This window comes from Chiloscyllium plagiosum, unplaced genomic scaffold (genome assembly GCF_037043375.1).
Source record: "Chiloscyllium plagiosum isolate Xiang-an unplaced genomic scaffold, Cpla_swu_hap1 HiC_scaffold_4, whole genome shotgun sequence".
Classification (NCBI taxonomy): Eukaryota; Metazoa; Chordata; class Chondrichthyes; order Orectolobiformes; family Hemiscylliidae; genus Chiloscyllium; species Chiloscyllium plagiosum.
The window spans coordinates 34,156,903-34,301,081 of NW_028270142.1; the positions used below are offsets into that span (position 1 = coordinate 34,156,903).

Consider the following 144,179-nt stretch of genomic DNA (forward strand, 5'->3'; position numbering starts at 1 on the left):
TGTTACAGTTCTGTCTCTGGCTCATGATTTTATCCTGTAATGTTATGCACTGGCCAAAGGGATTTGCAATTCTTGCACTTAGGTCTTATCAATATGAGATGGACATTTTGCAGAGCTTTTCACCAAAAGGATCATTGTTCACACTCCATTCCTACTGTTTCAATTCCTTCACAGGTTGTGAGCATCACTGGACAGACCAGCCTTCAATGTCCTTCCTTAATCTCCATTGGAGAGTATTGGTGGCGAGCTACCTTCTTCAATACAACTGAGTGATTTGCTATTAAAATAGAAACTGTCAGAAATACTCAATTAGTCTGAGAGTATCTGTGTGGGAGAATGGCTAACTAGACCATTTCAGAGGACAGTTAAGAGTCAATCATATTGCTATGGGTGTGGAGGCACATGTAGACCTGACCAGGTTTTGGTGCCAGGTTTTCTTCCAACAGCGCATGCCAAATCTGAGCACCTATTGAATTCAGGTGCATTCTGTACAAATTAATGATAATTAGTCACATGCCTGCCAGTTTCTGATACATTGGACATTAGTACATTCAGAGAAATGTACATTTAGTCATCAAGAATAAAGGATCAATTTGAAGCAGAGGGATAGATTGGTTCATTGGAGGCAATGGGAGAGAATTGCATATGGGTAAGGGGACAGAATACAAATAAAGTGCCAAGGACAAGTCATTCAATCACAAACATTAAAATTCAACACAAGGAGGAAGGGAGATATAAAACTGAAAACTCTAAATTGCCTCAGCAAGTGAAACAGCATTTCAGGAGGAGGAGGAAACAGGTAACATTTCGAGTTGAAGACGTTTTATCAGAAGTTCATTAATAAAATAATGTTGTTAAATACATTCATCAAAATATTAATTTTAACTTCTATTTTGTCTGTCTCATCAATTAACTGTGAAGGATGCTCAAGTAATAAAACCTGTTGGGCCCTTTGAACCATAGGAAGGAAAATATCTTGTAACCAAGGCAATGGCTTTTAGCTTTTGCAGCTAATCCTGTACAATCCTCACTTACAATGAGTCACTCAGGCTGACTTTCACACGTGTCCCTTTTCTCTCATTAAAGTCAACTCAGCAAAGCAACTGCAAAGAATGACTGGGACTTATTAATGCTTCCAACTGGCTGCCTAATGGAGCCCTGTGGCTCAAAGTGTAATGAATCCCTGATACCTGACACTGGCACAGATATGGAATGAGAGTGCAGCTCCAGTAAAGTTCAACTCAGAGGGGTGACTCACTCTGCACAATGACAACCCAGTACATCCCCTCCAGCACTTAAAATGCAACTGAACTCAAATCCAGGCATTAGCTGTCCAACTTGGTTAGTTCGCCAGACAGATTTTTGATGTCAAGCAAGAACTGACAATCAGCTGGCTTATAAGAATGTCAGGATTGATTAAAGATAGAGCAGCGTTTTCTATCATTCAATTCAATCTGGTTTCTTAACTCTCAGTCTAGTTGATAAGTTACTAATAGGTAATCCTCTGATTATTGTATTGAACTAGCTAGTTTAGATGTTTGTGAGCTCAATTCGTCTCGGGGAAATTAAACTTAATAAATTTTAATAATTTCTGAGATGGCATCCGGAGGTAAAAGATGTTGGATTGTCATTAAAAAAAAACCCACCTGGTCCCCTAACATCTTCAGCAAGCGGAACCTTTACAAAACTCTTTACCTATCATTTCAGTGTGAAATTATGTAGTTGATTTTCAGTATACCATTTAAAAGTAGCCCGCATTAAAGGTGATGTAATTTTTTCTGAACTGGATGTGGCAGAAACAAGTGGGAGGGTGGGAAAAGAAGCTTATTTTACAACAGTGAACAACACGAAAGTGAGATGAAGCTGAGGAGAGAAACATGTACGATAAGAGCAATCTGGAATGAAGTGATAATAACTCGTGGAATCTCACTAACAGCAGGATGCTCGAGCAAAGCAGAAATTCATTTGGTGTCCTGATGAAGACTACCACAGTTTGTGATCTGGTCTGAATTCATACATCACCAGTGAGGTATGTAATACACTGTATGTCAAACATTCAAGCACGACCACGAGGGCATAATTGTGAGCAAGAAATAAAAAATGATTACATACCTCCAAAACATGTCAGCTGTGATAAATAGGTTGCCTCTCTGTCAAAAAGATGTGGCTATAGGACTTCAGCAGAAATATTTAGTACTGAATGAGTGCTGTCCTGTTGGAGATAACATTTTGCAAATGAAATGTTAAGCCAAGGCGCTGTCCGTTATCTCAGATAGACATGTATTATTCCATGTCACTATTTGAAAAAGAGTAGGGAGTTATTCTCAGAATCCTACCCAATATGACAATTACTGCGTAGTTATTTGTCAGACCTTACTGTTCACCAGTTGACTGCTGTGTTTCTGATATTGTTATAGTGATTACAATTCAGAAGTAGTTTATTGGCTGTAAAATGCTTTGGGACACTTGGTGACCATGGAATGTGCTATATAAGTGCAAGTCCTTCATACTGCCTTTTAAGATTACTCTTCTTTGGATGCAGGTTGCTTTTTCATACCACTGATATCGCTTAAATGCTATGCTACATTTGATATTAGTCATTTTAAAATGTGCATTAGAATATATTAATGGAAATGGAAGGTTGGACAAACTAACTACACTGATGCTGTACTCTTCTCATGAGGAAGATTGCCTGCAAACCTCAATGAACCAAAGTACTCCAGCAGACCTCTGTTTCTTAATATCCCATGAGGAAGCGGCTGTGGAAATCTTGTGCATCTGTCCATCTCTGGATATGGAAGATAATAAAATTAGAATGTATGTACACACAGTTCTAAGCTGATTCATGTGTTGTATGGAAGTCTGTATCACTTTTCTTGCTATCAGCAGGTGGCAACCCTAGAAGAGTGAATGAAATGGAAGCAAGTCCTTAATGTGATTCATTTTATGTCTGTAAAAGGAAGATTACCTCAAACCAGAGGAACAGAAGAGAAGCAACCAGACATTTAAAGAGTAGTAAACAACCCAAGATATACCATACATTTTTGATGCAATGCGATTCCTTCATTAACATTCTGCAGCCCAAAGTTCCTCAATTGTGATGCATGGTAGTTGAGATGTAAATAAAGATTGATGTGACTGCATTGCACTGTGCTGTGATACCTACCTCTATAAAATACAGAAGCAACAACGCTCTGGGTATAGCAACACCTCTCTACACCTGCCTGACTTGGACATGCATCACTGTTGCCTTATCATTGTTCTTTTGAGTAATTGATAATTGATGGTGATTGCTGATGTACAAGGTGCTGTTGCATCAAGACTGAAAATTTCCTGAATAAGCCATTTATAAAAATATCTCTACTCGGTGCTGAGCAATGATACTGCTGCATCTTGTTCATATATTGTTCAAGGTTTGATATCTCCACCTTTTCCTTTTTGGGCTGTCTGCTTGCAAATGTTGTTGCAGGGCAAGACTCTGAGTGCAGTACACAAAGCTATGACTATTTTTGACACTAATAATATGTCACAAAGAACCTTTTGTCCTGTTGTGGTATGCCAATGTGTTACTGTGTCCTGAATTTAGTTCAGAAGACAGCTTCATTCTAATACTCTTTTGCTTTACTTGTGCTCCAATACATTGGGCTTGTAAGCCAGTGCAGTATCAGATTACTGTCGTCACTGAGTTTTCAATCAGGCCATTGCCTTTGACCCTGAAAGAGGAGACTGCACTACTCCAAGTTAAATAAATTCTGACAGCTCCCTGCAAATAACAACTTACATTTGGATAGAACATTTAAAGTTGCAAAACGTTTTAAGGTGCTTCATAGGAACCTTATCAAAAATAATGTTGACATCCAGACCCCATTTGACAAGGTACAGCATCAACGAGCCCTAGTAGAAGTAAAGTCAACTGGAATCAGGGGTAAACTCTCTGCTCGTTGAAATCATACCCTGCACAAAGGAAAATAGTTGTGGTTGTTTGAGGTCAATCATCTCAACTCTGCAGGGGTTCCTCAGAATCTTCAGCTGTTTCATCAAAGACTTTCTCTCCATCATAAGGTCAGAAGTGGTAAGGTTCGCCAATGCAAGCACAATGTTTAGCACCATTCATGACTTGTCAGATGCAGGAACAGTCCATGTCCAAACTCAGCAAGATCTGGATGATATCCAGGCTTGGGTTGACAAGTGGCAAATAACATTTGCACCACACAAATGCCAGGCAATGGCAATTCCACTAAGAGGCAATCTAACCACATCACTTTGACATTCAATGGTGTTACCAAGCCACTCACTATCCTGACTTGGAAATATATCGCTGTTCCTTCAGTTTTGCTGGGTCAAAATCTTGGAAAGCTCACCCTAACTGCACTGAGAGTCTACTTACAGGATCTTGGAAAGCTCTCCCTAACTGCACTGAGAGTCTACCTACAGGATTCCTGAAGAAGGGCTTATGCCCGAAACGTCGATTCTCCTGTTCCTTGGATGCTGCCTGACCTGCTGCGCTTTTCCAGCAACACATTTTCAGCTCTGATCTCCAGCATCTGCAGTCCTCACTTTCTACCTACAGGACAGGACAGGACAGCAATGATTCAAGAAAGCAGCTCACCATCACTTCTTAAGGGCAACTGGGGAGAGACAATAAATGCTGACCCAGCCAATGATGTCCATGTCCCATGAATTAAAAAAAAAATGACATGTAGAACATTAGAAGATATCAGGTTAAAATTTTGGGAAAAGATGTTGGTTTTAAGGGGCATTTTACAGAAGAAAAGAAGTAACAGAGAAATTTTCAGAGCAGAGTAATATACAATTGTATGAGACACAAGCTGGCTATAATAAATTGAGGAGTGTTACTTAAAGGGATGATGGTAGTTATACAATGGCAAACCTTTTAAGACTGCACGGAACATCTGCAATGATTGTTCATTTCTGTCTGGTACAGAAGTAAAATAGGAAAGGTGACCCAATCGTGGTAAACAAGAGAAATTAAGGATAGTGTCAAAAGGGCATACAAAATGGACAAAAGATACAGCAGGCCTGAGGATTAGGAACAGTTTAGATTTCAGTAAAGTAGGACAAAGGAATTGATGAAGACAGGGAAAATGGAGTACAAGAGTAAGCTTGTGGGGAACATATAAATTGAATGTGAACTTCTGTATGTATGTGGGTAAGAAAGATTAGTGAAGACAAAATGTAGGTCCTTTCCAGTCAGAAATAGGGGAAGTTATAAAGAGATGACAGACAAATTAAATACATCTTTTGGTTCAGTTTTCATGATGGAGGACTCAAATAGCATCACAGAAATATTTTGGAACACAGGATCTATTGAGCGAGAGAAAGCAAAGGAAATCCAATATTAGTAGGAAAATGATGTTGAGAAATTGATGAGATTAAAGACTGACAAATCTCCAGTGCTTCATAATATGTAAGGCAATGGATGCAGTGATTGTCATTCAAGATTCTATAGACTCTGGAACAGTTCCTGTGGATTGAAGGGTGGCTAATGTAACCTTACTGTTTAACAGAAGAAGTGGAAAGAAAACAGGGAGAAAGTTCTAGAGTCCTTTATAAAAGATTTAAGGACACAGCATTTGGAAAACAGGGACGGAATTGGACAATGTCTTCATAGATTTATGAAAGATAAATAACCCTCAGCAAAATTTACTGTAATTTTGAGTGTGTGACTAGTAGGGTTGATAAGAGGGAGCCAGTTGATGTCATTTACTTACACTTGCAGAAAGCTTTTCGATAAGGTTCCATACAAGAGGCCAATGTGTAATTAAAGTGCATGGAACCGGGTGTGAGCTGTGACTAGGGTGCAGAGATGCTTCAGTGTGATTTGGACAAGTTGAGTGAGTGGACAAATGCATGGAAGATGAAGTATAAAGTGGGTAAGTGTGAGGTTATCCACTTTGATAGCAAAAATAGGAAGGCAGTTAATATTTGAATGGCATCACATTGGGAAAAAGAGAGGTGCAACAAAACCTCGTGTCCTTGTACATCAGTCACTTAAATTAAGCATGCAAGTGCTGCAGACGGTGGTAAGTCAAATGGCATGGCTTGTTGGTCTTCAAAGCAAGAGGATTTGAATATAGGAGCAGGAATGTCTTTATGCAATTGTACGGAGTCTTACTGGAACCACACCTGGAGTATTTTCCGAAGTTTTAGTTTCCTTATCTGAGGAAGGATGTTCTGGCTATGGAGGGAGTACAACAAAGGTTTAGTAGAAGGTTTAGTTTACTGGGTAGCAGTAGTGATGTATGAAGGAGGATTGGATCACTTAGGACTATATTTATTGGAGTTCAGAAGAGTGAGGAGGGAATCTCCCAGAAACCTATAAAATTCTAATAGGATTAGACAAGGTAAACATAGGAAGGATGTTCCCAGTAAACAGTGAGTCCAGAACCAGGGGTCACAGTCTAAGATGTTGGTTGAGCAGTCCCAGCAGAGGTGGCAGCACAGTGATATTCAGTCAGAGGGAGTTGCCCTGGTAGTCCTCAACATTGACTCTCATGGCTTCAGGTTAAACATGGGCAAGGAAAACTCCTGCTGATTATCACATACCCTCCTCCCTCTTCTCATGGTTTAGTACTTCATGTTGATCAACACTTGGAGAAGCTCAGATGATGGTAAGGGTGCAAAATATACTGATGGTTGGAGGATTTCAATGTCCATCACCAAGAGTGACTTGGTAGCAGTGTTACTGATCGAACTGGTTGGGTCCTAAAGGACATTGTTGCTAGACTGGGTCTGCAGCAGGTGGCAAGGAACCAAAAAGAGGGAAAAACATACTTGACTTAATCCATACCAATCTGCCAGTTGCAGATGAATCTGTCCATGACAGTATTGGTAAGAGTGACCACTGCACAGTTTATGTGGAGACAAAGTCTCACCTTCACATTGAGAATAACCTCCATCGTGTTGTGGGCAATATAACTATGCTAAATGTGACAGACTTTGAACAGATCTAGCAATTCAAGACTGGGCATCCATGAGGTGCTGTGGACCATGAACAGCAAAATTGTACTCCAGCACATCTGTAACCTTATGGCCTGGCATATCCCCCACTCAACTATTATCATCAAGCCAGAGGAACAACCCTGATTCAACAGAGAGCGCAGGAGGGCATGCCAGGAGCAGCACCAGGTATACCTGAAAATGAGGTGTCAACTTGGTAAAGTTACCGAACTTGCATGTCAAACAGTATAAGCAGCAAGTGATAGACAGAGCTAAGTGATCCCAGAACTAATGGATCAATCCATGCTCTGCAGTCCTGCCATATCCAGTCGTGAATTAAAAGACTCGCTGGAAGAGGGGGCTCCATAAATACCCCCATCCTCAATGATGGAAGAGCCCAGCAAATCTGTGTAAAAAATAAGGCTGAAGTATTCGCAACAATCTACAGCCAAAAGTGCCTAGTGGATGTCCATCTCAGCCTCCTCCAGTGGTCACCAGTGTTCAAGATACCGGTCTTCAGCCATTTTGATTCAGTCCATGTGATATCAGGAAATGGTTGAGACACTGGATATTGCAAAGGCCACGGGCCCTGACAACTTTCCAGCAAGAATACTGAAAGCTTGTTCTCCATATGTTGCTGCTTCCCTGGCCAAGCTGTTCAGTACAATTACAACACTGGCATCTATCCGATAATGTGGAAATCTGCTCAAATATGTCCTGTACATAGAAAAATCCAACCTGGCCCCATCAGTCCAATTCACTACTGCCCCATCAGTCTACTCTCAACCATCAGGAAAGTGATGGAAGGTGTCATCAACAATGCTATCAAGCAGCTCCTGATCAGCAATAACCTTCTCAGTGACACCTACTTTAGGTTCTGCTTGGGCCACTCAGCTCCTGACCTCATTACAGCCTTGGTTCAAACATGGACAAAAGAGCTTAATTCCAGAGGTGAGGTGAAAGTGAAAGTCTTGACATCAAAACTGAGTGTGACATCAAGGAGCCCAAGCAAAACCAGAATCAGTGGGAATGGGTGTCAAACTCTCAGCTGGTTGGAGTCATGCCTGGAACATAGGAAGATGGTTGTGTTTATTGGTGGTCAGTCATCTCTGCAGGAATTCCTCAGGATAGTGTCCTAGGCCCTACCACTTACAGCTGCTTCATCAATGACTTTCACTCCATCATAAGGTCAGGTGTGGGGATGTTCACTGGTGTTTGCACAATATTCAGCCCCATTCATGACTCCTCAGATACTGAAGCAGTCCATGTTCAAATGCAACAAGATCTGGACCATATCCAGTCTTGGGCTGACAAGTGCCTGGTAACATTCGAGCCACTGAAATGCCAGGAAATGTTCTTCTCCAATAAGAGACATTCCACAGCCCCTTAATATTCAATGATTCAGTCACTGAAATCCACCACCCCACCACCATTCCCTCCAACTGTTAATATCTGGAGGTAAAAACAATGACTGCAGATGCTGGAAACCAGATTCTGGATTAGTGGTGCTGGAAGAGCACAGCAGTTCAGGCAGCATCCAAGGAGCTTCGAAATCGACGTTTTGGGCAAAAGCCCTTCATCAGGAATATCTGGAGGCTTATCATTGGTTAGAAACTCACCTTACCAGAGAATACAGTGGCGACATGAGCATGTAGAAGGTTAGGAAAACTGCAGTGAGTAATCGACTTCCTGACTCCCCAAGTCAGGAGTGTCATAGCATACTCCCCACTTGCCTGGATGGGAGTGGCTCTACCAAACACTCAAGAAACTTCACACCATTCAGGACAAAGCAGCATGCTTCAATGGCACCACATCCATAGGCATCCACTCACTTTATGACCAACACTCAGCAACAGTAATGTGCACCATCTCCCAATACCACGCGCTTTAATTCTACGCACTAATCACTTGATGAATCTCCAAGATTTTGATGACAACACCTGCGTTTTCTTGCAAATGAGATAAACAATTTAAAGTGTGCTGTGATCCAGCTGCTGATTATAGATAGGCAAATTACTTTGGAAAGTACTTTGGAAAGTCTTCTTCGGGCAGCTGAAGAAATTTGGCATGACGGCAAATACCCTTGTCAACTCCTATAGGTGCGCCATTGAGAGCATTCTGTCTGGATGTATCACTACCTGTATGGCAACTGTACCATTTAAGATCGGAGACAGTTACAGGGAATGGTAAACTTGGACAACACACAGGCCAACTTCCCATCTACAAGATCCATCTACCAGGCCTGCTATCAAAGAAAGGCCGCCAGCATTCTCAAAGATCCATCCCACCCTGGCAATGCTTTTCTACAACCTCTACCATCGGGGAGAAGGTACAGAAGCTTGAACACATGCACCAGCCAGTTTCGCAACAGTTTCTACCCTACTGTTGTTAGAATACTGAATGGACTCAAAAACTCTTAATGTCCGCCTGTACCTGTGTTTTTATTTTTGCCGCTGTTTACCTATTATTTACTTATCTATGTTACTTAACTCTGTGATCTGCCAGTATTGCTCACAAGACAAAGCTTTTCACTGTGCCTCGATACATGTGACAATAAATTCAATTCAATTCAAGTAGCCAAGCAAATATTTGAGGGAGGTAACAAATGGGATTTATTGACACTAATTGCTGGAAAATCTAACTTGTTAAGTGTGAGAGGTAATTTCGGTTTAAACTTTAAGATGTGCCTGGACCACAGACTGATCTATAATAAAAGACAAAACTTTTGTTTCTTTTCTAACAACCATTTTATATACTCAAAAGTAGAATAGTTTAAATTGTGCAGAATGCTGACAATTTGTGAGCGATAGTAAAAACAAGCAGGCTCTTGATTGATGAAGCCATTCACACAGCAGGGAAGGATAAGTCCTTGACTGATAAGACTGCTAGCACAGACAGAGAAGAATAAGTCTTTGACTGATAAGACTACAGGGTGAGAAAAACAACAACTTTAGAGACTCTGAAGACATTTGTTGCAGACTTTGTGATAAAAATAATGATGTTTTTAAGAATGTGAACCTCATGGCTTGTTGGAGCCAAGGAGAGGAGGGACTTGTGCTGTATATAATGGGAGACTTTGTAAGCCTCAGCGCGCCTTTTCTTTAAGGGTGCCCGACTCTGCAGACTTGACTTGTTAATAAAACTTTGTTTTCCTGAATTTGTCTAGAGCGATTATTGAGAAGCGATTTTCGTTTCTAACAACTTGGGGGCTCGTCCGGGATCAACACTCCAGCCGCGAGGGGAGTTGAGGAAGGATATCGGAGAAGGTGCACCCTGCTGAGTTCAGCAGTCCCTGATTCCTTGCTTGTCGCCCCGCGCGGTTTGAGCGAGTGATATCCGGGAGGCTCAGGAAAACAAAGGAGGGGTGTACCCGAGGCAGTGGGGACGGTTAATGATCGAGTAATTTCGGTGCACCGAACCCAGGTAAGAAAAAACTTGCGGGGACCGTGTTTCCGGAGGACTGGGTACCTACGGGGTGCCTGTGGATTTTTTCTACAGAGACGTGGGACTCAGGAATCTAGAGACCGGGGCTCGCCTGTGAGGGATTTTGCAGAGACCGTGTTTGAGGAGGAACGTGTACCTACGGGGTGCCTGTGATTTGTGTCACAGAGACGTAGGACACAGGAATCCAAAGACCGGGGGTGCCTGCAAAGGAACCTGGGCGATCACGGGACTGAAGGTCCGGGAATTGGCTACATTGTGATAGATTATCACGGGAAAAATACGAAGTCCTCGGAAATGGGAAATAAGGGATCTAAGGTGATTAAGGGAAAGGTAGGCTTAAACAGGGACAATGACACATACCCCGGGGTACCTGACGATAGTCCGTTAGGGAGAATGCTAAATAATTGGGATCAGGCTGGAAGAAAGGGAAAATCTAAAAGGAAGATGGTAAAATACTGTCAAAAGTGGTCCCAGAAACCTATTCAGGGCGACTCAGTGTGGTGGCCTAGATTCGGTACTGACGAAGACTGGGTCCGGCAAGCCCTCATTTTATATGTCAATTCAAAACCTGATGTTAATCTGGAAGAAAGTGATTATGCCCTTTGTTGGCTGCCGGTTACGATATCTTGCCAAATGCAGGTAACTAATAAAGACTCGAAAGGGCAGAAAGAATGGGACCCTTTAGATCACTTACCGCCGCCCTACGTGACCCCGTCTGCCCCACAGAATGTTCCTTTGGGTGACGACGATTCAGGGGAAGGGGAAGAAAATGGGGAGGAAACACAAACTACCTCAGGGGTACAGACCAGATCTCAAGCTGGAAAGGGTCACAGACAAAACCCTGTCTCGATTGCAAGAATGAATCCACTCCGGGAAGTGCCCATGGGGGGCGAGGAGGGAAGGACGGGATATGTGAACGTTCCCTTGACGAGTACTGAAGTACGGAGTTTCAGGAGGGAGATGAAGAGTCTACTAGAGGACCCCATGGGACTTGCTGAACAATTGGATCAGTTCCTGGGTCCGAATACTTACACGTGGGAAGAGATGTGTTCCATCATGAAAAATTGTTCTCTAGCCAGGAGCGTCAGATGATACGACAAGCTGCGCTCTTGGTCTGGGAGAGAGAGGGGGGAGAAGGAGGGGAGCAGAAGTTTCCCCTCACCGACCCCGAGTGGGATAAGAACACGGAGGGAGGACGGCGCAACATGAGAGACATGCGGGAATATTGGATAAAAGGAATAAGACACGCAGCCCCGAAGGGGCACAATTTTACCAAGGCTTTTGGTAATCATCAAAACCCGGAGGAAACCCCTACGGACTTCCTAGACAGGATTAGGAAGAATTTGCAGCAGTTTGCTGGCGTGGACCCTGAGACGGACGTGGGGCAACAACTCATACAGGTAGAGTTTGTATCAAAGGCCTGGCCGGACATACGAAAGAAGTTAAGAAAATGGATGATTGGGATAGTAAATCTTTAAGTGAATTACTACGGGAGGCGCAAAAGGTGTTTGTGAGAAGGGACGATGAGAAGCAAAGGAAGGCGACAAAGATAATGATGCAAACGGTGCAACAAATGACAGCTGGAAGAAAGGAAAAGGGAGAGCCGTGGCAGAAACAGGAAAGGGGAGAGTCGTGGCAAGAGCAGAGGAAAAGAGAACCATGGCCGGAACAAAGGAAGAGTGGAGGAACGCGAGACCGCGACAGGGAAACGAAGAGGACACTCAGATGTTACTATTGTAATGAAGAGGGACATTTTAAACGGGAGTGCTCCCGCTACAAGCAGGAGGTGAGGTCGTACGCCCTGATGGAGGAAGATTAGGGAGGTCGGGGGTTCCTACCCTTGGGGCAAAAGGACTATCGACAGGAACCCCTGGTAAACTTGAAAGTAGGGCCCCAAGGATCGGAGATCACATTTATGGTGGACTCGGGAGCCGAAAGATCAAGTATAATCCAAATACCCCCCGGCACCCGAGCAGGAGGAAAAGTTATGGGGGTATCTGGAATTGGAGGACAGAAATTACAAGTCCCAGTGGTGGAGGACGTGGAAATTGGGTATGAAAACAGAACTACTAAACGAGACCTCCTTCTACTGCCATCGGCGGGGTTTAATTTGTTAGGAAGAGACTTGCAGGTCAAACTAGGGATCGGAACGGTACCAAATAACGGGGAAATGGTGGTAAGGTTGTTCGCCCTCACCGAAGAAGATGATCAACAAATAGACCCGGAAGTATGGTACCGAGAGGGGAACAGAGGGGGTCTAAACATCAAACCTCTCCAAATCACCATGTTACCAGGAAGAGGCCCGGTAAGAAGGAAACAATACCCGATTGCTATGGAAGGACGGGAGGGGTTACAACCTGTGATAGAAAGATTAATCACAGATGGACTACTGGAGGAATACATGTCCCCTTTCAATACTCCAATACTCCCTGTGAGGAAGCCGGACGGGACATATAGGCTGGTGCAAGACTTGCGGGGGTTGAATGAAGTTGCCCGGCTAGATACTAACGGGAAGTGGACGGTTCCTGATGGGAGACAAGTACTGAACAAACAGATCACCCGGGGTATTCTGCACCGATTACACCATCAGACCCACTGGGGGGTGCAAGCCATGTGTGACACAATCCTGAGAGACTATGTATGCAGGGGGATATACACATTAGCCCAACAAGAGGTAGTCGGATGCCCCACTTGCCGGCGTATTAATCAGAAAGCCATGCGTTCTATGCCAGCTGGTGGTCAGCCCCTAGCGATTAGGCCATTTCAGAGGATCCAAGTCGACTTTACAGAATTACCCCCAGTACAGAGATGGAAATATCTGCTAGTAATAGTAGACCATTTCACTCACTGGGTAGAGGCTTTCCCAACTGCCAGAGACGATGCACCAACCGTGGCCCGACTGTTGTTAGAGAACATAATCCCGAGATATGGCATAATGGGATCTATTGACTCCGACTGCGGGACTCATTTTATTTCTAAGCTACACCATTTGATCTGTAATGCCCTGGGTATCCAATGGAAATTCCACACACCCTGGCATCCTCAGAGTTCGGGTCGAGTTGAGAGAATGAATGGCACGCTCAAGACCCAATTGACTAAGCTGATGTTAGAAACTAAGTTACCCTGGCCAAAGTGCCTGCCCATTGCCCTATTGAGGATACGTACGGCACCTCGCCAAGATGTCGGGGTTTCCCCCTATGAAATGCTCTTCGGATTACCGTATTGGAGTAAGGTTGATGGATGTCCCACTCTACAAGGGGGGGATGTATTTATCCGAACCTATTTACTGGCCTTATCCCGTTCTTTTGCAGAACTCCGGAGGAAAGGTCTCCTGGCTCAGACTCCGCCGCTCGACTTCCTCCTGCATAAGGTGGAACCCGGAGATTGGATACTTGTTAAGACCTGGAAGGCCGAAAAGCTCCAGCCGCGGTGGGAAGGACCGTTCCTGGTTCTGTTAACAACTGAAGCAGCTGTTCGGATGAAAGAAAAAGGGTGGGTCCACGCATCAAGGATAAAGGGGCCTGTTCTGCCTGAAGAAGAAAGCACCTGGACATGCGAGCAAGGGGACAAGCCGTTGTCGGTAAAACTGAAAAGACAGCAATAATGAACTCTACTTGGACTGTATTGGTGGGGATATTGATCAGTTTACTCCTGTATGTGGGGGAGGGTGAGGGGAGATGTGACAAATGTCGAACTACAGTAAGACTTGGGATTCGAATCTATTCGGGATCATTTGTGTCCCATTCCTATGTGGACGATAGGTGTTACGATGTGAGTGCACGCCATGAATGTTGGGAGGATGGGAGACCCTATTATCAGGTAAAGAATAAAGGATACGGTGGCAAAATCCATGGATGCCCTATAAATGACCGCTGGGTGTGTATTAGCAAAACTGGGAGGTGGGACCTATCCTCCATGTTGCTCAGGGAGCAGGTTGACAGAGTCAAGGAGACCAAGATACAGATCCCTGATCGGGGGTTGGGGAAAGAGCAAGACCGTCAGGGAACGGTCGTGCTCCCTAAAGTGCCATCTGTATACGAAGAGGTAGAAGGACGGATTGAACTCCCTGATGTTACACAAAACCTGTTTATTGATCTCACCTCTAGAATAGCCACTGTTTTAAATGTTAGCAATTGCTGGGTCTGTGGGGGGCCGCATATGTCGGAACAATGGCCGTGGACTGGTCAAAGCTTAGACATAGGGGAATTGCTGCAAACCACTTGGACTCATGACAACGACAGAAAAAGCCAGGGGTGGAGACTGACAAACAGCCCTGAGGGCCAGTTCTGTATTGAAGGCAAGGGGACCGTGAAGGTAGGGATTAGCCCCTGTCAGAATATATTGGATGCAACCACGCGAGTATGGTGGCCTGAGAATATTGCTTGGTACATTGCACACCGAGATCATCAAAATTGCATTCGGTTACGTTCTGATTCCTCCTCTTACGAGCTAAGTGCTGACCCTTCCGATGGCATGAAAAGAGTGTGGAGCGGTGGTTGTCAGGGGAATCAATGCTGGAATAATCCTGTCCAGACTCTGCCACGGGGTCAACAATCCGAATACTGGAATTGCAGTGGTCCTGGTCCTTATGAGGGCATCCCTGGGGTAAAGGAGTTGTGGGATGACGTTGTGAGGCAGGGAGGGCCTGCTCCAGATGGCCTATTTTGGATATGCGGTAATCAGGCATATTCCAAACTGCCCATGGGATGGGCTGGAGTATGTTTCCTGCGTCTAATAAGACCTGAATTCTTCCTATTACCCCGGGAGGAAGGCGATGATTTGGGAGTTAAACTCTTTGACTCCCTGCGTAGGTCGCCAAGGGATATCCAAGTCGGTGATTGGGGGGATGAGTGGCCACCGGCCCGTATTATTGAATACTACGGGCCGGCTACTTGGGCACAGGACGGATCATGGGGATATCGTACTCCTATCTATATGCTAAATCGAATTATCAGGCTCCAAGCAGTCGTAGAGGTCATTACTAACCGGACTGCCCTGGCCCTAGAGCTGTTGGCTCAGCAGCAGGATCAGATGAGGGCTGCTATATATCAAAACCGACTTGCCTTGGATTATCTGTTGGCCTCGGAGGGGGGTGTGTGCGGGAAATTTAACCTGACAAACTGCTGTCTAGAAATTGACGATAATGGTAAAGCGGTTTTGAGAATTTCCGATGAAATTCGGAGATTGGCCCATGTGCCAGTACAATCTTGGCGTCCTCTTAGTGGCATCGGATGGTGGGATGGTCTCCTAGGTGGTAGCTGGTGGCGCACGGCGTTGCTGGTGGTTGGGGGAGGCATGATTCTTCTTCTCGTATTACCCTGCCTAACTCCCTGTATTCAGTTTTTAATTCAGAAAAATATTTCCCGACTCCAGGCAGTGGTGGTTCCACAACATGGGACACGGGAACTTAAAGTGATGTTGCTGCGAAAGACCAAGGATTTCCCGGGCCCTTGAGGGAAGGGGGGGCTTATCTTGGTCAGGCACATCTTAAAGAAAGAAAAGGGTGGAATTGTGAGAGGTAATTTCGGTTTAAACTTTAAGATGTGCCTGGACCACAGACTGATCTATAATAAAAGACAAAACTTTTGTTTCTTTTCTAACAACCATTTTATATACTCAAAAGTAGAATAGTTTAAATTGTGCAGAATGCTGACAATTTGTGAGCGATAGTAAAAACAAGCAGGCTCTTGATTGATGAAGCCATTCACACAGCAGGGAAGGATAAGTCCTTGACTGATAAGACTGCTAGCACAGACAGAGAAGAATAAGTCTTTGACTGATAAGACTACAGGGTGAGAAAAACAACAACTTTAGAGACTCTGAAGACATTTGTTGCAGACTTTGTGATAAAAATAATGATGTTTTTAAGAATGTGAACCTCATGGCTTGTTGGAGCCAAGGAGAGGAGGGACTTGTGCTGTATATAATGGGAGACTTTGTAAGCCTCAGCGCGCCTTTTCTTTAAGGGTGCCCGACTCTGCAGACTTGACTTGTTAATAAAACTTTGTTTTCCTGAATTTGTCTAGAGCGATTATTGAGAAGCGATTTTCATTTCTAACATTAAGAAACTTTGGAGTGCCTACACTGATGATAAATTGTGTCTGTTTTAACCAATCTAGAGAGTCAAAAGGAGAACCAGCAAAGCTGCAGTAGACTGCAACTCTCTCCCTCTATTTCCTGAGTGTTTGGGAACCTGCTAATGATTTTACATCTCAGTATTTTGATTGCCTTGTAAAACCCCGAGAGAATGAATTGTGAATATCTTTCAGACACTTGGATCTAGCTTTACTTTCCTATAAGTTGAAGCCTTGTTTGGAAGATGTTGCAATGGCCTGCGTCTGTCAGAAATTCAATTTTGTCCTCGAGTAACATGCAACCTGGCCTGCAAGCTACACATCACTCTGACCTAGAAGTAGCTTGCTGTTCCTTCACTGTGGCTGGGCCAAAAGCATGGAACGCCCTTCCCAGTACACTGTGGGACTACCTGCATCACATGGACAGAAGGTGCCTCACCAGAATCTTTTCATAGGGCAAATAGGGATGGGCAGCAAATACCAGCACAGCAGCAACCACTACATCTTGTCAATAAAACAACATGGTATTGAATGTTAAGAAATTTACTTATTCACATAATGATTTTTCTGAAATTGCAAAAATTTTAATCAGCTGCTTCTCACTGTGTTTCAGTGAGAGAGGATCACTGAGGCACATGACATGCTATTTCTAGTGCTAGTAGGCTTGGCAAAGCTTAAAGAAAAAAATGGGGTAGCAGTGAGCTTTTTACTCTGTCTTATCATATCCATAATGGCTTTTGTGAAGTATTTCTTACTGTTTTACAGTCGCGAGTAGCTTTTGCAGATATAGACTGGAACATGCAGTGATACAACTCCCTAGCCCCACATTTACGGGCTGTCAGTTAAGTGCACCTGCCTGTGGTTTCTCATGTGCCACAGCCTCAAGAAATTGACAGCTATCAACTGAATTTCTCAGGCTTTGTATCAAAGACCACAAGAGGCATTGATGATCAGTGCAGGGTGCTATGAAATGTGTGATGTGGCTTCAAACCAACAGCTGCTAGTTAGTCAAAACATTGGAAAATCCACGTATTGTAGAAAAGATTGTAAAAAGGTATTTAAAAGATATGCTAGAGCAAAGAGAAAAGCCTTTAAACAGCAATCTAGAAAAGTAATTGCCAAGTATACAATGATTTTATCAGCTGTTTATTGAGTTTTAGTGAGATTGCTTGATTTTACAACAATTTAACTTGAATTATCCAGCAAGGCTGATGCTTGTGCTTTTCAGCTGAAAAGTGTTTGCAGAATCCTAGGTTGCAAGGAGCTAGTTTCCTTAGGGAGGGGTGAAATGGTGAAAGCTCGTCCCTCAATTTGAAGCTTGTCTCTGATCGTTGGGTTACAATTACATGTGTGAAAGGTCAAAGGTTATCAGTCAAAGCTGGAAAGTTGAAGATTGACCTAATACTGAACACCAAGACCAAGCACTGAGCATGGGATGCTTTTGCAAATTTGAATCCAATGTATATGCAACTGAAAGGTACTTTTTTTTTGTGATGTAACTATGAAAGTAGAAGGTTCAATGATGTTGTCCTATGCTTTACTCTATTTGCTGATACCCTGTCCCCAGAAAGTCAAATGCAGATGCCACAAGTATGCATTTGTTCTTGTAGCATCAAGTTGTGTTGTTCAAACAGAGTTAGCTTCAATGATAATCAATAAGTCTGTTCTGCTCTGTCCATTTCACAGACAGTGACGATATCAAGTCAGTTGAGTGTGTCTTCCAAGTCTGACAAAACTGAAAAAGTTTTCTTGAATTCACTTGACACTGAACTTCACCCATAAAGGCATTCGAGTAGTATTGAAATAGATCTACATGAGTAAAAACAGCTGTATGACATGGGCTAAAGATCACTCCATTGCACTTTGGTTTTAATGAAGGCTGGAGTCATGAAATGATGTAGCTAGCTTTTGGATTTTAGAAAGTGGATGTTTGTTTGCAATAATACTGCAAATAATAATGTTAAGTTCGCCATTTTGGCTTTGTAAAATGATTAGATTTCATATCATATTTGGTTCATTCAATGATTACGGAGAACTTCCTTGCGGTGGCAGGGGAAGGTGCCAGGTGTGGAGGGCTTGGGCTCATGCTCAAAATGTCAATTCTTCTGCACCTCGGATACTGCCTAACCAGCTGTGCTTTTCCAGCACCACAATCTTTAACTTGTATGTCCACTTCCTATTGTTTCAGCTCCTGTGGCATTTTGGCATCGATTGTAAACAGAGACGTGTTTGCTCCGGTAGGGTTTTCAAGGTTGAATCCAAGCCCATTGAAAAGGCTTTCTCCAATAAGGCTTTGACCTTTGATTAAGCAGAACATAAACCTGTCTATGAGTTTGGAGCAGTGGCCAATGCATGGAAAGCTGTCATAGAGCAGTGGCCAATGCATGGAAGCAGTTCCGGAGCAGCGGCCAATGCAGGGAAGTAGTCTGGAGTAGCGGCCAGCACATGAAGCTGGCTTGGGTGGAGGCTCTCTCGGGGGAGGAGGTCCCAGTGTAGTGGCTGACACAGGGAAACAGACCTATAGCAGCGGCCGATACCAGGGAAGCAGGCCTGGTGGAGGCTGGTGGGGGTGGTACAGTCCTGTCACTTAGCAGCTGAGAGCCAGTACTGAGCGGACTGGAGACTTGGGGTGAGGGGGGCTGGTTATTGGACTGGGGTCTGGCGCGGGCAGTCGGACCATGTGGGGAAGCCCCTGCACTGAGTTGCTATTTATGTGGAATTTTAAAAATCTGACTGTAATGTCAATCCTTCGACTATGTCTCATCTCTAACTTATTCTTAAAGTAATGCAACTACTTTTCTTCGTATTCCTCTTTTGTACCTAAGATTCATACATAGGTACTTGGACATGTAGTTCTTCTATAACACAATGGTTGTGATTTCATGCCACCCTGCATTATAGATAAATTATGCTTTAGAAACAGCGCTTAAAGTGTTGGTGATGTAATCGCGTTACATCCAACACCGTTTTAAAAGTTCACGCGTTAGGAACAGTGTCCCCAATTTGTCAATCGCGTTAGAGCAAAATTGCATTAATAAAAGCCACGTTGCTGCAGAACGCCCACTTTTGTGCTGGAGTACACCTGACAATAAAAAGATATTCTATTCTATTCTTTTTTTTGTAGTGTGCTGCGACAGTAATAATCTCCAAAAACAGATTACCACAAGCTTTAACACTCTCGGTCAAAGGAGTGCGAGAAAGTTGCAACGAATACCATTGGAAGAATTTGTTATTCAATATAGATACTTACACAGCAAAGTCGACAAAATGCCTATTACTCAGTTGAGAATTCCTTAAAATGCTTTATAGTTCATAATGGTATATGCATGCTGTACGTCACTATCCGGTCCAAATGAAGTCCACTCTTTTGGCAATCTGCATCTCTTTGTAAAATGGGAACACTTTCAGCATGGGTTACAGCATCTCTTTTAAGCTGGAGATATGTTGTGAGTTGAAAATTTGCACAATTCAAGTTTGATTTAAAATATCTGACCATGGTAGAGTAGACAGAGATAAGGTCTTCTCCTTGATGATTGGGTTGAGCAGGCTATGTCTGCGATCCTGGGTCTGCAGTAAGATTGTCTCTGGGTTGTTGATAGAAAGTACTACATAGCCTTGCCAGCAAACATCAGCAACCTTTATTAAGCAGAATTATATCTACGAGATGACAGGATATCTGATTTCAGCCACATCTTAGCAAATGCTGTTCCCTAAACAATTCGCCATTCAGTAAATATCTGCTAAAAGCTCAGCATCCCATGGTATCATCTTAAAAAAAAAACACATTGAGCATCCAGCAAGCACAGTTGAGCTGCCACGCATAGTTCCTGGCATTTGACCCAGCAGATGGGAGAAATTGGCATTCCTGCTTTGTAGGCAAGATCTTAGGAGGTCCTGCTGGGCTGGGTGGGTGCACAGGTAGGACTTCTTCCCCAGGGGCAGCGATACAGAGCACAAAATGAGACCATAGCAGCCTGGCCCAAAGTTGCTGCCCCCTCGCTCCAGCCCAGTTTAAAGCAGTCTCAGCTGCCTAGAGGAATACACGGTACTTGTGGAAGAAAGTCATTGTGCTCCTCCATTCCACTGATGTAAGTGGATACCTTCTCTCTGATATCTCACACTCACTCTCCCTCTGCTTGTGTACCCACCTCACACTAAGACTCTTGCTCTACCACTCTCACTAATGCCACCAACACCTTATCTCACTCACGGTCACCTAAACCAACCTCCAATACCACTCTCATGCTCTCTGAGCTGCCTACTCACTAGCTCGGGCCACCTCCCCACCCGCAGCAAAAGTAACAGTTGAACCACCCACTTTCAACTTGTTCAGTATGAGCCTCTCCCTCATTCCAGAGGGAAACAGCCCCAATGGGGCTGCCTGCCATTTACCTCTTGACCCTTTATCGAGGGAGCATCCTGATTCTGACCACACCATGTGGCTGACTGACTGTATCCAAAGCATGAATTTGAATCATTGACTTACTCTACTGGGAGGCCCCCGGTGAAAGCTATCCCCTCACTTGACTGAGGGTTGCTGATCACCTCCTTGCTTTTCTGTCTGCTGTAAACAACAAGGCAAGATGGGGGTAATAAGAGCCTTGTATCTCTCGCTGAGAGAATAAAGTACAAAAAGGCAACGCAGGGATGCTGTGAGCATCCAGGTCAACTCAGAATGAATGAGTGAGAGCAATGAAAGCAAGCAAAGAGCTTGGGGTGCAGTCTGGTTCAGTCCATGAGCTAGGACCAAGTCCCTGAGCACACAAGATCTTTGCTGCAACATTGCAATAATAGCTGGATCAGAGATTGCCTTGAAGGTTCTTAAAGGCTGGCACATATTAGATGCCAATGGGATGGACATGAGGTGTTTGTGCCTGTGCCCATAGAGCATGCCCTAAGATATTGATGCCCAATGATCAGTGTAGAGTTCCTATGGAGCTAGTAGAGTACTGAATACATCAGGTACCTGGTTTGATCTCCATATCCTTCGGCCCAACAAGCCCACACTGACCCTCCGAAGAGTAACCCACCCAGACCCATTTCCCTCTGACTAATGCACCTAACACTATGGGCAATTTAGCATGGCCAATTCACCTGACTTGTACATCTTTGGACTGTGGGAGGAAACCGGAGCACCCGGAGGAAACCCAAGCAGACACGAGGAGAATGTGCAAACTCCACACAGACAGACAGTCACCCAAGGCTGGATTTTCTTAACATATAGGTTTTGGCATGAAAGGTGAAAATAAAACGGCAGAAAGAAAAGATTTTTTATGTTGAGAAAAAGTTTCTTGATTTTCCACATGTGCCTTAAATGACATAGGAGAGGGCAGACCAGATAAAATAGCACAAAACAGAAAGAACAGGCACCAAATAAAACAGTGTGAATGAGAATGCGCAGTCCAGATAAAACAGCACCAGATAGAGAGCACAGATACAAGTGAGAAACAGCTGGCTAGATAAAGCAGCAATAGAAAGGGACCAGACACTAAATAAAGCAGCACTTGTGCAAGGGAGAGAGAAAGAACAGACGCCAATAGAACATGAGAACCTGATAAATAGTCCGCACAACAGACAGATCACATTTCATAAAATAATGTGAGAGAACATGGACATCAGATCAAACAGCACAAGGAGAGAAATAGTGGACTAGATAAACAGTGAGAATGAGAGTGTAGATACAAGCTAAAAAAAAGTGAACGAGATTGGGAGCACATTGATTCCAGATGCAACAGCACAAGGGCAGAGAGAGGCCAGCTAAAACAGTGCGAGGGGAAATAGAGCAGATTAAATAAAACAGTGCAAGGATAGAGAATGGACACCAGATAAAAGAGTGAGAGAGAGTGAAACCAGCAAAATATGAAGGGAGAGAGAAGAGAACAGAAAAAACTGGGGAGAGAGAACAGACATGAAATAAAACACCACAAGGTAAGTGAGCAGACCGGATAAAATAACCAAAAAGGGGGAAGGAGAAAAATATTTCTCCATAAATTCACAGAAAAGTAATGAGCTGGTTTGGTATAGAATATCTGGTATAGCAACTGCGTTACAATTCAAGTAGTTTTGAAAAACAGATTTCTAAACTAGCACAGGAAAATAAAATTTATAGGTTTAAGAGAGGCAGTTGATTTATAGAGTCATAGAGCTGTACAGCTTAGAAACAGACCCTTCGGTCCAACTCGTCCATGCCGACCAGATATCCCAACCTAATCTAGTCCCACTTGTCAGCACCCAGCCCATATCTCTTCAAACCCTTCCTATTCATCCAAATGCCCTTTAAATGTTGCAATTGTACTAGCCTCCACCACTTCCTCTGGCAGCCCATTCCATACATGCATCACCCTCTGCATGAAAATGTTGCCCCTTTGAGCTCTTATCTTTCCCCTATCACGCTAAACCCATGCCCTCTAGTTCTGGACTTGCCCACCCCAGGGAAGAGACTTTGTTTATTTACCCTATCCACGCCCCTCATGATTTTATAAACCTCTATAAGGTCACCCTTCAGCCTCTGATGCACCAGGAAAGACAGCCCCAGCTTATTTAACCTCTCCCTGTAGCTCAAATTCTCGAACCCTGGCAACATCCTTGTAAATCTTTTCTAAATCCTTTCAAGTTTCACAACATCCTTCTGACAGAAAGGAGACCAGAATTGCCTGCAATATTCCAACAGTGGCCTAACCAATGTACCGTACAGCGCAATATGACCTCCCAACTCCTGTACTCAATACTCTGACCAATAAAGGAAACCATACAAAATACCTTCTTCACTATCTTATCTGTCTGTGACTCTACCTTCAAGGAGCTATGAAGCACTCCAAGGTCTCTTTGTTCAGTAACACTCCCTAGGACCTTACCATTAAATGTATGAGTCCTGCTAAGATTTGCTTTCCCAAAATGCAGCACCTCACATTTATCTAAATTAAACTCCAATTGCCACTCCTCAGCCCATTGGCCCATCTGATCAAGATCCTGTTGTAATCTGAGGTAACCTTCTTTTCTGTGCATTACACCTCCAATTTTGGTGTCATATGCAAACTTACTAAGTATACCTCTTATGCTCACATCCAAATCATTTATATAAATGATAAAAAGTAGTGGACCCAGCACCAATCCTTGTGGCACTCCACTGGTCATAGGCCTCCAGTCTGAAAAACAACCCTCCACCACCATCGTCTCTCTTCTACCTTTGAGCCAGTTCTATATCCAAATGGCTAGTTCTCCCTGTATTCCTTGAGATCTAACCTTGCTAATCAGTCTCCCATGGTGAACCTTGTTGAATGCCTTACTGACGTTCATATAGAACATGTCTACCGCTCTGCCCTCATCAATCCTCTTTCTTACTTCCTCAAAAACCTCAATCAAGTTTGTGAGATATAATTTCCCACGCACAAAGCCATGTTGACTATCCCTAATCAGCCCTTGCCTTTCCAAATACATTCACATCCTATCCCTCAGGATTCCCTCCAACAACTTGCCCACCACTGAGGTCAGGCTCACCAGTCTATAGTTCCCTGGCTTGTTCTTACCGCCCTTCTTAAAGAGTGGCACCACGTTAGCCAACCTCCAGTCTTCCGGCACCTTACCAGTGACTATCAATGATACAAATATCTCAGCAAGGGGCCCACCACCACTTCCCTTGCTTCTCGCAGAGTTCTGGGTTACATCTGATCAGGTCCTGGGGATTTATCCACCTTTATGTATTTCAAGACATCTAGCACTTCCTCCTCTGTAATATGGACATTTTTCAAGATGTCACCATCTATTTCCCTACATTCTATATCTTTCATGTCCTTTTCCACAGTAAACACTGGTGCAAAATACTCATTTAGTATCTCCCCCACCTCCTGCAGCTCCACATAAAGGCTGTCTTGCTGATCGATGAGGGACCCTATTCTCTCCCTAATTTCCCTTTGTGCTTAATGTATTTATAAAAACCCTTTTGATTCGCCTTAACCTTATTTGCTAAAGCTATCTCATGTCCCCTTTTTGCCCTCATGATTTCCCTCTTAAGTATACTCTTACTTCATTTATACTGTTATATGGATTCACTCGATCTATCCTGTCTGTACCTGACATATGCTTCTTTCTTTTTCTTAACCAAAACCTAATTTTCTCTAATCATCCAGCATTCCCTACACCTACCAGCCTTTTCTTTCACCCGAACAGGAATATACTGTCTCTGCACTCTCGTTATCTCATTTCTGAAGGCTTCCCATTTTCCAGTCAACCCTTTAACTGCGATCACCTGCCCCCAGTCAGCTTTTGAAAGTTCTTGCCTAATACCATCAAAATTGGCCTTTCTCCAATTTAGAACTTCAACTTTTAGATCTGGTCTATCCTTTTCCATCACTATTTTAAAATGAATAGAATTATGGATGCTGGCCCCAAAGTGCTCCCCCACTGACACCTCAGTCACCTGCCCTGCCTTATTTCCCAAGAGTAGGTCAAGTTTTGCATCTTCTCTAGTAGGTACATCCACAAACTGAATCAGAAAATTGTCTTGTACACACTTAACAAATTCCTCTCCATTGAAACCCTTATCATTATGGCAGTCCTAGTCTATGTTTGGAAAATTGATATTACCCTACCATAACCACCCTATTATTCTTACAGATAACTAGAGATCTCCCACTAACTATTAGGGGGTCTATAATACAATCCCATTAAGGTGATCGTCCCTTTCTTATTTCTCAGTTCCACTGAAATAAATTCACTGAATGTATTTCCAGGAATATTCTCCATCAGTACAGCTGTAAAGTATTTCTTATCAAAAACACTACTCCCCTTCCTCTCTTGCCTTTCTTTATATCTTTCCTATAGCATTTGTATCCTGGAAAATTTGTGAGACGGGGTAAGGAATTTCTATTTTCTACTAATCTCCAGTTCATAGTTAATGGCGTAAGAGAAGGTTAAATTAAGTTAATGTAAGGAAAACTAACTAAAGATAATACAAGTAAAGCAACTTAAAGATAAAAGATCAAAGTATGGCAGAGCACCACAGCCAAGAGGAATGCTATCCTGTGGCATGTTGTGCACATTTCTCATTACCTTGATGAACCCATGTGCACAAAGTGTCATTTGCTGCACAATCAGACAAGAGTTTCAGAGATTGACCAGTTGCTAGAGGCATTGACTTGAATCCATGAGGCAGAGAGCTTTGTAGATAACAATTTCAGAGAGTAGTCATACCACAAGTTGGGTGCATGCAGATGGGTAGGAAATGGATGACAACCAGTCAGTCCAAGAAAAAACAGACATTAGGGAGAAATGTAGAAAATTAGCCAACAGTGTCTGTCTGGAGTTTTCAGGGCCACATGCAAGAGAGTACAGAAATAGGAAAATAAACCAAATGAATGTGCCTGAAGGCAGCTGCAGAAAAGCTTTAGATTCTGGAGAATTGGGACTGACTTTGGAACAAATGGCACTTATACAAGCCGGACATGTTACATCTGACCAGATACAGAATATCAGAACTAGGAGCAGGAATAGACAATTCAGCCCCTTGAACTGAATCTGCTATATAAAACAATCATGGCTGAACTCATCTCGGTCTCAACTCCACTTGCCTGCTTGCTTCCCATGGACATTTAACCCATCACTAATTAAACATCTGTCTGTCTATCTCCTCCTTAAATGTATTCAATATTCCACCATCCACCACACTCTGGTGCAATGAATTCCACAGATTCATGACCTTATGAGACCCTCCTCTTTGTTTTAAATCTGCTGCTCCTTACCTTAAAACTATGACTTCTCATTCTAGGTTGCCTCACAAGTAAATATCTACAAAAAATTGAAGTCAGCCAAGATTAATATGCTGCTTTTTTAAAATGCTCTGATTATCTCTGGATTTATTCTTTGCCTTACTGCATAGGCCTTACTAATACATATTACAAGTTAAGAAGCAGATATCACAGCAAACCAATTGGTTTCTATTCAACTACTGACCAACTGCAGGCTAACTAGTGTGCAGGATTGCAACTTAAGCCTCAGGTATTCTGCAAAGTGGCAATCACAGTCACAGTGCTACTCAGTGCTTAGTTTTTTGCATTAAGACTGAGATTCACAGTTCCTAACAGAAATTCTGACTTTTTGTAAATGTGAGGATATCCACATTCAATTATTCCCTTGTAATGCAGGATAGTCCAGGGATGTCAAACCATGTCTCCTTTTTCACAGCAATGGATCCATATTCTGGTAAACTTAATTGTCTCAAGGCTGCATGTGTGACTATTCATTATCCCATTTCTGGCCTTTGTTTAGTGTGAATACCGCCTCACCATTATCACCTCTGATAGTGATCACCGTTCCCTTAACCCCAATTGCCCAACAGTATTCATCTCTCCCTTACTCTGAAAGTCACCACCCTCCTCATCTCCATGCTGCTGATAGTGATCACTCCTCCTCCTCTCCAATCCTGACAATGGTCATCCCCTGACAGTGATCTCACCTCCGCCCCCCCACCCCCCCCGATGCTACAAAAAAGTTAACAACACATCGCCTCATCCTTGACGACTCTTGGGGAACTGACCAGACAGGAGCTAGGAATTGTGGAAGCCGAGTTATGGAATGGGGATTTACATCAGCAGATGGGGAGAAAGTATCATGGCTGGTGGGGCAGGCAGTGACAGAGGGATGTTGGATCGGGGGGCAATGTTCTCTCTAAGCTCCGTGCTCAGTTCTGCGCATGATGATCAGTATTCGCATGCCGATGGCAGCTTTGATATCCAGTTCTGGAAATCGCTGTTATGCAGGGGAGAAAAATTAGAGGGACCTCTGATCTGGGGGCATATTAGAGAGGTGGCAATGGTCTTAGTGGTATTATTGCTAGAATAGTAATCTGGAGACCCAGTTAATATTCTGGGGACCTGGGTTCAAATCCCACTAATGGCAGAATGTGGAGTATCAGAATAAGCCATCTAGGTCACTAATGTCCTTTAGGGAAGGGAATTGCCATCATTACCTGGTCTGGTCTACAGATCACTCCAGACCCAGAGTAATGTGGTTGACACTTAACTGCCCTCTGGGCAATTAGGGATAGGCAATAACAGCTGGCCAATAACAGTGACACTCACATTCTGTGAATGAATAAATAAAAATGACTGACAAGGAGAGTAGACTGTCAATCTGCCAGAGAAACACAATGGCATCGTGGGGTTTTGAGTGTGATTGGGTTGGGTCAGAGTGGGTGAGGTGGTTCTGATAGCTTTTAGGCCTCCAGCATTACCTGGGTAAATTTTAGATTAAATGAAGTTATAGCCTTTGAATTCTCTGACTTGAATGGAGTCTTTGGAGGCTTCCAAACTGTGTGGAATTCCCCACAGGGAAATACATTTTCCTTGTCACTTCCTGTGGACTCAGCTGTATTTGGGATTCCACATGGTCCTGATACTCAACTCTAGTTTGAATAGTCCACTGGAATACCTGGGCCAGTGTATACACAGCACAGAACTTTATTTAAGATGAACTCTGTTAAAGACAGAGCACATACAACATACAAATTCATCTGTGTCCTTGTGCAGGTGAATCTGTATACATGGATGAATGTGTATCTAAATCTTTGTGAATATGGGTTTTTAAGTGCACCTGTACCTGAAAATCTAAAGCACAAACAACTTGCTGAAAAAGCTCAGCAGGTCTGTCAGCATCTGTGGAGACAAAGCAGAGATAACGTTTCAGGTCCAGTGACCTTTCTTCAGAAGACTTTGAAAAGAAGAAAAATGGTTCTGAAGGGTCACTGGACGCAAAATGTTAACTTTGCTTTGTCTCCACAGATGCTGCCAGATTTGCTGAGTTATTCCAGAAATTTCTATTTTCTCTTTCTGATTTCCACAGTTTTGTTTTCTTTCCTCAAAGTTCATATGTCTATCTGTATCTTCTATTTCTGGTAGTATGTGTGCATTTGTGAATGTATATGTGTGTGAGCACCTCTGTGCATCTGGTCGATGGGGTGGATATATAAGTTGGGGGAAGGATCATGTTGCTTGCCACCACTTCCCACTGTTAGAAAAGTTGGTTGTGAACAAACTGACTTCAAACAGCAGTGAGTGAGTGGGGCTTCAACAAGCTCAGCATATGACCCCTGCCCTACAATCTTGCCATCGAGAGCTGCTGGTTAATCTGATTGTCTGGCAGCTCTTTAAGTCTGAGATCTCAGTCATGAGCACTGCCGGGACTGTCAAGGATACTGGAAGAAATCAGGACATCTGAGCAGCAAGGGATTGTGTTCAATGGCAAGGATGAGAGCAGGCTGAGGAGTAGAAGGGCAAGTCAGGGCAAGATACTGAGGTTATCACCTTGTGGAGGGCAATCTGTATGACTGTCTGTGTGTATGCCTGAGAGAGATAGAGAGAGAGAGAGAGAGAATGAGAGAGACTGTGAGGCAAAGAAAAGTACTGGAAAGAGGTATGGAATACCATTGTTAATTCTATCCAGTATGTGCTAAACCCAGAATTCACCATGACAACTCAAGTCACAAGTAATAACAGAACATTTATAAATGACAACAGTCAGATATGATTGTGGAAATAACATTTTCAATTAGAATGTTTACAATATTTTACGCAAGTCAAACAATTAAATTAAAATTCTGAAGTAGTGGTTTTGTTTGAGATGAAATTGAAGAAGGTTAATATTTGCACTGTGGCTAGGAGATATTTACGAGAGAAACTGTTGGCATGGAATCTTTCAAATTGCATCAGAGAATCTGACAGACTGTTCATTCATCACTTGATCAGTCCAAGAGCCAGCTGGGTGCTGAGCTTTGGAGATTCAGTCACAGGTTGGCCTCTGTCTCACCCTGTGTACGATCTGTAAATCTACTTTGGGAAATAGAAGAGGAGAAATGATTATATGGATACAAATAACAGGGGAAAGTTTTGAGGAAAGAATAAATTAACAAATAAATAAAATGTGTTCATTTTAAACAAATAAAACTAATCTACAGTGGGAGGTAAAGCAGAAAAGTATATCTATAATTTATTGGAAATGTGGAATTTGGAGAGCAAAGAAGAAGTAATTACTTCCATCTCAAGGTGATAAGAACAAATCTGCATTGATAAAGTACCACGCCTGGCTTGAGGAAGTCCCAACGCTTTTTACAGTCAATTTTAAAGTCTCGTCATTATTGTAACATCGGAGAACTTTGGCAGTTACTTTATACACAGCTAGCTCTCACATGCAGCATTTAGATCATGACCAGAAAATCAGATTTTGGTGGCATTAGTTGAGGAGTAAAGTTTTGATCAGGACGCTGAACACTCCCCCTGCTCTTCAAATAGAATCACAGGTTCTCCCATGTCCACCTGAGAGAGCAGATGGGATATCAGTGTGATGTTTGTTAAATTTCTTGAATTTCTGTGGGAGAAATTCAGAACACAGCAAGAGAAACATCTTCACACAGAACTGAGGCTTTGGTTCAAGGTTAGTGCTTAATGCAGAAATGATAATAATCAAGATTAAGTTGGATAACTGAATGAAATAAAAGTGGTTGACTGAATATGGAATAGAGTGGATAAGTTTGATTAGGACTACTTGCTCATGTATGTATTAAACTCCAAAGGGACTGTTTATATATTCTCTGTCTAATTAAAAAGACAGCAGTTCCGATAATGCAGGAAGTATCAGCATAGATTATAAATTTGATTCCTGAGCTGGAGAGGTTGAAGCTACAATTTTGTATAACATCAGAGCCCAGGCTGAACCAAGGCTAGCACTTGGAAAAGCTTAGCCAATTGGTATGTAATTAATCATCAAACTCAGTACACTACTCCTGCTTTCTCCCCATACCCTTTGATCCCTTTAGCCCTAAAACCTAGACTAACATCTTCTTTAAGGCATTCAATGTTTTGGCCTTAACTGCTTCTATGATTAACAATTCCATTGGCTCACCACTCTCTGGGTGATGAAATTTCTCCCCATCTCAGTTCTAAATAGCCTACTCTATATCCTTAGACTGTGACCCTGCTTCTAGACTTCCTAGTCATTGGGAACTTCTTTCCTGCATTTACCTTGGTTAGTTCTGTTTGAATTTTAACGGTTTCTATGAGACCACCTATCATTCTTCTAAAGTCCAATGAATATACTCTGAACCTATCCAGTGTTCTTCTTACACCAGTCCTGCTATCCTAAGTATTAGGGTGGTAAATATTCTTTGCATTCCTTCCATAGCCAGAACATGTTTTGGGATAAGGAGACCAAAATGGCATTCAGTATTCCAGGTGTGATCTCAGCAAGACCATCAAAAATTACAGCAAGACAAAATTATACCTGATCTTGTACTCCAATCCTCTCGTTATGAAGGCCAACATACCATTTGCCTTCATTACCACCTGCTGCACCTGCAAGATTACTTAGTGACTGGTGTACAAGGACACTCAGATCTCAGTGCTCCCTTTCCTAATCTTTTACCATTCAAAGAATAATCCACCTTCTCACTGTGCCTTGGTACACATGACAATAAATTCAATTCAATTTGCCTTTCTGCTTATGCTAACCTCCCATTTATTCACATTATACTTCATTTGCCATGACTTTGCCCCCTTACTCAACTTGTCTAAATCCCATTTAAGCATCTCTGCAGAGCAGCCATGACCGACTGGCATAGAGGACAGTGGGTTTCATTGCCATCACTGGATTCTCACAGGTGTATGGCATCATTGATGTCACCCATGCTGGTGATCAAATAACCAAAACCAGTCAGCCAGTTCTATCTACAGGAAATATTTCCACCCCTTTTAATGTTCAACTGGTTTGTGACCACAAAAGAAAAAAGCTTCCTTTAAGTTTACATTCACTATCTTGGCAGCTATCATGACTTGCTCTTCCTCCAACAGTCCCACTTCCTGTAGTTCTTCATTCCATCCACTTAAAATCAACAGTTAGGTTTGAAGGGGTAGGTCAGATCTCTTCAATAGGTGACCACTCATCCTTCTATGCAAACAGCACAGAGATACTATAATAATGACATCAGCTCACTATGACCACCATCGAGCTGACCATTACGGTTTTGATGAGGTGATTCTGATGGCTGGAGTAATTGGATGGCTCCTTACAATACCTTCCTGAAAGGATCTCACCCATTGCAATGGTTTGCTATGTTCTCTATAACATGTCTGTCCAGACGAATTGATAGTAAGTCCATGGAAGCAGGCTGTTCAGTTAGGAGGAACAGGGGCCAGAAGTGAGAATGAAGTGGTATGAGGGTAGAGGGACATTAAGATGAATGAAGTGCTGCTCCAACTACAAAAGCAGACTACCGTGCATAGTTCAAGGCATAAAGGGCACATGTGAATGCCAAGACTTTCAGCGATCTCCTGATTCAGGGAAATTTCAGCTGAGCTCATCTGATCCAGGTTGAGGGTAGGGTGTCTGAGATCCCTCAGACATATGCATGTAAGATGCAAACTGGAACATCTAATTCCTTACTGCAATGAAGGAAGGATATCTGCCCTGAGGCTTTGCCCTCATCAAGAAAGATCCCATTCTGTCTTTCACTAATTAGCCTGTCACAGCAGCAATGAAATGTCTCCCTGATATGTGTATATTATAACTTCTATGTAAACTTTAGAAATGATGAGAATAGTTAACAGAGATAACAGAAAAACATAATAATGGCCTGTTTTATGCTCTCCAGGATGTGGTGGCCTCCCAGTCTGACTATTCTTATGCTTGGAGCTCACCTTGTGGGCTTGGGTTAGTGGAGACAGCCTGATCATGCACATCTGCTTGTGGTTGAGGTGCCCATTAATGGGCTTACCTATTATCAAGGTGCCACTGGGGCAGCCTTTAGAGATATTGTACAGGCATCCTCCAACACGGCACCAACGTGTAGCTGGTCTGTCAGAGAGGACAAAGACGCTGAGGATGATGAGGGTGCATTGTGAGGATTGCTGCTGGTCTAGGTACAGCCTCCTATCCTGTGCCCTCCAATATGGCTGTTTCTGTTCCCCATTCTTGAATTGATACTGACCACAGCTGCTCCTCTGCCTCTGTCACCTCATGTAATGACCATCCTGCATCACCATATCTACATGTGTGAAGACTCACAGAGGTGAGGACATTTGTATTGTAAGGTGTGACAGGACTGCTACTTCTCCTTTTTGTAGCTCAGGGACCAGTGGACGTCGAGGAAATGTGTGCAGTGAGGTAGAAGTCAGCATCAGTGGGAGACAGAAGAATTGATAGGAGCCAGTGTGGGAAACTGGTAGCCTCTGCAGTGCTGAGGTGACCCAATGTTACTCAGTATATGACATGTTGTCAGACGGGGTTTAATATCCCTATCCCTTTAATGACCATTTTTACCCTCTGAAATCTGCATGTATACCCAGAGCTGTAGTTTGCTCAAATCCAACCATCCTGGCCTCTTCCTCCATGAGGTTTATTCAAATAAACAGGTATTCTGTCTGAATGTTCTCTTTCACAACATGCGTGAGCTAGTCTGTGAGGACAAAACAGACCACGGTAAGGCACTGTGTCCTTCATGTCCACTGACAACTGCTGCTATCTATTAGGAGCACAGTGGTAACAGGTCCTCAGCAGTGCTCTGGCTCTGAGCTGTTCGGAGGGGCTCCATAATTGCTATGGGCACAAACCCCTCACAGCTTCATGAATGTGCCCCCCTGCGGCTCCTCATTTGTTGTAGCTACTGAATTGTCCTTGAGGCCTGTCCAAAGGTTGAGAGGGTAGTCACTTCACTAAAATGGTTGAGATTGTTGAATTCTTTCTGGATCCAGGGTCTCCATGGGTCTCACCTCTGCCTCTCCACTTGTTACCATTCTCCAGTTAAGCCTCCCCTTCCAGCTACCTTTTAAGAAAAGGACCTTTCCCACGTGAGAGGTAACAATGGTGATGAGATCTATATGAATGAAGAGATCGGCAGCCCTACCCTCACTGTTGGTCCTGACTCTCTGATGTCATATCTCCTCTCCTTAGGTCAGTAGAAGGCTTTGACATGACACACCATTCTCTTCTTCAGCACAGCCAGGAGCCTCAGCGATGAGTCTCTAAATGAGTTTCACACTTGATCTGACCCATCTCCATTTCCACCCCACCAGCGTCTAATCAAACAGGAAACCTTATTCCATACCCGCATGCAGATAAGGACTTAAACAGTCCGACAACTCCCTCCGTCCAAAGGGTTTCTGACCCCGAAACAGACCCAACCTCTTTTTTTTTCCCTGCGTTCATGGCAAAAATAAATGCCAATTCACCTATAGCCATCACTGCTTACTTCTTGTGAAATCCTACTCCTATTAAATTGTGCAGAGAATGTAAAGATTTGCACAGCAATGACACACGTTTTCCTCACTATAGTGACTGGAATTTTCACAGGCGTCCATTACAGAGTCTAAATCTAAACTAGCAGCTTCATGTTTTGTTTATATTTAGCCTGGTCAAATTCATTGAACAGCTGTGAATTCTTCTGGTGTGGGGGGTGAGTTAACAAGATCCTCTGGAGAGATCCTGAGTTGTTCAGCAATTCATTAGAAATACTTTGGAACGTGCATCCGGGTCATTCACAGCCTGAAATGGGGTTAATAAAGCTAGATGCAATGATGTGTACAACACCTGCTACTGTAGCCTTGTCTGTGGGAAACTTGAGCCAGGATGCCAGGCATGGTTGATCGAGACATGATCCTGCATAACTGTCAGTGCTCTGTACTTCCTGTCTGCGCAGCTAATCCAGACAGCCTTCAGATTTTAGATCGCGCAACAGTACCAAACATTGTCACTGACTTGATAGTTTGTAGATAACTGATTTGATTTATTATTTTCACATGTACTGAAATACAGTGAAAAGTATTTTTTGTGCTAACCAGACAAATCATACTTAACATAAGTACATGAGGGTAATAGAACAGAATGCAAAATATAACGTTACAGCTATAGAGACAGTGCAGAGAAAGATCAACTTTAATACATGAGTTTCATTCAAAAGTCTGCTAATAGCAGGGAAGAAGCTGTGCTTGAATCAGCTATAGAGTCTTAGAGAAGTACAGCATGGAAACAGACCCTTCAGTCCAATTCATCCATGCTGAACAGATATCCTAACCTAATCTAGTCCCATTTACCAGCATTTGGCCCACATCCCTCTAAACTCTTCCCATTCATATACCCATCCAGATGCCTTTTAAATGTTGAAATTGTACCACCTTCCACTACTTCCTCTGGCAGCTCATTCCATACATGCACCACACTGAGAAAAAGTTGCCCCTCAGGTCCTTTTTACATCTTTCCCCTCTCATCTAAACCTATTCCTTAGAGTTCTGGACTCCCACATCCCAGGGAAAAGACCTTGTCTATTTACTCTAATCATGCCCCTCATGACTTTATAAACCTCTATAAAGTCACCCTTTAGCCTCCGATGCACCAGGGAAAACAGCTTCAGCCTATTCTGCCTCTCCCTGTAGCTCAAATCCTCCAACTCTGGCACATCCTTATAAACCTTTTCTAAAACCTTTCACGTTTTGCAACATCCTTCGGATAGGAAGGAGACCACAAAAATATTGCACACAATATTCCAAAAGTGGCCTAACCAATGTCCTGTACAGTTGGTATATATTTTCAAACATTTTATCTTTTGCCCAATGGAGGAGGTTGGAAGAGAGTATAACTGGGTTGGAAGGGGTCTTTGAGTATGTTAGCTGCTTTCACAAGGTAGCGGGAAGTGTAGACGGAGTCAATGTAAGGAAGACTGGTTTTCATGATGCACTTTGCAGTCTTGGGCAAAGCAGTTGCCATACCACACTATGATTCAGCCGGATAGGATGCTTTCTGTGGTGCATCTATGAAAATTGGTAAGAGTCATTATGGACATGCTGAATTTCCTTCCTTCCTTATTGGGTTAAAGGCATTAGTGTATTTTCTTGACCATAGCATTGATATAGAGGGACCAGGTGGATTTTTTGTGATATTTACTCTTAGGAACTTGAAGTTCTTGATCATCTCCACCTCAGCATCATTGGTACAGACAGGGACATGTGCTCTACTCCACTTCCTAAAGCAGATGATGGCATTAAAGGAAAGATTTTTGTCTTTACACCAAGTCACTAAACTCTTTATTTCTTTATCATACTCAGTCTTGTTGTTAATTATGATTTAATACACTGTGATGGTGTCAAAAATTTGTAAATAGAATTAGAGCAGAATTTGGCCACACAGTTGAGAGTGTACAGGAGTATAATAAGGGGCTGAGTACTCAGCCTTGTAGGGTACCGATGTTGAGGATTATCGTGGAGGAAGTGTTGTCGCCTATCCTTACTGATTGCATTCTGCTGGTCAGGAAGTCAAAGATCCAGTTGCAGAGGGAGAGCAGAGTCCTAGGTCTTAGGGTTTGGAATTGAGTTTGATTGGAATTATGGTGTTGAAGGCAGAGCCAAAGTCAAGAAATAACTGATATAATTGTGAGATAATTGAAAGTCTCTATAATTTAAAACATAAGTCAATTCATTCTACAGAGAAAAGTATACCATTCATATAGGAGTAGGCGTTCATTTGAGGTTAGGTCAGCGGAGGTTGGTTCTAACCTCAGTGGAGGTCAGAACTCATGTGCCACCAGCTTGATTAACTTTCCATTGACTTGTGCCTTGTAGACAGAACTTGAGGAAGCAGTAAGTGTGTTATTTGCAGCAAAATTTCCAGTCTCTCACCTGCTCCTGTAGCCACAGTATTTATAGGACAGGTCCAGTCCAGTTTTAGCTTCAAGACAGGGATTTCAGCACTGGTAATGCCATTAGCTCCTGAGGGGAAGTGCTTTGATTTGTTTTAGATGCAAATTATCTAGAAGAAGCAAGTTTCTGTTACTTGGGATGAAAATCTTACTCCATTTTACAGATTTCATTGGACAAGCTACATAGAATCGTTGCATGGTGGCTCAGTGGTTAGCATTGCTGCCTCACAGCACCAGGGACCAGAATTCGATTCAAGCCTCAGGTGACTGTGTGGAGTTTGCACATTCTCCCCATGTCTCTGTGGCTTTCCTCCAGGTGCTCCGGTTTCTTCCCACAGTCCAAAGGATGTGCAGGTTATATGAATTGGCCATGCTAAATTGCCCAGTGTTCAGGGATATGTAGACTAGATACATTAGTCAGGGGTAAATATAGAGTAATAGGGTAGGGGAATGGGTCTGGGTGGATGACTTTTCAACGGGTGGATGTGGACTTGTTAGGCTGAATGGCCTGTTTCCACACTGTAGGGATTCTAGGATTATCTGGGAATACTTTAGCACAAAAGTACCCCAATCACTCCATGAACTCAGTGCTATTTGTTTCCACATGTGCCTCCTATTCTAATCTAACTTTCCTATCTACTCTGAGTCACCTAATTTTCAAGCAACTAATTAATTAATCTGTGCAAAGAATGCTTCACCTTAAGATATATTGAGAGGAGCAGAGGCAAAGAAATAATACATCAGAGAAAGTGGTCAAAAATAAGGGAATGAAGAAAGGGGAATGAGGAAATATGAGATGGAAAAGGAGAATGGTGACATTTATATATTTCAAAGCCTTCAGTGAAGGAAAAAGTGGAGTTTGCATTTGTTTGACATCTTTCACATCCTCAAGTTGCCTCAAAATGCTACAAATAAATAAAATACAAAATGTAGTTAAAAACAGCAGCCATGCTGCACAAACATCATAAGAGCAACTTTTTGACTGAGGGATTTAGACATATCCTTTCAAATAATGTTCAGGAATCTTCCACAAGTGTCAAAGGATTTTGGCTGAATCTTAGAATTCATACAGTGCAAAAACAGGCCATTCGGCCCATCAAGTCTGCACTGACACTCAGACTTGACCCAATCCTCCCACCCCATCCCTCACCCCTCCATCCCATTACCCCATATTTACCATGGCTAATACATCCAGTCTGTATGTTCCTGGCAGAATGGACAATTTAGCATGGCTAATCCACCTAACGTGCACATGTTTGGACCATGTGAGAAAACTGGAGCACCCGGAGGAAACCCACATAGACATGGGGGGAATGTGCAAACTGTACACAGACTGTCACTCAAGACTGGAATCAAACTTGGGTCCCTGGTGCTGTGAGACCAAAGTGCTAACCACTGAGCCAACATGCCACCCAGTACTGGCTTAGTATTGACCAAAAGCTCAACTGAACTCACCAGATAAATACTGTGATGGAGGGAGTAGATGCAATGCCAATCAAGTGGACTGCTTTGTCCTGGGTGGTGTCAAATTTGTTGAGTGTTATTCAAGCTCTACTCAAAGTATGGCAGGAGTCTGATGGAATAGTGGGGACTATTCCATCAGACTCCTGATGTGCGTTGAATATGATGGACAGACTTTCGGAGTCTGGAAGTTAGTTAGTTGCTCCTGTATTCCTAGCCTTTAATCTGCTGTTGTGGTCACTATTTACAGAGTGAGTTCAGCTGAGTTTTTGTTCAATAACCACCAAGTTAGTGATAATGGGGGGACTCAGTGATGGTAAAGTCACTGAATGTCAAGGGCGCTGGTTAGATTGTCTCTTATTGGAGATGTCATTGCCTGTCTTTTGAAATTTTGAACTTATTGCCTTTCCTTCATTGCCGCTGTATCAAAATCCTGGCACTCACTCTTATCAGCATTCTGGGTATCTCTATAGTCCAAGAGCAGAGTTTCAAGGAGGGAGGAAGTTCACCACCATATTCTCCAGGGCAATTAGGAATGCACAGAAAATGTTGGCCTGGCCAGTGATGCCCAACTCTATGAATGAATGAAAAAAAGTCCAAATCATGATGCAAATTACTGATTCACAAAGCTGAATAATTTACTGGGTGATATAAATCTGTCTCTTTGGGTAAGTTTTTACTGAAAGGATGGAGTTCCAGTCATTGGCTTCTGAGTGGGCTTTCCCAGTGATATTGCAGACAGAAGCAATTTACAAGCTGGCAGGTGGGAGGGGGCAATCGATTAAGGACGGTGTAGCTAATGCTGAAACTGGTACGATCAGAGGGCCAGTCTTGCCAGTGCCACTGAAAGAGATGGCCAATGCTGAGGCAGCAAAGGAATGTGAAGATACCTCCATCTGAGGCACCCCTCACATGGGTGAGCATTAGACACATCTGACTTTAAGTCAGGGTGATGGAGAAATCTGCTGCTAGCAGACCCACCCGTGTGTCACAGAATGTCTTTCATATGCCACCCTCCCTCCCACTCTCAAAGGGAAGCTGCCTGCGCACACCTGGCAACTTGTACATGTTTCCAGGCATGGTGGGGTGTGGGTGAGGGGAGAGTTGGAATGGCTATCTGCTGAAATGCTGGCACCCATGGAAAACTACCCTTAATAAAACTACCAATTGTTCAAATTGGTTGCCCTTCTTTCATCATTGATACCATGCTACCCCTCCCCCCTACCTGTTTTGTCATTTGCTAAACATTTTGGCTTGTTTTTCAATTGGTAAGTTTTGTTTAGCTCTATCAGTATCCAACAGTGGATGTGCACTTGGGAACTGAAAGGAGGTCTCAATATATAGCAGAATAGGGTCACGTGAGGTGAAAGGACTTGACTATTTCACTGTCAAAGCCAAATGAACAAGTTATAAAATAGAAGAGAATCCACGTAAAACTAGTAGAAAATCAACCAAAATAATGAGACACTAGGGGCATATTAGGGACAAATTACACAAATGAGAGCATGGTCTTTTCAGAAAAAAATCTGACTGTAGAAAAACTGTATGCCCCATTCTACAATGCACACAGAATCAAATTGAATGGGAACTCAGTTTGAGTTGTTTATTAAAAATTGAGTTTGGAAAGGATATTTTTTCCGTTTTATTAAGCTGTCATTCAATAATACTAAGATAACCAGCTTTGGCTGAAATCGTATTCCTTCCGATATTGCGTCATTATTTGGTTCCAAAAGCCTTCCACTATATTAGTTGGGCTTTAGGTTTGTTTACACTAGAAATATCTTCCCTGTGGGTGAAATTAAAGAAAATTTATGGGACTGGGAATGACTGTGGAAGAAGGAGGGGGACATCAAGTGTGAGAGGCAGGGCAGAAAAAGAGAAGGATAGGAAAGGGAGAGGGAGTGAGGGACAGAAAGGAATGGGGAAAATGGACAAGAAAGGAAATGGACAGAAGAGAAAGAGTAGGGTTTCTAGCAAATTGCAGATGTGAAATCTCTCTCCTGGATGTATTTAATTTTTTAAAAACACTTTTTCTTCATTTTTTTTCCTCTTCAAACATTTCTTTCTTTAAGAAAAACAAATTGCTAGAAAGGCTTAAAGGTGTGGCAGCATCTGTGGTAGAAATCAGAGTCAACGTTTAGTGACCCTTCCACAATGTATTTAATTCTCTATTTCTTGCTTTATTTCTCTTTCTGCACCTAATTTCACTTTAATTCAACACATTTCCTTCTCCACCATTTGCTGTTTCTTTCACTGTAGATACAAATAATGGTCAAGGAAATAGACTTGTTCGGAGGTCCCAGATGGCCCGTATCACTATCAATTCACACTTTTGTGACACAATTAATTGAGCAGAAAGTTGAAGAATAAAATCTAACTTCAGGCATTTACTGTAGGATACCTGCTCCAGCAAATTTTGGGTCACTATGAGTATGCATGTCTTGCACTTTCTGATGGACTGCAGTCCATATCAATTATATTATGCCCTTTCCTATTCAATGTGACAATTTACTGTGAGGTTACGAGATCCTGAGACATGCAGCTGAATTTTATGACTGCAAATCGGGTGAATCACACCCACGATTTCTACATATTTATGTAAAATGTACTATGATGACAATGGGTCAGCAACCTGATCCCATCTTGTCTGGCTCCAATAATTAGTGTGGGGGGGGTGGGGGGTGCATTGAAATCAAAAGTCTGTCTGCCAATTTTACAAATCCAATTAACAGGCAATTGTCCTCATTAAAGACCAAATTAACTGTGACATTGTGTTGCTCAATGCATTTTTCAGCTGTCACTTAGGAACAATGTTGGGAATAAGAGAGGCCAAGTATGAGGAAGCAGCCCAATGGATACAAAGGCCTACAAGTGGGACCATGATTGTATGGAACAGCAGAATCTGCTGGTGAAGATGGTGGTGTTTGGATCTTATTAAACATTATCTATTTTATGCTGGCACAACAAATAAGGAGGCACTGAAAGGAAAGGAAGTGCAATGAAAATGATGTACTGGTTGCTCAGGATGTCAGCAGAGGGACTGGAACCCACTAGTCCCCCATGGAGATTCTCTATTCTGGAGTAATCTTCTTCTCCAATGAGGAGGGAAGGAGGAAGAGACAAGGAAGCCTGGTGTCCAGGGTAAGGAATACCCCCATTGTATAGGTACTGAGGGACCTGCTGCTGCACAGGGATCTACACAACACAGACACCAACAGCAGGCAGTCTGGTAAGAAGACATTAGACTGTGCAGAGACACAAAGGATGAAATACCTTCAGCTTTCAGAGCACCAGTCTCTCTCCAGAGAGACACTGACATACCTTTGTGAATTGCTAGCTGGGGAGGTCACTTCAAATTGTATTGGTGGTCACCGTATGCCTGTCACTCTCAACACAACATGGCCTTGAACTTTTATACATGGAGGGCAATCTGGAAACCTTTGTGCAACTCACCTTCACACAAAGGTAATGAAAGTTGCAATGTTTGGATGAGAAAATAACTTCATTTCATTGACTACCAATAATGTTAGCCAAGCCAAGAGAGCCAAAGACTTTGCATGTGTTACTGATTGCCAAGATACAAGGTGTCATTGATTGCCTGCATGTGGTCAAAGTTTCCTCAGGACTACCTGAGGGATTTCTGAACTAAAAAGGTGTTTCTTGCTCCATCCATGTGTAACTTGTGAGTGTCCAATATCTTGGAAATAATCACAATTTCTATAACTGTAGGCATTCCCAGGTGTCACAGATGGGTTCTGTCCATTGGCATTAGAGGTCTAACTTTTGGAGACAAGGGGCAGTACAAAATCTATGGACAGAGGCTGAGATGCAGAAAATGAGAGACTCACATCTACCAGTACCATTCTTGAACAAACCAGTGATTTGTTTACAATGAGACTTCAATGTTTGGTCCATGCAGGTGGATGTCTGCAATTTTCCCCTCTGTTTGGTGTCTCACTAACTGTCATAGCCTGCTGCTCTGTTCACAACCTGGCATTCAAGACAGGGAAGGCCTTGGCAGACATGATGTAATGGGACAACAAACCTCAGGATGCCTCCCAGGAACATTGAAGAGGAGTCAATTAGCAGTGCAACATGATGTAATACAGGCTTTGAATGGCAGAGAAACATGGCTGTCTCTTTTAATGTGATGATTTAAAAAATGGAATATGGAACTCATTAAATAACAACATCTTTGCTGTACTCACCTTCTATTTTAATATCCTAAGCATCAATAACAAATCACCTGGTGTGCACTTGTGCAAGTGCCAACAATGAGGCAGAACAGGAGGCTGTTCAGAGATGCTGACCCAAGGATAAACTTCCAAACTCCCTGACTGTAGTCAGTCAAACTCAATCCAAACCAAGACACCACACATAAAACATCAATCCAGAAAAGCAAGCAGACATTAGGCACAACACTGGTTAAAACAAGGACTGCAGATACTGTAAACCAGAGTCTAGATTAGAGTGGTGCTGGAAAAGCACAGCAGGTCAGGCAGCATCCGAGGAGCAGGAAAATCAACGTTTCACCATCACTGTGGCATAATGTCCTCTGACATTGCCAGCTCTTCCAGAAGCAGGCTGCGGTACTTCTGTCCCTTTGCCTGAGATGACTTGGGCAGACCTACTTTAGTCAATTTCTGAGTGATTGGAACTCAGAGCCCAGCATGATAGGAGTCTGATGCACAGTAGTAGAAATTTTATTTATTACCACAAAACTTTGAGGCATTAGTGTCAATACAGATTGGCAGAAGGGCGGCATTCCCACCAGGAACACCAACAGGTGCCTCCTAAAGTGACAGCAGCTGCTCATTCATCATCCTTCGATTCATTTGGCACTTCCTCCTTTAGAACATAGAACATAGAACATAGAACATAGAAGAATACAGCGCAGTTTCTTGAAGGCAACCAGGATCTGGCACTTTGACCCCACTTAACTTGCCCCTAAGCACTTTAGCTCAGAGATAATACAATGGAGTGCAAGTCTGAATGTGTACTGAAATCCCATTAAGAACTGCTGGGTTTGATCCTCCATGATGATTGCTAGTCTTTTGATGGAGGAAACATGGATTCTGTAGAGTGAGTTATCGCAGTGCTCATGGTCTGGATGGACTCTGCCACTGTTCATGTCAGAGTGTGCAAGTCATCTGAAAGCTCTGCCAAATCTCCATATAATTTACACTTGTCCAATATTTGCAGGCTGACGGACAACTCAGAAGCTCATCAGTTGGGGCTTAGTGTCTGGAGAAATAAGACAAGATGGGCTCAGTTGTGCTTTCTTCCCAGCCAAGAGTCCCAAATGAGACTTTGCTGATGTAATAGACAGGCTCTCATCTGATGCATTGATGTCACCTACACATTCTGCCATCTTCCTGGTTTCCTTCAAACAACTTTATTGACCACATGTGAATCTCTCCTTGAGTTTCCCTCAACCTGATGCCCATATTCCTTTAGATTGATGCAATGACAAGTTTCCAGTTCACAGTGTCACCTGTCTCCCACCCCTGAGGGCTTGATTAGGCGCAGATACCCCTTCACCTGTCTCCCACCCTGAGGGCTTGATTAGGTGCAGAGACCCCTTCACCTGTCTCCCACCCTGAGGGCTTGATTAGGCGCAGATACCCCTTCACCTGTCTCCCACCCTGAGGGCTTGATTAGGTGCAGAGACCCCTTCACCTGTCTCCCACCCCTGAGGGCTTGATTAGGCACAGAGACCCCTTCACCTGTCTCCCACCCCTGAGGGCTTGATTAGGTGCAGAGACCCCTTCACCTGTCTCCCACCCCTGAGGGCTTGATTAGGCACAGAGACCCCTTCACCTGTCTCCCACCCTGAGGGCTTGATTAGGTGGAGAGACCCCTTCACCTGTCTCCCACCCCTGAGGGCTTGATTAGGTGCAGAGACCCCTTCACCTGTCTCCCACCCCTGAGGGCTTGATTAGGTGCAGAGACCCCTTCACCTGTCTCCCACCCTGAGGGCTTGATTAGGCACAGAGACCCCATCACCTGTCTCCCACCCTGAGGGCTTGATTAGGTGCAGAGACCCCTTCACCTGTCTCCCACCCTGAGGGCTTGATTAGGTGGAGAGACCCCTTCACCTGTCTCCCACCCTGAGGGCTTGATTAGGCACAGAGACCCCATCACCTGTCTCCCACCCCTGAGGGCTTGATTAGGTGCAGAGACCCCTTCACCTGTCTCCCACCCCTGAGGGCTTGATTAGATGGAGAGACCCCTTCACCTGTCTCCCACCCTGAGGGCTTGATTAGGTGCAGAGACCTCTTCACCTGTCTCCCACCCTGAGGGCTTGATTAGGTGGAGACACCCCTTCACCTGTCTCCCACCCTGAGGGCTTGATTAGGTGGAGAGACCCCTTCACCTGTCTCCCACCCTGAGGGCTTGATTAGGTGCAGATACACCTTCACCTGTCTCCCACCCCTGAGGGCTTGATTAGGTGCAGAGACCTCTTCACCTGTCTCCCACCCTGAGGGCTTGATTAGGTGCAGAGACCCCTTCACCTGTCTCCCACCCCTGAGGGCTTGATTAGATGGAGAGACCCCTTCACCTGTCTCCCACCCCTGAGGGCTTGATTAGATGGAGAGACCCCTTCACCTGTCTCCCACCCCTGAGGGCTTGATTAGATGGAGAGACCCCTTCACCTGTCTCCCACCCCTGAGGGCTTGATTAGATGGAGAGACCCCTTCACCTGTCTCCCACCCTGAGGGCTTGATTAGGTGCAGATACACCTTCACCTGTCTCCCACCCTGAGGGCTTGATTAGATGGAGAGACCCCTTCACCTGTCTCCCACCCCTGAGGGCTTGATTAGGCACAGAGACCCCTTCACCTGTCTCCCATCCCTGAGGGCTTGATTAGGTGCAGAGACCCCTTTACAAAGCTAATTGATCACCTGCTAGGCAGCTGCTAATTGGGTGGCCAGGTCTTGATTTATGTCGAATCAAACAGAACACCAGTCAGCTGACTGCAAACTTTCCGTTCTGCCAATCTCACTCTGCCAGAAATCAAAATCCACACCATGAAGATCAGAGGGCATCTTCTTACCCGGGCATCCCATGACTGAACTGTTAACTGTCAACAGTTACAATGGCAGGCTGAGCTGGAGCTCGAGTTCAGGAATAGGCCATCAGTCTAATTGCTATCTAGATACAACCCTGTAAGAAATGTGGTCATCTGTGAGATTGGATTGGTTTTATGTATAATTTACACGTGTGGAGAATAGCTTTCTGGTATTCATTAATTCAAAAAGGTGACCAAGTGTGGAGGTGAGAGCAATGCAGTTGGACTTTGGTAAGGCTTTTGATAAGGTCGACATGAGCCCATGGCTAATTGGATTTATAAGTGTCTGAGTGTTAGGAAATAGAGGGAGATGGTCAAGGGGTGATTTTGTGACTGGAAGCCTGGGTTCAGTGGGATTCTGCAGGGAATAGTGTTGAGGCTCTTGTTATTGCTGGTATTTATAAATTATGTAGACTTGAATACAGGAGGGTTGATCAATAAGTTTTTAGACTATACAGAAATTGATGGGGGGGATGGTGTAAATAGGGAGGAGAATTGTCTTAGATTACAGAAGAATATAGTTGGACTGGTCAGATGGACTGATCAATGGCAACTAGAATTTAATCCAAAGAAGTGCAAGGTGATGCATTAGGGCAGGCCAAACAAGGCAAGTGAACACACGATGAATGGTAGGGAAGCACTGAGTGGTCAGGGTTCTTAGTGTGCATGTTTACTGGCCCCTATGTTAGCGAGACATGTAGATAAAGTGGTTAAGGTGGCGTTTGGGATACTTGCCTTTATTAGCTGAGACAGAGAGTTTAAGAGCAAGGAGTTAAGCTGGAACAGTATAATATGTTGGTTAGGCCACAGTGAGAATATTGTGTCCAGTTCTAGAATCCACATTTAAAAGAGGGATGCGATTGCACTGGAGAGGGTGCGGATGAATTTTACCAAGATGTTGCCTGGCTGGAAAGTTTTGGTTATGAAAGGAGTTTGGATAATTTAGAGTTGTTTTCCTTGGAGCAGAGAAAACTGAGGAGGGCAAGATTGAGATGTATCAAATTATGAGGAGCATAGCCAGGAAGAAAATGTTACTCTTGGTGGGGGAAATCAATGATTGGGGGGGGGGGGGGGGGGGGGCATAGATTTAAGTGAAGGAGCGAGAGGATGCGAGGAAATTATTTTTCACCCAGGAGGATGTTGGGAATCTGGATCTCACTTTGTAAAGATAGCAGAGGCAGATACCCTCATAACATTGAAGAAGGATTTAGATGCGCACTTGCCATGCAATGGCATTTAATGCCCAGGACAAAGTGCTAAAAAATGGGATTAGAATATTTGTGTGCTTGTTTTTGAAAGTGCAGACCCAATGGACTGAAAACCTTTTTCGGTGCTACACCTAAGGAATCAATGCATTCTGGAAAAGCAAACATTGCAATGGGACAATAGATTGCAAATTTATCACCTTCATAATGAACGTTCTCTCTAGAAGAATCTCAAGCCAGTCTAACATAGTTAATGATAGCACACTGAAAGCAAAGTAATAATGCAAAATTAGACCAAAAGACATGAGATGCAGACAGACTATAAAAAACATTAATAGTATCACACCGTGAGAATTGAAGAATTCCACAGAAAATAAAGCAACAACCATCCTACGCATGATCTAATATTCCATGACTCAAACTATAATATTTTTATAGCTCCCATAGCTCTAGCAAAGACTGTAAGTGTGAGTAAGAGTTTGAGAGTAGCAATCAGGAGAGTTTAAATGAAAGAGGCTTACACAAATTTGAAAGGAGGGGAACAATCTCCAAGTTCAGAAAAAAAGGTTAGCGTTGTGTTGGAATGCTGATAGAGGTGTTGGCATCAGCAATTGGTTTTCTGCCTTGATCTAACAGCCCTGTGTTTCCACAAATGACAGAATGTACAAAGAAACCATGCTAATTCATCTTGTTGGCAGGAAACAATTATCATTACTGGCAGTGAACTGCAAAACATATTATGAATTCATGTGCGGTCTTATCTGGACCGCCCAAAATACTGACCATTCGGGAATTATTTTTATTACAGGCACTATTGTCCTGTACTACTAATATCTATGAATTAGAAAAGGTAGCTAGTCTGTATAAACCAGCATCAGGAAAGTTTGCATCTCTTTGATTTATGATGTGTCTTCTTTCAGAAGTGTGGTCTAATACTTCATCTGAAAAATAACAAATCTGACAAGGTAGCACCTCACAGTAGTGCAATGAGGGCTCAGCCTAACATTTGTAATTTTAAAAATCTTCATTTTCACACGTAGGAAATCAATTCCTTTATCTGCATCCATAACAAATTTTACCAAGTAAGGTAAGATTTGAGGCAGATAGCTGTGTCATATCCTCGAACATCATGAGTAATAATAACTCAAGATTATAACTTAGGGTACGGTTACTAGGCAGGTGTTGCCCTGTTCGCCATTGGTGGATTCACTACTTATTTATTCACTTTCCAGCTTTTCTATGTAAAGCCTGTGCTTTTCAAAGTTGCAGAACCTGGTGCTATGTTCGGCCATATAAAAATAAGACAAATTGGGAGTTTATTTCTAATGAGACTGAGGGAGTACAAGCAAATGTAAAGGGGCACATTGCCCACATGATGTGTTCTTGCTTGACAGTGTCAGCAACAGTTGGTGCTTAAACTGGACTTGTATTCATTTAAGTATGACCTGAGGTGTTTAAGGTGAATAAATAGCAAATGTTTCTTTTAGTGGAGGGTTCATAACAAAGGGGCATAACCTTAAATTTGGAATTAGTTCATTTAATGGTGATGTCAGAAAATTCTTCTCCAAAAGAATTTTGAAAATCTGCAACTATCTTTCCCAAAACTATCTTTCCCAAAAAGCTCAATTGCAAAATTTAAAATGGAGACTGTTTGGCTCTTGGTAGGTAGAAGATGTTAAGAGGTGTGAAAACAAAGTTGATAAGTAGAGTTAAGGTACAGGTCTGCCATGGTTTAACTGATTGATCAACTCTGTTCAAGGGGCACACAGGCAGAATTAGTAATAAATCTGAGGACTGGAAAGTTTTTAGATTATAACAAAGGAGGCCTAAGAAAACTGACAAAAAGAATAGAATATAATTAAATTTAGCAAAAGATGCATGCTGTGAATACTTATACAAGTACATAAAAATGAAACATTAGGCTGGGATGGATGTGAAATCATTAAAAACAAAGTTAGGAGACTTTTATAATAGGTCTCCCATGGAAGATTGGGAAAATAAAATTGTAGGGGAAAGGAGGTAAGTGAACTTGGGGGTCTAAATGTAATATTTCCAAATTTGCAGCTGATACAAAACTAAGCTGGAATGCGAAAAACATTTTCAGGAAGGTTTGAACAGATTTAGTGATTGGGCAAGAGCATCAAAGATGGAATACAATGAGGAAAAAAACTTCAAGATATTGAATTTGACACAAAGAATAGAAGTGCAGAATATTTCTTGAACGGTAAGAGATTAGAAAGCGTAGATATACAATGCCTTTAGACCCATTAGTTTGTCAAATCCTGTGTCTCTAGCACGAGAGACTGTTGGAGACTTGCCTCCCATTGGCACCTTGCTTATCTGTTATCTTTGGGATGTTCATAGTGTCCTCCATCGTGAAGGCAATGAGGAATATTGGTTCAGATGATCTGCCATTTCCAGGTTGCCTGTTATCAATTCCTTAGTCAGATCCTCTAATTGTCCCATGCTCTCAGAGTGGCTAAGCTAACGCTTGAGTTGCAAATATTAAAGAGCATCAGGAAGTTACCTTGAGACTTTCCCAGGAGGTAGTCATACCCTTTAGGCTGGATACAACTTTACAGCTGGGTCAATGTTCAGGACAGACTGTTGTGATGGGAGTCAGGCATGCATGACAATCCAGCAGGTGGGAGTAAGAGAGTCACTTGAATTTTTCCAATTGGTTTGGTACCTGTATGGCTGGGTGATGATCAAACTGACCATGGGATCATGCTGCATGATGCAATTTAAGTGGGTTGGGATTGGAGGAAGGGACAAAGGAATGCAGTTACAGTAGGAGACAACATATTAAGTAGAATTTATTATGCTCTTTGTGCTATCGTCTGGTGCCACAATTAAATATATATCCTTATGTCTGGATGGAACCTGGAGTGGGAAAGGGATGATCCAGTTGTCATGCTCCACAGGAGGGGCCAGTGAAGAAATATGAATGATGCTCTGTGGAGAGAGAGCTCAAGGATCTGGGGACCGAACTAAAAGGTATAACTTCAATTTAATCCTCTCTGGATTGTTACTCGAGACACATGCCGATTGGCATAGGGTCAAGCTGGATGGATGGCATGGGAAGAAGGAGTTTTGATTCATAGGGGCCTGGCATCAGTACACAGGAAAGCGAGGGTTGTTCTGCTTGGATAGGGTCTGCCTAAACCTGTGTCCTGACAAATTATATAATGAGGTCTATGAATAGAGCTTTAAATCAACTTGCAGATTGAGGACATGGAGGGAGGGAAGAAGGCAGTGAGCCTTTAGGTGAAGGGTGATTTAGAAATTCAAAGAGAAAATTTGAGGCAACACCTTGTAGTAATGTGGGTCAAAACAAGTGGATTAGGACAGGAGTTATGCTTCAAGATAAAGTCTAAGCAAGAAATAATAGTAACTAAATGAGATTAAAGGGCCTTTAACTGAATGATGAAGCAATTATATCTTATCTGCAATAGATACCTTTTGTGACAAATAGAGCTAAATGGAATACATTAAATCACCATTATCTAATCACCAGACATTGGGCAGAAAACTAAGTAGGGTGAGTAAACTACTCCAGCTCTATTATTTATTTATTTATTTGCTGATTTCAGAGCTCAGTCTCATCATTGAAGTCAGTTGTGGGTGACTATGAAGTTGGTGGGCTATACAAACACTACATGCTATGTATCCACTAGTTGAAAACACACCCAGTTGGAGTATATAATATCCAGTCCATAGTTACATAATAACCAATGTTGGAAAATAAATATTCCAGGGCAAAAAAAACGGAAGAATAACCCTGGCAGTAAATGATGAGAGAAGGAAGTTAGTGAAGAAGGATCTTGGTTTAGCATAACCGTGTAGTAGAGTCAGTAAAGGTGGAGATTAGCGATAGCCCTTCTGGCTTTTAACAGTCGTTATACAAGAGGACAAAGAATCAAACAAGAAATTACTGAAACATGTAAAAATGGAAAGGTAATAATTGTAGGGGTTTTATCACCATATAGACTGGACAATCAAATTTACCAGGGTTCCCATGTGTGGAATTTGCACATTCTCTCCACGTCTGTGTGGGTTTCCTCTGGGTGCTCCGGTTTCCTCCCGCAATCCAAACGCGTGCAGTTGAAGTGATTTGGCCATCCTAAATTACCCGTAGTGTTCAGGGATGTGTAGATTAGGTGCATTAGTCAGGGGTAAATATAGGGTAGGGGAATGGGTCTGGGTGGGTTACTCTTCGGAGGGTCAGTTGCGGACTTGATGGGCTGAAGGGCCTGTTTCCACACTGTAGGAATTCTAATGATTCTATGAAAAGCTACAGTGCCTGAGGATGTAGAGATCATAACAATTCCAAGATTACCAAGTACTGATCTGCCTGATCATTCGGTGACAGTCACATAAATTTCATAATCAGGGAGTGAAATCCTGCATACACCTTGTAAAATGCATTCAGGCAATATAACATATTAGTCATGACCTGCTTAAAATATTTCAGTCAGAGTTTACTTGTCCTCAATTTGTGGATATCAGGCCTTGCTCATTTTCTGTAATATTGGGGACTGGGACATTATCTTAGGTTCCCAGTCCGATGTCATGATGCGTGCCTGATTTTATTGATCCTTGTGAGGGATAGCCATCCAAATCAACCCTGTAAAATCCAGCATCATGAGTCTAAACAAAATAGGGACTGAATATCCTCAGACATTCTACACCTCTAATAACTTTACCACAAGCGCATTGGAAAGTTAATTGAACAAATAGATGGGTCTCTGTCATAATCCTAGCAAACTCACATTTAAACAGGAAATTTCCATGCACAGGCAATATTACAGCTACTAATTATGTTTATGTAGCACCTTAACGTAATGAAATGTATCAAGACAGTTCACAGGAACAATAAAGCCAAATATGATAGCACCAATTTAGGTCAAAATCTCGAACAAAGAGGTAGGTGTCAACAAGTGTCTTAAAGAAGGAAAGCAAAATGGAAATGAGGCAGAGGCATGGAAGAGTATTGAGACAACTGAAAGCACAGCCATCAATGGTGAATCGATCAAAATTAAGAGTGCTCAATAGGTCAGAATTAGAGAAGTACAAATATTTCAGATGGTTGTGGGGCTGGAGGAGAATACAAAGACTGGGAATTGGGGAGTGGTGGTGGTGAAACAATGGAAGGATTTGAAAACCAAGAATGAAAATTTTAAACTCATGATGCTGCTGAGCCAAGCGCTAATGTTGGTCACCGAGGGGTGGAGGTAGTAAGAACAGAAATGATGTGAGCTATGACATGGAAAGCAATGTTCACAGAGAGTAGAATATGGAAGACCAACCAGAGGTCTACTACATCCAAAAGGTAAGGAACACACAAATAGAAGTTGGGGAGACAGAGTTTGGGACAGTACAATGGCTCAGTGCTCAGCACTGCTACCTCACAATGTCAAGGACCCAGGTTTGATTCCAGCCTTGGACAATTGTCTGAGTGGAGTTTGCACATTCTCCCCGTGTCTGCGTGAGCTTCCTCCGGGTGCTCCGGTTTCCTCCCACAGTCCAAAGACATGCAGGTCAGGTGAATTGGTCATTGCCCATCCATTGTTCAGGGATGTATAGGTTAGGTGTCTTAACCATGGGAAATGCAAGTTACAGGGATGGGGTGGGTCTGGGTGGGAGGCTCTTTGGAAAGTCAGTGTGCACTTGATGGGCTGCTTTCACACAGTAGGGATTCTATGATTCAAAAGTTTGTTGTGGGGACAGAAAGTATAGTTTCTTGCCAATCTTTAATTGGAAAAAACAATTCACCTCATTTAGTACTAGATATTGGATAAACAGTTTGATAATTTAACAACAGCGGAGGTATCAAGAGAGGTAGTGGTGAGGTAGAGCTGGGTATCATCTTGTACATGTGATAGATCTTTTAACTGAATTTTCAGTCAGTGAAGAATCTTTGTTCTGAAGCAGTAATACTGAAATCATCAATACTAATACCTTTGTAGCTTCAAGGTCCTTTTCACAATTGCTGCTCTTAAATGAAAATAAATGCCAGCTTTTGCTGAAATAAAATAAAATTGTCAATTCTTTTGAAGAGAATGAAACCCTATATGTTCTCTGGCTCAGGATGTGAAGCATGAGTTTGATCATCTTTGTAAGAAGTGACTTGTGATGATGGCCAGAGGAGCTGGTGGAAAAGCCAGACTGTTCGAAAAAGCTCAGCAGTATTGCCAACTTCACTGTTTTCTAAAACCATATATGCACAGGGATGGAGTGTTATAACTGTGTGGTTGGGGCTTTGGAGAAAATTCTTCCCTGAATCTAATATGCCTGAGAGTCATAAAGATACCAGTCTTGACAAGTCATAATCTTTCTATCCTCTATAACATTAGAGAGATATAGCTACTGATAAATGTTCTGTGACTAAAACAGCATAAGGTTCTGTAGTTCTGGGGACACAAATTGTCGCAATTATAATTCATGAAACTGCATCAAAAAGCCAGCTCAATATGCCAACAAGATTTTGCAGAATTCCCCTATTTGTTGATCCCTCTACCACACAGGATTTTCAGATGGAATTCTTGTAAGTTCAAACACAGATTTAATCTACATTATTGCAGATGCATAGTTTATTGTATATGAAAGGTATGTGCCATCTCTGAAATATTTATCTTGTTTTTCTGACTAGTAAGATGTTAACCTTTGTCATGGTTTTATCTGGCCATACCCAATGGATATGTCATCAAATGCATAAATAAATGAAGCACTGTGCCATCTGGTTTTAAAGATGTTCTTCTATTAGACTAATAATTGTCACCAAAAGATGAGGTACCAATATAAATTGAGACTTTAAACAAAATGTTTTCGATAATATCAAAAGGGATAACCTCTCAACTTACAGCTGCAAGTGACAACAATTGTATGGTGCAGCTGACACACCATAATTTACTTACAACCAATATGGTAAATTTAATACTGAAGTGAGCTGAAGCAGCAGTGGGATTATTCAAAACTTCATGATATACCTACCTAGCAAAACAAATAAATCTGTGATCTTTTCACTGGAATTCTCACAATGGAAGTATAATGTCTGTGCATGATATAATCAGTTAGGTTGAAAAAAACACCCCAGTACCATTAAACTGTTGCAATGTTATTGTATCTATTTTTGATCTGTGTGGGAGACAGCAATTTGTCAATTGTAATACTCAGGGAACAGACAGTTCCAGAGAACAGATAGTTCCAAGGGGTTGCTAGGTGTTTACATTCAAACCTGCCACTGAATAGGAGTGGGATTTGAGAGAAGACTTTTATTAGGTCACTCAGAACAATGCAAAGTAGTTCAGGATCTGAAGTGAGTTAGTAAGGAACAGGTGAAGAAAGTGACTAGCCCCAAGGCACTTAACATCTTATTGGACCTGAAACTAATTGGGCAAATTGGGAAAAAAGAAGCCTAAAAATAGTTGTGACTTGCTAGGAAGGTTAAGCAAAGGAATATCTGAGTTTAGGGGTGCTAAAAAGCTGGAATTATTCTATTGTTTCAATGCTGGAGGTTGGCATTATGAATCCAGTAGGATGCAGTTTCAGGAGACAGGATAGAGGAACTGAGAGGCAATCATTCATTGAGACAGTTGATGACTAAGTGGCTTTTGATGGAGTTCAGAAAGTAGGTCTTTGAAAAAGAAAATTGGCATCCTGTGTTTGGTTAAATGAAACTTGCCAATCCAAAGTCTGAAAACTTTATTCTCTTTTTGCAAATACTTTGATCTTCAGTGTCTACGGTTAAAAAAAAGTCACTGGTCTAGAGTCAGATCATAGCATAACTTTGGCAGTCTTATCCTGGATCATAAAAGTGTAAAAACCCTTATAATTCCACTGGTGAGCATACAGGTCCAGAAAGCACCCATAAGTAAAATCCTTTGGGAGAATCCTTTCAGTGTTTTACACTTACTGACTTTGTCAGTCTTCAAGTTGTTCAGCCTTGATGTCTTTGAATTGTTGATGCATTCAAAATATACTGTACCCATTGTTGACATTTGAACAACCAGCAATATTTAATTTCTCAGAGTTGATTACGCAGCATAAGACTGGAATTTAATTAAGCAGAATTGGGAATGGTGGCTGGTTCCCCTCCCTGATGGATATTAAGAATGCAATTGAGGTTTTGTTCTAACAATGTTGTACCTTTCATTGTCAGCTTTTGGTTCCCAATCACAAATCACCAGACTTATTGAATCGAGTTTTGTAGTCGCATTTGAGCTAAATGGATGGATTCTTCCTGGAGACAGGGGGGGGAGCTGGGGAGCTGGGAAATCTGCATTAAATCCTGTTAGGACAGCTCCCTGTTACCAACTTTCCCAAAGTAGAACTGTTACTGTAATTTGACAATCTTGTCCAAGAAAGTATGCAGGCAATCAATAAAATTAAAACCTGAATCAGGGGCCATATTGCAGGAATATTCCCAGCATTACACAAGATCAGTACTTGTTGGGAGCTTGACAACGCTTCAGCAGCAGGCTTAGTGGGAATTCAGCAGAACACTGAAGGATGATGGAAATAGTGTTAACAGGACATTCAAGGTTTGACGAGGTTCAATCGTAGCTGCAGACACTCTTTGAGAGGCTTCGCCTCCATTCTGATGCCAATAATTCTGACATGTTGTTATGTAAATGGAGTTTGCAAGCCTTTGGAAGTATCTTGATTCAACTGTTACCTCTAGGTTTCTGTCTTCTTCAGCAGTGTTCACCTCTACTGGCCTGATATCCAGTTGGGCCTTTAATTGGTGCTCCTTCTTCCCTGATCCCCCTACTGTCCTTAAGTGGGTGCAGACTGGGGAGCTGACTTTGTCCCAGAGTATCTACTGGGCTAAGAGTGAGGCCCAGAAATGGTTCCAATCCCTTACTTTTTATAAGTGCTGTAGATTCCAAGGGTGGAATCTTCCTGGTTTTGCAGATGTGGAGGGAAACTGTAAGGAAGAAGATAAGGGCATTGAGACAATGCCACAGTATGCTTGCATAACCCAGCAGCTTGCCACAGGCAGTCAACATTGTTATTGGAGATTGCAATCAGTTAAGGGACTAATGGAAGATATAGAGGAGAATTACATGGAGTTTATCCCAGCAATGGTGGGGACACCTGTTGATGAAAAACGCCCAGCTGCTTCATGGATATGGATTCTTAACAATTAACCATCAGACATCTGGGCTCCATCCTACAATGGTACATCCCAAACTGTAGTCCAAGTGAATCATTTAAGAGATTTTCTCTCCACTCTGATCACTCAAAGTGTTTTTCAAATCATATTTTTCAAATCATATGAATGCTTGCAAGGGAATCTCTATTGTGAGTACCCATGTACTCTCATTTCTGATATTCTGCCACTCATTGGGCTTTTAGTTGTTTTTGCATTACTGGGAAGCATTGGAGTCTGTAGTTCCTTGTTATCTTCTGCAAGGCGATGGCCTTGGCTAATCAGAGTTGACATGTTAACTAATCAATATCCATTTCTCCTTTGGTATAAATTGTCATGATCGTTTTGATATTTGACATTTGCACGTTTGTCCTGGTAAGTGTAAGTTGAAAAGCTTCAGCAGTGTCCTTTTCTAGGAATATTCGAATTCTGTAATACCAATCAACAGTTTATCTTCTTCAGCTCAATATACTTCTACACTCTTACTCACAAAAATCATCAATTGTCCCATCATCCATCATACTTTGGAAAGATAATTCTCAATTTCTTTTAAACTTGGTATGATATAATACTTCTTAACTTTTCTCCTATATAGCCAAAGTTCTACCTTCAAGAACACTCTCCCTGTTCTGGATTCTGCCAGCAAAGAGAATATATTAACTTTATCAAATATATTAAAATATTTCAACACTTCAATTAGATCAACCCTGTAACTTTTACTATCAAATCTCAGTATCATACTTGCAAATCTGCTCTGCAACTTGCAATTAAATCCACATGTGACATTACAATGTCTTCTTGTTAAAGTACACTGGAAAAGAGCTGTTGTTACACTTGGTATATACAGGAGAAACAAAACTAAAATCAAATCTCTTCTCTCAAGGAAGCATAAGAAAGATTCACATCCCAGCCAGCTCAAGTCATTCTCTAATATTAGCTGGTTCCAGGATGGGGATAAGGAACGACCTTGGGGTGCTAGGCCACCATCGCTTGCATTGGAGAGTGATGGATATTGCCAAAGGGCCCACTAAAGAAGGAAATAATAGCAGGTTCAAAACATCCTGTTGCAGTTTGTACAAAACTTTAAAGAATCATTTATACAATCTGACAGATTGCTACCTCCTCTGTCAGTGAGTTGATCTTTACAAATCATCCTACCTCCAATTAAAGACTGCAACAATATATCTTTGTCACTCTAGATGAAAGGCTTACCGTTTTAATTTCTGATCCAATAATCCCTCTGTTACTTATGACTGTAGCATGTTTAAGAATCTTGCTATTTTAGAATGAGTAAAATACTTTCCACCAATCAACTAGTGCCATGACCAGCAAGTATTCAGAACAATCTAGAATGATTTAAAGTGCAATCTTTTACTGAGGCATTAACATGTGAATATGGAATTGGAGATTACCATAATACCTAACTAGAACTCTACGTAGCTGTCCTATCTGTAATTCAGTATTTACTGGAATGGCTTTGACTAACTACACACATGTCGAGAGGGTGTTGCTGGAAAAGCACAGCAGGTCAGGCAGCATCCGAGGAGCAGGAGTTTCCTGCTCCTCGGATGCTGCCTGACCTGCTGTGCTTTTCCAGCAACACACTCTCGATTCTGATCTCCAGCATCTGCAGACCTCACTTTCTCTTTGCTACACACGCGATTAACACAATTCAGAGCAATGTATCCGCTTGATTGTCATCACCAACACTTACCTAAGGATGCATCAGTGATGGATGGAACTGAATATTATGTAATCTTTTGCAACCATATACAATTGACTATAATGATCACATAATCCTTACAGTGTGGAAAGAGAACATTTAGCCCATCAAGTCTGCACTGACTCTCTAGAGAGCATCCTGCCCAGATCCATCACCATAACCCTGCATTAACTATTACCATCCCACTTAATCTGTATATTCCTGGACAGTAGGGGGTAAAGATAATGCTGGGACCTAATTACAGGAGTGACCACGATTGTAAAGTACATCATTGTACACCATTTTTGTTATGACCATTTCCTTAAGTGCTAAATGTACATCAGAACATCCTTTTTTGTTGCCTCTAAATGACTATTGTCCTTAATACTCTTTCATTTCCTAGAGCATCGATTTACATTTTGGGAGAGAGTCAGAGACTCTGATTAACACTTCTAATAGTGAGAAATCAAATACAATGCGTATAATTTATGCCTCCTCAGTGTCTTTCAAAGATCTTACTACATTCATTGCTGTCTACTCCAGATGCACTAAAAGAAGCGTTTCAAATTGTACAATACAGATAGTATAGGAAAACAACCTGAGTAGTGAAAAAGAGAGGAAAGAAAACTCATTATCCTTTTTCGATCATTTAATCAGAATTTAATGGAGTTCATTCCACCCCTTTTGCTCTGTACAGTAACCAATGAACCTGACATTCTAATTTTGCTCTGCTCCTTGTACTTCTTTCCTTTGTTTATACTTTTTTTTCTTCTTCTGCTCTTAATCATCTTACCCACTGTCATAGCTTGACCTTGTAATTCTTATATTATATTTTTGGAGTACATGTACTCTTTAGAGCTTTTCTCTGATCAATCCATTCTAGTAAAGCAATCCAACTGCTTCTTTATTCCTCCAAAACTCATCATGCTAAGTTGAGTGTGACTGGTCTAGTCTATTGTAGGTCAGCTGTCATGTTCAGTTATGTTTTGTAATTGTAACCAATATGCTTCCTGACCTTCCTTTGTGTGATGGTTTCAAGTATTTTATCCAAAACTGGAGTTGTCACTCCTTTTGTACATTCCTGAAATAAGTTTCCCATTGGATCAAGCAATAGAACCTTTACTATTCTCAAGAAGGACAGTTCTTTGTTACTGCTCTCCCTATATCATTTCCATTCTTTTGAAAGGACAATATTTTGACTTTCCTTACATTTCAGCTCTATCATTGATTTGGTAGACCTCCGAAGTCACACACTTATTTTCCACAACTCTGAGAATATCATGCTTCTTGCCAACAATTTGGAGTTCTAGGCCAGTTAATATATTCGTAATGGTGTTTGTATTTATTTTTGCACCCTCTTTTAACACTTAGCCCGCTTCTTGATGTGGTCCTATTCAATGTCCCCAATCTTCTTTTTCTAACTTTCTTTGTCAACTCACTCATTCTTAACCTACTCGAAGTCCACATTTTAAACATCTTCACCATGCATTGCAATTCTAGGCTATTTGTTTTCTGATCTTTAAGTATTTATTTTCCTCCTATATGGGTCAAAGTTTCCCCTTTCCAAAGTAATAAAAATGACGGTGAGTAAGATAATTTAAATCAGGCAAGAATCTAAAAATCAGATGCTTGTGTTGAGATGCTTTTTCTTGTTTAAATGCTTGTGCCTTTGATGGTGAGATCGGAATCCTTCCGTCAAGTGGCAAGAAGCTTATTACCATGTATTTGCCTTTACTCATTCATCCAACTGTCTATGTTAACATCGCACATTAGTTTTCCTCTCTGCAACTGGGAAACTTGATAGTGCTCGATTGATAACTCAATTGATAAAACTGAGTGGGTACCCTTCCCACGTGGTTAAAGATGCCCTCCAACACATCTCGTCTACATCCCGCACCTCCGCCCTCAGACCCCACCCCTCCAACCGTAACAAGGACAGAACGCCCCTTGTACTCACCTTCCACCCTACCAACTTTCGCATAAACCAAATCAACTTTCCCCTGCCACCGCAGGAACTGTAAAACCTGCGCCCACACCTCCTCCCTCACCTCTATCCAAGGCCCTAAAGGAGCCTTCCACATCCATCAAAGTTTTACTTGCACATCCACTAATATAATTTATTGTATCCGTTGCTCCCGATATGGTCTCCTCTACATTGGGGAGACTGGGCGCCTCCTAGCAGAGCGCTTTAGGGAACTCTCTGAGACACCCGCACCAATCAACCACACCGCCTTGTGGCCCAACATTTCAATTTCCCCTCCCACTCTGCCGAGGATATGGAGGTCCTGGGCATCCTTCACAGCAGCTCCCTCACCACCAGACGCCTGGAGGAAGAACGCCTCATCTTCCGCCTTGGAACACTTCAACCCCATGGCATCAATGTGGACTTCAACAGTTTCCTCATTTCCCCTTCCCCCACCTCATCCTAGTTCTAAGCTTCCAGCTCAGCACTGTCCCCATGACTTGTCCGGACTTGTCCTACCTGCCTATCTCCTTTTCCACCTATCCACTCCACCCTCTTCTCCCTGACCTATCACCTTCATCCCCTCCCCCACTCACCTATTGTACTCTATGCTACTTTCTCCCCACCCCCACCCTCCTCTAGTTTATCTCTCCACGCTCCAGGCTCACTGCCTTTATTCCTGATGAAGGGCTTTTGCCCGAAACGTCAATTTCGAAGCTCCTTGGATGCTGCCTGAACTGCTGTGCTCTTCCAGCACCACTAATCCAGAATCTGGTTTCCAGCATCTGCAGTCATTGTTTTTACCAGTTGACTTGCCCCTTCAGTACCCATTGCAGCTTATGCCAGCTATCTAGCCTCTTTCTGCATGGCAATGCTTCACCTGTGCTGGATGGCACAGTTCTACCTGAACATCAGAGCTGCAGCACATACTAACATCTTACATGGCAAGCACACTGTATATAATTGAAGGAAATGGTAAGGTGTGAAAATCAAAGGGGACAAGTGTTTAGTTGGATGACAGTGGACTCTAGACCATCTGGGATACTACAACGGTCATGGGGCTGGTCAAATTCCAAGGAATTGACCATGATCAGAATAAATTATCTCAAAGCAAGTGAGCCCCTCGGTAACAATGACGATAATATAATTGAAATTTACATTCAGTTTGGGAGGAAAGGGTTTGGGCTTGAGACTGTTTTTAACAGTTCAAATAAGAGCAATGATGGAAGCAGAGCTGGTTCCAGTGAATTGGCAAACTAAGGTGGAGGATAGCTCAATAAAGATGTAGAGGTAAACATTTTAGAGCTATTCAGAATACAGAGAGTAAATACTATCCAATGAAGGAGGAAAATTCCAAGGAATTGACCTTTAACTAGCTAAAGAGAACATTGAACTTTATTGAAAAATGCAATCATGCAAAGACAGGAGACAGGTCATGAGATTGGACAGAATGGAAAGAGAAAAGTTTGACAAACAGCAAGGAGGTCAAAATGAGAAGGAGAGAAATGCAACCAGAAATTAGATAGTCAGAGTTTCTATAAATACTTAATGAAGAAGAGGGAGCAAAGTGAGCATTCGTCCGATAGAAGTAGAGACTGGAGAATTAATAATGGTTAATGAGGAATTGATAGATGAATTAAACCATCAAACATCATGATAGAGGATGCAAGTAACATCCAGAAAGTGAGAAGTCATGAAATGAAACAGACGAAAGAGCTCAATAAAATCTTAATCCAAAGAAAGTGCTACTGAATAAATTGTCGGAGCTGTGGGCTGAAAAGTGCTTGGGCCCTGATGGACTTCATTCTTAATAGATGTGACCAGTGAGATAGTTGATTTAATTTTTCCAAAATGCCATTAATTCAGGGGCAGTCCCATTAGGTTTGAACATATCAAATATAATTCCTTTATTCAGAAAATCCTCTTCTAGATGTCCCCAGCATTACATATGCTAGACTTCAGCTTCACTCGATGTGAGATCAAGCAAGAGTTGGAGGCACTGGATAATGCAAAGGCTATGGACCCTTACAATGTACTGGCAATAGTACCAATGACCTGTGCTCCAGAATGTGCCACATCGCTAGCCAAGCTGTGCTAGTGCAGAATGCATCTATCTGATAATGTGGCAAATTGCCTAGGTATGTGCTGCACTCAAAAAGCAGGACAAATCCAACCTGACTATTTACTGCTTCATTAATCTAATCTCAATCATCAATAAAGTGATGGAAAGTGTCAGAGTTATCAGGCAACACCAGCTCAATAATAACTGTTTATTGACATACAGTTTGGATTCTGCCAAGGCCACTTTAGCTTGACCTCTTACAGGCTTGGTTCTAAGATATGTACATACAAAAAGCTGAAATCCAGAGGCAAGGAGAGAGTGACAATCTTGACATCAAGGCTGCATTGGACCGAATGTGGCATCAAAGAGTCTGAACAAAATAGGAATCAATGGGTATCAGTGTGTAAACTCTCTGCTGGTTGGAGTCATACTTGGCACATACAAAGATTTGTGTGGTTGTTGGAGGTCAGTCATTTCAGCTCTAAGACATCTCTGCAGGAGTTCCTCAGAGTAGTGTCATAGGCCCAATCATCTTCAGCTACTTCATCAGTGACCTTCCCTCTATCATAAGTTCAGAAGTGGGTATGTTCACCAATGTTTACACAATGTTCAACACAATTTGCGACTCCTCAGACACTGAAGCAGTCCATCTTCACATGCAACAGCTTTGGGAAATATCCAGGTTTGGACTGACAAGTGGCAAGTAATATTTGCATCACACAAATGTTGGACAATTACCATCAACAATAAGAGACAATCTAACCACTATCCCTTGGCATTCAATGAGATTACTATTACTAAAACCCCCACTAGCAACATCCTGTGGGTTACCATTAACCAGAAGCTCAAATGGGTTCACCATATAAATATAATGACTACAAGAGCAGGTCAGAGGCTATGAATACTGCAGCATACTCACCTCCTGACTTCCAAATCCTGTCCACTATTTATAAGGCACAAGTCTGGAGTGGAATGGAATACTCCCCACTTGCCCAGATGAGTGTGTTCCCCACAGCACTCAAGATGCTTGACACCTTTTCGGACAGCCTGCTTGATTGGCACCACATCCACAAGCATCCACTCCCTCCACCACCAATTCTCATTAACAGCAGTGGATACTGGCTGTAAGATACACTGCAGAAGTTCACCAATGATCCTAAGAAGCACTTTCCAAACCCACAAACATTACCATCTGGAAGGACTAGGATAGCATATATATGGGAAAACCACACCTGCAAGTTCTCCTCCAATCTGCTCACCATTATCGATTGGAAATATATTGCCGTTCCTTCAGTGTCATTTGAACAAAATCCTGGAATTCCCCTCCCTATCAGCATTGCATTCTACCTACTATACATGGACTGCATGGTTCATGAATGCATGTCATCAGCACTTTCTGATTGGTAATTGGAGATGAGTAATAAATGCTGGTTGGCCAGCAGTGCCCATGCCCCATGAGTGAGTAAAAAAGGAGAGACACAAAACAGTAAGTACTGGCTAGTCAGCTCAACATCTCAAAATGTCCAAAGCTGTTGTTAAAGAAGTTATAGCAGGGTACTTGGATAAGTTCAAATTAATCACAGGGTCATTATGGTGTTGTGAAATAAAAATGATTTTTGACCAATTTACTGGAGTTTGAGGAGATAACACATGCTGTGGATGAAGTGGAACTGGTGGAGGAAATATAAATAGATTTCCTAGAAAGCTCCACATCAAACACTGTGGAAAATAAAAGCTCATCGTGAAAGGGTAGCACAGTCATAGATAGAAGATTAGTTGTCTAAAACAACATAAGTCTATACAGATGTTTTTCAAGTTGGCAACATGAGACAACTGGAGTGGTGGGAACTCAACTATTTGTTGAAATATTCAGAAATTAGATTTGGGGTTTTGTGTCACATGTACTCAAATACAGAAGGACAGGATTACAGCGAAAACTTTACAATGTCGCCCCACATGGTGCCATTTTGGTCCAAAAAACCTAAGTACAAATCTTAAATACAAAAGTAGAGAAATAAAGAAAAAAGTTACCTGACAGAATAAGTTAGAAAATTAAGAAATAAAATTAAAAAGATAAACATTACAGTCTTTCTATAAAAGGGCCTGCAGTAGATTAATGCAGGGGGCTTCTAATGTGGTCTGGTTGGGCTCACAAACTGCTAACCAGCTGCACCAGTCCGCAGTCCAACAGCTGTCCCTGCTTTACTCCAGACATGCTGTCCGTCCCATTCTGCCCGGGCCTCCAGCCTACTCTGCGCCCTGCCTCCAGCTCGCTCTGCTCCAGCCCTCAGCCGCTCCAGTGTATGTTTTTCTTAAAAAAAGAAACACTAAAAAAGACTAAAGAGAAGAAGAACAAGAAAAAAAAAATTTCAGGGAAGGAATGGAAATTGGCACATTTGCTGACAACACAAAGATAGAAAGCAAGGTAAGTTGTTGAGAGGAGACAAGGCTAGAAAAGTATATTTATAAGTTAATTGAATGGGCAAATATGTGACAAGTGGTGTATAATGTGGGAAAATGTGAAAATGTCCATTTTGGCAGGAAAGATGAAGAAACATTCTCGACATGGTGAGAGATTGCAGAGCTCAGAAATGCAGAGGGATCTGGGTGTTGTTACACTAATTGCAAAAGGTTAGCATCCAGGTTCAGCAAGTAATTAGGATAGTTAATAGAATATTATCAGTTAATGAGATGGGAATTGAATACAAAAGAAAGGGAAATTATATTTCAGTTATGCAGGGCACTAGTAAGATCATATCTGGATGACTGTGCACAGTATTGATACCCTTACTTAAGAAAACATGTAAATATCCTGGAGGCAGTTCAGAGAAGGTTTACTAGATTAATACATGGAATTGAAGGGTTGCTTATAAGGAAATATTGGACAGGCTCGACTTGAATCCATTGGAGTTTAGAAGAATACAAGACGATTGATTAGAAAGTACAAATTCTTGAATGGTCCTGACAGTGTAGATGTAGAAAATATATTTCTGATGGGAGAATTTAGAACGATGGATTACTGTTAATCCATTTAAAACAGAGATGCCCAAATCCCAAGAAAGAATAAAATGAAGAATAAACAAGACAAAGCATAGCAGATGCCTTATTAGCACAGAGAAAGGGAAGCCTGCAATGCAAAGGAGGAGAGGTTTGGAGGGAGGGGTGTGTTTCATGGTGACTTAGCCAGTGTAGCATAGACCTTTTGGAGATCCACTGTGTCTCTGGTAAAGTCACATACAGTACCTCAGAGCTCCTTATCCAGACATGACAATGATCAATTTAGGAAACCTCCATGCCACACTGCGCGAGGGCATAACATTCAGCTGAATGAAGAACAGATGATCAGTTACTGAAAGCAGATGTCTTTTACAAGCAATGATCATTTTCTCTCATGGGACCAATTGTGAAAACACAAATTATAAACAATGCACTGTAGACAAATAATTGGGTCTCCAAAAACATACTTTGTATTTCACCTTGCTCCAACCTTACATGGCATTCTGTGCTTCTTTTCCTCATCTTTTAAATGTGTATAGAAATAATTTGCAGAACTATTTTGTTATGTCAGCCTGTTCGACGGCTGCATCTGCTTTAATCAATAGTGCCTCGTAGCATCATTAAACCTGTAACTTGGAACTCAAGGACTATGTGAAAGCAACATCCACATGAATAATGAAAAAAAAAATCATCCCATTACTATCAGCAAAGGTCAATTCAAGAGCACAACTACAACATATTATCTTCCAATTCATTGCTGGGGAAACTGTGACTGACAGTATCTTTTAGCAGCAGTTAAAGGAATTGTATTGCAAGTAGAGAAATACAGATAATGTACAAAGGATTTAGGTTATTGTTTGATGAGAAGTCCAAAGGTTTCTAGATGTCTGACTTTAACAAAATGCTTCAAACAGACAAAGGCAATCGTTCCTCCTCTATGTCACTACCTACATTCAGCAGACGACTAACCCAGCAACTCCACATAACGTAGAAATCTACTCAATCATGCTCATTGCAGAGAGACCAGAGATGGAAATGTGCCAAATATCCACTTGCTAAATTAACAGAACATCAATTATCATATACTCTTCTTCCGGGAAGCAGAGACACCTTTGATGTTCAAATGGTTGATTAATGTCATACAGCCTTATTATTATATTTTACAGCACAAAGCTTATGCAAGTATATTACACTGACCTTTCCTTGTGGGATTTCACTACATGTCAAGTCAATGTAAATTGAAGTCGATAGTACATGCAAACACTTCAAAACTTTAGAGAAGCAGTAAACCTGTAACTGATGCATTGGCTCTTTCCTCAGATTTAAAACCAATAAAAATATAACTGAGCACAAATTCTTCAGAACTGTTGGACAGAACTCTATATTCCTGTCGAGGGATATATTGAATAAAATCAAGTGATTTATTTTTGGCAGAAAAAATCCCAAGGTGTAGTGAAGAGGCAATGGAAAGAAAATGAGTTTCAGAATCAACAAAATAAGTAAAGCTTTTAGAGTCAGAGATATATAGCATGGAAACAAACCCTTCAGTCCAACTTGTCCACGCTGCCCGGATATTCTAACCTAACCTAGTCCCATTTGCCAACAATTGGCCCACATCCCTCTAAAAATATCCTACTCATATACCCATCCAGATGTCTTTTAAGATGCTGTACTTGTATCAGCCTCCACCACTTCCTCTGGCAGCTCATTCCATACATGCACCACCCTCTGAAAACATTGCCCCTTAGGTCCCTTTTATATCTTTCCCCTCTCACCCTAAACCTATGCCATCTAGTTATAGACTCCCCCACCCCAGGGAAAAGACCATGTCTATTTATCCTATCCATGCCCCTCATGACTTTACAAATGTCTATGAAGTCACCCCTCAGCCTCCGATGCTCCAGGGTGAACAGCCCCAGCCTATTCAGCCTCTCCCTATAGCTCAAATCCTCCAAAGCCTGGCAACATCCTTTAAATTCTTTCTGAACCCTTTCAAGTTTCACAACATCCTTCCGATAAGGAGACCAGAATTGCATCCAAAAGTGGCCTAACCAATGTCCTGTACAACTGCAACATGACTCCTATAGTCAACGCACTGATCAATAAAGGAAAACTTATCAAATGCCTTCACTATCCTATCCAACTGTGACTCTATTTTCCATGAACTATGAACTTGCACTCCAAGGTCTCTTTATTCAGAAACACTCCCTCAGACCTTACCATTAAGTGTATAAGACCTGCTAAGATTTGCTTTCCCAAAACACAGCACCTTGCATTTATTTAAATTAAACTCCATCTGCCACTCCTCAGCCCATTGGCCCATCTAATCAAAATCCTGCTGTAATCTGAAATAACCTCCTACGTTGTCCATTATACCTCCAATTTTAGTCTCATCTGCAAACTTACCAACTATACCTCTTATGCTCACATCCAAATCTTTTACGTAAATGACAAAGCTGTGGACCCAGCACCGATCCTTGCGGTGCACCACTGGTCACAGGCCTCCAGTCTGAAAAACAACCTCCAACACCATCATCTGTCTTCTACCTTCGAGCAAATTCTGTATCCAAATGGCTAGTTCTCCCTGTATTCCATGAATCTAATCTTGCTAACCAGCCACCCATGAGGAACCTTGTTGAATGCCTTATTGAAGTTCATATAGATCACGCCTACTGCTTTGCCCTCATCAATCCTCTTTGTTACTTTGTCAAAAAACTCAATCAAGTTCTCATGACATGACTTCCCATGCACAAAGCCATGCTGACTATTTGTTGGAAGAGAAATGAACATTAAACATTACACTAGAGTGGCAGTGATACTATAATTAAAAATATATAATTAATATAATTAGATATTTATAACAAATAGACATGACAGTCAGATTGTCAAGTGTTTTGCAGAAAAATTGTAGTGGACAGTAGGGTGACCAATCTGTGAGACAATGGAGTGATACCTCTTCTGGGTTTTGAGGATTTAGTAATAGACAAATTGTCTTTAGTTAACTCTTACAATTTAAAATTTCTAGGACTTAAACAAGGCTGAAAGCGTAAGTTTCTCTTAATTTGAAGTTGTTCAGTTGGAATTGGTGGATGATGCAAGATTTTCATGTGTGTAAAATAATTTTAAATTATTTGAAATTGGCTGCTTAAGCACAGTTCTGACAATTGATGCACGACCACAATTTTGTCCTGTGGATGAAATGTCAAACAAAAGCCTGCTTGCCAATTCTGGTTGATGTCAAATAACTCTTGGCACTATTTCATACCTTGCAGTGAGCTGTCTTCGTCTTCTGAACAGCACTTCCCTCAGCCAATACATTAGTCAGTCATTCATCTCATTTCTGTTTGTAGGGCTTTCTTTTACTCAAACTGGCTGCTTTGTTTCTTGCACATAGCAGTGATGACTACACTTCAACTCAGCATCTCAAGGTGGCTTTCAATTTGTCCTCTGGCAAACTCTTAGTGCCTTCATTGCCATCTCTGCTTGCTCCTTTTCACATAAGAGCTGTGAGTTTTACACTGCTCTTTGCTCTAATTCTGACACCTCAGCTGATTCTTTGAGAGTGGATACTTCTGCTCTAATAACTAATGTTGTTGAAAGTAGTGATGTGTCATTCAAGTAGATGACCAATAGCCACAGGCTTTGTGAGTTACTCATCCTCAGCCATCCCTATGGATATTTTACTGGAAGAAAAATTTGCTATTATCAGGCAGCCACCTCTTATAACACGTTTCACATTGTAACAGGACCCAATCTGTGCTGGGAACATTAATTATTTAAAATGAGAAAATTTCAGAAAATACCCTGGAGGAGTCCTTGTCACAGACTAGCAGGATAATGTGCAACAGTGAATTTACATTTTTAGAGCTTATTTCATTTTCTCCCAAAGTATTCATAGTTAATGAAATACTTCTGAAGTGTCGCCACTGTTCTCAATTTCTGGTGTCTGTATTATTGGGAAGCATCAATACTTTGATTTCTGTGGGAATTATCTGGGACTGTCGACAAACAATTCCCCTGCTCTCCATGATCCTTTGCATTAAATTCAATGATTGTGAATGGTTCTGATACACTTAACTGCATTATTACCCAGAAAATATTGGGCAAAAAATGCCTTGTATAAAACCTGTGTAACTACAGAAATGACTCCAACCCCCAAAATCACTCCCAGTCCCTGAAACTGCTGTCTGACCCCTAACTCTGAAACACCAACCATTCTCTAAACTGAGTGGCTACTCTCGGGCTCAACCACCGTTTGACCAAACCCACCCTCCCTATTGACTTGATCTGACCTGTCTATCCCTGAACTTGACAACTCGTCCAGACCCAGTCCAAACACCCCCATCCCACCCATCAATTTCATTCACCCACTACCCTACTAATTCACTAACCCACCTCATCATTAATATCCACAACTAAATATTTTAAATGGTTAATGCTGTAAAGAGAGAGAGTGTAGAATAACTTTCCCCTGGTGCTCCAGAGTCACAATGGAAGGTTTTTGGTTGACTTGCATGATCTGCTTTTCCAAAAGGAGTTGGACTCGGAAGACTCAGCCAAAAGAGCAGAGCAGAGTCAGGGCATGGAATGGCAGTCTGATCATGATTGCTGCTTTGCAGAAGACTGTGGCTCACCTCTCAGAATTTACCCTGTTAAGCCCCTTCAAAATCTTCACAAACATCAGACCAGCAACAAAATCTGAAATAACAGTCAAATATTTATTCCCAGAGCTTTTGAATATTTTCTGAGCCAGGAGTTGGTACTTTGAGTGTTGAATTATGCAGGAGTATTTCATTTTCCTTTCAAGCTGCAGTGTTTTTGTCCAAAGTATTTTCATTTTACTTTCTCTTTTATTTATTGTATAAAAAAATGACAAAGGCTCATTACTGGGTGTGTGGATTGTGATGCAGGCAATAAAAAAACATTGTTCTGGCTGGTCATCTCCAGGATTGTAGGATACAAATGTTCTGCTGCAATATCTGTCCAGATTGCTGAAAATGGCAGCAATTAAAACCAGCCTCTACTTCTCAGCCTGCTTACATCCAGTAAAATGACAATGCTTTGATCAAACCTCTCCAAATGCTGATTTATACCATCTTTTCACATTGTTTTCCAATCATTTGACTTCCACAGTGGTTAGGTATTTTTAAACGGGCTCTCTCTTCATCCTTTTTTAAACAGTAATACAAACAAGCAGGTGAGTAGCTGGAGAGGATTAAAAATGAATATCAGGATGCCCCATTGCCCCATTTGCTCCCCTCAGCTTCCTCAGTTGCACTTAAAGAGTCAGAGCTACACAGCATAGAAGCAGAGCCTTTGGTCCAACTCGTCCACACTGACCAGATATCTGAAATTAATCTAGTCCCAGCATTTAGTTCATATCCCTGTAAACCCTTCATATTCATATACCCATCTAGATACTTTTTAAATATTGTAATTGTACAGGCCTCTAACCACTTCCTCTGGTAACTCATTCCATACAGGCACCACCTTCTGAAAAAGTTGACTGTTAAATCCCTTTTAAATCTTTCGCCTCTCACCTTAAACCTATGCCCTGTAGTTTTGAACTCCCCGACTTTGGGGAAAAGACCCTTAGTTCGTTTATCTGATCCGTGCCCCTCGTGATTTTATAAACCTCGAAGGTCACCCCTTAGTCTCTGACTCTCCAGGGAATACAGCCCCAGCCTATTCAGCCTCTCCCTATAGCTCAAACCCTCCTACCCTGGCAACATCCTTGTAAACTTTTTCTGAACCCTTTCAAGGGTCACAACATTCTTCCTATAGCAGGAAGACCAGAACTGAATGAAAAAGGCCTAACCATCTTCTGGGTCCAATGGTTTATCCACTTTTCTGGGTGCTAAATGTCTCATTATTTCCTCCCTCACTCTTTGTCCATTTCAATATTTCATAATACTCATCCTTGATTAAATTCATAACAACAAAGCCCGTGTTTTGCACTTTCATTTGCAACTGACATTTTCGGTCTCTAATTAGCGGTACTCCACTACTCCAGTTATTCAGCTGCAGCAGGTCCATATCCAACACATTGTAAACCCCTGCCCCTGTCACTGACACTCTTCCCACATTCTTGCAGGACAAGGTGGGGTGGGAAACAGCAGGAGGAAGCAGCAAAAACCCAGTAGAGCCAGATGCAGCTGCATGTCCTTGACCTTTTGGAGGAGTTAGTATTTTGAAGTATTGATGCACTACTGAAACGAACATTGCTGAGACAATCCAGCACTATGCACCTTCCCAAACTCAACCCACATTTTGGGATGAAGGCCAAGCTTCAGGTAATGTCTCCGTTGACTTGTTTTAATCTAATGACCCTTTCCATCCACCTAACTTCCCACTTCTGCTCTCACACCTTCAGAGGTACCAGACCTGCCAGGCAGCCAGCCAATGATGTGTGTGAGACTGAAGAATAAGAAGAGCCATCCTTTGAGGAAGAACGACCTGAATGTGATCTGACTCTCACAACCAGAAGCTCAGATACTTTCAAAGGCTGGAGAGGAGTGGCAAGTCACTGGGCTGCTGCAGGGACAAGGTAAAGAACTGCTTGTGACAGCTGTCCGGAGAGTATGATTGCAGATATGTTGTGCAGCAGAGGAGTTGTGTGACAGAGGAGAGAGATAAAGAACCTCAATGAGGTGAGATAAAGGGAAGACATGGAATGAGCACCAAAATGCTTTGTGCTTTAACAGCCCTGATAGAAACCCTGCTGTCAACTTCAAGGAGCATGGAAGAGTCTGGCACCAGCATGGCACAGGGGTATATGCGGGCCTTGGAGTCCATTTGCGCAGTGTAGAGGTGGTGGCCAACTCTATCACTGTACTTGTAAAATTTAGTCGTTATGCTGTCCCCGATGGCCAGTGTCTCAATTTCCATTGTAGTGCTTACACAAGTCACCCAGACTGCTGCATAGGAAGCTCAGATTTTGGAAATGAGATACATCTGCCATGAAATCAAGCTCAGTCCCATGCAGGCTCAGATGGCTGCACCTGGGACAGCAAATGTCAATTCTCAAAGGGGCATGCAGGCTCTCACTGCAATCCAGCAATGTGTGCGCTCACGCAGCTTACAAAGATCACTAAAATGCCCACTCCCCCGGGGTGTGATAGTGGCTCCATGAAGCTCAAACACATGGTCTTTTCTCAGGATCCCAGCCACTCCACATTTGCTGTTGTTTATCAGCCATAGTTATCACTCATGTCAATGTGATACAGTCCAAAGTCTGGCTTTGAAGGCCCTGGTTTACTCAAGGGCTTCTTGCAAAGATATCTGCAGTCTTCCTCATTGACAGTCATAAACCATGCTGTGGCAAAAGTGAGGACTGCAGAGGCTGGAAATCAGAGTCTAGACTAGAGTAGTGCTGGAAAAGCACAGCAGGTCAGGCGGCATTCGAGGAGCAGGAAAATCGACATTTCGGGCCAAAGCCTAAACCATGCTGTAGCTACTGGGACTGGCATTGTGCAGTATCACGAGGCCACAGAATGACCAATCCTTCTGACAGTGCAATCAATTATTAAATGGTGCAGTTTCAACTATTTTGTTGAGCAGATGATTCCAGCCACCCTGGAATGCCATTATTCCAGCCAAAACCTTCGCCACTCTCCCACCCACAAAAACTCCCCGACATTTTATTTCCTTAGAGTTGGTCATCTTGTTACGCCAGATAAAGGGTGCACAATCAAATACTGCATGCATGATTTGATATGTTATCAGAGTATCATTATCAAATTGTTGCCTTTTTTATTTCAACATTTTGGCCAAGAGAACTTGGTGCTGGTCTGAAACAGAGAAGTGAGAGGATGGTCAGTCATCCAGGGATTCGATAGGTGTATCAGTGTTTGTGGAGAAGCTCAGAGTCAGCCTGTCTCGAGCACTGGTATTCTGGATGCCTCCCCCCTTCATCTCCCCTTGAGGTGTTGGTAAAGACTTGTGACAAAGTTTGCACTCCCATGATTGCCAGTTTGTGGAGGACACAGCAGACCGTCATGAATTTAGCATCTTATATATCTCAATTACATCTCCTCTCATTCTTCTCAACTTTTGGAAATATAGGCCTAAACTGCTCAATCTCTTCTTATAAAACAATTCTTTCACATTTGGAATTAATCTTCAAGGGAGTGGACCAAACTGTATGCGGTATTCCAGATGCAGTCTCACCAATGCCTTGTCCAATTGCAACAACACTTGTCCACTTTTATACTTAATTTGAGCAATAAATGCAAAATTCCATTTGTCTTATTATCTGCCATACCTGCATATTAGCTTTCTGTGATTCATGTGTGAGACACCCAGATCTCTCTGCACCAAAGCATTTTGAAGTTTCTCTCCATTTTGGTAAGTAGCAGCTTCTTGGTGCATGATGAAACTATTGTGACAGCTGTCAGAGAGCAGAAATTCACCAAAATTGCAGCGATGGCAATGTGACACATACAATGTTAAAGGAGTGGAAACTCCATTGTCATGGTTGAAAAACACCTGCATGCAATCGCTGACTTCCTGCCCCAGTGTGAAGCGCACTACTTTGATAAAGCCCACTCTTCCTGTTTCTCTTTGCTTTGGAAGGCGGAAAGAAGTCTGCTTTTGTTGTGTACAGGGCTTTCGTAACCTTCCAGAAGCAGTGACAAATAGCAAAATATTGAATACATCTACTCCAGCCTGGATGGATCTGGCACCATAGAAATTAAGGACCACAGGGACCTTGACTGAAACTGGCAGAACCACCCATGCCCTGCACTCCAACTGCAGGGCTGGTTTGAAGAGGTGGCACAATTCTCTGGCTATCTCCTTTCACAAGGTAAAAACAATGACTGGAGATGCTGGAGACCAGATTCTGGATTAGTGGTGCTGGAAGAGCACAGCAGTTCAGGCAGCAGCCAAGGAGCAGCGAAATTGACATTTCGGGCAAAAGCCCTTCATCAGGATCCTGATGAAGGGCTTTTGCCTGAAACGTCATTTTCGCTGCTCCTGGGATGCTGCCTGAACTGCTGTGCTCTTCCAGCACCACTAATCCAGTATCTCCTTTCACAGCATTATCACCATAAAAACCATTCTTAACTGACTTAGGCAAAGTGATCTGAGAGCGCTTTGCTGGGTACAACCTCCTGCTCAGAGCCTTTCTCCCTCCTCCTGAACAGCTTCTCCTCTGATGCCTTCACTCGAGCTGACTATCATATTGCAGTCCAATTATACCATAGGCTGTGACTAGGAACATGTATTCTATTCAGAGGTATTTGAAATTAAAATCATGCATCCCAAAGATTCAGTACCTCTCCTTCCTAACTGCAAGGACCTCCGTCAACTGTTTCAAAAATATTGGACACATTATTTCGGCAAAACCAAAGAAGGATCTCATGTGCAGTTGAGCATATTGTTACACCAAGATCCTTTACAAAGTTCTCCAATTTATTGTGGTTCTGAATGGGATTCAATCAATAAGGCCCTGAGTGAGGAGTGTTCAGCTGCACCCCTTTCTTTATTCACTCACCTCTTCATTCGATTGCAGTGAGGTTAACTTGAATAGGATCTCTTCCCTTGTAGATAGTTGTTTTTCACCAATGAACTTATGTTTTAAAAGAAGCAATTTTAACTAGTGTTTCTTGAATTAAAAAGAGTGAATTCATGAATAACACATTAGAAGAAATACAAAGGCAACACTCATACACACAGGTTAGAATTAATAAGCGAGTCCAGAAAGATAAAAGTTTAAAAAATTAAAATTAGTATCCGAATTGCACTGAAGCTGTCACACTGGAGGTTGCCAGTAGCATTGCCATTGGTACTTGAACAGTCGATTTCACAATCCTTACTTCTGAAGTTTGGCTGAGATTCTGTAGATCTAATTCCTTTCAATTAGGAGATAGTTGAAATAGAGGGTCACTCTACTCAAAACATTACTCTGTTTTCTCTCCACAGGTGCCGCTAGACCTGTTGAATTTCTCCAACAATTTCTGTATTTGTTTATTCCTCAGACTATAACCCAGCTTCAAATTCACATTTTCAGCTCTGATCTCCAGCATCTGCAGTCCTCACTTTCTCCTAAATGTCAAGAAAACTATTGTTTGATTATTCTGCACTTCTGTAATCCAATTCAGTGATGATGGGTTTTCAGCAACCTGTCACCATTTATATTGAATATTATTTCATTACCATTAACCATTAACTGAAATGCTATATTACAAATGCCTGCACTTGAATAATTAGTTGTAAATCTTCTTGGTACATCTCGAGGTCGCAATATGTGTTTTATCATCTTTTAGAGCTAATTTTGAAAACCTGGTTCTTATGTTTAATGGGTTAAAATTTGTATAAACCTTTAATTAGTCCACATTTCCAATATGCATTCTCAACACGCAAAGCTTTACATCAGCAGTGTTAAAGAACAATATGTGCCTCATCGTACGCACATAAAATTAACAGCCAGATAGTAATAAAGCTGCAGCTTAATCAAGTTCCACCTTTATAATTTATGATACCACCTGTACATTTCACATAAATTAGACTCTGACTCACTCTCAGGCATCTGTAATTATTTATATAAACGACCACAAAGCATAAATTGAATGATGAGGTGGAAGAATAGAGTCTGATTAATGTAAGTAATACATTGGTGGCCAACGTGCGTTTCAGAACCGGTTGTGAAGTTGGATTGTCTTACTATCCTCTCAATAGGCATTCTACTTTCTGCCATTTATTTCATTATTAATGGCACAACAAGACCTGTCAAGAGTCCTGATTCAAAAGTGATTAGAATCTGCTTCCAAAACATATTTGGAGACTTTAACTTGGTAAATAATCCATTGGATATTCAGGGGAAACAGATTGTTCTATTTCAGAAAGCCAAGACATAAAGGATGGAACAAATGTTTACTTACTTGTAGAAGCTTTTATTTACAGTTATACATACTTCCTAACCCAACTCCAGTTTCAAGCAGTTCCTATATATCTCTTAAGAACCTAGAAACATTGAGTGCTAGTCCACTGAAAAAAAAACTTTGTAGGTAACTTATCAAATCAAATTAAATATCTACTCCTGGAATTGAAAATGCTGTCTAGTCCTCTAGCGCCACTGGTCATGGAAGGTCTTAAACATACTGGCAAGTACCATGTTCCTCCTGTCTAAGAGCACCTGGGCATTGACTTATCCACAGAGGAGAGCTAAACAACCAAGTCCTCCGGGCATTCCGGTTTCCTCCCACAATCCAAAGATGTGCAGGTTAGGTAAATTGGCCATGCTAAATTGCCCATAGTGTTCAGGGATATGTAGACTAGGTGCATTAGTCAGGGGTAAGTGCAGAGTAATAGGGTAGGGGAATGGGTCTGGGTTCGTTACTCTTCGGAAGATTGGTATAGACTTGTTGGGCTGAATGGCCTGTTTCCACACTAGGGATTTTATGATTCTGTGATAAGTCGAGTGACCCCTCAACACACTGCCGAGATGCGTTAAAATTCTGTTCCTAAATAGATGGTGGACAAGAATCCCCAGTTAATGCCCACCCTTAATACAATTCAAAGTTATTAGTATGCAATTAATACAGTTAAGTAACTAGGCTGGATAGGGCTAGATTTGGATGGAGGGGAGTTGTGGGGTGGTAGGTAATTAATGGGATGTGGTTTATAAGAAGCATGAGGAAACTTAGTTAGCATTGGAGAAAGAAACCCTCCTTGAAACTCAACAAAACTGACACTTAACCAAAAAAAAGGATAATTTATAGAATTCTTGAGATGATTTAGCTCAATCTGCCCATTCATGAATATTATGAAAGCAACTGCACTAGAAAGCACGTCAGGAAGGTTACAATGTGAAGCATTGCTGCAATTACTAGTTTCTGTTAGTTAGACTCGAAACTTCAACTCTTTTCTCTCCTTAGAGATGTTGCCAGACCTGCTGAGATTTTCCAGCATTTTCTCTTTTGGGACTAGTTTCTGTTCTGAGTTACTGAAATATGGAAACTTGAGTAAAAATTAATCCAGATTTAGCTTTTAACTATTTTATTTGTCCTTAAAATGTTCTTTATTTTAGAGCTTTTTTTTAAAAACAAAACTCTTCCACAAAGTTAGCAAATTCTACTGTAAGTACCCAGCCAGTTCAACCAAACAATCACATTTCAGAATTGCTTATTTGTCACAGCATCTTTGAGATAATTCTGTGCAGTTAACAGGGTAGGAAGTAACACTCTCTAATAAGATTGTTGTTGACAATTTACTGCAAATCTACTTTGCTTAAAATCCAAACCAATACATTTTAAAACCCACAAGCCTCTCCCCTGGTTTTAAATTTCACTTCAATTTTATTAATCACATACAAGCCAGAAAAATGCATCAACCTGTGGTGTGAAAATGCTGCAAGATTCATTTTAAGATATAGTAAGAACACATGAAACAATAGAAAGCCATTCAGTCCATCAAATCTGCCCTATCATCCTATGAGATCCACTTTCAAACAGATAACCCCAATATTCCTTTGCTGACAAAAATCTGTTTAACTCAACCTCCAGCCTCCATTGCCCTCTGGGAAAGAAATTTCCAATGGCTCCCAACTGTCTTCGAGAAGCAATTCCTCCTCTCTCTATCTTAAATGGGACGTATTTTATTTTCAAACAATGTTACCAATTCCAGGCTGCCCCATGGGAGGAAACTTTCTTTCAGCATCTACCCTGTTAGGGCCCTCAGAGTCTTATATACTTAATTAAATCCTCTCTGATTTTCTAAACTCCAACGAATACAAGCCCAATCTGTGCAACCTTTTCTCATAAGACAACCCCTTCATCCCAGAAACCAGTGTATGATTCTTCAGTAAACTATTTCCAATTTAATATATATGAGATTTTTTGGGTGACTGCTCCAGGTACCGAATAGTTTTGACACTTCTATCAGGATGTGGTACTGAATAAGAATAGTTTTACATCATTCACTCCCATTAATCCTCCTTTGACTTGGGCCTATCTAGTGATTAGCAGTAAAGGATCCACCACTATAGAGTATCTATAGACGAAACACTGTTCCCAGATAACAAGGCAACTTATAGCACTTTAGGAATAAATACACTTGGTAAGGCATAATTGCTAGGACCTTGAAGACTTGATAAAAATATATCTGTTTCCTTGAAAAGGTAGAGTAGAACAAGTTGTTTCCAATCAAAGACTGTGTATGACATTAATACTGGGGTAGAACTAATGTAGGATGAATCTTAATCTCTTCAGAACTACTAATTCGTACTGCTGTATGCTGATCAAATAAAGAGTCCAAAACTGTACACAGTACTCCGGGTATATTCTCACCAATGTCCCATACAACGGAAGTAATATTTCCCAATCCCTCTTGCAATAAAGACCAACATTTCATTTGTCATCCTTACTAGTTGCTGTGTCTGTATGCTAATTTTTATGATTCATATTTAAAGGGAACCATATATCGTATTTACTTTTATCAGCTGCTTAGAGCTCAAGATTTTGTAACTAGCTCAATTAAGCTTGAGGAATAAACCTGAACACTTGATTTACATAATAGATAAATACTGTCATGCTATCATGATCTATTACAATACCAGAGCCTTTCTATGCCCCATGACCTTCCCTTTTATTGTACACTAAATGTGACTATGAGAACTTGTGACATACTTAGAAGCATCACTGTCGCTAAGTTGAAAGTTCAAGTTCAAGTCCCACTCCAGAAACTAATTATTCAACAACGTGACTCCATTGTGCAGCCAAACAGATTGAAAATTAACCTGCAAATCTTTTAACATACACAAACAACAGGCAGCAAGACTGAGACAGGTTCCTCATCAGCCATTTGATGGAATGGAATTTGTCACTATTCATTGATCCAGGCTACAATTGAGGATGCATCTTGCTATGATGGTTCAGATTCTTTTGAGGTGGGTGTGTCTCAGTTGGCTAGATGGCCAGTGTGGAGAAGATTGGAATCAATAGGACTGAGTATGTACCCCATCATGGCTGGTGTGGATTTAGGACTTCCCACTTTGTCTTACCTGTCCTAACCATAAAGAACGGCACAGCACTTCTGAATAACAGAAGAAACATTACTTTAATACACTATATTGAACTCACTCTCTTAGAACATATTATACAAGGATCCAGTGATATCCAAATTTTGGCCCTCAGCCTTGATGGTAAACTGTCTCCCTGCAGATAATACGCTGAAAAATGAAATAATTGCAGCACCTTCCAGAGTAGGAGGGCTAAAACACAGCATCGAAGTCAATTTGGGATTTTGTCCATAATTAATCGATAGGATTAAAGCGAACCAACTGTCTGAAATGAATTCTCTATATAAACTACCAATGCAAAGGTGGATGTCACCTTGCAGCCTAAAATATTAGACACAATTTCATTGATTATACATTGTTCCTGTCACAAAGTCCATTGCTTAAAAGACTTGCAGCATTGGTATTCATGACCATGCTGTTCATGTTTTCACATATCTTTGAGCTAATCCATTATTAGTCAGAAAGTTCACAGGTACCTCAAAGCTGGTCTCTATCCCTTTCACAATCTGAGTTAACACAATCTGAATTAACACTTTTGTATTTCTTAGGTATTCTTGTAGAAAGATTAAATGGTCACCATGTATGGGCCAAAGAGATTATGCAGACATTTAGTTTCATGGCACCTACTTAAAGTCACATGCTAATGGCTTATAATCATATATTACAGCAGCCTTCAATATTTCTTTTTAAAGAGAGATTTTACTCTTTTCCCTCATCTTTACTATTAACCTTATGGACGCTTTCATAGATGGATACATCTGCATCTTTCTACAGGATTTTTAACCTTTCAAGAGCAGTCTGAGCAAATTGCCTATCTGCCTTTCAAACTTCCAGATTATTTGTTTTCTTCTACTGATTTATTTCCGGATGCCCATTAATATGTGGCTATCACTTTAATGCACAAATTCAGATTTTGTAAGAGGAAACAATACTGTTCTGATTAAGTAGACTGCAGATCAACGAACTTCATAAAAAAAACCCATGTCAATTTTCATTTGTGTCTTGTTCATAGGTTATTGCAACTGCTGAGATATCTCGCCAGAGACTGCACCTGCAATTTGAAAATGACTTATTGCATCTACCTTAAATGGAACTACAGCTGTTTGGTGATCACAATGTGTTGCTGTCAATAAACCAAAAACAAATACTATTTCAGATTCCTTAATTTTATGTTGATCTTCATTACTTATCAAATTCAAGATTAAGTTTTAATCTAAATAAAAACAAAGAACTGTGGATGATATAAATCAAACAAAAACAGAAATTGCTGGAAAAGCTCAGCAGATCTGGCAGCATTTGTGAAGAGAAATTCGAGTTAATGTTTTGGGTCTGAGGAAGGGTCACTTGACTTGAAACATTAACTCAGATTTGTCTCCACAGATGCTGCCAGACCTGCTGAGCTTTTCAAGCAGCTTCTGTTAAATCTGTTTCATATAATTTTGATGCATAAGAACTATCCGGTACTGCAGATTTAAAGGAACCTAGAACATGACAGGACTAAAACTTCCTGTGACCCATAAAGTTTCTTCAGATTGACATTATCTTCACCCTGTTCCTCAGAATTTTCTTTGCAATATGTTAATTTAAAGAAATTGTCTTTTCCTTTTGGACAATTCACCACATAATAATACTTTGGATAATATTGAAATATCTATTAAATATTCTTTGGAATTCTGAGAATCATCCAGCCAGTATTTTTGTTCCAATTTTGTATTCTGCTATAATAATGAGAAATGTTAAAAGGTTTTACATCCTCACTTCATGTTTCATCATTCTTTTCTATTGATGCCAGCACTTAGTATCTAAATTATTTAACAATATTTTACAAAATCTGTGAAAGTCATAGCTATATTCTTCCATGGAATATGCATGTGTTTTCTTGAGTCTATCAAATTTTGACCTGCCTCAGGTAATTTGCAAATTGTCTTTCTTATTGATTTAATCCAAAAACACTAACAAAAGATTCAATCTTTCATCATTTTCCAGTTTTTAAGAGACAAGTCTCCCAAATACTTTATTTCTGGTCTTACTTCACTACTGGTTCTGATGAGGGAGGATACTGAACACACAGCTCAAACAGCAGTCAAACAGACCTGCAATGGAAGAAAACCTGACTTTGGCAGAAAGCGATCTTATGGAGATAGGGAGCAACAGGCAAAGGGTTCATCAACCGGATGTGAACCATAGGTTTTATTCCATATAAATATTACAATTTCCTAATTTAACTTAATTTCCCTTCATACAGGTGAAGGCCAGATGCCTGTAGAACAAGGAATCCTAATTCATGATCTTCAGCCCATTCACATGTTTAAATCTCATGTTTCACGTAGCAAGCAACAACCTCAAGGCCATTCCATGTTTTATCTGTGAATACAACCTACTTTCAACATATTCTTCCATTGGTCATATGTTTCAGAATTCATAAACATCAGAGAATATTCAAACCCCAATAAATACTTGTGTTCTGTCATTTTCCACAATAACTATTACAATTTTAGTTTTCTGTCTGTTTTGTTTTTAAACTTGATTTCCAATCATTATTTTCAGGCATATTTGTGGTGGAAGATAGAACTGGAGCCACTCTATGCAAATGTTTGAGAGTTCTTTCAATTTACAATAACATACATTGCAAGTTACAAGTTGAGGAAAGATTAAATAAAGTGGGTTTGTATTCTCTAGAGCTTAGAAGAATGAGAAGCAACCTTATTTAAATATACAAAATACCTACAGGAATTGATCAGGTAGACACAGGAAGGATACTTCCCCTCATAGGGAGGGTAAAGCTCTAAGGGACACAGTCTCAGAAAAAGAGGCAGATCACAAAGAATTCTGAGAGGTTGAATTTCTTCGCACCGATAATATTCGGACTTTAGAATTTCCCATTCATAGAGTACAGAGTCTGACTATGATTAAGACTAAGAATGCCAGATTTCTATGTATTAAAACCATCAAGAAATACTGGGATAGTGTAGGAAATGGTTTGAAGTAATTGATCAACAATGAACTTACAGAGCTGTGGAATGAGTATGAGGAGATGAACAGCCTAATACCACTCCTATTTCTTATGATTTTACACCTCCTAGCCAAGCCACCAAAGTTTCCTTCTGTCCCTATTTATAGAGTCACATGTGCATTTCCAGCTTTTGTCCACCAATTACATATAATTAAACAGAATTAGTGTACAATTAACACAGCGGCTGCTAGGCAGCACGCAAAGAACAACGCATTTCATTAAAAAGACATTGCTCTTTAAATAAATAAAACTATTGCCTTATGTCCCTTGCAGTTTGAGAGATGCTTACTTTGCGTCCACCTAGTTTTCTAATTCAAGCACACCAAAAATTCCTTTCAGAGTATTCCTCCAACCTGTTTTAAAATCCCATTCAATAAAGATCAGGGGCAATGTTTGATCCTAGTCATAACTCTTGAAGATCAACAAGTCGACAGAAATCACACAGTCACAACAGTGATAGTTATAGAGAAAGCCACAATGTGTAAAGCCATGTAACCACCAATAGGCAGATTGATATTTTACAATGTACACCTAGCTTTTGAATGGTGAATATTGTTACATTGCATATAATTAATAAAGCTGGAATAGCTAATTCAGTATTTTAGTAATTAAAGAGCTAAATCTAGTATTAAAGAACACAAATGGATTCATTTAATAATTTACAATCTTAATTTCAAATATTACTCATGAGATCACCAGGAGAATCTTGAACTAAGTGGGAAGGTGAAAGATTAATTTCCACATAGTCCCTCCATGTTCTTTTTCTCAGAAGGTATGAAACTTTGGAATTCTCTAGCACAGAAGACTGTGGAAGTCCAATATTTCAAGTAGCAACTTATAGATTTCTGATTACCAATGACATACAGGGCTTTAGGGATGTGTTTGATAAAAGACATTGAAATATTTGAACATTCATGATTGTATTGAATGGCAGAACAGCCTACTCCTGGTGTTACGTTCAAAATACCTGTGTAACATCAGTAAAAGAATCATATTAAAAATTACATAACACCAGGTTATAGTCCAACAGGTTTATTTAGAAGTCCTAGCTTTCGAGGTGCTGCCTCTTCACCAGGTGGTTGTGGAACAGGACCATAAGCAACCACCTGATGAAGGAGCGGTGCTCCCAAAAGCTAGTGCTTCCAAATAAGTCTGTTGGACTATAACCTAGTGTTACGTGATTTTTAACTTTGCCCACACAGTCCAATGTTGGCACTGCCAAAATCATAAAAGAATCATGGAATTCAACGAAAAAACGGCAAGAAGTACTATTAGGAATCAATGTGAATGAAAGCTGACACAATATATAAATTTGTTAAGTATTAATTTTAAGAAAGCAATGTTGGTATTACAATATTTCTTGTTTTGTCAATGGCATTACTACAAGTGGAGTATTAAAGAATTTTTCAGAATCACAGCGTGAAAAATGAAACATCAAAACAACATCAGCATGGTATTTCTTACATGTACGATAGTTTAAAAATTCAATTATTTAATGAAGCCTTCTGCTGTCACTTTAAATGGTGCCAGTTTTATAACTAAATTTTGCAATATAAAATAACTAGTTCAAAAAGTTTTCTCATTCTATAAACTTAATGTATTGGCCAAGTACGATTGTGGTATTTGCCATCTTTCATCTTCCTTGACTGCTTCTAAGGGTCTATTTGGTGTAAAGTGGCTGAGGAACAGCCTCTAGTGAATCAAAGCACATAGAGGCTTCTGTCTTAACTGGATGTGGTTTATTGCATAAAAGCAATTAGCTAGTTAGACATTGTTACCAAGACTGCTGGGAGACAGAGATGACATATCTCCCCTTCAAAATCTTGAGATATTTGCCCTACATCCCCACTCAGTGTGGTATGACAATATTCCGTTTCCATGGAGATTAATGCAGTCTCTAAGAATCTGTAATTCTTCCTGAATTCTGCTTCCAGCACAATCTGAATAGCTTCTCTAAAGTCAAATATTCTTTGGACTGTAGTAAATAAAATAAAGACACATCAATAATGTTGTTATCTTTACTGGCATAGCACACTGAAAATCAAGCTCTGCACTTCTCAGAGTCATCAAAAGGTACTTTAAAAAAATAAGCAAAGTCTTCATTTGCCTGTCTGATAGACTCAAATTAACGTGTTTCCGGACTTAAGAGCTGCTATTCATTATAAATAAACAGATTCCAACTCTTGTAAACAATTCTAAACTGTCAACATATGAATGTACTGTTTAAAGGTCTAACCCCATTCTAAAACTTCGCTACACACATGTAGACAGACAGACACAAGCAAAAAAAATGTTGTTTTGTGTGGAAGGAAGAAATACTGGGAAACAATTCAATAGCACCAGTTCTCAGGATTTGATTGGGGAATTCCATTTATTTTTCACATCCCTCAATTCTCTAATTTATCCTTAAGATTTATTCACTTTTTTATAAAGTGACTCGTTCACATATCATAAAGTCTTTGATACATTGGTTGAAAGCAACAACATACAATAACTGGAGGAAGAAAACAGTGTATTTCTTTAGCACCAGATATATTCACTGCAGAGAAAGAGGGACACCACCTTCCCTTTCAGAAGTCTGAACGCTTCTGTCTATTCTGTTCACACCCACAAGCTGTGCAGGTATGAAGACTCCAATTGTCAACAACCTGAATGTCTTTTGTCCATGGCTACTTGTTGTCTACTATCTCCAGTTTCCCACTCCTCTTGAACACCAGGAACATGAGTTTAAGTAACTTGTTTTTAAAAATGCAACAATTCCTTCTACAGTACATGGTTTTAAAATAGTCAGTTTTCCATTTCAATCTACAGTCAAAAATACAGAATATAAAATGATACGATCTTTACAAATCAAACAACAATTTTGCCTCTTACGAATTCTGATTTCAAAGCTCAGTTGCCACAGTTTGTAAGTAATCTGTAACACACTTAATGATACTATCAGCAGATTCCCCTGGAAACTAAACTCCTCTGATAAATTTTGCTCTTTCAAGAATTTCATTTCTTCTGAAAGTAAAATAATTATTAAAAGTTATCAAGAATAAAACGCTTTGTGCTTTATTGGTGATTTATTATCTCATTTGTTGTAGGTCTGACTGAACACAGTATATATTTATTTGTTCAGCTTGTTTTTAAGCTGAAGCAATTCTATTACTTAAGAATTGTTTTCTCCAAGATGTTTATTCTGTGTTCTATTTGGCCCATCTGATATTAAAACTCACATGTAGTATATGTTCACCTGCCATTTTCCCTAGCGTAATTTACATTCTTCCAAATTTACAGTTATAGATTTTGAAATAAACACTTTCTCTTGAAGATCTTTACTTTTATAAATAACAACTTTATTTTTCTTGTCTTAAGATATTTAAATTGTCCAATGAGCTTTTAAAGCTTTTAATTCTCTTAACCACAAAACTGTATAATTACATTTAAGTCTGAAGGCTTTCTCAAGTTAGAGGTTTCTTGTCTTTGGCAAGCAAAATTGAGTTTTAATTGCTGATTTCCCATTTTCCCTAACTATATATACAATGCATGTCTTTTCTCATGTGTTCTCAAAATAAGGTCTTTTTCCAGTGTGCTTAATACATGCTTCCCGTTTAAATCACCAATTAAATAATGGATCTCCCTCTCCTATCATAATCTCAAAAGTTTTCTAATTATCTTCTTCTGTTAGACTCTGTCTACTTTAAAATTTACATTTTTCTTATTTCCACCTTAATTCTGTTTCTCAATGCTGCCACCTCAGTATAATTTATTTTGGTGGCTCTTGATTTCTGCCATGAACTGTGCCTCATGGTGTACACTGTTATGTTGGTGACACTTTGTGAGCTGGAAGTAATCCTTTTTTTTAGTTCTAGCCTTCTCAGCCAAATTTTGAGCCATTAATTTATAGTTTTGCTTTATCCCCTTGCCCAACTGAAATTTTCAACTTTGTTTAAAGTGCTTCCAACCTTCGAACTGCAATGCTCCTACACATCCTTGTTTCCAGTTGAATATTTAACCACCAGGTGTGACTAGTGTTTAACCACTTACTAGCCCACACCACTTTCCCTGTCTTCTTTACCACGCCTATAGTAAAGCTTTTGGTGTTGCTGACTTAGAACATAGAACATAGAACATTACAGCGCAGTACAGGCCCTTCGGCCCTCGATGTTGCACTGCCCTGTCATACCAATCTGAAGCCCATCCCACCTACACTATTCCATGTACGTCCATTTGCCTGTCCAATGACGACTTAAATGCACTTAAACTTGGCGAATCTACTACCGATGCAGGCAAAGCATTCCATACCCTTACTACTCTGAGTAAAGAAACTACCTCTGACATCTGTCTTATACCTATCTCCCCTCACTTTAATGTTGTGTCCCCTCATGTTTGCCGTCCCCATACTTGGAAAAAGGCTCTCCCTGTCCATCCTATCTAACCCTCTGATTATCTTGTATGTCTCTATGAAGTCACCTCTCAACCTTCTTCTCTCTAACGAGAACAGCCTCAAGGCCCTCAGTCTTTCCTCGTTAGACATTCCTTCCATACCAGGCAACATCCTAGTAAATCTCCTCTGCACCCTTTCCAAAGCTTCCACATCCTTCTTATAATGCGGTGACCAGAACTGTACACAATACTCCAAGTGCGGCCGTACCAGAGCTTTGTACAGCTGCAGCATAACCTCCTGGTTCCGGAACGCAATCCCTCTATTAATAAAGGCCAAAACACTGTATGCCTTCTTAACAACCCTGTCAATCTGGGTGGCAACTTTCAGGGATCTGTGTACATGGACACTGAGATCTCTCTGCTCATCTGCACTCCCAAGAATCTTACCATTAGCCCAGTACTTTGCATTCCGATTACTCCATCCAAAGTGTATCACCTCACACTTGTCCATATTAAACTCTATTTGCCACCTTCCAGCCCAGCTCAGCATCCTATCTATGTCTCTCTGAAACCTACTACACCCTTCGTCACTATCCACAACTCCACTGACCTTAGTGTCATCCACAAATTTACTAACCCACCCTTCTAAGATTTCATCCAGGTCATTTATAAAAATAACAAACAGCAGTGGACCCATCACCGACCCTTGCGGTACGCCGCTAGTAACTGGACACCAAGATGAACATGTTCCATCAACTACAACCCTCTGTTTTCTTTCAGCAAGCCAATTACTGATCCAAACTGCTATGTCTTCCACAATCCCATTCTTCCGCATTTTGTATAATAGCTACTGTGGGGAACCTTATCGAATGCCTTGCTGAAATCCATATACACCACATCAACCGGTTTACTCTCATCTACCTGTTTGGTCACTTTGTCAAAAAAGTCAATAAGATTCGTTAGGCATGACCTGCCCTTCACAAAACCATGCTGACTGTCCCTGATCAGATTATTCTTTTCTAGATGGTTATAAATCCTATTTCTTACAACCTTTTCCAACACTTTACCAACAACTGAAGTGAGACTCACTGGTTTGTAATTACCAGGGTTGTCTCTACTACCCTTTTTGAAGAAGGGAACCATATTTGCTATCCTCCAGTCCTCAGGCACTATTCCTGTAGATAAGATCAATGCCAAAGGCTCGGCAATTTCTTCCCTTGCTTCCCAGAGGATGCTAGGATAGATCCCATCCAGCCCAGGGGACTTGTCTATTTTCACACTCTGCAGTATTTCTAATACCTCTTCTTTGTGAACCTCAATCTCTTCTAGTCTAGATGCAAGTATCTCTGTATCTTCCTCACCAACATTTTCATTTTCTATAGTGAACACTGTCGAAAAATATTTATTTAGTGCTTCCCCAATCTCATCTGACTCCACACACAACTTCCCACTATTATCCTTGATTGACCCTAATTTAACTCTCGTCATTCTTTTATTCATGACATACTTATGGAAAGCCTTAGGGTTAACCCTGATCCTATCCGCCAACAACTTCTCATGTCTCCTCCTGGCTCTTCTCAGCTCTCTTTTTAGGTCTTTCCTGACTTCCTTGTAACCCTCAAGCGCCCTAACTGAGTTTTCACATTTTGTCCTAACATAAGCCTTCTTCTTCTTCTTGACCAGAGATTCCACTTCCCTAGTAAACCACGGCTCACGCGTTCTATATCTTTCTCCCTGCCTGACAGGTACATACTTATCTAGGACACACAGGAGCTTTTCCTTGAATAAGCTCCGCGTTTTTAATGTGCTCATCCCCTGCAGTTTCCTCCCTCATTCTACGCTTCCTACATCTTTCCTAATGGCATTGTAATTTCCCTTCCCCCAGCTGTAACTCTTGCTCAGTGGAGTACACCTATCCCTTTCCATCACTAAAGTAAACCTAACAGAATTGTGATCGCTGTCTCCAAAGTGCTCACCTACTTCCAAATCTAACACCTGGCCAGGCCAGTTACCCAGTACTAAATCTAAAGTGGCTTCGCCCCTTGTAGGCCTGTCTACATACTGTGTCAGGAAGCCCTCCTGCACACACTGGACAAAAACTGACCCATCTATAGTACTCGTACTGTAGTGATCCCAGTCAATATTTGGATAGTTGAAGTCCCCCATGACAACTACCCTGTCTCTCTCACTCCTATCAAGAATCATCTTTGCTATCCTTTCCTCTACATCTCTGGGACTATTCAGAGGCCGATATAAAACTTCCAGCATGGTGACTTCTCCTTTCCTGTTTCTAACTTCAGCCCATACTACCTCAGTTAACGAGTCCCCAAACGTCCTTTTTACAACTGTAATATTGTCCCTGATCAACAATGCCACCTCCCCCTCTTTTACCATCTTCTCTGTTCTTACTGAAACATCTGAATCCCGAAAACTACAACAGCCATTCCTGTCCCTGCTCTATCCATGTCTCCGTAATGGCCACAACATCGAAGTCCCAGGTACCAACCCACGTTGCCAGTTCACCCACTTTATTTCGGATGTGCCTCGCGTTGAAGTACACACACTTCAAACCAGGTTCTCGTTTGCCATGTGTCAGATACTTGATTTGGGAACTCTCTACTCTCATTCTCTTCTGTACCTGTCCTACAATTTTGGTTCCCATCCCCCTGCTGTATTAGTTTAAATCCATCTTAATAGCTTTAGCGAATTTCCCACCCAGGATATTGATACCCCTCTGGTTTAGATGAAGACCATCCTGCTTGCAGAGGTCCCACCTACCCAAGAAAGAGCTCCAATTATCCAAAAACTCAAAACCCTCCCTCCTGCACCATCCCTGTAGCCACGTGTTCAACTCCTTTCTCTCCCTATTCCTCACCTCACTAGCACGTGGCACGGGCAGCAAACCAGAGAAAACAACTCTGTTTGTCCTAGCTCTAAGCTTCCATCCTAGCTTCCTGAATTTCTGCCTCAAGTCCCCATCTCTCTTCCGACCTATGTCGTTGGTGCCAATGTGGACCACAACTTGGGGCTGCTCTCCCTCCCCCCGAAGGATCCCAAAAATACGATCAGAGACATCACGGACCCTGGCACCTGGGAAGCAACACACCAACCGTGAATCTCTCTCGTCCCCACAGAACCTCCTATCTGTCCCCCTAACTATCGAGTCCCCAATGACTACTGCTCTGCTCCTCTTCCTCCTTCCCTTCTGAGCAGCAGGTGCCCCACTGCTTTCCCCTGGTAAGTCATCCCCCCCAACAGTATCCAAAATGGTATACTTATTATTGAGGGGAATGGCCTGCCGGTTCCCTTTCTGTCCTCTCTGTAAGTCCTGTCAATAACCCCTTCTGCCTCCCAAATGATCCGAAGTTCATCCAACTCCAGCTCCAGTTCCCTAACGCGGTTTTCGAGGAGCTGGTCTTTCCCATAGTTCTCACTGACTACTTGTTAGTTCAAGCAGTTGCAGCTGCTGACTGTGTGTGACTAAGTGATAAAAACTTAAAGCTTTAAACTCACTATTTTTTTGGAAATTTCTTTTCCTGATTCTAATAGTTTTTTTTTCACATTGGGGTATTAAGCGATGAAGCCCATCACTGATCACCATGTGGAAGGATGTTCTCTTTGTTTGGCTGGATCTAAGGGCTTGGTTTACATTGGTAGAGGAACAATCACTAATGAGTCTTAGCAAAAACAGGCTCTTATCTCAACAATATATATTAAATTGCATGATGGCAATCAGATGCAAAATGCATTAACCAGTTAGGAACCTGTGTTGCAGTGTCCCTGCCTCTGGGCCAGAGGTTTAGGTTCAAGTCCCAACTGCTTGGACATGTGCCATAGCTTTTCTGAAATAACTACAGTTAAAATAACGATATTAGTTTGTGATATTGTCACTATGACAATTGGGAGACATAGATGACACAGCTGTCCACTTCAAGATCCAGAGCTATTTCCAGATTTCCCTCACCAAGGCTGAATGACATCATCTGGTTGGGTGAACCTTCATGTAGTTTCCAACATTAACTCTTTCAGACTCATTACCTTATACAACATTGGTCATCAAAACAAATTGTTCTCTGATTGCCATATTGCTGTTTGCGGGAGCTGACTGTACACAAATCACTAGCTACATTTCATACATGACAACAGTAACTACACTGGAAAAGTACTCAGTCAACTGTACATTGCTTTGAGGTGTCTTGTTTTTTTTGAAAGGAATCAGATAAATGCAAATTGTGCTTTTCCCTTGCATGTCAATGAAGTTGTGGCACAACTGGAAGTCATCAGTGGTGATCAGAAAGAGGCAGACTCCACAAGTTGACTCACCTGAACAAATTGCAGCTTCACAGAAAATCCAAGCTGAAACTCTGTAGTCTTGAAGATAAGTAGATGTGTATAAACTCCCAGTAGTTCTCCCGGATCAATAACTGACCCTTATGGATATAAGCACATTTCAGATGATACTCAATTTGTATTCTTTCTTAGTCTGATCTGTTTATTATACAAGAGAAAGAAACACATTTCTAGCAAGTTAACACTGATTTTTGATAGATTCATGAGTTCTGAGCTATGAGGTTTAGGCCTTAAGTATGTTTTCCTCAACTGGATATCAGCTGTGAAAGGACAGCTTGATTATCCATGCCTTATATGATATAATTGCAACTTCTTGCATAACTAAGTACTCCATATGTAGAAACTAATCCTTTAAAATTGCAGTCCTCATCTCAGTTTACTGCTGCCATTCTTTGTTAAACCATACAGTATTAGACATGGCTGTCACCTACAATTATTGGTAAAATCCATACACAAGAGCTAAATGACCTAAAACTCGGCTAACCCCCAATTCACCTCAGGGAGCAACTCTATCTAAAACATCTAAACAAAATGATTTGCCTTTTATTGAAAGCTGTAGGAAACCTGCCTTAATGATAATTTCTCTGAAATTCATTAGATCTGTATATAATGCTCTGGGTGAAAAAAATGCATTTATACAATAAGAAGGTTTTGCATCAAACATCTACCTATCTGACCTCAAAATATCATACTTGAGGGTGTACAACAGATACATACCTGATTGACTGATGTATCATTGCACCAATAATGCTGTTTTTCTCTTGGTCTAAGTTTTGCTTGGTAGTTCTTTAATAAGTACAGTTACAATGGAAGAAGTTCCTACATTTCCTACAGGGTTATCCCAATCTGCTATCGTTGCTTTGGCACAAGATCACTGAAATCCCTAGAAAAACAATGTAACACAGCAACAGCAGGCACAAAATCGACTGTTTAGTGAAAACATTGTGAAAGTTATGCTTTTAAATGTGAATTGGGAGGAATCCCATTCTTTACTCTAAATTAAGGTTGGGTTATTGGCATGCAACTAACAATAGTTCTTGAGTACCTTGCTCATGTCACTCTTCGTGCCTGAGTTTAGAGCATTCGAATGTTGCACTCTACATGACATCTCTAGACTCAAGAATTTGATTTACTGCCTTCCTTAAATTTGCCTTCCTTAATTTACAACTCGTCCAAAACTCTGCTGCATTCATCCTTGTGTTAAATCTGTTGCACTCATTATTCATCGTTGACCTACAAATGAAATCACCAAGGCCTCAAAATCTTACAGTTAAAATCTTCACCTTTGGCAAAAAATTCCCTCATAACTCACACTCCTGCCACAATCTCCTTTGGACCTAAACATATTCTCTCTGACTCCCTTCTCTTGGGAGTCCTGTTCTCTTTTGGATTTATTGTGCATTACTGACAAAGATTCAATCTGCCTCAGCTCTATCATTAGGAGCTGTTTTTTTCTGAAGTGATCTGTCTCTCTCTCTACCTTTTCTCTATTTTCACAACACAAATCTCTAACAATCAGTGTTTAGTCATCTCTCTTCGCCTCTTGATTTTGGTTTTAGCTTTAATTTCCTGATATGCTTAAACCTGGAAGCTGTCCATCCTCCATCAACACTGTTTGCAATTTCCACCCATCACCTTCGTATGGTCCAACTCTTGCCTTTCCTTCTCTAACTTTTCTATCCCTATTTGTGGGATAGGTTATCACCAATGTCTATTATATGCCCATTGACTCCCACATCTACATCTGACTTATACCTTTACTCTAAGCATAGATTCTCTTTGCTCTAATAGGATATCTGGTCGGCATGGATGGGTTGGACCGAAGGGTCTGTTTCCATGCTGTACATCTCTATGACTCTATGACTCTATAGCTACTGAGCCTCTGTGAACAAACTATATCATCAGATCACTTGGAACTGGAGTCTGGGACTTTAGGGCTCCAAATAAGATGTCCACTCTTACCATCCATTGCATATAGAGTTGAAAAGTGGAAAAGCACAGCAGGTCAGGCAGCATCCAATGAACAGGAGAGTCGATGTTTCGGGCATAAGCCCTTCATCTGAAATCCTGATATAGTCAGCTCAATAAACCTGTTACTGTTCACTTACAAGAGTGTAGATATCACTACTACAAGGTGACAAAGGTGACCAGATTCATGGACCAGAAGGAAATGGTGAGAGCCTAAAGTGAACTTTCCATATCATCACTACTTGGATGTCTTCATTTTCCTCAACTGAGAATTCCTTATTACCCCCACAATCATGATTAGTGAGGCCCTTAATGATGTCTGTTCCATTTCTTGTACTTCTGTTTTCATCTTTTCCACCTGCCCAGAAACATGATAGGGTTTCCCTTATCCTCATCTTCCATCCCACCAACCACCTTATTAAACTAATAATCAACTGCTGTTTCTCTTACTTCCAGTGAAATGCCACCGGCTTCTCCTTTAACCATCCCAAAGTAATAATTCCCTTTACAATAGCCTGTGATTCATTCCACAGTCACTTTCAACATTCATTCCCTTTCTGAAAGTATATTTCTTTGGAAGTATGAGAGATTTGCCTTTTTTAAATCTCCTCTCTTCTCATCATCTAACAGCTCAAATATGTTTACCATGTGAATCAATGAGTTTCAATGTGCTTTATTCAATTTGGTATACTATATTCTCTGTTCACAATGCTGTTTGTTCGACATTAGGAAACGAAATGCAGTTTGAGTGACCACTTCTGCTCAGCCCACAAATTTTCTTGCTCTTTAGATAAACTTCAGTACAAATACACATTCTTTTTTGATTAGATTAGATTTGATTAGATTAGATTAGATTACAGTGTGGAAACAGGCCCTTCGGCCCAACAAGTCCACACCGACCCGCCGAAGCGAAACCCACCCATACCCCTACATTTACCCCTTACTTAACACTACGGGCAATTTAGTATGGCCAATTCACCTGACCCTGCACATCTTTGGACTGTGGGAGGAAACCGGAGCACCCGGAGGAAACCCACGCAGACACGGGGAGAACGTGCAAACTCCACACAGTCAGTCGCCTGAGGCGGGAATTGAACCCGGGTCTCAGGCGCTGTGAGGCAGCAGTGCTAACCACTGTGCCACCGTGCCGCCCACAATGCTGACGCAATGATCTCAGAGATGTGATTACATTTGATGGGGCACTTGACACAAAGCCATTTCTTAAAAGACTTCCTATTATAATTCATAAACATATTCCCACATTTTTCTGTTCATCACAGAGGAGAAGTATGCTTCTGATTTCCCAAAATGCACTGCTTTGAGATTGATGGTCCTGTTTAGTGCATGCTGATTGCAACAAGGAGACCCTTAACTTATTGGAGGAGAAAGTGAGTCTGCAGATGCTGGAGATCAAAGTTGAAACTTTATTGCTGGAACAGCACAGCAGGTCAGGCAGCATCCAGGGAACAGGAGATTCGACGTTTCGGGCACAGGCCCTTCTTCAGGAATGAGCAGAGAGTGTTCAGCAGGAGAAGATAAAAGGTAGGGAGGAGGGACTTGGAGGAGGGGAGTTGGAAATGTGATAGGTGGAAAGAGGTCAAGGTGAGGGTGATAGGTCGGAGTAGGGTGGAGGCGGAGAGGTCAAGAAGAAGACTGCAGGTCAGGAAGGCGGTGCCGGGCTGGAAGGATCCGGCTGAGACAAGGTGGGGGGAGGGGGGATGAAGAAACTGGTGAAGTCCAAGTTCATCCCCTGCGGTTGGAGGGTTCCCAGTCGGAAGATAAGACGCTCCTCCTCCGACCGTCGGGTTGTTGTGGTTTGGCGGTGGATGAGTCCAATGACCCTTAACTTATTGTACACTTTAAAGTGTAACCTTAATGATAAGGTTACACCTAGGTTAATGATAGGGTTTTGTCTTATTTCTAGTGGGAATGGCCAAAGATTGGGTGGTCACTCTAAAGGGCTTTTGCCCGAAACGTCGATTTTCCTGCTCCTCGGATGCTGCCTGACCTGCTGTGGTTTTCCAGCACCACTCTAATCTAGACTCTGGTTTCCAGCATCTGCAGTCCTTGTTTTTACCTGGTCACTCTAAAGGCCTCTTTTCTATTTGGTTGGCAAGCTGCAATGAGCCAAATGTGTGTTCTGGTTCAGCTTGAGGTTTCGGGATCAGTTTAGTGTGACTAACAGCAAGATAAATTGAAGGCTTGCATCCAAACCAATGGTCCCAGGATGGCAATGGACAAAATTAATCCAAAACATTTAGCCAATCTGATTGGTCCTAATGTTCATAGAACTCGGCAATTTTTATGATACTGACCTGAAATAACATCACGATCCTTTTTACACATTAAACCTTGATTTCTATCCTAACAGGGACCTACTGGCCATTCCAGCCTGACATTTTGGACAACTGATAGTAGGTCCTTTTCAAAAAGCAGTCTGATGTTAATAGGTTACTAATGTTACTGACCTAAATTTATGATCATTACCCCCCATTGACACTAGATAAAGACAGTCGCTATTGACCACACTGAATATTATAATGCTTGCATTACTGCATCTCATTAGGATAATATTAAACATTCAGAGAGAGCTAAATAGAAATAAGAGCCAAAATGCATTTACAAGGTGCAGCATGGATTATATATCTTAATAAAAGGGTTATGCCATCAAACTTAGTTTCCATGGAGAAAAAGCTCACGACATACAACCATAGTAACACAATTAAATTAAGTCAGTTGGTTCTGCTAATAAATGCTGAGATTATACCCTCAAGAGCAAGATATTTCTTGTTGTTTATAGCTCAAAGGAAAATCGATTTCTACATGAGGTTGGGTTTATCATCTTATGATGAATTATAACCATTCAGCCATTAATACAAATACATTATACACACTTACTCTGGAATATAAATCCTCCAATGATCATTAAAGATATCAGCTATATAGTTTTAGTTTCGCTTTATTTTACTTACTTGCAGGAGTTGAATTCTGATAAATAGAAGACTGATTTATGTATTAATTTGGAAATAGAATTTGACTACCTCCTCCATTTTCAGTGTTGCAAACTTATGAAATGGTGCAGCAACAAATAGGATTGGCATGTTGAGCTGATCCACATTTAATGTAAAACTCACACAGACCTAGCTCACTGGAAAGTTGGTTTCTTAAAGTAATAAGGTACTTTGGCTCAGTTTGTGGCTGAATAATTATAGTCTTAGCAAATTCTAAAGGATTTGTTGAAAGTTGTCCGCGGGAAAATGAAAAACAGTTTTGTAAATTTTTATGTCTTTTGATCAACATAAGTTTAAAGTTTAGCTTTGGAAGATATTTGGAATGGAATTTCATTAGAACAACATCACAATAACATTGGCAGAAAATGTGCCCGAAGTGTTGTTCATGCAAAGAAACTGAGTTTCTGTCTCACCTCTGGTAGAGTTAGAGCAATAGAACTGTTCGAAAGTTTTTAACAAGCTGTTCAGATATGTTAAGACATATCTTTAGAGCAGGTGGGACTTGAACATGAGCTTTCTGGATCAGAGATAGGGACACTACCCCAACATCAGAAGAGCCCCACATACTAGCCAAGCCTGAGTCACCTTATCTTCAGAGATTGGGCACTTTCAAAACTCCCGCCCACCCTCTGACGACCCCTTCTCCCGCCTCCAACACACCCCATCCACCTGGACACCCCGTGCTGGCCTCCTACCTGCCCTCGACCTCTTCATAGCCAACTGCCGCCGCGATATTAATCGCCACCTGAACTCCCCCACCCCACTCACCCACTCCAACCTCTCACCTTCGGAATGCGCAGCCCTCCACTCACTCCGTTGCAACCCCAACCTCACTATCAAACCAGCAGACAAGGGAGGCGCAGTAGTAGTTTGGCGCACCGACCTCTACACCGCTGAGGCCAAACGCCAGCTCGCAGATACCTCCTCCTACTGCCCCCTTGACCATGACCCCACCCCCCACCACCAAACCATCATCTCCCAGACCGTCCATAACCTCATCACCTCGGGGGATCTCCCATCCACCGCCTCCAACCTCATAGTCCCACAACCCCGCACCTCCCGCTTCTACCTCCTGCCCAAAATCCACAAACCTGACTGCCCCGGCCGACCCATTGTCTCCGCCTGCTCCTGCCCCACCGAACTCATCTCTGCGTACCTTGACACCGTCCTGTCCCCCTTAGTCCAAGAACTCCCCACCGACGTTCGGGACACTACCCATGCCCTCCACCTGCTCCATGATTTTCGCTTCCCCGGTCCCCAACGCCTTATTTTCACCATGGACATCCAGTCCCTGTACACCTCCATTCCCCATCACGAAGGACTCAAAGCCCTCCGCTTCTTTCTTTCTCGCCGTACCGACCAGTACCCTTCCACTGACACCCTCCTTCGACTGACTGAACTGGTCCTCACCCTGAACAACTTCTCTTTCCAATCCTCCCACTTCCTCCAAACGAAAGGAGTAGCCATGGGCACCCGCATGGGCCCCAGCTATGCCTGCCTCTTCGTAGGATATGTGGAACAGTCCATCTTCCGCAGCTACACTGGCCCCACCCCCCACCTTTTCCTCCGCTACATCGATGACTGTATCGGCGCCGCCTCGTGCTCCCACGAGGAAGTTGAACAGTTCATCCACTTCACCAACACCTTCCACCCCGACCTCAAATTCACCTGGACAGTCTCAGATTCCTCCCTCCCCTTCCTCGACCTTTCTATTTCTATCTCAGGCGACCGAATCAACACGGACATCTACTACAAACCGACCGACTCCCACAGCTACCTGGACTACACCTCCTCCCACCCTGCCCCCTGTAAAAACACCATCCCATTCTCCCAATTCCTTCGACTCCGCCGCATCTGCTCCCAGGAGGACCAGTTCCAAAAACGCACAACCCAGATGGCCTCCTTCTTCAAGGACCGCAATTTCCCCCCCGACGTGGTCAACGATGCCCTCCACCGCATCTCTTCCACTTCCCGCTCCTCCGCCCTTGAACCCCGCCCCTCCAACCGCCACCAGGACAGAACCCCACTGGTCCTCACCTACCACCCCACCAATCTCCATGTACAGCGCATCATCCGCCGTCATTTCCGCTATCTCCAAACGGACCCCACCACCAAGGATATATTTCCCTCCCCTCCCCTATCAGCATTCCGTAAAGACCACTCCCTCCGTGACTCCCTCGTCAGATCCACACCCCCCACCAACCCAACCTCCACTCCCGGCATCTTCCCCTGCAACCGGAGGAGGTGCAAGACTTGCGCCCACACCTCCCCCCTCACCTCCCTCCAAGGCCCCAAAGGAAACTTCCATATCCGCCACAGATTCACCTGCACCTCCACACATATCATCTATTGCATCCTCTGCACCCGATGTGGCCTCCTCTATATTGGGGAGACAGGCCGGCTACTTGCGGATCGTTTCAGAGAACACCTCTGGGACACCCGGACCAACCAACCCAACCACCCTGTAGCTCAACATTTCAATTCCCCCTCCCACTCCAGCAAGGATATGCAGGTCTTTGGACTCCTCCATCGTCAGACCACAACAAAACGACGGTTGGAGGAAGAACGCCTCATCTTCCGGCTAGGAACCCTCCAACCACAAGGGATGAACTCGGATTTCACCAGTTTCCTCATTTCCCCTCACCCCACCCTGTCTCAGTCAAATCCATCAAATTCAGCACCGCCTTCCTAACCTGAGATCTTCTTCCCGACCTCTCCGCCCCCACCCCAGTCTGACCTATCACCCTCACCTTGACCTCTTTCCACCTATCACATTTCCGACGCCCCTCCCCCAAGTCCCTCCTCCCTACCTTTAATCTTAGCCTGCTGGACAAACTTTCCTCATTCCTGAAGAAGGGCTTATGCCCGAAACGTCGATTCTCCTGTTCCCTGGATGCTGCCTGACCTGCTGCGCTTTTCCAGCAACACATTTCCAGCACTTTCAACCTAGTATGGCCGAGGCCAGAATGCTTGTATAATGCCCTGAACGGCTCTGAAACTGTTAGTACTGAGGAGTATCATAAGCAACACCACTATAATGATGTCATTGTGACTGGTGGGCATCACAGCTTAAGATCTTGGAGAAGGCAGACCTCAATAACAATATCTATCATGTTAGTGTAATCTGCAAACAGTTGTTAGCATTCAATGAGCTACTTCCTCTTCAATACAAGAGACTGTTCTAGTTAGATCAGTAGGTTTTCCTTTACCGTATTGAACAAAGCAGACACTCTCGATCCATGTACCTAAAGACGATTGTGTCAACAAACCTACCTCATAACAAGGTGCAGACTACGTTTATCTGTATCTACAACAAGATAGCTGAAAATCAATTCCAGACCTGCAATCTAGGAATAGTTTAAGGCTAGTTAGGGGAAATGGGCAAAATGCACAGAGTGCACATTAGGGTTTCCAGTCTAGTCAAAAATTGTGAATCATTTCAATGGGATTTTATTTCTGTAACATCTGGGCTAAGTTGCTGCCAGAAATTCTACACTTTTCCAGAGGGTCCAATGCTGATATGAAAATTAAATGGAAACGTAGCTATCAACTTAATTTATACTCTTATGCTTTTAATTTCATGATAAAGAACCCTTGAAAAGTTCCACTTTTTCGAACAGGTAATGACTGTGTTTATAACTGCAGACAAGGTATAACTACTGCAGGCCATCCACACTAGACTTTTTACTGTTACAGTCACTTTTTTTTGTGGAATTATAGAATGGTTATAGCACAGGAAGCTGTTCAGCCTATTCTGCATCTCTTTGTAAAGGCAACTTACCGAGTCACACTTCACTTTCTGTAAGCCCTATACTTTTGTTCTATTTTAAATTTCAGTCCAAACTGCTTTTAAAAACAACAATTGAATTGGCCACTAACACTCTATTAGATTGTTCATTCCAGATAGTCGTCATTTCCAAATGGCTATGGCTTCTCCCTATCTACTCTATTCAGACTTCCATAATTTTAAATAACTCCATCGAATTCCCCCCCCTTATCCACTTGTCTAAAGCTGCAGTAATGCCAGGCTATCCATGCAACCAAAGTCCCCCCTCCATGAAATTATTCTCAGTGAAAGTCTCAGTAACTAGTGAAATCAGAGAGCAGCAAGGACTGTGATCTGGGGTCTCGTCAGTACTTTCTTGGGATCTCTGTCAAAGTTATTCTTGTGGCTGGAGACAGTCAGTTCTGGGGATCTGTACATTGACTAATGAAGAAATGAAAAGGGTCGTTGGAGTGGCTTTTTAATGATAAGGGTTCAGGGCATTCAAAACTTGGGACGAGGGAAGGGAAGAAGTATATGCTGAGTTGGAAACAAGGACGGTGACAGCGGATTGACAAGTATAAGGAAGGCATGGTGGCTCAGCCGTTAGCACTGTTGCCTCACAGTGCCAGGGACCCGGGTTTGATTCCTGCCTTGGGTGACTGTCCATGTGGAATTTGCACATTCTCCCCATGTCTGTGTGGGTTTCCTCCCACAATCCCAAAATGTACAGGTTAGGTGAATTGAATATGCTAAGTTCCTTATAGTGTCCAGGGATGTGTAGATTAGGTATATTAGTCGGGGTAAATGGAGAGCAGTGGGGGAATGAGTCTGGGTGGGTTACTCTTCAGAGGGTTCATGAGGACTTGGGCTGAAGGGCCTGTTTCCACATGGTAGGGATTCTATGATCTATGTCCCCCAATAATTTTATACATCATGTTCCCCTCAGTCTTCTCTGTCCCAGTCTATCCAATCTCTCTTCTTACCTATACCTCTCCAATCCAGTCAACATCCCTTCTGCTGTGCAATCACATCCGTCCTATAATGTGATTCCAGAGCTGCACACTATACTTGAGGCCTAATCAATATTTATACAGTTCCAGCATAAGCTGTCTAACTCTTGGTTATGGCTAATAAAGGCAAATATCCCACATGCTTTCTTAACCATTTTGTCTACTTGTTCCGCTACCTTAAAGGAATGGTGGATATATGCACCAAGGTGCTTCTGGTCCTCAGTGCTCCCCAGGGTACGACCATTCATCATGTATTCCATTGCCTTGTTTGTTCTGCTCACAATTCTTTGGATGGAATTCCATTTGCCACTGACCAGTCCATCCCGTAACCTAAAGCTCTCCTTCTCATTATTAAGCATTCCACCAAGTTTTGTATCATTCGTAAACTTGTTAATCAACTCTTCTACATTCAAATCTAATCATTTATCTATATCATTACCAGCAAGGGCCCCAACTTTAAATCTTCTGGGACCCCAATTAGCACAGGTTTTGAGTCACAAAAACACCCCGCCACCATCACCCTATGCTTTCTGTCACGCAGCCAGTTTTAGGTCCAGAGATACTTGCATGCTCACAATATCCATGCCATGTCTTACTGTGCCAATTAGTACTGTCACAGAGCCATGCAGTTTGTCTTGCTGGTTAGCAGTCCTCAGTCAAGAAGGTCCATTGTGCTGTAAGGTACTGTGCTATGTTAATCTCACCTGCAGCATGTACCAGCAGCTTACGTGGCAACTACACTGTATGTACAGCAAGTAAGCAACCAAATCTTAAAGTCATGAGGGGAGTAGCCCTGGCCAGTGCATAAAGGCACCCATCCTGGCACTGTAGGTCAATGGCACCCTACCATACCAGTCCAGGTTATGGTCAGACATCTGCTCATCGTGTTCCCAGTCAGGTCATTCATGCCTCTACAGTCTGGAGAGTAAGTCATTGGCTTCAAAATGGAAGGTTCATGGGGTAGAGTTAACAGAGTCAAGGAACTTTACAGCCACCGGTCAGGTATCTGGGCAATTCTTTTCTGGGGCTGTCAGTTAGGTTTCCCAAGATGGGCGGGCCAGGATCTGTCCATTAGCTCTATCACAGGGAAGAGGGGACAGACAGGGCTCAAGTGCAGCCCTTGCCACAGGGATGAGATTAGTCTTCAGGAAAGGAGTCTGCAGGGTGCGGTGGGGCAAGGGGTGATGAGAATTGAGAAAAGGGAAGTGTCAACAGTATTTGTAAGGGAGTGATATGGTAAAGTGTAGAGGGGAGGGGAATAGTTTGGGAGGGGGATTGTCCATGGTTGATTTCAAGGAGAGGAGCAATGAATGACCACACCTGGCGTGTCATCTCATATGTCAGAAGCTAGTGGTGGAAGGTAGATAGCTGTGGGCACCTTTAGAGATTTTGGGTGGGGATCTGAGGAGGTGTAAACTTCCGTTTTTTGCAAGTGCTACTAGAAAGGGGATTTAACATGATTGTCTGGGGCCTCCGTTGAGATGGAAGCTGCAAACCACTGACTGAGGAGCACTCACTGTGGGCTTCTATCGTGCTGGAAATTGAAAGTGCACAATGGAGAAGAAATTGACTGTGACCACAGTCAGAGTGGGCAGAGTAATTGACTTGATGTGAGGGAGGTTAGCAGGTGGCAGCTTTGCTGATGTTTCCTGAGGATTCTGTACTTTTGTTCAATAAAGGCCTTGCCAAACCTGCTCAATTTTACTTCAGCCGTCAGCTCACATTTTGCAATTTAGGATTGATACTATATCCCATGAAGTGCACAAATAAAATGCCACCACAATCATGTATAAACATTACATTCACAAGTCTACAGAAGACTGTTCCTTTCAAAATTCTTGAGCATTATCAGATTGCATTGTAAGCAAAATATTTTAACGTCTCATGAACTGATTCATTCTTCAGTGCTTTGCAAGTATTTGTACCATTAGTTTGACTGTGTGCATTTTCATGTAAAATAATTCTTCCCATAAATAAATGTGGCTATTCATTTTAGTCTGAATGTAATGGGCTGTCAGTGTGGCACTTTGCAACTTTTGGAATACATGGAAGTATTGATGGGCAAATTGATAATTGTTTGACCTTTGGCATATTTTTCCATGATCATACCATGAAATACAATGAATCTAACAACATTTAGTGAGTTTATGGGCTGTTATTTCTTCATGAGGGGCATGGATAGGGTAAATAGACAAAGTCTTTTCCCTGGGTTGGGGGAGTATATAACTAGAGGCTTAGGGTGAGAGGGGAAAGATATAAAAGGGATCTATGGGCAACATTTTCACGCAAAGGGTGGTACGTAATAGGAATGAGCTGCCGGAGAATGTGGTGGAGGCTGATACAATTACAACATTTAAAAGGCATTTGGATTGGGTACATGAATGGGAAGGGTTCAGAGGGATATGGGCCAAACGCTGGCAAAGGAACTAGATTAATTTGGGATAACTGGTAGGCTTGGATGAGTTGGACTGAAGGGTCTGTTTCCGTGCTGTACATTTCTATGACTCTGAAACACTATATGGCGCATGGTGGCTCAGTGGTTAGCACTACTGCCTCACAGAGCCAGGGTCCCAGGTTCAATTCCAGCCTCGGGTGACTGTCTGTGTGGAGTTTGTACGTTCTCCCTGTGTCTGTGTGGGTTTACTCCCACTGTCCAAAGATGTGCAGGTCAGGTGAATTGGCCATGCTAAATTGCCCATAGTGTTAGGTGGATTTGTCATAGGGAAATGAGTTTGGGTGGGTTACTTTTCGGAGGGTCAGTGTGGACTTGTTGGGCTGAAGGGCCTGTTTCCACACTGTAGGGAATCTAATGTGCTCCTTTGGCCATTTAGATTACCTAAACCATCTTTGTTTAGCTATTTAATATTAATATGGAACATTATTATTGTACTCATAATAAATTGAACGGTGAAGGAGTTGCCAAATATCTCCATCTGGATGAGAGATTGGTCTTGGGTAGTAATGTAAAATGGCAATATGTCAGCACCCCAGCTGAATTTTCTTCTTAAATGAACTCACGACATAATGGTGCAAGAATAGGAAGAAAGCCATTGCAAAAGAGTCACTGACTATAACTGGATGGATAAGAATACAACCAGATGAGGACAATCTCACCAACTGAGAGTTTTTGAAGCAAGATGGAGTGTGCTTTATTCTCAGCTTTCTGCAAACATTGCTGCTGAAGTTCTTCAATGCTTTTTCTTTCTTTGAAGTTTGCGCCACATATAATCAGGGTGGTTAAGAAGACATTTAGCACACTTCCCTTTATTGCTCAGGCGTTTGTCTATAGGAGTTGGGCTGTTATGTTGAGGTTGTACAGAACTTTGGTGAGCCTTCTCCTGGAGTACTCAGCCCAATTCTGGTCACCCTGTTATTGGAAGGATATTATTACACTGGAAGGGGGGATGTTACTGGGAATGGAGGGTTGAGTTATAAGAAAAGGCTGGATAAGTTGGTACATTTCTTGCTGGAGATTAGGAGGTTGAGGGGTGACCTTATAGAGGTTTATAAAATCATGAGGGGAGTAGTTCAAGTGAACAGCAGCTGTCTTTTCCCTTGGGTTAGGGATTTCAAGACTGTAAGGCATACTTTTAAGGTGAGTGGAAAAAGGTAAAAAAATGCATGAGGAGCAATTTTTTTTACACAAGCAATGGTTCATATGTGGAAGGAAGTGGTGGATATGATTACAGTTACAACATTTAAAAGACATTTAAATAAGTACATGAATTCAGAAAAGTTTGGAAGGCTATGGGCCAAGCGCTGGCAGATGAGACTAGTTAGTTTGAGATAATGGTTGGCACAGATCAGTTGGACCGAATGGGCCTGTTTCCATGCTGCATGACTGTATGATTCTTAGTCAGTCACTCACTTTTAGATAGAGTTACATCGTGGTTAATAATGGTAAAGACGGGTTCTTGTCTTGTTAAGATTCCAGTTCACTGACTCCTTGTCATTGTTGCTTTGACAACTTACCTGCAGCAAAATACCTGTCAGAAAAGTTAACTCAAGCTAAATTCTCTTTTCCATGATGCCCCTTAAAACAACTATTTTCTGCTAATATACATTAGTCATTTTAATTCTTTTACACTTAACTTTTGGTGTAAAAGTTAGGCTTGGTAGCAACTTTTTTGGGTATTACAAACGTCATCTAATTTCCAAAATGATGTCAGGTTAACAGGATAGGAAGCTGGTAAGATGTTTCCCCTGGGTGGGGAGTCTTGAAGCATGAGACACAATTTAATAGTCAGGAAATGCTACTTAGAATTGAGTTGAAGGAAAATGGTTTTGCTTTGAGGGTGGTGAGTCTTTGGAGGGTGGTGAGTCCCATATATTTAAAATAGAAGTAGGTAAATTTTGGACTACCAATGATGTAAAGATTATGGGGATAGTGTGAGTAAAAGGTATTGAAATGTTTGATCAGCCATGATTGTCTTAAATGGAGGAAAGGACTCAATGGGCTGAGTGGCTCACTTTTGCTCCTATCTATCTGCAATAAAAATAAGATGTGCTGTGGGACTTGCATACACCATCTTGGTTAAGGAGTTAGCATGCTCACCATTATCATGTGTGAGGGATATGCAAAACAAGAGGTCCATGGGCACAAACAAAAACAAAAATTGCTGGACAAACTCAGCAGGTCTGGCAGCATCTGTGGAGAGAAAACAGAGTTAACATTTGTTCGTAATGACCCTCTAATTCATGAGATTAATTTACTTGTAATGCTGATTCAAAGCCAGCACTGCTAATTTGAAAATTCCTGATAATTTCTCACAGATATAGCTGAACATGTGTTTAACCAGCACGAAGAACTCATTGAGTGCTAGCAACTATCTACAAATTAGATAGCTGGACTATGTTAAAATTCTACACGTTTTGGTGCTTTGCAAAGATGTGTCACATTTTAAAAGTCAACACGACGAGGGTGGGAGTTGCTGAAATACCTTTGGCTGATTTCAAGACTTTCCCACAAATCAGCTGCTTCACTGACAGGTTTGCACTAATTAGCCTTCCTGCTGGAATTCAGCATGGCAGGGTGAGTGATGCCCACTGTGGTCCAATATACATGCCCTTTGGCGAAATTGATGTGTGCTGCTGAATATAACCACCCTCCATGCCACTCCCATAGCCTACCTAGACCTCCAATCATGATCTGTATATTGCCACCAACCACACTCCCTTCTTAAAATATCTTGAGTTTTGTTCTTGTCATGGCATTTGTTCCTACCTCCACAAATGTCTTTGCCTCACACACCTTCACAACCTTGACTCCATCAGCTTTTTTTGCCAGTAATACCCGCCGCTGATCCCACAAACCCTTTCATTATCCTAAGCAATCAACGGCAGACCTCCAGGCTTCTCACCAAGTTTAATGAGCTAATCCGTGACCAGATTGAGCAGACCCTTGACTGCTATGTTCACAGCTCCCTGCCTGCTTCACTGTATATCACGCAAACTCACGAAAGGGTCTGTGTTTGTCCCTGAATGATGCCCCGTCTACCTCACATTACCCTGAAAGGGAAGTTATTTCATAGCAACAGTATGAGCTAGCTGTCTCACCCTGCTACTTTGTAGTAAGCATGCAAGTGGGCTTTTCCATGATTAGGAAGCTGCTAACGAGGACAAAAAATATTTTACCTACCTCACAAACGAGTAATATGATATGAGTTTCGTTGCTGGTATAATACCTGTTATGTAGGCAGACCATATCAAACAGCAAGTCCCTTTGAACATTCACAATGGTGAAAATGTGTTGCTGGAAAAGTGCAGCAGGTCAGGCAGCATCCAGGGAACAGGAGAATCGACGTTTCGGGCATGAGCCCTTCTTCAGGAATGAGGAAAGTGTGTCCAGCAGGCTAAGATAAAAGGTAGGGAGGAGGGACTTGGGGGAGGGGCGTTGGAAATGCGATAGGTGGAAGGAGGTCAAGGTGAGGGTGATAGGCCAGAGTGGGGGTGGGGGTGGAGAGGTCAGGAAGAAGATTGCAGGTTAGGAATGCGGTGCTGAGTTTGAGGGATTTGACTGAGACAAGGTGGGAGGAGGGGAAATGAGGAAACTGGAGAAATCTGAGTTCATCCCTTGTGGTTGGAGGGTTCCTAGGCGGAAGATGAGGCGCTCTTCCTCCAACCGTCGTGTTGTTGTGGTCTGGCGACGGAGGAGTCCAAGGACCTGCATGTCCTTGGTGGAGTGGGAGGGGGAGTTGAAGTGTTGAGCCACGGGGTGGTTGGATTGGTTGGTCCGGGTGTCCCAGAGGTGTTCTCTGAAACGTTCCGCAAGTAGGCGGCCTGTCTCCCCAATATAGAGGAGGCCACATCGGGTGCAGCAGATGCAGTAAATGATGTGTGTGGAGGTGCAGGTGAATTTGTGGCGGATATGGAAGGATCCCTTGGGGCCTTGGAGGGAAGTAAGGGGAGGGGTGTGGCCGCAAATTTTGCATTTCTTGCGGTTGCAGGGGAAGGTGCCAGGAGTGGAGGTTGGGTTGGTTGTGGGTGTGGACCAGACGAGGGAGTCACGGAGGGAGTGGTCTTTTCGGAACGCTGATAGGGGAGGGGAGGGAAATATATCCCTGGTGGTGGGGTCCGTTTGGAGGTGGTGGAAATGATGACAGATGATACGCTGTATGTGGAGGTTGGTGGGGTGGTAGGTAAGGACCAGTGGGGTTCTGTCCTGGTGGCGATTGGAGGGGCGGAGCTCAAGGGCGGAGGAGCGGGAAGTGGAGGAGATGCGGTGGAGGGCATCGTCGATCACGTCTGGGGGGAAATTGCGGTCTTTGAAGAAGGAGGCCATCTGGATTGTACGGTATTGGAACAGTCCATCTTCCGCAGCTACACTGGCACCACCCCCCACCTTTTCCTCCGCTACATCGATGACTGTATCGGCGCAGCCTCGTGCTCCCACAAGGAGGTTGAGCAGTTCCACTTTACCAACGCCTTCCACCCCGACCTCAAATTCACCTGGACCATCTCAGACTCCTGCCTCCCCTTCCTAGACCTTTCCATTTCTATCTCGGGCGACCGAATCAACACAGACATTTACTATAAACCAACCGACTCCCACAGCTACCTAGACTACACCTCCTCCCACCCTGCCCCCTGTAAAACCGCCATCCCATATTCCCAATTCCTTTGTCTCCGCTGCATCTGCTCCCAGGAGGACCAGTTCCAATACCGTACAACCCAGATGGCCTCCTTCTTCAAAGACCGCAATTTCCCCCCAGACGTGATCGATGATGCCCTCCACCGCATCTCCTCCACTTCCCGCTCCTCCGCCCTTGAGCCCCACCCCTCCAATCGCCACCAGGACAGAACCTCACTGGTCCTCACCTACCACCCCACCAACCTCCATATACAGCGTATCATCCGTCTTCGTTTCCGCTACCTCCAAACGGACCCCACCACCAGGGATATATTACCCTCCCCTCCCCTATCAGCGTTCCAAAAAGACCACTCCCTCCGTGACTCCCTCGTCAGGTCCACACCCCCCACCAACCCAACCTCCACTCCCGGCACCTTCCCCTGCAACCGCAAGAAATGCAAAACTTGCACCCACACCTCCCCCCTTACTTCCCTCCAGGGCCCCAAGGGATCCTTCCATATCCGCCACAAATTCACCTGCACCTCCACACACATCATTTACTGCATCTGCTGCACCCGATGTGGCCTCCTCTATATTGGGGAGACAGACCGTCTACTTGCGGAACGTTTCAGAGAACACCTGGACCAACCCAACCACTCCGTGGCTCAACACTTCAACCCCCCCTCCCACTCCACCAAGGACATGCAGGTCCTTGGACTCCTCCATCGCCAGACCATAGCAACACGACGGTTGGAGGAAGAGTGCCTCATCTTCCGCCTAGGAACCCTCCAATCACAAGGGATGAACTCAGATTTCTCCAGTTTCCTCATCTCCCCTCCCCCCACCTTGTCTCAGTCAAATCCCTCGAACTCAGCACCGCCTTCCTAACCTGCAATCTTCTTCCTGACCTCTCCGCCCCCACCCCACTCCGGCCTATCACCCTCACCTTGACCTCCTTCCACCTATCGCATTTCCAACGCCCCTCCCCCAAGTCCCTCCTCCCTACCTTTTATTTTAGCCTGCTGGACACACTTTCCTCATTCCTGAAGAAGGGCTCATGCCCGACACGTCGATTCTCCTGCTCCTTGGATGCTGCCTGACCTGCTGCGCTTTTCCAGCAACACATTTTTAGCTCTGATCCCCAGCATCTGCAGTCCTCACTTTCTCCTCGAACATTCCCAATGGGCCAATTATGCTCAACCAGCCCATGTAAAACAGCAACTTAAATGCTTCCAGCCTTGATGCTTATGTGATACTCTCAAAAAGAAATTTTTAAAATGTTTTGGAGTCTCCTAAAGTTTTGTCTTTGTGCTTTCTCAGGTCTTTTGATTGAAGGGACTGACCATTAGCACCAGATCTGCTGATGTTGGCAACAATATGGGAACATGAATCAAGAGGTGTGTTGATGCTATTCATGCCTTATCCCATAAGATAGGCAAAGACTGTCACTTGGAGAAGTGTTCTTGAAGCACAAATCCTGAAATCAAAAGTGTTTTTCTGGGTTTTGAAGTTGGCAAATGACCATGCTTGCACGGCACCTTGCTGTGTGCAAATTGGTTGCTGCATTTTCTTCTTACCAGCAGTGACAACACTTCAAAGGGTACTTCATTGGTTACAAAGGGCTTAGGGACTTTCTGTAGTTGAGACACAAACTAAATGAATGACTTCATTTTTCTTCTTTTTCAGGCTCTCAGCAAAGAAACATCAACTTCATAAAACATTTCAGCCAACAAAAATTGTTTGAGTCACATTAAATCAGCATTTAAAATTTATGTAACAGCATGAAACAGCTCAGACAACACCTGTGAGCTGCAGGATATTAATGTCACTTAAAAATTACATTAAACAACATTTGTGTTCCTTCCTCTCCTGCTAAACATACTAATACAAATGATATGCAATTTACATATTCCGTTGAGATGATTTTTATGTCTCACTCAGAAAATTTATCAGTAATACTTACATACAATTTTCTGCATGGCCTCAGAGGCCAATGATGCAAGCAACCTAAATGTGTTCAAAGTATAATGAACAATTCAACTGGAGACATTTTTAACAATTCTTATTTATTTAGATTCTGTCTCCTCATTAAGGGAACATTCTGATTATATTCTTTTTTCTGGAATGTATCAAGTGGGGCATGGATAGGGTAAATAGACAAGGTCTTTTCCCTGGGGTGGGGGAGTCCAGATCTAGAGGGCATAGGTTTAGGGTGAGAGGGAAAAGATATAAAGAGACCTAAGGGGCAACGTTTTCACACAGAGGGCGGTGCGTGTGTGGAATGGGCTGCCAGAGGAAACGGTGGAGGCTGTTACAATTGCAACATTTAAAAGGCATCTGGGTGGGTGTATGATTAGGAAGGGTTTGGAGGGATATGGGCTAAGTGCTGGCAGGTGGGACTAGGTTGGGTTGGGATATCTGGTCGGCATGGACAGGTTGGACCAAAGGGTCTGTTTCTGTGCTGTACATCTCTATGACTCTATGACTGTATAAGTTGGAAAAACACAGCAGGCCAGGCAGCATCCGAGGAGCAGGAGAATCGACGTTTCGGGCATAAGCCCTTCTTCAGGAATGAGGCTGGTGTCCAAGGTGGACTGAGATAAAAGGTTGGGGGGGGAGGGGATTTGGGGGAGGGGCGCTGGGAATACAATACGTTTACCTATCTGCAGTCTTCACTTTCTCCTCTATGACTGTATAAACCTATTTCCCTCCACCCCTGTTCTTCCATTAAAACTGACAAAATGTGATAACTGTTATCATCTTACAGAAGTGGCTTAGAAAAGTTAATAATAGTTATATGGTTGATGACTCTTACCACCCTGAATTAGACTATAGAACCATACAGAAGAAAGTGAGGACTGGTGAAATCCACATTGATCCTGTGTGGTTGGAGGTCCCAAGGCAGAAGATGAGACATTCTTCCTCCAGGCATCGGTGGCTAGAGTTTGGTGGTGGAGGAGGCCCAGGACTTGCACCACCTTGGCGGAGTGGGAGATGGAATAAAATGTTTGGCCACAGGGCAGTGGGATTTTTCAGTGCGTGTGTCTCAAAGATATTCTCTGAAACATTCCACAAGTTGGCACCCTGTCTCCCCAATATAGAGGAGACCAAATCGAGAGCAATAGGTACAGTAGATGATGTGTGTGGAAGTACAGGTCTCTGGGACATGGGGTCAATGTGGATGTCACCAGTTTCCTTATTTCCCCTCCCTGGACCGTATCCCTGAACCAACCTTTCAATCGGCATCGCCTCTTGAACTGTCCCACCTGTCCATCTTCCTTCCCACCTATCAGCTCCACCCTCCTCTCTGACCTATCCACCTTCACCTCCACCTTCATCTACCTATCACATTCCAAGCTACCTTCTCCCAAGCCCCACCCCCTCCTATTTATACCTCAGCCCCCTTGGGCCACTCCCTATTCCTGAAGAAGAGTTTATGTTCAAAACACAGACTCTTCTGCTCCTCAGATGCTGCCTGACCAGCTGTGCTTTTCCAGCACTACACTCTTTGACTATGGAGCCATAGAGCCATACAAGTTCACAGAAAGAGGCCAGTCAGGCTATCATGTCTGCATTGGTTAAATAAACTAACTGCCCATTCTAATCTCACCATTACTTGGTCTGTAGCGTTGCAGGTTACAGTACTTCAAGTGCTGATACAGGTTTCTTCTAAATGAATTGAAGATTTCAAGATTAAAATAGGTAATGAATTCCATACATTCAGCATCTTTTGGACTTTGATCTCTATGTTGAAATAAGCATGTGTTCCCAGTTCATCCTATCCAAGTCCACCATTAATTTGTACATCTCAATTATATCACCCCTCAGTCTCCTCTCTTTTAAAGAATGTAATCCTAGCCTATTCCATCCTACTCTGTACCTGGAATTTTCAACATTTTTGTAAATCTCCTCGGTACTCTGATTGCATCAATTTATGTCCTTCCTATAATGTGATGACCAGAACTGCACTCTAAACCTCAGCTTTGGCCTAACCAATGCTTTATATAGTTCCAGCATTACATCCTTAATTAATATTCAATTCCTTGCTTGATGAAGGAAAGCAACACATATGCCTTCCACACCACCTTCTCCACTAATCCTGCCACTTCAAGAACTTGTGAACATGCACTCCAAAGTCTCTTATTTCCTCAACCCTCTCCGTACCCTTATGCTTATTGTGTATTACCATGCATTTTTGCTTCCCTCCAAATGCATATCTTTGAGTTCTCTGGATTGAATTATATTTACCATTTTTCCAGTCAGTCAATCAAAACATTGATATTTTCCTACAGTCAGTGGTCATCTTCTTCATTGTTAAGTACCCGGCCAATTCCTTCTAAACATTTCTAAATGATGTCTATCGGCTTTAAGTATAAATCATTAATATATCATATAATAACAAGGGACTGAAAGCTAAACCCTGTAGAGATCTACTGTAAACCATTTCCATTCACAAAAATATGCTTCAACCGTTGCTCTATGCTTCTCGTCACTGAGCTGAATTTGGATCCAACTTGTATAACATGGGCTTTAACTTTTCTGAACAGTCTACCAGATGGGACCTTTTGGGAATTTCTTACTTCTTTGTTTGTCTTATTTATTCATTTGATCCAAAATGGTGGACTATTTATTTCTTTATTTTTCTAATTATTTTTGTTTCCTACGAATTTGATCGTAAGTATCTGTTCTTAGGTACCTTTGTATCGAAGATGGTGCTATGATGTGGCAACTGTAAACTTTTCACTGTGCTTATTTGAGTACATGTGATAATATAGCTAATTCAATTCAATTACTTTGCCAAATGCCTTACTAAAGTCCAGGTAAACAACATCCACTGCACCACCCCTCATTAATCTTTCGAGTTACATTCTCAAAATTTTCAGTTATGTTCGTAAGAATTGACAGGCTGAATCTTACCATGTTTTGCCAAAGTGGGAATCCATTAATTTTGGTAGTGATTCTCACAGCAAAGCCAAACAAGTTTTTTAAAAATTAATTCATAGGATGAGGGCATCATTGGCTCGGCCAGCATTTATTGCCCATCCCTAATTGCCTAAGAGTCAATCACGTTGCTGAGGGTCTGGAGTCATTTGTAGGCCAGACCAGGTAAGGATGACTGTTTCCATCCTTAAACAGCATTGATGATCCAGATGGGTTTTTCCCCAACAATCAACACTGGATTCTTAGTCATCATTAAATTCTTGATTCCAGATATTTATTGAGCTCAAATTCCAACACCTGCCAAGGTGGGATTTGAACCCAGGTCCCCAGAGTCTTTAGATTAACAGTTTAGCAGTAATACCACTAGGCCATTGCTACATTGCATCATGTCAAACTTGCCATATTAATTAGTGCTTACGTCTGCATGGTGAGTATCATATCCAATTTGTGACCCAGCTTGCTATACCCCGTTCCTGGAGCAACTTGCTACTCATCATAAATCCCCAGAATGGACTTGCATCCCTGGTGCTAGCACCATATACAAAAGGCCATTGTGCACTTAGGCAAACATTATTAGTCCGGAGCTATCCGCCAGAGTTCCTGAAATTTGACTTGGAGTCTAGTTGGGAGGAATTGAGTTGGCCATGTTACATGCTCCTGTTAGATGGGGTAGTGTATAGGTGGGACTCCTTTTGCCCCCAGTTCCAGCAATGAAGACCACCCACCAGACCAGGCTGACATGGTCCAACGTTGCTACCAGTTTAAAGCTATCTCAGCTGACTGGAAGACTGCCCAGCACTGTAGGAAGTATGTCAATGTACTTCTGCATTCTGCCAGTGTAAGTGCCACTATTTCTTCTGAAACCTCATACTCACTCTATCTCCTCTATCTCTGCTGTTGTACCAAATTTCCCCCAAGGCTAATGCTCTACCACATGTCCTAATGCCTGCAGCATCTTCTTCATGTTCCCGACTCCCTTCAAACTGTGGCACTACTAGTCCCATATGTCCTCCCTTCTTCCCACTCACTCACTCAGCATACCTCCACACCTGCACCAACAGTAACATCTGTGGTGCTCACTTTTATCTTTCATGATAACTACACTCTCTCACTCCAGAAGCAAAACAGCCCAACGTTAGGCAGAAAGAATCAAGAGATCATACCTGTCATTCAGTTTCTCTCCCCTTTGAACAGAGGATCCTGACTCACGGGCATGGATGGCATTAGTGGTTGCCCTAGGGTCACTGTGACAGGACACCCCTGAGTGAAGTCTATCCCTCTTGACTAGACTTAGGCCTACTGACAAGCATTGCAAACTTTGTATCTGTGCTAAATGATATGGCAAGATAGTAGCAATTTTTGAACCTGGCATCTCTAACTGACTCAGCAATGTGCAAAAAGCAACATAAGGCAAGTATGCTGCAAGCATCCAGGCAAACTCAATTATGAGTGAACTCTATGACAGGGAGCCTGCTCCAGACCATGTGCTGGGTACATGTCCCTAAGCACAGTGTCCCTGCTACAGCACAACAATAATAGTCATCAGAGTTGCAACATTGAAGTTCAGAAGCATGGATTGAAATGTGCCATGTGGATTCTTTGATGCTGATATATAATAATGTCAGGTGCCAAAGACTGTGGGTGTGGATTGCGTGTGACCAGGGCAATGAAGCATTCCAAGGTAGTGATCCCTAATGTCCAATGTTGAAGGCTTTTTGAATAAGTGGTGGGTTGAATTCACACCTGCTCTAGTTCCTGTGTCAACTTTTCTTTGTTACCTGTTTGCATTGTGGGTTTGGTAAGATCACAGCGGGTTTAGCTGTTAACAAAGCTATTAGCAAGCGATAAGGAGTGTTAGTTAGGAACTCACTGCTGCTTAGTGAAGATCTCTCCATGACACTTGAGAAAAACAAACAAGATGTGGCAAGATCATCTTGATGTCAAGGTGAGCCTTGCAGAACATCTTGACCAATTTTGCTACACATTGCATCATAAGCCACATTGCTCAGAGTCTGGTAAAATATGGCACATGACCTTTCCATCACAAAACCATGCTGACTATCCCTGATTAATCTGTGTTTCTCCAAGTAACAGTTGATCCTTTCTCTTGTTATGGACTAGGCCAAACCACTCAAAGCATTCTCAAGCAGGAAGTCCCAGACCATAAATTTGCAATTTGTTTCGATAAGTGCACAGTGGAAATTACCCGGAGTAAGATAGCTAGGTGGACTACTAGATATTAACAGACAAAAACAGACAAAACTTTATTCACAAAATTACACAATGAAACTCAAAGAACAGAACTCAACCTATCCAACTAGACCTAATTATGCTGTTTCAAATATACACAACAGTCCCAATAAGCAAACTCATTTTAAAGACCAGTATAAATGGAACACATGCTTACAGGTTGAAGTTGAGAGGCAGAAGGAGAGAGAGTTTCCACACAGCTCCCTGTTGAACTGCTCAACTAAAGAATTGACCACTCCCCTTTCATTATACAGGTTACTTCTAAAGCACAACCACTTTGGCCTAAAGTCTCATCTGTTTACATATAAACAAAAGAGCTCTCAAAATCCTTTTCATCTCTGTGCTAAACCAGAGTGATTGGAGCCTGGCCTGGTTTATTGCCCCTCTGAAAAAAATCAAGGACAGAGTCTCCTTGAGCCGAGGAACAGCTGTTAGACAAAAAAGGGACTAGCTTTGTGACACTCTCAATATTGATTCCAGTAACCTGCCCATCACTGAGGTTAGACTGACCGGTCTTTTTGAAAAATGATACAATATTCAGAGATCTCCAATTCTCTGATATTTCACCTGCGCGTAAGTAAGGAATAGAAAGTAACCCTTAGAGTACTTGTTATTTTCCCCCTGATCTGCTTTAGCAGGCTTGGATACAATTCATTCAGCCTTCATGGATTATCCACCTTAAGGGAGGTCAGCCAATCCAGTACAGCTCTTTTCATTTTGCTTATTTCATCCAATATTTCACACTTCTCCTCTTTAACTAGAATGGTTGTATCAACCCTTTCCTTTGTGAAGATAGAAACAAAATGCTCATTAAGAACTTGCTCATATCTTCTGTATCCACGCACAAGTTACCACGTACATCTCTGATAGGCCTAACCCATTCAGTAGTCATCCTTTTCATCTTAATGCACTGACAAAACATCTTTTGATTTTCCTTACTTATATCAGCCAACGCATTTTTCGTATTCCATTTTCATGTCACCCCATGTATTTTCCATATTCATTTAAGCTTCACAAAGTATTAACATTTGTGTGATTACAATATGCATTATGTTTTATTTGAATGTACCTGTGTGATCATGGATAACCAAGTAACTCTAGATTTGGCACTTACTCCCATTTTTATTTCTGGGGACTTGTCCACATTGTATACATTGTGCGTTTAGAAGGTTTTTTTCTGAATGCCTCCTACTGATTTGCCAGTCACTGTAAACACTTCATTTTTGTGAGATAATCTCTTAGCTATCTGAAGTTTGTCATACCCAAATTTAAGACACTAACTCCAGTTCTATCACTGTCCTTGTCCACAATGATGCTAAATGTAACTGTATGACAATCACTATCTCCAAAATGGTCACCACTGATACTTCATCCACCTGCCCTGCCTCATTTTTAAGACCAAATCTAGATTGTGTCCTCTCTCATTGGCCTTATTCAATGCTGGATGAAATATTCACTGGTCAGTGACGAGTGGAATACCACAGGGATTAGTGCTTGAATCCCAGCTATTCACAACATACATTAACAATTTAGATAAGCTTATAGACAACAAAATGCTAGGTGTGAGGATGTAGAGATGGTTCAGTGTGATTTGGACAACTTGAATTCATATTGAATGGTGGAGCAGGCTTGAAGGGCCAAATGGCCTACTCCTTTTCCTGTTTTCTATGTTCTGGAACCTTTCTTAATTCAGTGCCATTACTCCTGGGTTTAGGTGATACCCTTAGCTCAACTTAACCTCTCAGCCCCAATACTTCTCAGATTAAGCTAAGAGCTTACAATTCTACAGACAACTTCTTGTGAGAATGTAGCTAGGCTGCCTGTTTCTCTACATGGTGGTGTTTATCCTGTTATGATACTGTTCCAAATTTCAGTCATATTAATAGTATCAGTTCTAACATAATATTGGAATGTCTGTGATTAACAACATCCTCTCCACTAATTGCACCCTCAAAATGTAAACTGACTCTATATGTTTGCATTGAGGCCTGCCTTTCATTTACAATATTTGCGTCTTGGGGGACGGTGAGTGTGGTTTTACCATCATATTTCAGATAGTGCAGATAAAGTCTAGTTGGAAAGGATTTTGATCACACAGAAATCACATTGTATAGTTATGTTTTCTCAAAATTATTTAACTGTTCTCCAGAATTGCATAAAGGGTCTTGTACTGAAGCCCTAATTGTGAAGATTGACTGTGCACAATACCTTGAAACTGTTCCTCAAGGAATACGCACACCATGATTACTCAAAGCTTGCCATTCAAAGGATAGATTGTGTCACAAGAAACTTGTTAATATCTTCCTGTGTTGATCCAAAAGACATGTGATTAGGAAGGTTGCTCAATATGCATGCCAAGTATGAGGGTTGAATAGGTCATTTTGAGATGCAGCATGGATGGTTTGAACAAGATGTGGCATTTATGCCATTTGCTGACATATGGGAGAGCTCCATGGATGCTGCCTGAACTGCTGTGCTCTTCCAGCACCACTAATCCAGAATCTGGTTTCCAGCGTCTGCAGTCATTGTTTTTACCCCATATGGGAGAGCGATGTTTATGAGGAGCCAAAGCCTGGAGAAGGGTGATCAGTGAAGGGTTCCAGTTATGACATTCATTGTTATATTCAGTTGAATATCAATATGATGTGTATGTGGTGACCTTTGCCAGTCAGGAGTATGACACTCTGCTGCTGAGTATGAGGGGAAATGTTGAGCAGTACAATGTTATGGCAGCAGAGCCTCACATGGTTGCCATAACTTTGGTTAATAGATTGTTCTATTTGTTGCTTTTGCTGCTTTTTTCTTTATGACATTGATCCCTCAAGCCGACTCCACCATTCAACAAGATTTTGGCTGATCTTGTAACTCAGCACCATTTCCCAAGCTATTCTCATATCCCTTGACACCTTTAATATCTAGAAATCTATTTGCCTTAAATATATTCAATGATTGAGCTGTCACAGCCCTCTGGGATAGAGTCACCATCCTCGGAATGAAGAAATCCCTCCTTGGCTTCATCCAAAATGGTGTACATCTTAGAGACTGTCTCCCTGGTGGTAGATTATTCCAGCCAATGAAACATCTTTCCTGTAGACAGTCAGGGAGATTTTGACCACTGAGAGTATTTAAGTCCTGCTTATAGATGCAAAAAGTAGAAACATTCAATCATGAAAGAATTTGAGAGTTATACAAGTCCATTGGCAACCATGAAATATCATGTTTATTCCATAAATGAGTCAGATCTTAAAGTTCACATTTTTAACAGGGGAAATATTTGAGCTTCAGAACAGTTCCAGCTGTAGTGCTCGGGCCTTAACCCAAGAGAATATGTACAACAGTTCTCTTAAGATCTGAAGAGGATTAAACATGATAGGTATTAGGACATGACTGTGGTGAATGACTTGTTTTTTAAACCTAAGAAACATGGAAAGATGAGCAACACAGTAGCGCCTCAAAAGCACACTTAAATGTTAAATGGAGAAGACAAAATGCCTATGTGATTCAAGGTTTGTCTAGGAGGTGGCAATAGAGCACAATGTGGAAAGGGCTGGCATGAGGTACTTATCTATGATGTCCTCATCAATTAAGAAGGCAAATGGCAAAGTGACCAGAAAAAATAACAGGGGAATTTTGCTTCAGTTGTGTAGGGTTTTGGTGCAACCACACCTGGGGTACTGTGCACAGTTTTCACGATTTGTTTGTATTCAGGTTTGTAAAACTGTTTCTATGAAGGAGAAACAAAAACCCTTTTTACAAATCCATCTGATTAATACATAATAGATATGAGTGACCTTGTTCTTGACATTCTGTAATAGAAAAGTGGATCAATTACGTTGAAGCACCATTGTTGCGCTGGAGTATACTTCGAAGTGAGAGTTGATGATACATTTTGCCCATTTGTGCAGGAATATATGATAATGGGTAACCAACATTAGAAGTTAAGGTATAATTTTAAACTTTATAAAGAAAACACATCTCAGCTTGCTGTTACTGCTGTTAGAATAAACAGTGACATGATGTCTTATTAACATTTAGGACAAAGTGAGGACTGCAGATGCTGGACATCAGAGCTGAAAATGTGTTGCTGGAAAAGCGCAGCAGGTCAGGCAGCATCCAAGGAGCAGGAGAATCGACGTTTCGGGCATGAGCCCTTCTTCAGGAATGAGGAAAATGTGTCCAGCAGGCTAAGATAAAAGGTAGGGAGGAAGGACTTGGGTGAGGGGCGTCGGAAATGCGATAGGTGGAAGGAGGTCAAGGTGAGGGTGATTGGCCGGAGTGGGGGTGGGGGCGGAGAGGTCAGGAAGAAGATTGCAGGTTAGGAAGGTGGTGCTGAGTTTGAGGGATTTGACTGGGACAAGGTGGGGGGAGGGGAAATGAGGAAACTGGAGAAATCTGAATTCATCCCTTGTGGTTGGAGGGTTCCTAGGCAGAAGATGAGGCGCTCTTCCTCCAACCGTCGTGTTGCTATGGTCTGGCGACGGAGGAGTCCAAGGACCTGCATGTCCTTGGTGGAGTGGGAGGGGGAGTTGAAGTGTTGAGCCACGGGGTGGTTGGGTTGGTTGGTCCAGGTGTCCCAGAGGTGTTCTCTGAAACATTCCGCAAGTAGGCGGCCTGTCTCCCCAATATAGAGGAGGCCACATCGGGTGCAGCGAATGCAATAAATGATGTGTGTGGAGGTGCAGGTGAATTTGTGGCGGATATGGAAGGATCCCTTGGGGCCTTGGAGGGAAATATATCCCTGGTGGTGGGGTCCGCTTGGAGGTGGTGGAAATGATGACGGATGATACGCTGTGTATGGAGGTTGGTGGGGTGGTAGGTGAGGACCAGTGGGGTTCTGTCCTGGTGGCGATTGGAGGGGCGGGGCTCAAGGGCGGTGGAGCGGGAAATGGAGGAGATGCAGTGGAGGGCATCGTCGATCATGTCTGGGGGGAAATTGCGGTCACCTATCACCTCACCAACCTCCATATACAGCATCATCATTTCCACCACCTCCAAACGGACCCCACCACCAGGGATATATTTCCCTCCCCTCCCCTATCAGCGTTCCAAAAAGACCACTCCCTCCGTGACTCCCTCGTCAGGTCCACACCCACAATCAACCCAACCTCCACTCTCGGCACCTTCCCCTGCACCCGCAAGAAATGCAAAACTTGCCCCCACACCCCTCCCCTTACTTCCCTCCAAGGCCCCAAGGGATCCTTCCATATCCGCCACAAATTCACCTGCACCTCCACACACATCATCTATTGCATCTGCTGCACCTGATGTGGCCTCCTCTATATTGCGGAGATGGGCCACCTACTTGCGGAACGTTTCAGAGAACACCTCTGGGACACCCGGACCAACCAACCCAACCACCCCGTGGCTCAACACTTCAACTCCCCCTCCCACTCCACCAAGGACATGCAGGTCCTTGGACTCCTCCATCGCCAGACCATAGCAACACGACGGTTGGAGTAAGAGTGCCTCATCTTCTGCCTAGGAACCCTCCAACCACAAGGAATGAACTCAGATTTCTCCAGTTTCCTCATTTCCCCTCCCCCCACCTTGTCTCAGTCAAATCCCTCAAACTCAGCACCGCATTCCTAACCTGCAATCTTCTTCCTGACCTCTCCGCCCCCACCCCCACTCCGGCCAATCACCCTCACCTTGACCTCCTTCCATCTATCGCATTTCCAACGCCCCTCCCCCAAGTCCTTCCTCCCTACCTTTTATCTTAGCCTGCTGGACACACTTTCCTCATTCCTGAAGAAGGGCTCATGCCCGAAACGTCGATTCTCCTGCTCCTTGGTTGCTGCCTGACCTGCTGTGCTTTTCCAGCTATATATTTTCAGCTCTAACATTTAGGACATTTTGCTAGTAACGTTATGGATAGATACATTCATAATTTCTATGTCATCAGGATGTGTAACCATTTTGAGTATATATGATGTTTTTCAATCAGAGTTATCAAATGTGTTGAATATTACACAGAAAGCAATATATCATGCAGATAAAGCAATGCTAGAAAACTGACACTGGATGTGAATGTTTATCTAAAGTTTCTTCTCCTATATAAATGGAGACATTGAGTTCTTCAGAAGGGCAAGTTTTCTGTGTAAATCTCTTTTTTTTAATAGCATTTTAACAATTCTAATTATGATTATGATTGTTTATATATTTTATATGAACCAAGTAACCTCTCAATCCACTTCAATAATTAACCCCTAATGTGACTCCAGTAGGCGTGTATCTCAAATTGTCCATTGGAAACGATGGCTGCAATTCTGCAATTTGTACTCCCAGTGCAGGAGTGGGTGTTCAGCGGCATTCTGACTCAGCACCACCCACCACTGGGGAGCTCTGTTAACAAAGTGGGTGGCATGGTGGCACAGTGGTTAGCACTGCTGCCTCACAGCGCCAGAGAAAGGGTTCAATTCCCGCCTCAGGCGACTTTCTGTGTGGAGTTTGCACATTCTCCCCGTGTCTGCGTGGGTTTCCTCCGGGTGCTCCGGTTTCCTCCCACAGTCCAAAAATGTGCAGGTCAGGTGAATTGGCCATGCTAAATTGCCCATAGTGTTAGGTAAGGGGTGAATGTAGGGGTATGGGTGGGTTGCGCTTCGGCGGGTCGGTGTGGACTTGTTGGGCCGAAAGGCCTGTTTCCACACTGTAAGTAATCTAATCTAAAAAGCTCCAATCAGTTGGAGACCTTTTTGGCCAACAGTAGAATCCTCACTCAACAGAGCTTCTGGCCAATCAGAAGCTGCCAGTTTCTGAATCCTAAAGACAGTCAATTGAGGCCTGGACTGGGGTAAACTGAGCACCTTAAACCTCCATCCAACCTCTCATCACCACCCTGGTAGGCAAGCCACTTTAGGTTCCTAGTCAGAAAATTAGCCACTTTTCTAGCCCACTGAAAGGGCAGGCAATCAGGTTAATGATGACTTGTGGCCCTTAGGTGTCTGACAATTAACCACTAGCAAGTTGAGAAAGTTCTCAATAGTCCAGAACTTATTTACTTAATGGGTGAGGAAGGGTCAAGTATATCTCCAAAACCAACTCACTCAATTATTGGCCATTCTTGCCAATTTACTTTCTATCTCCGGGGGTGGAGGAGGGGGAGGGGGCGAGGATGGACATTACACCCCATGAGGAAATTGGTTAGTTTTTCCCGCTAGATTAATACTCCTTTGAGAGTAAAATAGTTGATTTGCCACAGAGACAATGCAAAATTGCAAGAGGTAGGGCTTTCAGCTAAAATCATAGGCATAAATCTACAGACTTGATTGCTACATTACAATATTGCATGTTGGTCTTATAGCCAGAACAAATTGGTCAACATTATTAGTTCTTTCTCTCTCTCTCTCTCTCTCTCTCTCTCTCTCTTTGTTCCATGATAGTAAATTTGAAAAGTATGGATTGATAAATGTTTGGCAAATTCACAAAGCAAAAATGTTTACACTGTAATGTGAGGCAAAAATACATATTGAATGAGATTTTATTAGTTTTGGCCTTCATTGAAGTGCACAGCTAGATTTCACGGCATGGAAGTAACAATGGGACACAGAGAGCAGCAGGCAGCAGTACTATGTCTGAATGATGCCAACTAAGAGAAGTTAGAATTTATAGCTTCACAGAAAACAGAGAAAATTCATACTGATAACTCAGAAGACTTCAAAACAAACAGATTCTGCTGAATGCTGATGGCAGCAATCCCTACAAACCGTGGCCTTGAACGAACCGACATACACGTATCTTGCTTGTATCTGAATAGAAGTGAGTTCATTTGGCGTGGATTTGAGCTTTGTTGGCATTTTGACATGAATGAATTTTATTGTAAAACTGCTCTTACATTAAACAAATCATCTTCCATTTTAATGACCTCTGAAAAATTAATTACTAGTTATCACATGATACTGATTTCTGCTTGTCTAATATCCATAAAATGGAATTTGTGATGTTCTTAAGACACTTTAATTTTTTCCTGCTCCCTGCCTCAGTACTTACAAGGACAAAAGATACATCATCATTAGTTCATACAAACTAAAAAATAAATTTTAACTTTAGAAAGATTTACCTTTCTTATTAAAATTTTTGAATTGAAAGGAATTAGTTTGAACTTTGTGCTGGACTGGTGCTAGAATGGTGACTCTTAAATGTTAATTTTCATTCAGATTTGGTTTAAGTACAATGCCATATTAAAGAAAATTCCATTTCAACTTTTTTTTTATTGATGATAAAATCTGCATGTATTTTATAGTTAAATAAAGAAAGGCAAAATGTGATAAATGCTTTAAAGTGAATAATATATTTTACAAATTGTATGTTGATGCAATTTTATTAAACTTAATGTCCAATGGTTAACTTTTAGGGACCATTTTCTCGCAAGGGAGATTAATATAATGATGGCAACCATCAGTTTTTTTGACACCCATGCCTGCCTTCATGCAGGAAATTGGTAGACAATGATTCTTCCTTTGAAGAGATAAGGCCATGAGAAAATCATTCACTTTACATAGTTGGGGCTGATTAGCTCAAGAGTTGCTGCCTGGTTTGCAATATACCATTATCTACTCCCTCCATCTGTGCTGCCCCTCACAGCATCTTATCATTAAGCCCTTTTAATTGGGGTTTGTTCCTGTGTTTCTGTAAAAGTGGGAAACAGATGTTTATACCTACTATTTGTACAGGCATATCTAGCTTAACATCATCCCCTTACAACATCTTATCTATTTGCCCATAATATCTACCATTGTTTTGCAATCACGTTTCATGCTGGTATACAATTTTAGCTAATACAAAAACAATTATATATTTCCTCCACGTAGTTTCCATTCTTGTTGACTCAGCTCTTGGCTAAAACAATTACACACTGGTGTGAGTTCATTTACTTTTATATAATCAATTATAATTGCAGAATTGTAGAAGTAACATTAATTTACCTATATCCCACAACGTGAAAAAGTTGCTCCTTAGATCTCTTATAAACATTTCCCCTCTCACCTTAAACCTATGCCATCTAGTTTTGGACTCTCTACCTTGGGAAAAAGACATTGTTTAATCACCTTATCCATGTCCCTCACGATTTTATAAACCTCTATCAGGTCATCCCTCACCCTCTGACGCTCCAGGGAAAACAGCCTCAGCCTATTTAACCTCTTCCAATAGCTCACACCCTTCAACCTCAGCAACATATTTGTAAACCTTTTCTGAATCCTTTCAAGTTTCACAACATCTCTTCTGTAGCAGGGAGACCAGAATTGAATACCGTATTCCAAAAGTGGACAAAGCAATGTCCTGTACAGCCACAACATGTCCTCCCAACTCCTATACTCAATGTACTGACAAATAAAGGCAAATGTATCAAGCACTTTCTTCACTACCCTATCTACCTGCAATTTCACTTTCAAGGAACAATGAACCTGTACCTTAAGATCTTTGACTCTCTGACAGTAGCCTTATGGTACAATGAAACAAAGAACTGCAGAAGATCTAAACAAAGATGACTGTAGAAACATAACTGGTCTGGCAGCGTGTGTGGGGAGAAAGCAGAGTTAGTGGTTCTCAGAACAGATAACTCTGCTCTAAGTTTGTGAGAAGATTTGTAGCTCGGGTGCTCGTTGCTGTGGTTCAGTTCGCCGAGCTGGAAGTTTTTGTTGCAAACGTTTCGTCCCCTGTCTAGGTGACATCCTCAGTGCTTGGGAACCTCCTGTGAAGCGCTTCTGTGGTGTTTCCTCCGGTGTTTATAGTGGCCTGTCCCTGCCGCTTCCAGTTGTCAGTTTCAGCTGTCCGCTGTAGTGGCCAGTATAATGGCCACTGCCATTATAGGGCAAGCGAAACAAAGAACAGCCAGGGAATTCCTAGAAGCTTGGCACTCATCCACAAACTCCATCAACAAACACATAGACCTGGACCCAATATACCGGCCACTGCAGCGGACAGCTGAAACTGACAACTGGAAGCGGCAGGGACAGGCCACTATAAATGCCGGAGGAAACACCACAGAAGCGCTTCACAGGAGGCTCCCAAGCACTGAGGATGTCACCTAGACAGGGGGCGAAACGTTTGCAACAAAGATTTCCAGCTCGGCGAACAGAACCACAGCAACTCTGCTCTCTCTCCACAGATGCTGCCAAACCTGCTGAGCTTCTCCAGCAATTTCTGGTATGTTGCAACCCTACGGTAATTGTTTTCATATGGCCTTATCCTTTCCAAAGACTATCTATCGATTTCTTGCATGAAGGGAGGCGCGTATGTCAAAAAAAGAATGTTTGCAATTTACATCTGAACAAAAAGGAAGGGTTTTCAAGTTATCCTGTTAAAGATTCTCCAACAAGCACGGGAAATATCTCTACAGTCTGCTAATGCATAATTTTTTTAAAAATGCTTGTGTATTCAGATAACAATATAGTGTTAGAGTTCAACTAGTGCTTTCATTTGTTAATTTATTAGTGATGCATCTCCATAATTTAATGTATACATTACAACTAATTACAAGTAAATCATAACTTTTTTTGCAGGGATTGTATTTTAAATGTTAATGACAGAGAAAGAGTATTAGGAATAATTCCACAGTTTAGGGCACTTGATAATTAACTGCAGTGGAAATAAAGGTCACAAACTGTAGTTAATTATCACTTAACTCATGCACTAATTGATGTGTTAAAGTAATCCTACTGGCAAAAAAGCTACAAGGCTGTAACATTGACAGTGTTTATTTGACACATTTTCACTCATCTGAAAGGTTAGTTCTTTTAAAGCATCTTTCCTAAAACTGTGAAAGAACATATGTAACCCTGTCATTAATGCAGGGTCCTGACATGGTTATGTCCAATTACTGCTGATCTGGAGCATGACATTTTCCTTCGATGGGAACATGGTTATGCAATTTTGTATGAAGAAGAGCAATTTAAGAATTTCTGCAGAGGTAAGGCTTCTCATTAATGTTTAATTTTCATTCCATTCATTCAGGGGACGTGGTCTTCTTTGCAATGGCAGCATTTATTGTCTTACCTATTAAAGTGGTGGTGAGCTATCTTCTTGAACCACTACAGTCCATTTGGTGTAGACAAACCTATAATGCTGTTAGGTTGTTCATTAGGATAATCCCTGGTATGGAGAGTTTGTGTTATGAGCAAAGGTTAAACAGATTGGGACTCTACTCACTGGAGTTTAGAAGATTGAGAGGTGATCTTATTGAAACATATAGGATTCTTGTGGGGCTTGACAGGGTAAATGCTGAGAGGATGATTTCCCTCATCGGAGAGTCTTGCACCAGAGGGCATATTCTCAGAATAAAAGGGGTGCAAATTTAAGACTGAGATAAGGAGGAAGTTCTTCTCTCAATGGGTTGTGGGCCTTTGGAATACCTTGCCATAGACAGCTGTGCGGGCAGAGCCCTTGTGTATATTTAAGGCTGAGATAGATAGATTCTTGGTCAGTAGGGAGAATCAAGGGTGACTAGGAAAAAGCAGGAAAGTGGACGTAAGGAATGTTGCTTGGACATGATCCCATTGAATTGTGAAGCAGGCTGGACAGCTTACACCCGTTCCAATTTGTTGTGGTGTTATAATCTTATTGGGAGGGGGTAGGGTGCCATGATTTAGACCCAGCGACAATGAAGCGTGTCCAATACATGTCCAATGCAAGTATGATAGGGGTGTTTAGGAGACCTTGAGATAAGCACATGGACATCAAGGAATAGAGGGATATGGACCAAGGGCATGCAGAAGGGATTGAAGTTTAATTTGGCGTCATGTTTGGCAGTACATTATGGGCCAAAGGACCCATTCCTGGGCTGTACAGTTTTATGTTCTAATACTAGTGGCCTGGAAGAGAACTTGCAGGTGGTGGTGTTTGCATGTACCAGCTTCCCTTGTCCTTCTGGTTGTTAATGGTTGTGGGCTCGGAACGTGCAATCTAACTAATTGGTGAATTTAATATAAAGAAAAGAATTATATTGACCATAGAATTTTTATTTATATGACATCCAAACATGCGTTCAAGTGCTAAATTGCTTCAAAATATTGAATTACTTTTAGAAGAAAACAGCAAGACTCCACTAGAATAAAGTTGAATATATTGTTAATTGTTAAACTTTGGTTGTGTTGTTTACTAGATGAAAATTGGCCAGTTGCCAGACAACCTTCAACAGCTTTTGGATAATGTGGCTGGCAAACAGGAAACAAAGATCAGGAATAAATGGGTCTTTTACCAAATGGCAGCCAGTGACTGGTGGGATACCACAAGGATCAGTGTTTAGATCCCAGCTATTCACAATAAATATGAATGAGGGAACTAAATGTGATTTCTCTAAGTTTGCAGATGACACAATCCTGGGTAGGAGCAAGAACTGTCAGGGAAATATAAAGATGTTTTCATGTGATTTGGACAGGTTAAATGAGCAGGAAGTGCAATGTGGATAAATGTGAAATTATCAACTTTGGTAGCAAAAATAGAAAGGTATATACCTGGAGTATTATGTGCAGTTTTGGTCTCCTTATCTAAGGAAGGATGTTCTGCTTATGGAGTGTGTGCAAAGAAGGTTTCTCAGATTGACGTATGGTAAATATGATAAATGCAACTGACTAATGGTTAAAAATGACTGATTTGCAGTACTAATGTATGAAAAGGGATTGGATCGGTTAGGACTATATTTTGGGCATTTAGATGAATGAGGAGGGATCCCATAGAAACCCATAAAATTCTAAAAGGACTAGACAGGATAAATGAAGAACAGATGTTACTGATGATTAGGGAGTCTAGAATCTGAAGTCATGGACTGAGCATATGAGATAGGCCATTTAGGACTGAGATGAGGAGAATTTCTTCATGCACAGAACGGTGAACCTGTGAAATTCTCTACCACAGAAAGCAGTTAAGGCCATCAAATTTCTAATTCTTTCTGTGTCATTGCAGTTACTTCATCTAGCTGTACTTATTTTCAGACATTATTACAGCTAAAAGTGTCCTGTGAAATAGAATGCGATTGCTGGCTGCTGGTTCTCCATTTGTGAATTGTGAAAGGACTATCCCCAAGAAGGATTGCATGATATTTTAGTTTGACACCTGGCTGAAGGAGTGGTAGCTTATCGTGGAATTGCAAGTTATCTTTGAGCAATCAAAGAATCAGTTGAAGTGGGCTTCCTCTGGTTGGGATGATGCTGATAAACTGAACGGCCAGTACTATGCAAACTTCGATGGGTTTTAGTTTTTGTTTCTAACATGTGAAAGTACTCAGGGTTCATCCTCAGATATACAGTTCGCTTTTATCTTTCCATGCAATATTCCCTTGCTGAGATTTTAAAAAACTTGTGTTTCAAGAGAGACTTCCAACTCGAAATATGATTTGTTATGTTGAACTTTGTATTTCAGACAATGGATCATCAACCATTCCCGACTATTTAGAAGCAATATTTAGTGATTACTTCAGATGAATATTGAGAGGTCCAAGAGATATTGGGAACTGAAAGCATATTTGCCGTTCTTGCATATGTCTTATAACTGCTTATGGGTGAATATCCTCCATTAACTCAATCCTATTGGTTGGTATTTTCCATTTTGTGGTATATAACATGACACTTGTCGACACTCTGCCTTTGGCCTGGCGAGTTAAATCATTATTATTGCTGTTCACAAGTGAGGTATTGTGTTTCATCTCATAGTGAGATACTATGAAAATTAACTGGGAATCACATGGGGCAAGTGGACGGAAAGCTCTTGATCATGATGGAACCTCCTAGGTCAAGGGTTTTGGCACCATATTGAAAGGCTGGTTAGAGACACCCTTTGTGGGTTGTTAAGTCAATGGCAGACTTTAATGTCAGTCCTAGAGCCTGAACATGGTTATTTTATGACTAGGGGTGGTCAGGTTAGGGTCCTATCTATGTAGGGGGTGAGGAGCTGAATGTTGGTCAACCTATCACCTGCCTTGGCTCTTTCAGCCCGTTTGTTGGCTGTTTTCTCCTGGAATGAGACAAAGGGAGCGACTGACTAAGATGAAAGTGGGTGGCATAGGTTTAAGTACTAGCAGGGGTAGGGGGAAAAATGGTAATGAGTGGGCAGCACAGAGGGCATGCAGGGTTAGTGGAATGAAGGAATTGGGTTGGGAAGAGCAAGTGAGGGAAGATGGTGCATGCACGGGTGAGATCATTAGAGCACGTGTTTTGGTGGGACGTGGATGCAGAGGCAGAGATAGAGTGAGTGTAAGATAGAGTGAGTGTAAGATAGCAGAGAGAAGATGGTAGCACTCATCCTGGTGGAGTGGAGATGTTCATTGACCTTCCGTCTACACTGTTGGGTGTTCCTTCAGACAGCTGAGACAGCACTGACCCAGGTCACAACCTCAGAGCAGCCTGGCAGGGTCTGGTTTCCTCTGCCTGTCACGTGGCAAGAGGATATCTCTTGTCTGAACCACCCTGTCCAGCATGTCTTCCAGGTACTTGCTCACAAGGTGGTGTGTTAATCTCCCCTGATCTGCCACATCTGGAGCAAATGTCACAAAATGTGCAGGGCAATTCCGGACTGTCAATCTTTGACCAGATGCACGGCGACCTTTTAAAGATGGTTGTGGGACAAGGAATGCCAGGATATCCTGGCAGAGGTGAGTACCTCCGAATATGGCTCATGTCAGTCGAGAGGGGTGTGGTAGGTAGTTACTGAGGCAAGTATAAAATACTAGCACAGCAAAGCTTAATGGGCCTTATAGACAGAAACCTGCCATGGAAATTTACAAATGTGACTCTTTGTTAAAATACAGTAAGATTCAACCTAATGTATTTACCAAGTACTTTGCAACTGCATGCAGAAATTCTAATGTTGACACAACACTATACCCTTCAGCCACATGCAAGCTCCCTTTATACATCTCTCTCTAACTGTGCTTTCCAGGCACTAGCTGGTGTGTAACCTTCTGGTGTAAAATGCCCTGTCTGCACAGGCGCAAGCTGCTCCATGTGAGTTCAGTATGGCCCAAGGACACATCCTGCCTTGATGTGACTACTGCGATTGTAGAGTTGACAGCAAAAATGAAAGCAAGGACCATGTATTTTAAAACAAAGATTTCACTAGAAAGAGGAAAAGCAAGAACTTACCCAGATTGGAGTATGAAGCCCAAGTCGATAGGCTCCCATCTGTTACAGTCAAGGATCAGAATTGTCAATTCAGTTGATCTGAAGCTAATTGCAAAGGTTGAGTTAATTCCAGTGAGTTATGTAATGAGATGAAAATACATGCAAATTAGATTCTCGATACCTGATAGCAGGAAGGTGAACTTTTCTCTTTGGAAAAAAAAATCACTTTATCCCTGAAGTGTATCTTGATGCCTAGAATCTGATTTTTGGACTTTTGCCTGATCAAGTTTTCCCATTCCCCTTCTTCTCACCTCCTCTGCGAACAGAAAATCACAGCCTATGGAGTGGAATTCAGTACTCCTTCAGAGAGGGGGCTGTGTAATGGTGAATGGACACTTGGAGGTGGACTGCCCAACATCCCCATTAAATCCAGGGCAGGAAGCATCAAGAACAACCTTCCCACTATTAGGTTGACTGAAGCTCTGAGGCGACCGTTTAAAGGTAAATTAAGAGATTATTCCTCATTTCATTGGCATTGAAGCCAGTGGCAATGTGGACAAACCGACAGGTAAACCCTGATAGAGGGATCTCTCTTTCTTGGTCACCCTGTACCCAACAGGTGAACCCACTGTGGTAAGGGGCAGACCTGCAAAAAGACACCGTTGTCTCTTCACGCTGACCCCCTGTCCCCTGTCTCTAAAGTCTTACTGACTGGCTCTACCATTGCTCCTGGAAAACCATTGGGTTCAGATTGGCTTCCACAACCAAAGACAGGACATCTGGACTACAGGAGAAATCCTTGCAGGAAAGCTCCCTGTACAAGATCTGGGACTCCATCAACAGTCAGCAGGCTGCCTGATTGAGATTTAATTTTTTTTTTTAGATTAGATTTTTTTAGATTACATTACAGTGTAGAAACAGGCCCTTCGGCCCAACAAGTCCACACCGACCCGCCGAAGCGAAACCCACCCATACCCCTACATTTACCCCTTACCTAACACTACGGGCAATTTAGCATGGCCAATTCACCTGACCCTGCACATCTTTTGGACTGTGGGAGGAAACCGGAGCACCCGGAGGAAACCCACGCAGACACGGGAAGAACGTGCAAACTCCACACAGTCAGTCGCCTGAGGCGGGAATTGAACCCGGGTCTCAGGCGCTGTGAGGCAGCAGTGCTAACCACTGTGCCACCGTGCCGCCCACCTTGATGGAGCTGTCAGAATGGCCACAGTGAGATTGCAGGGGTTCTTTGGAGTGGACACACATATCTGCAACCAGTGAATTGCACCTTCTAGAATGTCAACTCATCTGCCTGGAATGGCCAAGGCAATTGTTTTGCTTTTTTTGACTTGTGCTGCTTTTCCATTTATGGAAATTTGCATAATTTATATGTTTTCTCCATTTTTGTCCTGTCTACTAATGTAGATTCAGCACTCTGACCAGGTTTTATGAAATTTGTATAAGATAGAATCTGATCTCAGTTGGACTTGCCATATAAATACACTGGATACAAGTGCAGATCAGAATTTAGAAATACTGTGACAAGAAACTCATCTCCTGACTCCCAAAGCTTGTCCACTACCTACAAGGCACAAGTCAGTAGTGTGATGGAATATTCCCTACTTGCCAGGATGAGTGCAGCTTCAAAACGGAAGCTTGATACCGTCCAGAACAAACCAGCTTATCTGAGTGGCATCACATCCACAGGCATCCATCCCTCCATCACAAACTCTTAGTATCAGCAGTGTATACCATCTAAAAATGCACTGCAGCAATTCAACAAAGCCCCTTAGACAGCACAGCAATTTCTCTACTTCCTCAGGACATTAAGGAAATTCAGCATCACAGCATGGTTTGGCATCTGCTCTTCCCAAAACTTCAAGAAACTACAGAGACTCATGAACACAGCCCAGTCCATCTCGCAAACCAGCCTTCCATCCATTGACTCCATCTACACTTCCCACTGCTTTAGGAAAGCAACCAACATAATCAAACACCCCTCCCATCCTGGTTATACTGTCTTCCACCCTCTTCCATAGGGCAGAAGATATAAAAGTTTGAATACGTGAACTAATAGATTCAAGAATAACTTCTTCCCTGCTATTATCAGACTTTTGAAGGGATCTCTCGAACGATAATTTTGATTTCTCTCTTTGCCTGTGCTCTGCGGCTGTAACACTGACATCCTGCACTCTGTTTTGCTTCCCTAATGCACTTTGTATGGTACGATTTCCACTACAGCACAAAGTACTGCACTTGTCTCTGTATCTTGTTACATGTGACAACAGTACATCAAACTCAAACATCCAAACTCATGACTGTTCCCAGCAGACAAGGCCAGGGAACACCACCTAAGTTCTCCCCTAAGCCATTCACCATCCTGAGTTGGACATTCCTTCAATGTTGCGAGGTCAAAATCCTGGAATTCCCTCCCTCAGGACATTGTGTGCCTACCTACAGTCATGGGCTGCAGTGGTTCCAGAAGGCAGCTCACCACCACCTTCTCAAGGGCAACTAAGAATGGGCAACAATTGCTGGCCAGCCAGCAATGCAATTATCCCAAGAGTGAATAGAAAAAAAACCTACTGTAGAGCTTTATTGCGGAAAGCAAAGTCAAGTATTATCCTCCTTTCTGTGACAGTGGCTGTGCTTTCTATTCCCTTTTCCAACATTCTCTTGGAATTCTTCTAGTCACTTCCCTGTAGCCTGATGGTGTCACTTATCAATTATAAAGTAGAAAGTTGATTTTTTTTAGCTTACATTTTCCATGTGAACATCTAGACATGCAAACAGATAGTTGAACCAAATCAGCCTTTCCACTTCTGTACTCAAAGCATAATAACATTAAACCAGCAAAGACACCAAATAGTCATCCCAATGGTTATGAAACAGATTTCTGACTAACCATTCCCAAACGTTGCAAATAATTAATTTTCAGATAAAAACTGAAAGAATTGCAGATACCCTAAATCAGAAACAAAAAAATAGCAATTGCTGGAAAAGTTCAGCAGGTCTGGCAGCATCTGTGGAGAGAAATCAGAGTTAATGTTTTGGATCTGAGGAAGTCTTACTGGACCCTAAATGTTAACTCTGATTTCTCTCCACATAAGCTGCCAGACTTGCTGGGTTTTTTCCAGCAATTTCTATTTTTGTTTGCAATTAATTTTCAGCCACCAGTTGTGCATCTTAAACAAAAGACTTAACTCTTTATTAAATACATATTAACTTTAGCAGAGAGAAAATTTAGCAACATGGTAAGCTGATTAATGTCAATATTTTAAACCTCAACTATTGCTTTTAGGATCCCATTCACATAAAAGACAGACAAACAAACAGAATTAAGGGATAAATGAAAGAAACGAAACAAAACTGAACGGATTACTTAAATGGCTTTCACATTGTTTCACAGACATAAATGTGGACTCATTGGTTGCTTTATTGAAACATTGTTTCGGGTCACCTTCTCAGTTCAGTCAGGCAAAGGCAGCAATAATTCTATCTCAGCTTTCTACTCTTTGAGTTTCCAGAAACTGGTATAACAGATTAGGCAGGCACCTTTTAAATCTTCATGCTGTCTCAGCAGCAGCTCAGAACCATCTCTCAGAAAACATAGTTAAAAAAAACCTTTAATTCTGCTCTGCTATACAGTTCAAAATTTCTTGAGGCCTCAAATACCATTCAGCTGCTGCCATCTGCTTGAATAGAGGGTCTCTTTCTTACTTGCTGGAATAAATTCTGACCTTGTGAAAGGCCAACTTCTGCTGTCTGTTTAAACGTAACATTGTTCCTGCAGTTGCTGTGACTGTTAGAACCTTTGTCATCAAGAAGCAGCTTGCTATTAGCTTATGTCACTCCCAACATTCCCCTACAGCCCCATGGCACCTTTCCTTGCAGCCACTTAAGGTGTAACACTTACCCATTTACCTTCTCCTTCCTCATTATCCAAGGGCCCAAACACACCTTTCAGGTGAAGCGGCACTTTAACTGAACTTCACATAATCTAATCAACTGCATTCGCTGGTGGTCTCCAATGTGGTCTCCTCTACATTGGGGAGACAAAGCATAGACTGGGTGATCGCTTTGCAGAACATCTACATTCTGCCAGCAAAAAAGTTGCTAGTCACTTCAACTACTCTATTCCCTGGCCAACAGCTCTGTCTCAGGCTTGCTGCAGTGTTCCAGTGAAGCTCAGTGCAAACTTGAAGAACAACACCTCATTTTCCACTTGGGGATCCTGCTGTCCTCCAGCCTCAATACTGAGTTCAATAATTTTAGTGCCTGAACTCTCCTATGTCCTAGCTTCATACCCCACACACCAGGTCGTGTTATCACATATCTGCCATTACAAGCTGTTAGCCACTAACAGTCTCCATTTACAGTTATTAATCCTCCCGGCCAGATCGTTATCCACTCCCTTGTCTATCCATCTGTTCTTCTCTCTCTTTGGGTTCTAACCCCACCTGCCGTTTACTCCTTACTCCCTCTCCCCACCCTATCTTCTTTATAAAAACTGACATTTTCCGAGTTACTATCACCTCTGAGGAAGGATCACGGGACCCAAATATCAACTCTGATTTCTCTTTGCAAATGCTGACAGACCTGCTGAGCTTTTCCAGCAATTTGTGTTTTCGTTGCTATTAGCCTCCTACACTGGCCTCACAAACAAACAGATTGCTTTGTCTGTTGTTTTCCTTTTACCACAACCTGTCCCAAGTAATTTCCAGCTCACAATTCAAAATTGATTAAAAAATAAAAATAAAATAAAAGTAATGTAAAATCAGTGAGAGTTCTAACAAAAGGTAGTCCCTCAGTCTTGACAGGTTGAGCGTACCAGTAATGCTACTTTTCTCTCTCTTCTCTTGAATGACAGTATTTCTGTTTCCTGTAATTGTTTATTTTATTCAAATCTGTTGGATGTTGAACTATAAAATGCAATAAGATTAAAGATCCTACTAAAATGATGGTGCTGTGATTAAAAGACTTGCGTGAAAATATTTGAAAAAACACAAAGGACACTAGTGAATCAAATGGGTTGTACAACAATCAATGATAATTTGGTGGTCACTTATAATGATATCAGTATTCAGCATCTATTGCAGTGTCCTCCGTCCATTACACTAGGGTTCTGTATTACTTGTCCAGTGTTATGACCACTACTCTATTAGCATATTCAAACTTGTGTGTATGCATAAGTCATCTTACTATGCTTTAAAACGTTTGCATGATGGTGCAATAAGTAGCCTAAATTTATTTTACAGTTTAATACATGATGAAACGTTCAATTCTTTTTCTGTTACTGTTTAGGGCTTAAAGTTAGAATTGGGTACAAAAGTAATAAGCTTGTATTGAGTTCACTTGAAATGCTTTCAAGAGATTGTCACCTTTCATTGAACTCCAAAGTATCAGCCAAATATATTTGTAAAGGGCGATAAAACAACAGCAAATATAGCTCAGAATATTTCGAGCGTGATATGTGAACAATTTAATGATGCAGCGAATATGCAAACTAAAATTATCCTTAAACTTGCCATGAGCTTTTGCCTTCAACAACCTTCTCTTTCAAGATCTTTTCTCTTTCAGGGTCCTGGGGCTTGTTATATGTTTTGTTCCGATTAACACACATGATGTGATTTGCTCGCTGTAACCACATTCTCCCTCAGTCTCATTCTGTGTATTGCATGTGAATGTCTTTCAGCCTTTAGTAAGCAAATGAGGAAATCAGAGCTGATGATGCTTTAGAGGTACACAGTTTTTTTTTATATAAGCAACAGAAGAAGAGGTGATTGGAAATATTTCAAGAAAGATCGCACTCCTGCTATTTTTCAAATCCCAAGACTTTTAGTCAAGGATTTTTATGTCACTCATATCTGTTCATATGAATTTGAAATTTGCTGCAACATAACGCAACGTTTCTGTTTCATAACTGAGAGTTGCATTGACGGTGCAATTGGAGCAACATAAAAAAGAAAAAAATCTTCGACAGATGTCTTCACAAAGGATAAGTTACATTAGGAAATTCATGATACATAATTCCACTTCTTTCCTTTTAATAGTAATTAAGCACAATAGGATTGTATACATCAACATTGTTCAGTATTTTTCAAGAACTGGTATAATGGACATGGACATTACGAATGGCAGAGAGCCAGGATAAATTATGGGATGAAACTGCTTATGCTTTTAAGGATAGATCAGAATGGTCTTCGAAACTGCTGTATTCGAGAATGGTTCTGAAAGACTTAATGTTAACTCCACCCAAACTGATGATGTCCCACCATGCCGATGGGCAGTCAGTGGAGTAACGTTCATCTCTCTGGAGGTGATGAGAAAAACGGTGAGAAGGGAAAATAAATGAGCAAGTTTGGCCTGGATAAAAATTCACACACTCCTGCCACCTCTGCAATGAAATTCTGGGCAAGAAAGTCCTTGGGTAACTTTCATGACTATTACATTAATAACCTCCTTTTTATTGAACAGTTCATCCACTTCACCAACATCTTCCACCCCGACCTCAAATTCACCTGGACAGTCTCAGATTCCTCCCTCCCCTTCCTCGACCTTTCTATTTCTATCTCAGGCGACCGAATCAACACGGACATCTACTACAAACCGACCGGCTCCCACAGCTGCCTGGACTACACCTCCTCCCATCCTGCCCCCTGTATAAACGCCATCCCATTCTCCCAATTCCTTTGACTCCGCCGCATCTGCTCCCAGGAGGACCAGTTCCAAAAACGCACATCCCAGATGGCCTCCTTCTTCAAGGACCGCAATTTCCCCCCTGACGTGGTCGACGATGCCCTCCACCGCATCTCTTCCACTTCCCGATCCTCCACCCTTGAACCCCGCCCCTCCAACCGCCACCAGGACAGAACCCCACTGGTCCTCACCTACCACCCCACTAACCTCCATGTACAGCGCATCATCTGCCGTCATTTCCGCCACCTCCAAACGGACCCCACCACCAAGGATATATTTCCCTCCCCTCCCCTATCAGCATTCCGTAAAGACCACTCCCTCCGTGACTCCCTCGTCAGATCCACACCCCCCACCAACCCAACCTCCACTCCCGGCACCTTCCCCTGCAACCGCAGGAGGTGCAAGACTTGCGCCCACACCTCCCCCCTTGCTTCCCTCCAAGGCCCCAAAGGAAACTTCCATATCCGCCACAGATTCACCTGTACCTCCACACATATCATCTATTGCATCCTTTGCACCCGATGTGGCCTCCTCTATATTGGGGAGACAGGCCGCCTACTTGCGGAGCGTTTCAAAGAACACCTCTGGGACACCCGGACCAACCAACCCAACCACCCTGTAGCTCAACATTTCAATTCCCCCTCCCACTCCACCAAGGATATGCAGGTCTTTGGACTCCTCCATCGTCAGACCACAGCGAAACAACGGTTGGAGGAAGAACGCCTCATCTTCCGGCTAGGAACCCTCCAACCATAAGGGATGAACTCGGATTTCACCAGTTTCCTCATTTCCCCTCCCCCCAGCCTGTCTCAGTGAAATCCATCAAATTCAGCACCGCCTTCCTAACCTGCAATCTTCTTCCCGACCTCTCCGCCCCCACCCCAGTCTGACCTATCACCCTCACCTTGACCTCTTTCCACCTATCACATTTCCGACGCCCCTCCCCCAAGTCCCTCCTCCCTATCTTTTATCTTAGCCTGCTGGACCAACTTTCCTCATTCCTGAAGAAGGGCTAATGCCCGAAACGTCGATTCTCCTGTTCCCTAGATGCTGCCTGACCTGCTGCGCTTTTCCAGCAACACATTTCCATCTCTAACCTCCTTTTTATGTCAAATATGCAAATATAATCAGACAAAGGCACTTAAAAGCAGCACTGGGACTTCCCACTTCGCAAACACATTCATAGTTGCACTAAAACACAATGCATTTCAATTACCACTTTTATCCGCTGAACTGTAAGTATGCAAGGACATGGTCCGTGATGTGGAAGGGTACCTTTTTTTGTTGGGTGGGCTATCATCTTGGTTTACTGGCAAAATTCTACTCATTCTATGCCCCAGTCCTGCGCGCCTCCCTGTCTCCAAGTGCAAAGAGAAAACCTCTGGTTCCTTTGGATAGGGTGGCACATCTCAGAGCCGTTTATGGAGGCATGATATTGACTTCCTTGGGAACATTCCTGATGAAGCATTTATGCCCGAAATGTCAATTCTCCTGCTCCTCAGATGCTGCCTGATCTGCTGTGCTATTCCAGTGCCACACTTTTCTACTCTGTTCTCCAGCGTCTGCAGTCCCCACTATCTCCCTGGGAAGGTGCCAGTTTTTGAGGGCATAATATGAAGCTTCAAAGTGATAGATGTGAGGATTCAGCAGTTGCATCAGTGAAATAATATTGTTTTCTGACATTGCCCGCAGATTATCTGCTCATACCGTGTGATGTGGCGGTTGCATGGCTGGAGTCGCTGTGGACTTGCTTCATATCCGAAGACAACATAAAAGGAAAGAACTGTTACATCATTGTTGGCAAATGAAGCAAGGCAGAAGCCTCTAGCAGCTGGCACACAGCCTCCAGAGGGAGAGCTACAGGTGAAGATTCCCTGAGATAGCAGAGAAGAATAATGAGATCTCAGATCCACAGGTCTCCCTGTCATCTTCATCATCTCTCTGAAAGACAGTGCATGCACTGATTTAGATGCAGTGCCCTGTCATCTCAGAACTGTTATTTGTGAAGATTCATTGGGTACCTGCATAGGAGAAGAGATTAGTTGGACAAGATGGATGAAATACACATCAGGGATACCTTTGCATAAGTGTAACTGGGACAGTACAGCACAGCAATAATGAAAATTACTAAGTTTATTGACATCTGAACTTCCTCATTATTACATGAGAGAGGTTATGCTCGTAGATGGTGAAGGTTATTGAAGGCAAAGGTTAGCAGGAAAGAACTCAAACGAGAAATTATGAGGGCTAAAAGGGGCCAAAATGTGTCTTTGGCAAACACTATTAAGGAGAATCCCAAGGTGTTTTATACATATATAAGGAGCAAGAGGATAGCTAGGGAAAGGGTAAGTCCACTCAATGACAAAGGTGGGAATTCATATATGGAGCTGGAGGAAGTGGGTGATATCCTTAACAAATAATTTGCGTCGGTGTTCACAAAAGAGAACATATTGAATGGTGAGTCTTGTGAGGGGCTTGTTGATGTTCTAGGCCATGTCAATGTCAAAAAGGTGTTTGCTGTTTTCAAATATATTAAGGTAGACAAGCCCCCAGCACCTGATAGGACCTGTCCCAAAACATTGAGTTAGGTAGGTGAGGAAATTGCTGGGGCCTTGTCCGAAATCTTTGTATTCTCTTTATTCACAGGCGAAGTCCCAGATGATTGTAGAATTAGCAATGTTGTTCCTTTTCTAAGAAGGCCAACATGGATAATCCGGAAAATTATCTCTGCTACTCCTGTATCACCTCTAACTGCTCTTACATTCACTTCCATCATACTTGAATCAGGCCAGTGAACCTCATGTCAGAAGAAGGGAAATTATTGGAGAATATTCTTCACATCTGGAAAAATATGCACTTGTTAGCAATAGGCAGAATGGCTTTGTGTGGGGAAGGTCATGTCTCACAAATTAACTGAGTGTTTTGAGGAAGTGACAAAGGCGATTGATGAGGAGGGATGGTAGATGTTTTCTATATGGACTTTAGCAAGGCCTTTGACTAGGTCTACCTCCTTCCCAAGATCCACAAGCCTGACCACCCTGGCCGACCCATTGTCTCAGCATGCTCCTGCCCCACTGAACTTATCTCTATCTACCTTGCCACTGTCCTATCCCTCTCACCCAGGAACTCCCCACATACGTTCGAGACACCACCCACGCCCTCCACCTCCTCCAAGACTTCCGTTTCCCTGGCCCCCAATGCCTCATCTTCACCATGGATACCCAATCCCTCTACACCTCCATCCGCCATGACCAGGGCCTCCAAGCCCTCCGTTTTTTTTCTTTCCAGACGTCCCCAACAGTACCCTTCCACCGACACTCTCATTCGTTTGGCCGAACTGGTCCTCACCCTTAACAATTTCTCCTTTGAATCCTCCCACTTCCTCCAGACCAAAGGGGTAGCCATGGGCACATGTATGGGCCCCACCTATGCCTGTCTCTTTGCTGGCTACGTAGAGCAGTTGATCTTCTGTAATTACACCGGCACCACTCCCCACCTCTTTCTCTGCTACATTGATGACTGCATTGGCGCCACCTCATGCTCCCGCGAGGAGGTTGAGCAATTCATCAACTTCACCAACACATTCCACCCTGACCTTAAATTTACCTGGACCATCTCTGACACCTCCCTCCCCTTCCTGGACCTCTCAATCTCCATTAATGACGACCGACTTGACACTGACATTTTTTACAAACCCACTGACTCCCACACTACCTGGATTACACCTCTTCCAACCCTACCTCTTGCAAAAATGTCATCCCGCATTCCCAATTCCTTCACCTTCGCCGTATCTGCTCCCAGGATGACTAGTTCCACCAGAGAACACACCAGATGGCCTCCTTCTTTAGAGACCGCAATTTCCCTTCCCACATGGTTAAAGATGCCCTCCAACACATCTCGTCCACATCCCGCACCTCCACCCTCAGACCCCACCCCTCCAACCATAACAAGGACAGAACGCCTCTGGTGCTCACCTTCCACCCTACCAACCTTCGCAAAAACCAAATCATCCGCCGACATTTCCGCTACCTCCAAAAAGACCCCATCACCAGGGATATATTTCCCTCCCCACCCCTTTCCGCCTTCCGCAAAGACCTTTCCCTCCGTGACTACCTGGTCAGGTCCACGCCCCCCTACAACCCACCCTACCATCTTGGTACTTTCCCCTGCCACCGCAGGAACTGTAAAACCTGTGCCCACACCTCCTTCCTCACCTCTATCCAAGGCCCTAAAGGAGCCTTCCACATCCATCAAAGTTTTACTTGCACATCCACTAATATCATTTATTGTATCCGTTGCTCCCAATGCGGTCTCCTCTACATTGGGGAGACTGGGTGCCTCCTGGCAGAGCGCTTCAGGGAACATTCCAGGACACCCGCACCAATCAACCACACCGCCCTGTGGCCCAACATTTGAACTCCCCCTCCCACTCTGCCGAGGACATGGAGGTCCTGGGCCTCCTTCACCGCCACTCCATCACCACCAGACGCCTGGAGGAAGAACGCCTCATCTTCCGCCTCGGAACACTTCAACCCCATGGCATCAATGTGAACTACAACAGTTTCCTCATTTCCCCTCCCCCCACCTCACCCTCGTTCCAAACCTGCAGCTCAGCACTGTCTCCATGACTTGTCCGGACTTGTCCTACCTGCCTATCTCCTTTTCCACCTATCCACTCCACCCTCTCCTCCCTGACCTATCACCTTCATCCCCTCCCCCACTCACCCATTGTACTCTCTGCTACTTTCTCCCCACCCCCACCCTCCTCTAGCTTATCTCTCCATGCTTCAGGCTCACTGCCTTTATTCCTGATGAAGGGCTTTTGCCCGAAACATCGATTTTGCTGAAGGTCCTTGGATGCTGCCTGAACTGCTGTGCTCTTCCAGCACCACTAATCCAGAATCTGGTTTCCAGCAGCTGCAGTCATTGTTTTTACCTCCCTTATGGTAGGCTGATACAGAAGATGAAATCACATGGAATCCACAGTGAGCTGATAAGATGGATACAGAAGTGGCTTTGGCATAGAAGACAGAGAATAACAGTGGGAAGGCATCTTTCTGACTGGAGATCTGTGACTAGTGCTGTTCTACAGGGATCAGTGCTGGGACCTCTGTGTTTGTAATATGTACACATTACTTGGACGAGAATCTAATTGGTCTGCTTAGCAAGTTTGCAGACAACATAAAGATTGAGGGAGCTGCAGATAATGAGGAAAATTGCCAAAGGATACAGCAGGATATAGATAGGCTGGAGACTTAGGCAGGAAATGGCAGATGAGTTTACTCTGGACAAATGTGACATATTGCATTTTGGGAGACGTAACGCAGGAGGAAAATATACAGTAAATGGCAGAACCTTTAGTCGCATTAACATACAGAAGGATCTCTGTGTACAGGTCCACAGTTCCTTGAAAGTTGGAACACAATGAAGTGTTCAAGAAGGCATATGGCATGCTTGCCTTCATCGGTTGGGGCATAGAGTGCAAAAATTAGTAAGTCATGTTGCAGTTGTGTAGAACTTTAGTGAGGCCACATTTGGCATATTGTGTGCAGAATTAACAATGTTGTCCCTTTTCTAAGAAGGCCAACAAGGCTATAGAAAATGTTTACCATATTGTTGATTTGTTTGGAGGGTATCAGTGATGAGGAGAGATTAGACAAACTTGGTTTGTTTTCACTTGAAAGTTGGGGGATAAGGGATAACCTGATAGAAGTTTACAAAATTGGGAGAGACATGAATAGTCGGAGTCTTTTTCCCAGGTAGAAATGTCAATTACTGGGGGACATCTATGTAAGCTAAAATTTTTTTACATAATGCTTGGAATGCACTGCCAGAGGAGGTGGTGGATGTGGATACAATAACAATATTTAAAAAGCATTTTAACAAATGTTTGAATAGGCAGGGATTAGAGGGACTGCATAGAGGCAAAAGGTTTTTAGTTCAGAAAGGCATCATGTATCAAGATTTGGAGATGCCGTTGTTGGACTGGGGTGTACAAAGTTAAAAATCACACAACACCAGGTTATAGTCCAACAGGTTTAATTGGAAGCACACTAGCTTTCGGAGCGACGCTCCTTCATCAGGTGATTGTGGAGGGCTCGATCGTAACAGAATTTATAGCAAAAATTTGCAGTGTGATGTAACTGAAATTATACATTGAAGAATTTACTGTCTGTTAAGCCTTTCATCTGTTAAAATACAGTGATAGTTTCACTTCTTTCATGTGTAAATCACAAAACCCTTTTTTTAACGTTGCACTCTTGGGTTAGCTGTTAACAATGTGATAGCTAGACAATATGTTGAAGGTGTTAGCCCCCTGTGTTCTCTGTCTATGACCTGATGTTTAGATTGATTCTAATCTAAAAAGTGAGATAACAGAGTTTTACATAAATTCATGCAGTTTTTGAGCTCAGAGTTCTACATGAATGTATGCAGTTTTTGAGCAAAGTGCAATGTAACTCTGCAAATACAAAAAAATTCACCACACAAAATATATGTGTGCATGTGGGTCTTCGTGTGTGTGTGTGTGTGTGTGTGTGTCTGGGGTGGGGGTTGTGAGTGTGAGAAAGTGTGTGTATGTGTGAACATTACAGGTTCATGTCACATTACAGGTGATCACCATTACACTACACACACACACACAGATATTCCTACACACACACACTCTCACATATACACGGACACAGGTACACACAGACGCGCACACAGACACCCACACACACCCTTATAGACATACACAATCCCATACATGCACCCCCTCACAGACTTAAGACCCTCTGCACTCACTACACACACACACACACACACCCACCCCAGACAGACACACACACAGACAGACAAAGACCCACATGCACACATATATTTTGTGTGGTGAATTTTTTGTACTTGCAGAGTTACACTGCACTTTGCTCAAAAACTGCATACATTCATGTAGAACTCTGAGCTCAAAAACTGCATGAATTTATGTAAAACTCTGTTATCTCACTTTTTAGATTAGAATCAATCTAAACATCAGGTCATAGACAGAGAACACAGGGGGCTAACACCTTCAACATATTGTCTAGCTATCACCATTGTTAACAGCTAACCCGAGAATGCAACTTTAAAAAAAAGGGTTTTGTGATTTACACATGAAAGAAGTAAAACTATCACTGTATTCTAACAGATGAAAGGCTTAACAGACAATCAATTCTTCAATGTATAATTTCAGTTACATCACACTGCAAATTTTTGCTATAAATTCTGTGTTACGATCAAGCCCTCCACAATCACCTGATGAAGGAGCGTCGCTCCGAAAGCTAGTGTGGTTCCAATTAAACCTGTTGGACTATAACCTGGTGTTGTGTGATTTTTAATCATGTGTCAATGCAGTCTTGGTAGGCTGAAGGACATTTCTCTGTTCTTAGTTCTCTGTTCTTTGTGGGCTGATTCAAGTATGATGGAAGTGGATGTAAGAGCAGTTAGAGGTGATGCAGGAATAGGGGAGATAGCGAAGCATTCACAGTGAGTGAAAAGGAATTGCAGAGGCCAGACAGGGTTAATAGTTTGGGAGGATGGCATGGGTGAGCCTCATTGTGCTGACATGTTGTATGGAATCCCGAGAGTTAGAGTACATGAGCCTTGGTGCATGTGTGGGCATTTTGCATAGTTCGTGTGTTGTTTGCTGTTTCGCTATGAGGTAGCAGAGAGAAGAAGGTAGCACTTGCACCCATGTGGAGTGACCTTCTACCTGAACTGCTGCATTCCAATTCATTCATGACACAGCGCTGACCAAGGTTGCAGTTGAAATCTTTCCTTGGCTTGGTGGCATGGTATCCTGTGGTAAAATCCACAGGAATAAAGACAGATGGGCATTAGTTGTCATTTTGGAGTCAAGTTATTAAGACAATCAGCTTGAAACACCAATGCAGATCCGAGCTGTCAAACTGGGTTTTGCATGCTCTCTAGCTAGCTTAAAGATTTGTTGAACATTTACAATTACACAATCATCTTGAACAGAATCCCAAACCCTGCTCACAACAGGAAGAATTAGCTTTCTTTTTCCCCTATGTCATGAGAAGTCAGCACCACAGTGTGAAGGGTAGCTCGTGAATGCAATGTCTGAATGTGTGCAGGTGGGCTTTAAATACAGCACAACAAGGATGAAACTGTTAGGTCCCAGTGGCAAGGTTCCCCCTCTCCTGGAATGTGATTCTCCAAAAACAGCATCGAAGAGCCATTCTCCATAATTAATGAAGTGAAGTGTAGGAGGTTGAATGAGAACAGTCACTTTGAGCTATGGTGAACCAGACACGATATATCTCACTTGAAATATTACTTTAACTGACAATTGGAAAATCCTGTGCCATATATTGAAAAAGTTTGCATTTCTTTGGATGGAACTTATTATTGAGCTTTCAGCAATACTCAGTTTGGGAGTTTGCTGAATCACCAAGCTGGTTAATTCAATAATGAACCAGCTAAACTGTGTGAAATAATATTTCCTCAACATAGAATTTGCTGCAGTTGTCACTTTAACTGATCCAGTGGTGGTTTTCTGAAAGACTGGTGGTGAGAGGTTGTGCTGTTATAAAGGTGCTTTTATTATTCATATTTTTGAGGACTAATGTATAAACAATTATGAAAACTTGTTCATTTTGAAAGACTGTGGTGTTGCCTTTTTTTAATTTAAAGCAAAGGTTGCTGGAAGGACACTTTAGACATTTTATCATCAACATTTACTGGAAGAGACAAATAAGCAAAGAGCCGTATAGACTACGAAACTGCTTGAATTTATTTACGGAGAAGGTACATATCAGGGTTTGTGCTGTCAAGTGTTTTGTGTTGTATGGATACTGCTTGGAAAAGTCATTTGCATCATAATTAGCTAAGAGACAAATCTCATAACCCTTTTTT

General features: G+C 42.3%; 1 long non-coding RNA gene across 2 annotated transcripts; it reads left to right on the forward strand.

The window, feature by feature from the left end:
* The first annotated feature begins 22,205 nt into the window (after positions 1 to 22,205).
* On the forward strand, positions 22,206 to 78,919 carry LOC148150108 (uncharacterized). Of its 2 annotated transcripts, none has more exons than XR_015756824.1 (3): positions 22,206 to 22,406; positions 70,137 to 70,310; positions 78,796 to 78,919. It is a non-coding gene; the product is annotated as an uncharacterized LOC148150108 (long non-coding RNA). The 2 variants fall into 2 exon arrangements; XR_015756825.1 differs by lacking the exon at positions 22,206 to 22,406 and adding an exon at positions 63,074 to 63,191.
* The last annotated feature ends 65,260 nt before the right edge of the window (positions 78,920 to 144,179 follow it).